Source organism: Nicotiana tomentosiformis, chromosome 2 (genome assembly GCF_000390325.3).
Source record: "Nicotiana tomentosiformis chromosome 2, ASM39032v3, whole genome shotgun sequence".
NCBI lineage: Eukaryota > Viridiplantae > Streptophyta > Magnoliopsida > Solanales > Solanaceae > Nicotiana > Nicotiana tomentosiformis.
Window position 1 is genome coordinate 140,924,285 of NC_090813.1, and position 144,179 is coordinate 141,068,463.

The 144,179-nt window shown below is 37.0% G+C and overlaps 9 protein-coding genes and 3 non-coding genes across 22 annotated transcripts; 7 read left to right on the top strand and 5 right to left on the bottom strand.

Moving 5' to 3' along the window:
• Positions 1–5,177: 5,177 nt before the first annotated feature.
• On the top strand, positions 5,178–7,145 carry LOC104085182 (pectinesterase-like). Its single transcript, XM_018767016.3, has 3 exons — positions 5,178–5,546; positions 6,179–6,567; positions 6,673–7,145. Exons 1-3 carry the CDS (start codon positions 5,213–5,215, stop codon positions 6,964–6,966), a joined length of 1,017 nt encoding a protein of 338 aa, XP_018622532.3. The 5' UTR covers positions 5,178–5,212; the 3' UTR covers positions 6,967–7,145.
• A 161-nt stretch (positions 7,146–7,306) lies between these two features.
• On the bottom strand, positions 7,307–7,379 carry TRNAR-ACG (transfer RNA arginine (anticodon ACG)). Its single transcript has one exon. It is a non-coding gene; the product is annotated as a tRNA-Arg (tRNA).
• A 10,351-nt stretch (positions 7,380–17,730) lies between these two features.
• LOC104085180 (uncharacterized) lies at positions 17,731–20,162 on the top strand. Its single transcript, XM_070196178.1, has 2 exons — positions 17,731–17,947; positions 18,069–20,162. The coding sequence occupies exon 2, from the start codon at positions 18,072–18,074 to the stop codon at positions 19,866–19,868; it is 1,797 nt and encodes a 598-aa protein (XP_070052279.1). The 5' UTR covers positions 17,731–17,947; positions 18,069–18,071; the 3' UTR covers positions 19,869–20,162.
• Positions 20,163–24,318: 4,156 nt separating this feature from the next.
• LOC108943191 (uncharacterized) lies at positions 24,319–29,961 on the bottom strand. Its single transcript, XM_070196179.1, has 2 exons — positions 29,368–29,961; positions 24,319–28,731 (listed from the first exon to the last, which is right to left on the bottom strand). The coding sequence occupies exon 2, from the start codon at positions 28,618–28,620 to the stop codon at positions 27,610–27,612; it is 1,011 nt and encodes a 336-aa protein (XP_070052280.1). The 5' UTR covers positions 28,621–28,731; positions 29,368–29,961; the 3' UTR covers positions 24,319–27,609.
• Positions 29,962–37,967: 8,006 nt separating this feature from the next.
• LOC104085179 (vacuolar fusion protein CCZ1 homolog B-like) lies at positions 37,968–53,690 on the top strand. Of its 2 annotated transcripts, XM_009589160.4 has the most exons (11): positions 37,968–38,123; positions 39,030–39,226; positions 39,854–39,947; positions 41,014–41,194; positions 41,292–41,330; positions 41,433–41,542; positions 48,013–48,108; positions 49,164–49,619; positions 51,235–51,390; positions 52,813–53,042; positions 53,331–53,690. In XM_009589160.4, exons 2-11 carry the CDS (start codon positions 39,045–39,047, stop codon positions 53,356–53,358), a joined length of 1,572 nt encoding a protein of 523 aa, XP_009587455.1. In that variant the 5' UTR covers positions 37,968–38,123; positions 39,030–39,044; the 3' UTR covers positions 53,359–53,690. The 2 variants fall into 2 exon arrangements, with proteins under 2 accessions (XP_009587455.1, XP_009587456.1); XM_009589161.4 differs by lacking the exon at positions 41,292–41,330.
• On the top strand, positions 41,549–45,653 carry LOC117273943 (uncharacterized). Its single transcript, XM_070196180.1, has 2 exons — positions 41,549–43,161; positions 43,572–45,653. The coding sequence occupies exons 1-2, from the start codon at positions 42,301–42,303 to the stop codon at positions 43,845–43,847; spliced, it is 1,137 nt and encodes a 378-aa protein (XP_070052281.1). The 5' UTR covers positions 41,549–42,300; the 3' UTR covers positions 43,848–45,653.
• A 2,450-nt stretch (positions 53,691–56,140) lies between the features above and the next one.
• LOC104085178 (protein EARLY-RESPONSIVE TO DEHYDRATION 7, chloroplastic-like) lies at positions 56,141–63,918 on the top strand. Its single transcript, XM_009589159.4, has 5 exons — positions 56,141–57,171; positions 58,489–58,655; positions 60,204–60,288; positions 60,672–60,910; positions 63,539–63,918. The coding sequence occupies exons 1-4, from the start codon at positions 56,258–56,260 to the stop codon at positions 60,871–60,873; spliced, it is 1,368 nt and encodes a 455-aa protein (XP_009587454.1). The 5' UTR covers positions 56,141–56,257; the 3' UTR covers positions 60,874–60,910; positions 63,539–63,918.
• Positions 63,919–64,735: 817 nt separating this feature from the next.
• Positions 64,736–64,809, bottom strand: TRNAI-AAU (transfer RNA isoleucine (anticodon AAU)). The gene has a single exon. It is a non-coding gene; the product is annotated as a tRNA-Ile (tRNA).
• A 780-nt stretch (positions 64,810–65,589) lies between these two features.
• LOC104085177 (L10-interacting MYB domain-containing protein-like) lies at positions 65,590–68,495 on the bottom strand. 3 transcript variants are annotated; one of them, XM_009589158.4, is made up of 3 exons: positions 68,364–68,495; positions 66,826–67,191; positions 65,590–66,543 (listed from the first exon to the last, which is right to left on the bottom strand). In XM_009589158.4, the coding sequence occupies exons 2-3, from the start codon at positions 67,189–67,191 to the stop codon at positions 66,016–66,018; spliced, it is 894 nt and encodes a 297-aa protein (XP_009587453.1). In that variant the 5' UTR covers positions 68,364–68,495; the 3' UTR covers positions 65,590–66,015. The 3 variants fall into 3 exon arrangements, with proteins under 3 accessions (XP_009587453.1, XP_009587452.1, XP_070052282.1); XM_009589157.4 differs by having other exon boundaries at positions 66,826–67,242; positions 68,364–68,482; XM_070196181.1 differs by lacking the exon at positions 68,364–68,495 and adding an exon at positions 68,054–68,311 and having other exon boundaries at positions 66,826–67,242.
• A 2,838-nt stretch (positions 68,496–71,333) lies between these two features.
• On the bottom strand, positions 71,334–77,140 carry LOC104085176 (uncharacterized). 8 transcript variants are annotated; one of them, XR_011414279.1, is made up of 8 exons: positions 76,820–77,130; positions 76,595–76,699; positions 73,701–73,787; positions 72,914–72,964; positions 72,550–72,643; positions 72,375–72,459; positions 72,007–72,240; positions 71,334–71,791 (listed from the first exon to the last, which is right to left on the bottom strand). XR_011414279.1 is itself a non-coding variant. In XM_033653163.2 (8 exons), the coding sequence occupies exons 1-7, from the start codon at positions 76,949–76,951 to the stop codon at positions 72,037–72,039; spliced, it is 615 nt and encodes a 204-aa protein (XP_033509054.1). In that variant the 5' UTR covers positions 76,952–77,140; the 3' UTR covers positions 71,334–71,898; positions 72,007–72,036. The 8 variants fall into 8 exon arrangements, 5 of the variants coding, with proteins under 5 accessions (XP_033509054.1, XP_033509053.1, XP_033509052.1 ...); XR_011414280.1 differs by having other exon boundaries at positions 71,334–71,898; XR_011414278.1 differs by having other exon boundaries at positions 71,334–71,755; positions 76,820–77,129.
• Positions 77,141–83,746: 6,606 nt separating this feature from the next.
• Positions 83,747–92,654, top strand: LOC104085174 (la-related protein 1C-like). The gene is made up of 6 exons (XM_009589148.4): positions 83,747–84,613; positions 84,874–85,456; positions 85,540–85,684; positions 85,788–85,878; positions 91,012–91,083; positions 91,775–92,654. Exons 1-6 carry the CDS (start codon positions 84,119–84,121, stop codon positions 92,096–92,098), a joined length of 1,710 nt encoding a protein of 569 aa, XP_009587443.1. The 5' UTR covers positions 83,747–84,118; the 3' UTR covers positions 92,099–92,654.
• A 28,296-nt stretch (positions 92,655–120,950) lies between these two features.
• On the top strand, positions 120,951–121,057 carry LOC117276547 (small nucleolar RNA R71). The gene has a single exon (XR_004506809.1). It is a non-coding gene; the product is annotated as a small nucleolar RNA R71 (small nucleolar RNA).
• The last annotated feature ends 23,122 nt before the right edge of the window (positions 121,058–144,179 follow it).

Consider the following 144,179-nt stretch of genomic DNA (forward strand, 5'->3'; position numbering starts at 1 on the left):
TTGTTATAAACTTCATGGCTATCATGTAGATTTCAAGTCCAAAAAGAAGTCTGGACCTAACAATGTTCCTCAATACTCAAGGGCTCAGACTAGCATTGGTTCAAATAATGGAGGCTTTAAGGCAGTAGCCAATTGTACAGGAAATTCCCAGCTGAGTAGTTTTACTCCCACTAGTCAGGGTAGTCAAGGAGTAATTGCAGGAGTCTCTTAATTCACAATTGATCAATACAATCAGATATTTCATCTATTAGGTAAGTCCAATGTCACCTCTACTAGTCAAGGTGATCAACCCAGTAATGCTACGTCTGCATGTATGATCTCGCCCTCTGTAGTTACTGAAGCTGAAATTAGGTGGATAGTTGATACAGGGGCTTTTAACCACATGGTAAAGAGTCTTAAAGTTCTAGACGAGTCTAAGACTGTTGGTGAATCTGGTATTGGAAAAGTACACTTACCTACAGGATGGATATCAAGTGTAAGTCATACAGGATCTGCAAGTGTCCTTCAAGGCAAGAAAATTACTAATGTGTTACATATACCAGAGTTCAAATACAATCTTTTGTCTGTCTCAAAGTTAACAAAGGAGCTTAAGTGTTTAGCTTTGTCCTAACCTGACTTCTGCCTTTTCCAGATCCTCTTCAATGGAAAGGTGAAGGGGATTGGTAAAGAGGAGGAAGGTCTCTACATCTACATATCAGACAACTAAGAGCAAACAAGTAAATAAGAGAATAAAAAGTCAGGTGTATCAAGATCCTTTGTAAATACAATAAAGTATGATAGGTCAAATGTGTCCCTATGGCATATGAGGTTAGGTCATGTGAAAATTGAAGTTCCGAAAAAGTTAAGCTGCTTTCAACATTTGAAGTGTAATAGTGAGACTAAGGGGTGTACTGTCTGTCCTCTTGCTAAGCAAACAAGACTTTCATTTCCTCTTAGCACTTCTCTTGCTACTGCTTATTTTTATTTACTTCATGCTGATACTTGGGGTCACTATAGGATCCCTACTCGTGATGCGAAAAGGCACTTTCTCATACTAGTGGATGATCACTCCAGATTTACCTGAATTTTCTTATTGCCTTCTAAAGCTGAGGTAATTGTTGTTCTTAGACAGTTCTTCATTATGGTTAAGAATGTCTATTCTACCACTGTGAAATATCTGAGAACAGATAATGATTGTGAGTTCTTCAAATCTTAGATGACAGAACTGATGCAGTCCTTAGGTATTGTCCATCAGAATTCATGTGTCTATACTCCACAGCAAAATAGAGTAGCTGAGGGAAGGCATAGACACATACTCAATGTTGCTAGGGCACTGAGGTTTCAAGCAGGTGTTCCATTGAGATTCTGGGGGAATGTGTATCAACAGCAGTCTATATTATTAACAAACTACCAACACAGGTGCTGCAAGGAAATACTCTTTTTGAACTGTTAATTGGTCACTTTCCTTCCTTAGATCACATGAGGATTTTTGGTTGTTTAGGATATGCCACTGATGTAAAAAAAGGTGACAAATTTTTACCTAGAGCCTCACCAGCTATTTTCCTTGGTTACACTATGACTCAGAAGGGGTACAGAATATACAACATTCATACCAAGGAATTCTTGGTGAATAGAGATGTTTTTTCAAAGAAAATGTCTTCTCCTTCCAACATCCAGCTCTTCTACCTCCTTTGTTTCTTGTACTTGGCATACCTCAAATGTCACTGCCTGTTGTTACCTCTATTTATCCTCTTATATCTCCTTTTATATCCTCTCCTTCATCTACTGCACTCATTGCTCCTGCTCCTATAGCTAACAACAACCCAAACCAAACCACTCCAGCAACTGCTGAGCTTGAGTCAGATATAGTGGTCGAGCCTACTTATGCTCAGTCTACTGATCAGCCTTCTATTAATGTTAATTCTATGGAAGAATCCTCATCTCCTAAAAGATCTGGAAGACCTAGTAAACCTCCTATATGGTTGAAAGATTACACCACCAAACCACCAGGCAAAGCTAACTACTCATATCCTCTCTCTGAACATGTCAGCTATAAGAATGTGTCTGACTCCTATGCCAAAGCTCTGTCTTCCTATTCTGCAGTTGTGGAGCCTCAGTTTTATGCTGAAGCTGTCAAGGATCCCAAATGGATTGAAGCTATGAAAGCTAAAATTTCAGCTTTAGAGGACAATCATACTTGGTCTATAGTAGAATTACCTGCTAGTAAGGTGCCCATTGGATGCAAATGGGTGTTCAAGGTGAAGTACACAGCCTCAGGTGAGGGTGAAAGATACAAAGTCGGGTTGGTGGCTAAAGGTTACAGTCAAAAGGAAGGGCTTGACTACATTGAAACCTTCTCCCCTGTAGCCAAAATGGTGACTGCCATGTCAGTGATTGCAGCTGCAGCAGCTAAGCATTGTCCTCTCTTCCAAATGGATGTCCCCAATGCATTTTTGAATGGGGAGCTTTTAGAGGATGTGTACATGGATGTGCCTCAAGGGTTTGCAAGCCAGGGAGGGTCTCACAAGGTTTGCAAACTCCATAGATCATTATATGGCCTGAAGCAGGCACCCAGGCAATGGAACAGGAAACTGACTGATGTCATGCTGCAGTTGGGCTTCACTCAAAGTCATTTTGATTACTCCCTATTTACAAAGAAGATCAAAGTTGAGCTTGTTGTTGTGTTGGTATATATAGATGATCTGATTATCAGTGGATGCAGTCTATATCTGATTACTCATACTAGAAATGATCTGAAACTTATGTTCACAATGAAAGATCTATGAGAACTTAAGTTCTTTCTGGGAATAGAATTTGCAAGGTCCAAGAATGGAATTGTCATGAGCCAAAGGAAATATGCTCTGGAGTTGATATCTAAAAAGGGACTTGCATGTGATAAACCTACTGGAACACCTCTTGAGACAAACTTGAAGCTCACCTCAGTTGAGTATGACACTGATGTAAGTCTACCTGACTGTGAAGACAAGTTGTTTGATGATATAGGTTTTATCCAAGACTGGTAGGGAAACTGCTATATCTTATAATGACCAGAGTAGATATAGCATTTGTGGTGCAAGTACTAAGTCAATTTATGCACAAGCCTAAGCAGTCTCATTGGGAAGCTGCCCTTGAGGGTTGTGAAGTATATCAAAACCTCTCCAGGTCTTGGTCTATTTATGCCTTCAGAAGGATCAGATAAGCTTGAAGCCTACTGTGATTCAGACTGGGGAAGATGTCTACAGACCAGAAAATCAATAATAGGTTACCTAGCGAAATTTAGTAATGCTTTGATCTCATAGAAATCAAAGAAACAAGATACAGTTGCAAAGAGTTCTGCTGAGGCTGAATTTAGAAGCATGGCATCTACAGTTGCTGAGATAACATGGCTTACACCCAGTTGATCTCTTCTGTGATAGCAAAGCTGCTATCCAAATTGCAGCTGAAAGATTGGACTAAACACATAAACATTGGTTGTCATTTTGTACGTGAAAAAAATCATACAAGATGCTGTTAAAACTCATCATGTCCCTACAAAAGAGCAGCAGGCTGATCTTCTCACCAAGAGTTTAGGAAAACTACAACATGATCACTTGATGTCCAAGCTGGGGTTGAAAGATATTTTCAAACTATCAGCTTGAGGGAAGGTGTTAAGTAGTTAGTTAGTTGATAGTTAGTTAGTTAACCAGTTGTCCAACTATGCGGTGACAGCTGTAAGTTAAGAATTATTAGTTGGTTAGATGTATATATATTAGAGAGTGTACTCCTCTTCTTAGCTAGTTGAAAATCAATGGAACTGTAAATTTCCATTTCCTTCTCTCTCGAGCTTCTCTGCATCAATGGTGATCTCAATCACTTAATAATACCATTTTTTTAAAATTGAAATCAAATACCAAATACCAATTTTTTTTTTTAATTTTGATACGGTAATTCGGTATTTACCAAATTATGCACAACCTTAAGCCTAAAGTGTTAGTCGACAATTATTTTGAAGACAAAGAAAGTGATTATCACTAGTCAAAATAAAAAATATCTGAGATTAAAAAAATAAAATAAAAAAGGGAATTTGACGACCACGTCATTGAAAATTGAAGAAGATTAAAAGATTCGATTAGTGATGAATAAAAAAACTTAGATTTTCAACTTTCTATGAGGTATATGAATGCAAAAAAGAAAAAAGAAACGACGTCTGTTATGCATGCATCCACTAATTCATTGCTACTAAAGTTACAATTTCCTCAATCAGTTTATGTCAAGTTCCTGACCAAGTGCAGAAATAAAACATACTTAAGTTCTAAACAGCAAAATTAATATTTTAAGCCATAGGTCAATTACTCACCTTATAAAGCAGATGAATTAATTTTTATTTATACATGTATGGCTTTCATAAAAGCACTATCTTAAAGTGCAAGTAAATGCAACATCTAAATCTAATTACCAGCTCTTCGGCCAGAAGAAGAGCTAACAATATAAATTTTAATTTCCGTTTCCATTTTCCAGTAGAGTAACTGATGGTTCAGAATATAAATGAAACTTAAAACTAGCCAAGTTTCATAAATATGTTAAACTTCCAAATTAAATAGGAATTCAATTAGCAACTCTATTAATTAATATTAGTTCATATTTATTGATTACTAAGAAAAATGGACCATCGTTTACGATGTGATACTAACAGTTATTAATTCGAATAGTTATTTAATTGTTGAGTTACTTTTCTCCTTATATATATGTAACTCAATGCATGTAATTGTCTACTAGTATCAGTTTTTTTGGATAGGAAGATTGTTTCAAAATTCCGAGGCCAACTTTATACTTTGCTTTACTAAACTGAGGCATTGGGTAAGTTTGATGGTTTCTTTTTCTTAATTATGATTTAACTTATACATGTTGATTCGTATTATTTAATCTGTTGTACTTTAAGTTTTATATTTTAGATAATCAGTAATTATTTATAATTAATTTTTTAAGTGACCTAACAGTACTAAGAAAAAACAAGAATTATTAGCTACAGATCCATCGGTAATACGTTGCTAAATGCCCGTCGTTATCGACTTAATTTGTCCGTCCCTAATTTATTTTTCTTTTTGGTACGTAATGTGTGTAACAAAATTTCTTTTTTTCCCATTTTTGTTTGAATATTGTTTCTTTTATTCTTATTATTGTTAATTTTTTTTGGTGCTTTTGTATAAAGGACAGAGCCGAATTCCACTAGACAGAGAAGCAAAATATTACTACTATGCAGCTAAAAGAGATGATACTTGGTTTATTTGCCTTATTAACAACATTATTCTGGGGTTTAGAGAGCCACTCTTCTTCTCATTTCGATGCCATAGTTGCAATAGATGGAAGTGGAGATTTCAAGTCCATAACAGAAGCATTACAAGCAGCTCCTAATAACAGTAAAACAAGATACAATATCAAGATTAGACAGGGCATCTATAATGAATATGTTTTTGTTGATAAACATAAAACTAACATTACATTCATTGGTGATGGAGTGGACCTCTCGATTATAACAGGATCTAAAAGCAATGGCACAGGCTTCAAAACTAACGAGACTGCAACTGTAGGTCAGTTACGTTGTCTAATGACCACTCTCATTTCTATATTAAAAAAATAATTTACATTGTTAGTATATTTTTAGCTTTTGTAGCACGTAACTCTGTCTTATTTTTGCAAGTTACTAATTTTACCTTTTCTGATTGGCTACATCTAATTTGATTCTTTTACACTATCAGTGTATAGGTAGAAACGAATTCAGGATTTAAACTTGATGGGTTCAACTTTAACGTTCTTAATATTAAACTAAAATTTAATATTTCTTACAAGTTTAGTGATTTCTACTAGTATATGTTTAAGTTATGTCGAATATACTGAATTTAGTTAAACGTTTGATACATAAGCTTCATCCGCCTATGTGTATAGAAGTTAAAATACTATCGGTATAATTTAACATATTATAATAAGTAAATTACCTTATTTCCCGTATTACTAATCTCACATTATATACAATGTAAAAATTCTTATACAGTAAACATCCAGACAATAAATAGTAGCAAAGAGCTTAGCAACCCTAATACTGCATGCATTAATGTAGTTCTTAAATTATTATTATTATGAAGATCATATAAATAATCTTCTTTTCTTATTTGTTACTTTCTCAAAAATCATACAAATAATCTTCTAATTTTTTTGTCAAAAGATGTACATGGCTACGGGTTCGTTGCACAAGATATGACATTCAAAAACACTGCTGGACCATCTCTGCATCAAGCAGTTGCAGTGAGTATTGAAGCTGACCATGTTGCATTCTATAGATGCAAGTTCGATGGGTATCAAGATACACTTTACACAAGAAAAGGTGTCCAATTTTTTAAAAATTGTGATGTCTATGGTACTGTTGACTTCATATTTGGTAACGCTAAGGTCATTCTACAAGATTGCAATATCTATGCAAGAAAACCTGAAGATTATCAACATGAAGTGACAATAACTGCCCAAGGAAGAAAACACAAAAATGAAACTACTGCTATAGTCCTTCAAGGTTGCACAATAAACGTCACACAAGATTTGCGCGAACATGAACCAAAGGTAATATTGAATTGTGTTACCACCCCATCTAAAATTTTAAATCTTTACAACGAGCTCACTTTTCAAATACCTACTTAATTATGTAATAATATTATGTCTCAACAGGTACGAGTCTACCTTGGAAGACCATGGAAAAATTACTCTCGAACGATCGTCATGTCAAGTTATTTAGATGAATTTATAGATCCTGAAGGTTGGACTCTATGGAATGGAAAACCCTCAGATATATATTTTGCTGAGTATAATAATAGAGGGCCAGGAGCTGACACAAGTCAAAGAGTAAACTGGGAAAGACAATATATTTCTGACTCTGAAGCTTCTAATTTTACAGTTCGAAACTTTCTTCATGGAGATGAATGGATACCCTCAGCAATCCCATACACACTTGATCTGGTTTAAATTTATAGAGCATTTATTACTACTCTTTCCATTTTGAAAATAAATATTTAGTTTCTTTATCTTTACACAAAAGAAGAAAGATAGAATGGCAGGGTAGGTGACTTGTATGCATGTTTTCTCCTTGTGTACTTTATATGTTGTTCCACACGAAAATAAAATGCAGAAAATTAATTCCAGAACCCCGATTTGCAACTTGAATTAGTGCAAAAAATCTTAGTTCAATTTGCTCAGCGAAAGGTGTGGTAAAGCACTGGATATTTACGAATTTTGGAAGTTTTTTCCGTAGTTAACTCTAAAATACCAAAAAAAGATATAGAAAAAAAATCTTAAAAAGAAAGAGCAACTCTGCTGGGGATCGAACCCAGAATCTCTGGTTCCGTAGACCAGCGCCTTATCCATTGGGCCACAGAGTCAACTAGATACTTTACTCCTATTGATTTTTATATTCGCTTCATTACATTCACGTTGGACTAGCTTTCATACACTGATCATAAAAGAGAATTTTAAAATTATTAAGGCATTTCAAATCCAATACGACCTATACTTGTAAACTTTAATTTGCCTATTGTAACTAACTAGTGTGCTTCACGAATATAGAAAAGATGCATGCCATAGTATAAGTGGTTAAAAATATATTGGAAACAAAATTCTACACAATCATTTTTTTTTATAAGTTTCTTCGCGAAAAGTATATACCTTCGCAAATGACTTTAATCTATGGCCTATCACATGAGATGTTGCTGTGGCCCAATCTCTCTCTCCAATAAAATGGATGTGAAAATAATTTTTTGGGAATCCTACATAAATGTCCCAAATAATTCTTATTTTACCGACCTCTGACCATTAATTATTAACTTACCAAAACTAGCCAAGCACATATAAAAATTAAAAATTCAAATAAATAAGGTTCTTTCTCTCCAAGAATCACACGCAAAAGATATCCTTCCATATTTTTAAGCGTGATTAGCAACATTAGATGCAAGACGGAAAGAAAATTCCATAGATGGGGTAGCAAATAAAGTGATGAAATACAAAAATATATATATACAAGATTCCAAAAATCTAAGCAAAAGTGACATTTTTCAATGGATATGGTTGAGATTCATTGAAAACATATAGATGAGTCAAACAAAATTTGAGAAACAATGGAGATGATTTGGTATCAAAATTCGTAGTTAAAATCGAGTTCAAAAAATTCTTCTGCGACACATGTATCACTCATATATCTCACACACAGGTATACATGGATATACGTGTAATACATATTTGATACAAATATGATACATATGTTATGCACAAGTGATATACGGTATGATACACATATTATTTTTTTTCATGTTCATCTTCTACTTCGAATTCTCAATTCAAACCACCTCAAAACTCCACCAAATCATCTCAAAACCGAGATTCAAGCTTCTTAAGATGTATCCAATCTATTCTAATAACACCCGCTCAAAAGAAAGTAAATTTTTTATCTTTTTGGCTACAAGTAGCTAATTGGCTAATATTAGTAATATTTTAAGAATTGGCCAATTTTTATAATAAGCTGCTTATAAATGAACATAACTAGTAATTTTCCTAACTTTTTTTTTTGTTATCGTTAAATTTCAAGGTAAATATTAACTTTTAACATTCAGTTAAAAATAAATTTAAAAGGAGTGAATGACCCTAATAATGTTTATATTATTTGTCTTTTATAAAAAAAATTCAAACCTTTTGAAAAAGATATTAGCAACTTAATTTAACCTTAAGAGTATTTGTTTGAAATACCGTTTATCTCATGTTTAAAATGTCTCACTTAATTAATATTTCACCAATTTGAGCAGTAAGGGTGGATCTTAAAAAATAATAAATGCTTCTTCTTTACTATAAAATGTCAAATGTTTTTAAATAAATTTAATTTATAAAAACAACTAATATTTGGGACCGTGAGAGTATGAATGTTAAAAGGGAAATTCACTTAGTTATACTATAATAGAAACTTACTTACCACTTTTATTTAGGTTCGTATATAATACATTATATATCTATATTAACATTTATGTACAAAACTATAAAACAGAAGAAAATAGAAGATTCCTTAAATTTAGCATCTCATTCTCTCTCCTTCTCAACCCCCTCCTAAAAATTCGAATTTCATCTATTTTTTAAAATATTTCATATCTCATTCTCTCTCCCTCATACTTATCATCCAAAATCGGTATTTCTCTCACACTGTAAATGAAAATGGCAAAAACAGTCTCAAAAATTACAGCAGCAAAGGGTTCTCCATCGACATCTATTAAAAAGTTTCAAAACTTTAAATTCAATATTCAAATTTTACGAATTTGTGAGTTGTTTGGATTGAGTGTTCTTGCAAATGGTGGAGAATATACCTTGTAATTTATATCTCAATTTTGAGAAAAATTGGTTAAACTTAGAATTAGTTTTACGTAAAATTTAAGATTGAAAATTTACGTAAAACCAAGTTGCAGGAATTATATGATAATTGTATGATAAATATGTCACAATTGTTTTAGAATTGTGTCACAATTATTTTAGAATTGTGTCATAATTGTATTAAAATTGTATGTTATTTGTATCTGGTACATTAATACCTAAAATAATATCTGATACAATACTAATACAATTATAATAAAATATTGTATCAGATTTTAAGTTTAGAATTGTGATTGAAACTTGAAGAAGATGAATATCACATTTTTTTTTTAGAAATGTGTCGCAGTTTGCATCACAAATGTATGAGAATTGTGTTAGTATTGTATAATGTATTATTTTAGGTATTAATGTATCAAATACAAGTTAGATACAATTGTGATACAAGTATGATACATTTATGATACAATTATATTTTAGGTATTGATGTATCAGATACAATTATGATATAATTATTATATAATTATCATACAATTCCTACAACTTCTTCTTCTTCGAGTTTCAATCTGAATTTTCACCGAAAACCAACTCTATACTTAACAATCTCCCTCAAAATTGAGATATAAACTCCAAAGGATATTCTCAATCACTTGCAAGAACATCCAATCCAAACAAATCACAAAATCTTAATACCCGAAATTGTATGTATGTATGTTCGAGAATCATATGTATTTTTGGTCTTCGAATGGACCAATTTGTGGATGAGTATGTTAGGCAAACAAACTGAAGAAATTAGGGAAAGGAAAAAAAAAAGGAGAGGGGAGTGGAGATGAAAAAAAAAGGAAAGAATTTAATTGAGTCCCTTAATTGAAGGTAATAATAATGGGGTGAGAGTCTTATAAGGGGAATATATACATTTTGTAAGAAAAATCTAGATACTTATTGAAAACTATGAAAGTTAAAGAAAATAGATATATAAGTTTTTATTATAGTATATATAAGAAAAACTCTCTATGTTAAAAAGTTCATGAAACTTGTAAATGGGTTGAAGCTCCAATATTACTTTATTTTTGTGACACTCCTTCCTTTTTAATTTTTTTCAGAACAGAATGATACCTTTATATATTTAATAATAATTTGTATTTAAACTCTTTATTTTACCCTTAATGATAATTTATACCGACAAAAATATTTATGGCATATTCTAAACCATAAGTTTCAAAAAAAAAATCTAAACTATGTGTCCAATCAAACTCGTCAAAAAGATTGGGACGGATGGAGTAACTCATACAATAATATTTTGAACACCCATATTTAAAATCTTATCATATTCATATTTTTTATCATTTTAAGATGTTACACGTCCCTTAAAAAATATATTTTAATAGTCCGAATCACGATAATATTTGTGTAAACACTCCTTTATTTCTCTTAACTATATGTTACTTAATTAACACTTCATAAATTAACAGTCACGGCAATTTATTTTTCAAAAAAGCAATAAATCATTTTTTATTTTTTAAAACTTAAAATATTTCGAAACCACTAATATATGGGCAAAGAGGTACGTCCGCAATGATAAAGGTTCTCTCTTCTTGTCTTGTAGCGTGGGGCCATGTCTGAGAGGTAGTTAGGATGACAACAACTCGGATGATAAAATTATTAATCTCTACTCATTAGGAAATACTAAACAAAATTTTCCGGGTTTTTCTGCCGGTGCCAACGCCGGTGTTCGGCTTGTCGTTGCGTTGGCAGTCGCCATCGGAACAGCTTGGTTTTCGTTTTCAGTCATCATCTTTTCTGTAAAAGAATGACACAAACAAACGTTTAATACACGTTTTCAAACTGGAGTAAAAATCACGTAGATTTTAATATCCAACAAAACGCCACGAAGGCTTTACTCTCCAAAACGGGAGTACACAAAACCACAAAGGTTTTAGTTTGCAGAATAATAAGAATAACACAAGTACAGAAATAAATATTAAATTCCTTAAGATTGTTATTCCCGGTCAATATTCCTGTATTTGTAAATATTAATTCTGCAAAATATAAGTTAACGTAATGAAACAATAATAATGAATTCGAGCCCACTGAATTCACAGTGTTTCCTTAAGGAATTTAATCCCCTCCTAGTACCCAAGGTAATGGATTATTTCCTCCCAGGATAGAACGAATTACACACTGGTGTAGCGGTACTTCAAACCCCAGTGTTTCGGCGAACACAAAGTTCGGTAGCAAATCACACTTACAGTTGCTTTGTTTGAAGTTTAAAAACAATGCAGAACAAAGGAGGAGATACTCAGAAAATCGAATGGAAATGCTGAGAGGAAGGAATGCAATGTATAGCTAATTGTATGTTGAGTTCTTGTATCTTCCTTCAACATTGCTGCTCATTTATATAGCAACCAAGAAGGAGTGCAAGACCAAAACGTCCACCCTTCATGGTGGAGCAAGCATTAAGTGTTTGTGGAGCAAGCACTTCATGGTGTGTGGAGCAAGCACTTCATGGTGGGAAGACCATTATCCGGCTGCCAATTATCAATACACGGATTGGAAAATATCCGTTACAAATACGGATAATCTTACGTTAATATTTACTATTAACAAATAAATTTGGTCCAAAAAATTAATCAATCAATCGATCATTTGACCAAATCCAAATCCAAATCCAAATCCGAATCCGAATCTGAATCTGAATCCGAATCCGAATCCGAATCCGAATCCGTAGCCGTAGCCGTAGCCGAAGCCGAGCCGAGCGAGCGAGCGACGACGACGGCGCGAGGCTTGCTTTCTTCTTAACTCTTTAAGAGCTACAAGAAGAGCAATCATATATATACCCACCAAAAATGTCTTCCACTTCCAATATGGGACAATGTCTTATTGTTAAGAGGGGAAAACTTAAAATTTTACTCAAAATTTCATTTTCCCTCCATTTCCCATTCACCCTCATTTTAAGAATATTACATCTTAAAATAAAACCTCAACAATCCCCCACATGAATGGGGAATGGCTATATCACGGAAGTATGCATGAAAAACTGTGTGATTTACAAGCAAGGATTAATTGCATCTGGATAAGTAGGTTTCCCTTTGAACTTTCCGTAGTAAACTTATGTCGGATATACTCGGTCAATCGGTAGATTTGATATCTTTGAACCGTCGATCTTTGGTGTATACCTAGACAACCATAAGTCACACAATCAACCCTTAACCGTCTTTGGTTCTCATTGTTGTGTTCGTTTCAGCCATGAACACCGCCTGGTTCATAAGTGCGTAGAGAACTGGCCTTACAAAGTTCTCCTTGAAGCGGCTCACACTTCACACTTAAATAGGTGATTCCTAAACGTGTCATCCTGTAGATACACTATTTGATATACCCCGTATCAAATTTAGAAATCATTAAAAAGCCTTAATGCTTTATCCTTGGTACTGAACATTGTCTCATCACGAGAATGGACTAAAATTTTATTTGACAATGTTGAACCGTCATTAATGACTTTGTTTGATCTCTTTGAACCTAGATCTTGGGATCTCCAGTCTTCTAGGTAGAGTTACCGCCACAATGACTTGTTCTCGGCCATAGCCCCATTCCCCTTGATGATTTCTCAACTACCTCTCTAGTTAGGCCTTTTGTAAGTGGATCCGACACATTATCACTTGACTTTACATAGTCAATTGTGATAATTCCTCTAGAGAGTAATTGCCTAACGGTTTTATGTCTTCGTCGTATATGACGAGATTTACCGTTATACATGACGCTCCCAGCCCTTCCAATTGCCGCTTGACTATCACAATGTATGCATATTGATGTCAACGGTTTGGGCCAAAATGGAATGTCTTCCAAGAAATTCCGGAGCCATTCAGCTTCTTCACCGGCTTTATCTAAGGCTATGAATTCAGCCTCCATTGTAGAGCGGGCAATACATGTTTGTTTGGACGACTTCCAAGATACCGCTCCTCCACCAATAGTGAAAACATATCCACTCGTGGACTTAGAATCAGTTGAACCGGTGATCCAATTTGCATCACAGTATCCCTCAATCACCGCAGGGAAATTACTGTAGTGCAATTCAAAGTTCTGGGTATGTTCTAAATATCCCAAAACTCGTTTCATTGCCATCCAATGAGATTGGCCTGGATTGCTCGTATATCGACTCAGTTTACTTATAGCACAAGCTATGTCTGGTCGTGTACAATTCATGATATACATTAAGCATCCCAATACACGAGCATAATCCAATTGTGATATGCTTTGGCCTTTGTTCTTTGCTAATGCAAGATTCACGTCAATTGGAGTCTTTGCAACTTTAAAGCCCAAGTGCTTGAATTTTTCAAGTACTGTCTTAATATAATGAGATTGTGACAATGCCAGACCTTGAGGAGTCTTATTGATCTTAATTCCCAGAATTAAATCAGCAACTCCCAAGTCTTTCATATCAAATTTGCTATTGAACATACGCTTAGTAGCATTTATGTTGGCAATGTCATTACTCATTATCAACATATCATCCACATATAGGCAAACAATGACTATGTGATTTGGAACATTTTTAATGTACACGCATTTATCACATTCATTTATCTTAAAACCATTTGACAACATTGTTTGGTCAAATTTCGCATGCCATTGTTTGGGTGCTTGTTTTAGTCCGTAAAGAGACTTAACAAGTCTACATACCTTCTTTTCTTTACCTGGAACCACAAACCCTTCGGGTTGTTCCATGTAAATTTCTTCCTCCAACTCTCCATTTAAGAAGGCCGTCTTAACATCCATTTGATGAATTTCAAGACCATACACTGCAGCTAATGCTACTAACATCCGTATGGACGTAATTCTTGTAACTGGAGAGTATGTATCAAAGTAGTCTAGACCTTCTCGTTGTCTATACCCTTTGACTACGAGCCTTGCCTTGAATTTATCAATAGTGCCATCATCTTTGATTTTTCTCTTAAAAATCCATTTAGAACCCAAAGGTTTATTTCCAGGAGGAAGATCAACCAATTCCCAGGTATGGTTGTTCAATATGGATTCTATTTCACTATTGACTGCCTCTTTCCAAAACAATGATTCCGAAGAAGTCATAGCTTCTTTAAATGTTTGAGGCTCATTCTCCAATAAGAAAGTCACAAAATCTGGTCCAAATGAAGTAGACGTTCTTTGACGTTTACTACGTCTTGGATTCTCCTGATTACATGTACTTTCTTTTGTTTCTTCCCGAGGTCGTTTAGATCCTTCACCAAACGACTCACATTCCTTTTTATACGGATATATATTTTCAAAAAACTCAGCATTATCTGATTCTATAACCGTATTATTATGAATCTCGGGATTTTCTGATTTATGAACCAGAAATCGATATGCTTTACTATTTGTCGCATATCCTATGAAAACACAATCAACGGTTTTCGGTCCTATCTTTACCCTTTTGGGTTTAGGAACTTGCACTTTTGCCAAACACCCCCACACTTTAAAATAATTCAAGTTGGGCTTCCTTCCTTTCCATTGTTCATAAGGAATGGATTGTGTTTTGCTATGGGGCACTCGATTTAATATTCGATTAGCCGTAAGAATGGCTTCCCCCCACAAGTTCTGTGGCAAACCAGAACTTATCAACAACGCATTCATCATCTCCTTTAATGTGCGATTCTTTCTTTCCGCAATCCCATTAGATTGGGGCGTGTAAGGGGCTGTTGTTTGATGAATAATTCCATATTCTAAACATATTTCTTCAAAAGGAGATTCATATTCACCACCCCTATCACTTCTTATCATTTTTACTTTCTTGTTAAGTTGCGTTTCAACTTCATTTTTGTATTGCCTGAATGCGTCTATTGCTTCATCTTTACTATTCAGTAAGTAAACATAGCAATATCGAGTACCATCGTCAATAAAAGTTATGAAATACTTCTTTCCACCGCGAGATGGTATTGACTTCATGTCACAAATATCTGTGTGAATTAAGTCTAAAGGATTCGAATTCCTTTCAACTGACTTATAAGGATGTTTAACATACTTACATTCCACACATATTTGACATTTTGATTTTTCGCATTCAAACTTGGGCAGTACTTCCAAGTTAATCATTTTCCGCAAGGTTTTATAATTGACATGACCCAAACGCACATGCCATAAATCATTTGACTCAAGTAAGTAAGAAGAAGCTGGAATATTATTATTATTTTCAACAACCATTACATTGAGATTGAAAAGGCCCTCGGTGAGGTAACCTTTTCCCACAAATATTCCATTCTTACTAATTACAACCTTGTTGGATACAAAAACGCACTTAAAACCGTGCTTAACAAGAAGTCCAGTAGAGACTAAATTCTTTCTCATTTCGGGAACATGAAGGACATTGTTCAAAGTCATGACCTTGCCAGAAGTCATTTTTAGAAATACCTTCCCATATCCTTCAACTTTTGCTGTTGAAGCATTTCCCATATAAACTGTCTCTCCGGGTTCAGCAAGAGCATAGGTAGCAAAAGCCTCTCTAACTCCACAAACATGGCGAGTGGCTCCTGAATCAAACCACCACAGTTTAGGATTTCCCACCAAGTTACATTCAGAGAGCATGGCACACAAGTTATCAACATCATCATGGTTTACTACCATGTTTGCTTGACCCCTTTTCTTGTCTTTCTTCGGAGCACGACACTCCGTAGATTTGTGTCCGGATTTCCCACAGTTGTAGCAGTTTCCACTGAACCGCTTCTTGCTTGGGTTGTATTTCGGACCAGAAGCCTTCTTCCTCTTTTTGTTAGCTTCAACAATATTTGCTCCCATTATTGTTGAATTTCCACGGCCTCTCCTTTCAGCAGCTTTATTGTCCTCTTCAATTCTCAACCGAACAATGAGATCTTCAAGGGACATTTCCTTTCGTTTGTGTTTCAAATAATTTTTGAAGTCCTTCCACAACGGAGGCAACTTCTCAATCATTGCTGCTACTTGGAATGCTTCGTTGATTACAAGACCTTCAGCAAGTAGATCATGAATAATCACTTGCAATTCCTGGACTTGAGTAATAACAGACTTGCTATCTATCATTTTGTAGTCCAGAAATTTTGCGGCAACGAATTTCTTCATCCCGGCATCTTCAGTCTTATATTTCTTTTCAAGCGCATTCCACAATTCTTTGGATGTCTCCATGCTACTGTATACATTATACAGATTATCATCCAGTCCGCTAAGAATATAATTCTTGCATAAAAAATCAGAATGCTTCCACGCTTCAATCACGAGAAAGCGTTCATTATCTGGAGTTTTATCCGGCAGATCAGGAACATCTTCCTTGATGAACTTCTGTAAACATAACGTAGTTAAGTAGAAGAACATCTTCTGCTGCCAGCGTTTGAAATCAATCCCGGAAAATTTTCCGGGTTTTTCTGCCGGTGCCAACGCCGGTGTTCGGCTTGTCGTTGCGTTGGCAGTCGCCATCGGAACAGCTTGGTTTTCGTTTTCAGTCATCATCTTTTCTGTAAAAGAATGACACAAACAAACGTTTAATACACGTTTTCAAACTGGAGTAAAAATCACGTAGATTTTAATATCCAACAAAACGCCACGAAGGCTTTACTCTCCAAAACGGGAGTACACAAAACCACAAAGGTTTTAGTTTGCAGAATAATAAGAATAACACAAGTACAGAAATAAATATTAAATTCCTTAAGATTGTTATTCCCGGTCAATATTCCTGTATTTGTAAATATTAATTCTGCAAAATATAAGTTAACGTAATGAAACAATAATAATGAATTCGAGCCCACTGAATTCACAGTGTTTCCTTAAGGAATTTAATCCCCTCCTAGTACCCAAGGTAATGGATTATTTCCTCCCAGGATAGAACGAATTACACACTGGTGTAGCGGTACTTCAAACCCCAGTGTTTCGGCGAACACAAAGTTCGGTAGCAAATCACACTTACAGTTGCTTTGTTTGAAGTTTAAAAACAATGCAGAACAAAGGAGGAGATACTCAGAAAATCGAATGGAAATGCTGAGAGGAAGGAATGCAATGTATAGCTAATTGTATGTTGAGTTCTTGTATCTTCATGCCAATTATCAATAATATTTACTATTAACAAATAAATTTGGTCCAAAAAATTAATCAATCAATTGACCAAATCCGAAGCCGAAGCCGAAGCCGAAGCCGAAGCCGAGCGAGCGACGACGACGGCGCGAGGCTTGCTTTCTTCTTAACTCTTTAAGAGCTACAAGAAGAGCAATCATATATATACCCACCAAAAATGTCTTCCACTTCCAATATGGGACAATGTCTTATTGTTAAGAGGGGGAAACTTAAAATTTTACTCAAAATTTCATTTTCCCTCCATTTCCCATTCACCCTCATTTTAAGAATATTACATCTTAAAATAAAACCTCAACAAAGAGTCCTGCAATTTTGCAAAAGAGAAGAGCAAAGATTTCCAACCCAGACTCCCAGAGTAGAGCATGTTATTGACTCAACCACCAATCTGTTGAATAAAGGTAACTTGCTTACTCTTAGACACAGTGGCCGAGCTACATGAGGCCAAGAGGATTTAATTGAATATATCCAAATTGTCGAATTCCCTTGGAATAAGAAAAGATTTCAGTGTAGTGACAAAGTGGTTCGACAATTGTGCTTTGCAACATAGGTTCAAATCTCAGGTGTGATATTATTGCGTATCCTAACCCCCTTATTAGAATTCCTGGTCTCACCACTGCACACTAGTTAAACGGAAATTCCAGTTGATGGCGGATATAGTGAAGCAAATCCTGGCAAAGCCAATACAATTGGCAGATCAAGTGACTCAGGCAGCTGATATGGCAACTTCATTCAAGCAAGAATGTGCTGAGCTCAAGTCCAAAACAGAGAGGCTGGCCGTGCTGCTCCGTCAAGCAGCACGAGCCAGCAACGATCTCTACCAACGCCCCACGAGGCGTATTATTGACGACACTGAACAAGCCCTGGAAATGGCTATATCCATCGTTAGCAAATGTTGCGCTCAGGGATTAATACAGCGCGTATTTACCATCATCCCCTCAGCATCTTTCCGCAACCTGTCTTCACAGCTAGAGAATTCCATTGGTAATGTTTCGTGGCTCCTCCGTGTCTCCTCCACAGAAAGCGGAGATGAGTACTTGGGCCTTCCTCCTATTGCCGCTAGTGAGCCTATATTGTGCTTTATTTGGGAACATATAGCGATTTTGTATACTGGTTCGGTCAATGATCGATCTGAAGCTGCTGCATCATTGATTTCACTAGCTAAGGACAATCACCGGAATGCAAAATTGATCGTTGAAGAAGGTGGAGTTGGACCATTGTTGAAATTGTTGAAAGAAGGAAAATTGGAAGGTCAGGAGAATGCTGCAAAGGCAATTGGATTATTAGGACGTGACACTGAAAGCGTCGAACACATGGTGCATCTTGGTGTATGCTCAGTGTTTGTGAAAATCCTCAAAGAAAGTCCAATGAAAGTTCAGGCAGTAGTGGCTTGGGCAGTTTCTAAACTTTCTGCACATTACCCAAAATGTCAGGATCTCTTTCATCAGCATAATATAATTAGATTACTTGTTAGCCATCTCGCCTTTGAGACAGTCCAGGAGCATAGCAAGTATGCTATTGCTAGCAAAGCCACGTCGATTCATGCTGTCGTTTTTGCTAGTAATAATAAAAAGGGTAATGTGACTAGTGTGCACAAGGTGAATGATAATAATGATGATGTAAACCATCACCATCAGCATAGTGTTTCTTCTACAGGGGTAAGTAGTAAAGGGCGAGAGCTCGAGGAGTCTGCTACTAAGGATTATATGAAGGCAATGGCTGCAAGAGCTCTATGGAAACTTGCCAAGGGAAATTCATCTATTTGTCGTAGCATTACTGAATCAAGAGCATTGCTTTGCTTTGCAGTACTGTTAGAGAAAGGGACTGAAGATACTCAGTACAATTCAGCTATGGCAGTAATGGAAATCACAGCTGTGGCGGAGAAAGATTCTGATTTGAGAAAGTCAGCATTCAAGCCTAATTCGCCCCCTTGCAAAGCTCTTGTTGATCAACTGGTGAGAATCATCGAAAAAGAAGACTTAAATCTGCTTATTCCGTGCATTAGAGCTATTGGGAATTTGGCTAGGACTTTTCGAGCTACTGAGACGAGGATGATTAGCCCATTAGTAAAGCTGCTCGATGAACGAGAAGCAGAGATTTCAAACGAAGCAGCCACTGCACTCGCAAAATTTGCATGCAATGATAACTACCTTCACATGGATCATTGCAAAGCGATCATAAGCATGGGAGGGGCAAAGCATTTGATTCAACTTGTTTTCCTTGGTGAAAAAATAGTTCAGAATTCTGCATTACTTCTGCTATGTTACATTGCATTGCACGTCCCTGATAGCGATGAGCTAGCTCAATCCGAGGTGCTTTCAGTGCTAGAATGGGCGTCGAAGCAGGCATACTTGAACCAAGATGAAAAGGTGGAGGCATTGTTGCAGGAATCCAAAAGCAGGCTTGAACTCTATCAATCCAGAGGAACAAGGGGATTCCATTGATTGCATCTGTGACTTGATGTGCATAATTTGCATGTTGTTAGATGAGATATTATGTTTCTTGTTTTTAAATTTCTTCCTATTTCCTATGGTCATGGAGTGTATATAAAATCAATTTTTTTTCCTGCAAAAATTTTGTTTAAGAAGACCTCAGGAATCCCCTCTGCTCCGTTGGAATCCCCAACTCGTTTGGGACTGAGGCGTAGCCGTAGTAATTGTTGTTGTAAGCTGTATTATTGTACGTAGGACTAGGATACAGAATCTGTTACTCTTGCAATATATGAATAATCATTTTCTTCGGCTTTGTGGGTTTCCTTTCATTCTGTTTAAGGGTATTCACTCTTTTTTCATAAGAGTTGCTGAAATTCACCATATGAAATTTCAACAAGAAATTGTAAATAATCTTCTCGGCGAAGGAGTATCATACTTTAGTGGTTTCTGTATTGGTCAAGACTGGTTGAAGCTTACTAAATGTGCAAGTATATATACAGGAGAAGGAAAGTTTCCAAGCTGGCTTTTGTAAATATAGTTGTTCTTTAAATACGAGAAATCTTTGCAGTGCAGGGTCATTTTCTTCTATTCAAATTGTAAGTGGGCATCGAAGACCATTTCCTCGTTCTTTAATAGGTAGATGGCTCCATATTCTGTAGATAAGTAAAGCCAGCTTTCACAGCTGAATTTGCAACCGAAAACTCGGATGTTGAATAATTTCTTACTAACTGGTTGTCCATGAGACCAGAAAGGCAACTCTCTTCGTTTGTTATGGAAAACCTTCCCATCAAGATCATTTCAAGAAATTTTATATATATAACGATTACAGTGATTTAAACACATGCTCATTCCAAAAGATGGACTTCCTATACAGGCGTGAATTATCCAGCATTTTAATAAATTTCCAAGTGAAGTCCATGTCTAAACATAACTGCGCTTACAAATTTCCTTTTTTTCAATTTCTAACTTCAGTTACTCTTTTTTCAACTTCAAATCGGGTGTTGTCCAGACGCCTATTAAGATTTGCGAGTGAAAAACCAATATTTCACTTTGAATGCACCTTCGAACCAGTATATCAATATCTTATTTGAAATTCAGTTCAGTATTTGCAAATACTTATAGCCAAACTAGTATATTTCATGCCCAAACGGTATTTAAATCAGACGTGTGCATCGTTTCAAAACTTTCCTTTGGGGGGCCTTGATATTCAGAATTTAGACTATATAGATTTTATGCAACCAACACATAGAATTGGGAAATTATTTCAGCACCTGATATTATTGAAGGAACAGGGTGAGGGTATATTCAGAAGTGACATCTTTGTCCAAAATATTCTATCTATCTTACAAAATACTTTCAGAACTATATTTTTCATACTGCTTCCAACTGTTCCAGATGCCAATATTTGTGAATTTAACAGGTCTCAGAGTCATGTATCCACCATCTTTACTCTACACCATGTAAACTAAATAATTGCAGCATTGCGTGTCTACTGAATTTGGTTTCTTCCAAATAATGGGGCTGATCTTGCTATTATAAGATGAAGGCTCAAATATTATTTTGCCTCCAGATGTTAATAACAAGTGTTTAAAAAGTTATCTGATGGATAAACTTATAAAATAATTTTTTCTCACATCAAAGTAACTAAACTACGTGCGAATTGTTTAAAGTTACAAATAATTCAGGCGATGTGCTATGACATGTGTCAAGATATGTAAATTACACGTCAGAAATATATCTCTGCCGTTGATTATACAGGTCATTCTCAGCACATAGGTCAAGTATTTGAAAGTCAGTAACATAGTTCAGTTAGCTTGGTTTTTTTCCTTCTTCTAGTATATGAGTTAACTAGAGGTTTCATACAGGTTTTTCTGTGTGTCAGAAGGCTTGTCTACACCAATGACAAAGGGGAAATAGTTAAAGGAGTCTGCTCCAACTTCTTATGTTAGAATCAAGGACTCCCTAAACCTTAAACAATGTTTAGCTGCATTGGTCTTGTTTATTTGATCTTTACTCCAAAGAGTAAATTAAAGAGAGATCGCTCGATTTTCCAGCATATATAGACCAGAGTTCAACTGAACATTTCTTAACGAACATACGATATATATGCTTATAGCCATGCACTTACTTTCAAATGTTAATATTTCAGTGCCAAAGGATCCCAATGCTACTGTTATAATGGTAAATATTGCCCGGTGCTAGCTCCTTTGTTGTCACTATCAGAGCACTTTGCTCCCCTTCAAAATGGTTAAGCATAGTATAATTAGACTTTGAGATCTTTTCATCTTGCAGCTTGCCACTGGAACTGGTATTGCTCCTTTCCGTGGATTCTTTGTTGAAAATGTTCTTTGAGAAGCATGAGGATTACAAGGTACACCAGAGAAAACTATTAGTATCCCATCATCTTTCATTCTTTGTTTCATGAACGCATTGAGAAAGGAAAAGGCTTCATTGAGTATTTTATCTACTCACAAGCAATTAGAATCGATAAAAGTGGAATTGGAGATGTGTATGCGGTAAAATTGGTTAGTGATTGTTGTACGAATTAAGAGGTGACATGCGGAGCTGAAGACAGGTAGGATGTTAGTCGGAAAATAGTCAATATTGGTTGCAAGCATGTGGCCAGTGCTAGATGAATCATTGAATCCTGAAGACAGAGTAGTCGATAACAAAGATTCAAAGTATTGACATTGGGTAGCATTCAATGAGCAGCTGTTACAATGAATATCTGGATTTATAGCCAACTGTTATGCAATCATCAATGACAGTTTTATTCGCATTCAAGAGAAGCTTGATTTGGGGATCTTGTCTCCCTAAATAAAGCTATAAATAGGAGAATTAACATCTATTGTAGACATGAAACATTCTGTACACAAAAGCTACATTCTGCTTTCAAATAATAAAATTACTTACCTTCTTTTGTACTTGATACTGTTCATACTACTATTTCCAGTGAAGCTTATCATACCAGCAGGCTTGTATTTCTTTTAAGTTATCTTTACATTCTTGATTTCATTCTCGTTTATTTCATATTGTTGTATCAAATTAATTCACGTATCTATAAGCCACGCTATAAATTTAACTGTACTGGTTTACGGGTAAACAGTTTTGCGCCCACTGTGGGACATAGAAAATTGTGTAATTGCTCTGATCCATTCATATGTTACTAACAAATTTTGATTCCTTGCTTAGCAAAAGAAAAATCAGATATGGCAACTAACGATGTCAATAATGTCTACAATGTTGGAGCACACAATGAACGTGAAGATGTGTTCCATCGTGATGATTCAACCAGCGAAACTCGTAATGAAGGAGATGAAACAACTCCGGTTCGCGAAGGTTAGAATCCTCGACATATGAGGAGTCCAACTCTTGATGATGCGGATGATGAACATGTTGTTGAAACGGTCAAAATTTTGAGAGAACAACAAAGAGCTATTATTGTCACACCTCCTTTTTTCAGAAAGGAATTTTTTCAATTAAAGTTATATTATTGAAAAGAGATTATTTATTTTAATTTTAAGAGTCGCAACTTGGAATAATTAATAAGGTGTTCCAAGACACCATTTATTTGAAATCCCAAATCAAGAAAATTTTGACTATGTTAAAGTATGCGAAACCATAAGACCGAGTAAGGAATTTTGTTAACCCAGGAGAAGGTATTAGGCACTTCCGAATTCCGTGATTTTAGCACGGTCGCTTTACAGTTAAACTCGACTTAGTTATCTTATTCTTACATGTTTTAGACCTATTGTGCATTTTACCTTTTACCGCTTTTGATTTTATTTTAACTAATTTCGATTATTTATGGATTTATTTCAAAAACAAGTTACGATGTCGTAAACTTGTTTGTTTTATTCACATTGCAAATCACGCAACGTGAAACGCACCCGCGATTTACAATATGTTTATTATTGTTATTTGAAGTTGATTGGTCAAGTCACATGATTGAACGCGCACTTGAACTTTGGATTTACGTATCATAGATATATCGCGAGAACCGTACCCATAACTATGAAATTTATTATAACATGCCTAAGAGCATACTAGCAATTGTAAGTTATTCCTCCTAATTTTGAGATTGTTGTAAGGCATGCGAACTATGGAATGAATTTGTGGGAAAGGGTGTATGATTGTGATGCTATTGGGCTTGACAAGATTTATTTTTGGCCCAAACTAAGTGTAGTATCAAACAGCCCCCGAAGCCTCTTAATTCAAGGTCCTCCCAACGGCCCAAGTTCTTCTCCCTAAGTCCAAACTTTATTTTTCAATCTCGGTTAGCAGACATGGTTCATCTTCTCCTTAACACATTTCAATTGGTTTTATCTCAAACTTAATAAATGAAACAGCACCTTCTGATACCAAAATCTAGGTACCAAGCCAATGTAACAGTGTAATCGAGCAAAATAAAAATAAGAGAAGAACATAAGAAATAAGAAGAGAGAGGCAGAATTGAGAGAGATGAGGGAAAAAAGAGCTCAGATCCAATATAATATTCTGAATGGTTTACATTTTGAATGCTTGCTATTTATAAGACTAAAACATGCTAAAGAAAATGCAAAAGGTAAATGTTGAAATGTAAAAAAGTGTGACTCAAGTGATAACCCTTTTTTCCGCCAAAACATTTAACTAACTTTCAAAATCCTAATTGCCAATTTGTGTATCAATACCCCCCGGTTGAAGAACACCCTTGTCCTCAAGGGTGAAGGAAGGAAAGCGAGCCTTAAGTGCAGACGCGAGCTCTCAAGTGGCATAGGATGCATCCAAACCTGTCCATTTCACAAGGTACTGGACAACAACCTTATTGCCTTTCTTTATCAACCTCCTCTCAAGGACTTGCTAAGGAGTGGGGCAAAAACGACTGGCCAAATCAATCGCCGGAGGATGCACTATCTCAGCAGGTATCTCATGACAAAATTTAAGCTGGGAGATGTGAAAAGTAGGATGGATCAGAACTTCAGGAGGCAGAAGCAACTTGTAGGCAACAACACCAATCTTTTCAACAATTGGATATTGGTCAAAATAGCGAGATGTCAATTTATGGTAAGGGAAGGTGGACAAGGAAGATTGTTGATAGGGCTGAAGCTTCACATAGACCCAGTCACCTGCTTGGAAATATTTGTCAGACCTATGAGCATTGGCCTGGGACTGCATTCTCTGGCCATCAGTTTGTGGGTGGAAGGCAGTAGAAGTATTCAAAGTGACACCCTGAGTAGTGAGGAATTCCTTCCAAAAACAGCTAATAAAGATGGGATCGCTGTCACTAGTAATAGAAGCAGGGAATCCATGGAGCTTAAAAATCTTGTCCATAAAGATGGGAATAAGGGACTGTGCAGTGTAGGGATGAGACAAGGCAATAAAATGAGCATGCTTAGTTAGTCAATTAACTATGACCCATATAACATATTTGCCTTTAGACTTGGGGAGACCTTCGATGAAATCCATGGTGATGTCAGTCCAAGGAAAAGCAGGTATGGGCAGGGGTTGTAGAAGACCAGGAGAAGCCCTAGTATCATATTTGTTTCTTTGGCATACAGAACATTTATGAATAAAGTTGATGATATCATTTCTGATCCCCTTCGAATAAAAATAAGTGAGCACCTTCCTAGTGGTAGAATCAATCCCAGAGTGACCACCAGAGGGAGAGGAATGCCAGAGAGTAAGGATTTTGGATCTCAATGCAGCATCATTTCCAACCAGTAGTTTCCCTTTCCTTCTAAGCTGGTCATTCAGCCAGGTGAAGTTTTTCTGAGGATGTTGTTGTAAGGAAGCAATAAGAGACTGAAGCTCTAGATCAGAATGCCAACTTGCTTGGATTTCTTTCCATAAATCAGCTTGGACTGAAGATACCATCATCACCATGAGTGTTGCACCTTGAACTCTAGATAAAGCATCTCCAACCACATTTTCTTTACCCTTTTTGTATTGAACTTCAAAATCAAATGGCAGAAGTTTGGCTAACCATCGGATTTGGAAATCAGTGTGTAACTTTTGCTCCAATAAATACTTCAATGCCTTCTTGTCAGTTGTGACAATAAAGTGCTGGCTGAGAAGATAATGTGACCATTTGGTCACAACAAAGACCAAAGCTAGGAGTTCTCTTTCATAAATAGATAGAGCAGCATGCCTAGGTGCTAGGCCTTTGCTGGTGAAAGTTATGGGGTGATTATTCTGCATAAGGACTGTTCCAATGCCAGTGCCACTGGCATCAGTTTCAGCAACAAAATGTAAGGAATAATCAGGCAAAGCTAGGACAGGTGCAGTAGTTAAGGCTAGTTTAAATGCAGAGAAAGACTATGAAGCAGCATCAGTCCATAAGAAGCTGTCTTTCTTCATCACATCTATCAAAGGTCAACTGATAAGGCCACATCTCTTGATGAATTTCCTGTAGTAACCAGCCAAATCAAGGAATCCCCTCAATTGTTTAACATTGACAGGGGTAGGCCACTACTGGACTGCTGTTATTTTTCTTGGATCAGTAGCAACACCTTGAGCTGAAATGAAGTGACCTAAGTACTCCACACTTGGCACCCCAAATACACACTTAGAATGTTTGGCCAAGAGGTTGTTCTGTACCATCAACTTGAAGATTGTTTGTAAGTGTAGGACATGATCTTGCAAAGTCATACTGTATACTAGGATATCATCAAAGAAAACAAGTACAAACTTCCTCGAGAACTCCTAAAACACATGATTCATCAAGCATTGAAAAGTGGATGGGGCATTGGTGAGGCCAAAAGGCATAACTAAGTACTGATAATGTCCCATGTGAGTTTTAAAAGTAGTTTTTGAAACATCCTCAGGAACCATTCTGATTTGGTGGTATCCGGATCTAAGATCAATCTTAGAAAATATAGAGGCACTTGTTAATTCATCTAGCAGATCATCAATGATAGGGATAGGAAACTTATCTTTAATAGTGCACTGATTCAATTCTCTGTAATCAATTCATTTTTGCCCACCAACACTATAGGTGAAGAAAAAGGGTTGTTGCTATATTGTATGACCCTTTGTTGCAGCATCTCTTTAACTAGCTTTTCAATTATGTCTTTCTTCATGGAAGAATATCTGTAAGGTTTAATGTTGACTGATTTGGTTCCTGGATGTAAAGGAATTATGTGATCAAATGCACCCCTTTGTGGTGGCAGTGTAGTAGGTTCTGAGAACACCTCTTTGTAGCTATCAAGGAGCTCACTGATTGGTTGAGGTAGTGTTACATCATCAGGCAGATGCAAGGCATGCAGAAGCCCTTCATCCTCAGCATCAGAAGAGGGAATATCAATCATGACTTGCAACATAAACAACTAAGCCTCATCACCTTGATATCTGTTAACAGCCTTAGGACTAGAGAGTCTACAATCTTCTGATACTCCCTACAAAATGTGTTGCTTACCCTGATAATTAAAGGTCATGGTGAGGGCAGAGTAGTCCATTGTGACTGGACCTAATGTCTTCATCCATAATGCTCCTAATACCAGATCATATCGACCAACTGGAAACACAATAAGATCTGACATATAAGTAGTGCCTTCCAACATCCACTGGAAATTCTGTACCACCCCTGATGTTGCTTCCAATGTATTGTTTCCCAAACTAACATCACTCAGCTTAGTAGGTAAAATAGTGCATCCTAGCTTCTTTGTTGATGCAGAGTCTATGAAATTATGGGTACTACCCCCATCCAATAGAATTTGAATGGGTCGTTTGCTACTATAACCTGTTACATGTATAGTTTGAGCTCCCTGAATACCAGCTAGAGCACACAATGAGATGTGTGGGTGATCACCCTCAACAGTAGTCCATTCTTCAGGAGGTAGTTCAACATCATGCTGAATGTTTCCTTCTTCCTCAGAGGAGACTTCCGATGACTCAAGCTCCAATACAAACATATGTTTAGGAAGATTACATTTGTGGCAAATCGAGTATTTTCATCACAGAAATAACATAGTCCTTGTGCCCTCTTTGCTTGCATCTCAACTGGAGATATGGTCCTTCTGTTCCTAGGTACTACAGCATTGGTAGCAGCAGATAAGGTCAGCCTTGGTGCAGGTACCACTGCTTGGTATGATGTATTGCAAACAACTGGACTCTCATAAGAGTTTCTCCTTGCAGCAGCATAAGCAGTAGAGTGTTTGTGAACTCTGGCATTTGCAGCTAGAGTAGCTTCAGCAAGTCTAGCTAACCTGTAGGTCTTAGCTAGTGTCTTAGGCTCGTGCATCATGATAGGATGCACTAATTCCTTCTTCAAACCACCAAGGAAACAAGAGATAGCCTGCTCAACTGTTAGATTGCACTGAGCCACTAATCTATCAAAAGCAAACTGAAACTCTCTTATAGACCCCGTTTGTTTCAATTGTTTCAGTTCAAGCATAGGATCAGAGAAGTCACCACTAAAGGTTTCGATGAGCTCAGCTATGTACTCATCACACACAAGTAAATTCCTACACTTAAGGTAGGATTGATGCCAAGCTAATGCCTCATCATCGAGGTTCATAGCCACTAATCTCACTCTCTGATTGAGAGGAGTTTCATCCTCTGAAAAATATTGTTCAATTCTATACATCCATGTCTTCATATTCTCTCCATTGAAAGGAGGAAAAACCAAGTTATGATTTCGGGTAGCATTAACACAGTAAGGATTGGGACCTAGAATACCCTCACTTGATTGGAGCACCTTGTCCCTAGCAGTCAAGGTAGACGCATTATCCTTTGTTTGTTGACTCAATTGCAGACCATCGAAGGAGTGTTTGAGAGCAATCACCATCTGCAGAAGTTCAGCATGACGTTTTTCCAAATCATCTCTTAATTCCCGCTGTTTTTGTGCCAATTCTGCTCGCAGATCTAGCTGCTAAGTTGCTAGATCCTCATACTGCTCCTGCAAATCCATGGGTTGGTTACCAGTCACAACATCAACAGGTCGTCGTGGGCCCATCATCTACCAAACTATGATACCAATTGATATCAAAATCTAGGTACCAAGCCAATGTAACAGTGCAATCGAGCAAAATAAGAGAAGAACAGAAGAAATAAGAAGAAGAGAGAGGCAGAATTGAGATAGATATGAGGGAAAAGAGAGCTCAGATCCAATATAATATTCTGAATGGTTTACATTGTGAATGCTTGCTATTTATAAGACTAAAACATGCTAAAGAAAATGCAAAAGGTAAATGCCGAAATGTAAAAAGTGTGACTCAAGTGATAACCACTTTTTTCGCCAAAACATTTAACTAACTTTCAAATCCTAATTGCCAATTTGTGTATCACTTTCCTATCACTATACATTGATTTTAAATTCACAAAAAACTAAAAATATACATCTGACCCAAAAGGCTCAACAATCAAAACAACTGATAAGGAAAATTAAACCACCAACAAATCATCGAAAACAACTAGACACAGAATATCACAATAAAATTCATACCAAACAAAGCCAACAAGGATTATACAATTTAAAGAGATATGACAGGAGCATGGCAATTAGCACTACAGAAACTAAAAAGAAGAAGCGGACCATTGTATTAAATCTGAACTTTTGAGTTTTACAACAGGAAAACTCCAAAGCAAACAAACGTACAACAAATGCTCTGTTCCAAATGAACGTGAAACAGTAAACTCCGATTGAAAATTTGTCCGGAAATTGAACCATGACCGGAATTCGAACGGAAAACTCGTCGGTGACGACCTCGAGCACAGAACTTCAACGTGATTAATGGAGGATTTTGGAGCTGTTTTAGGGGCGTTTTTGAGGCGGTATTTCAGCTAGTTTTGAGCTGGAGTTTTCAGGCTACTCCCATGGCTAGAAATGGAGTTTTAGTGGTGACTTTTGAGAGGTGTAGATGCTGCGTTTTTTTTTTTTTTTGAGAAAGGAAGAAGAAGACCAGCAGAGGTTGCTCTTAGGCAAGAAGAAGAAGAAAATCGCCCTATCTAAACCCAGATCTCTTTCATCCTTTACCCTCTAACTCTATATCTATCCCCTTTTTTTGTGTGTTATGTGTGTGTGTTGGTGAGGTAATTAGTGTGCGAGTGAGATATGTGCATGTACAATGTGAGTTGTGAGCTGTAAGGGGAATGCCAAAAATGAGAATCAATTCCGTTGAGAAGAAACGTAAGCCATTTTGGACATAAGAAATTTAAAAAAAAAAAAAAAAAATATTAAAGAGGCGTTTGTTTGTAAAATTTTCAATTTTCGTATATTTTGAAAATTTTTGTTAAAAATACTTTTTAAAATATTCACTCACAAAAATTTAAAAATAATTCAAAATTATATTCATGACCAAACAAAACTTTAAATTTCAAATATTATTTTTAAATTTTTTTTCCTATTTTGAAATTTTAAGATTCTTATATCCAAACGCCCACAAAGTTAGATTGCCAAAGTCCTCTGCACAGACTGAATGAACGTTATGTATATCCAAAATGTAGGCATGTGAGTTAAAAAGAAAACAAAAGAGTGCCTAGGTGTAAAGAAAAATGGAAAATTGCCAGGAAAGTGGCGTGAATCATGTTAATTGATCTTGCCAAATTTGTTACGGTAAAGAAAAATGGAAAATTGCCAGGAAAGTGGCGTGAATCATGTTAATTGATCTTGCCAAATTTGTTACGGTAAAGGTCCAAATATACCTAACATTCGAAAATAGTCTAAGAATAATCCTTATTATACTATTAAGTTATCTATATTCCTCTATTCACACTTTAGATTCAAACATACCCCTTATTTAGACGGAGGGACACGTGTCATCATCATATTGGCCATTTCTAAATATCTCCTAATTAATTAAAAAGTAATTTTCTAAAGTAATTTTTTTGTTGCTGTAAAAAGTGGAAAAAATGATTTTTTTTAACTAAAAACTGAAAAAACGAAAATATTTTTTTTCAGTTTTTACAAAAAAATTGCTTTAAAAAAAACTAAAAAATATTTTCTAAAACAATATTTTTGTAAAAACTGAAACAAAAAAGTAATTTTCTAAAGAAATTCAAAACTGAAAAAAACTGAAATTTTTTAAACTAAAAACTGGAAAAAAAAAAGAAGAAAATGTTTGTTTTTTCAGTTTTTACAAAAATATTGCTTTAGAAAATTACTTTTCAATTTTTTGTTTTTAGTTTTTACAAAAAGAATTCCTTTAACTGCCCGTGTCTACTTCTTGAAAACCTAAACGGGCAAGGTAAGCGTATCAAGAGAAAAAATTATTTTCAGTTTTTTTAAAGCAATATTTTTCTAAAAACTGGAAAAAAATATTCAGTTTTTTCCAGTTTTTACAAAAATATTTCTTTAAAAAATTGCTTTTCAATTTTTTTTTCCAGTTTTTACAAAAATATTGTTTTAGAAAATATTTTTCAGTTTTTTTAAAGTAATTTTTTTGTAAAAACTGGAAAAAAAATATTTTTGTTTTTTCAGTTTTTTTCAGTTTTTACAAAAAAATTATTTTAGAAAATTACTTTTTAATTAATTAGGAGATATTTAGAAGTGGCCAACAGGATGATGACATGTATCCCTCCGTTTAAATGAGGGGTATATTTGAACCCAAAGTATGACTGCAGGGGTATAGATAATATAATAGTATAACGAGAGGTATTGTTAGACCATTTTCGAAAGTATAGGAGTATATTTGGCACTTTGAGGAATTTGTTAAGGTAGAATCTTGCAACGTGACACTTATCCATTAGCTCATTTGTTTTGTTAATCTTTTTTTTTCCTTTTGTTGTAATTGATAAAATAAAAATGCCACTGCTACTCAATTAAAATAACAAGATAAAAATTCTAACTATGTAGTATTTATTTGGTAAAAGCATCTAACTTTAAAATTGCACTAAACTAAATAAATAAATAAAAATTGAAACTTTTCTTTTTTTGTAAAAGAAAATAAAACTTATACTAAAAATGCGTCTTTTTTTATCATTTTCAATTTTTTTAGTAAAACCCGTAAAGTGTCACTTTTCGTCATTACGTAACGACATATTTAACGATACAATAAAATTTAAGTAACAATCAAAACAAATATTATATTTAAAGTAACAATACGATACAATACAAAAAGTAACCACCCTCCAAACAAATGACAAAAGGACGTAGATACGACTTCAAGCTACAATAAAATGATGACTTTGATTTCTCAAATTAAAAATTGTACTACTATTTCTTCACCATATTTATTATGTCGAATATTTATTTTAAAACAAGAAAATCAAATTAATTGGAATACCTTCTAGAACTTTTAAACCTTCTATCAAATGTCTTTCTGAAAATCTAAACCAAGTCGTCAATTATTTTAAGAATGTTATGAATATATTATATTATGGATGTTCATTTAGTATTCCGTTGTAAATAAGCTTCCTGAAGAAACTTATCCATACGAGACTCCGTCGTAAATATATTTATCTATTTAGTACTCTATTGGAAATAAGCCTCCTGAAGAAGTTTATCCTTTCGGTACTGCGTTATGGATAAATATTACTCATGGTAGATGATTATCTATATTTGGTACAGTAGCAGCTTACACAGCAGCTTAGAGTAGCAGCTTACACAATAGCTTGCTTTCTTCTATAAATAGAGGAGAATTCAGTTCATTATGTACATAAGTTTGAAGTTTGAATAATATATCAATTTCTCTCTATACTTGTCTTTACTTTACAGTATTTATTTTATAGCACGTTATCAGCACGAGACTCTGCCATCTCGAGAAAATACTTTGAAAGTATCAGAGGTACGAACTTTCTTTTTCTAAATAATGTCAAATCTTTCTAAACTTGAGTTTGTAGCCCTCGATATATCGGGCAAAAGCTACATGTCTTGGGTGCTTAATGCTGAAATTTATCTTGATGTGATGGGTTTGGCAGACACCATCATGGACAAAAATCAAGCATCAAACCAAGACCGTACCAAAGCAATGATATTCCTATGCCATCACCTTGATGAAGGCTTGAAAATAAAATATCTCACTATTAAAGATCGAGTCATACTGTGGAATAATTTGAAAGATAGATATGACCACCTGAAAATGGTCGTTCTTCCACAAGCACGTTATGATTGGACTCATCTAAGGTTACAAGATTTTAAATCTATCGGTGAGTAAAATTCTGCTATGTTCAGAATTATTTTCCAATTGAAACTATATGGTGATAATATTACTGATCATGATATGTTGGAGAAAACTTTCACCATTTTTCATGCCTCGAACATGCTCCTGCAACAGCAATATCGAGAGATGGGATTCAAAAATTATTCTGAACTTATCTCACATCTTCTTGTAGCCGAGCAACATAATGGGCTATTAATGAAAAATCATGAAAGTCGACCTACTGGTTCTTATCCATTCCCTGAAGTGAATGAGACGAACTTCCACCAAGCTAAATGTGGAAGAGGACGTGGACCCAGTCGTGGTCATGGCCGTGGTCGGGGAGAAAACTCTAATTGTGGTAATAATAATGCACCAAAGAACCCTCCTCACCACCAGTAGTAAAAAAGGAAGGAGCAAAAGCATGAAGCGGTGCAAGCAGCAAAGCCAGAAAATGCATGTTATAGACGTGAAGGAAAATGGCACTGGTCACGTACATGTCGTACGCCAAAGCACCTGGTTGAGCTATATCAAGCCTCCCTGAAGAAGACAGAGAAAAATGCTGAAGCAATTTTTATTTCTGAAGATAATTTAGACTTCATGCATTTGGATGTAGCTGATTATTTTGCACTTCCAGAATGAGAAACAAGTCATGTGATCGGTAGTGAATCTGTAGAGATGTAAATATTTTAATTTTTGTTATTTGTAGTAGATAGTATGGTTATGTAATAGTTGTACATAAATAAAAGTTATGCTTTGATAATAATGTTTACAATCATATTTATTTTGTTTATGTCATTTTGAAGAATATGGATAATCCTCAAATTATGTTTGGATCAAAGACCAATCATGAAGATATTTGTGTAATTGATAGTGGAACAACTCATGGCATATTCAAAAATCAGAAATATTTTTCTTATTTGCATAAGGAAAAAGTAAATGTTTCTACAATTTTTGGTAATATAAGTTTGATTGAAGGCTCCAGAAGAGCTATTGTATTTCTGTCTAAGGGAACAAAACTTATTATAGACAATGCATTATTCTCCTCCAAGTCCCGAAGAAACTTGTTGAGTTTTATGGATATCCGTCGAAATAGGTATCATGTTGAGACAATAGATGAAATGAACATGGAATATCCTTGTATTACAAAGAATATTTCTGGCGAGAAATGCATTGTAGAAAAGTTACCAACTTTATCTTCTGGCTTATACTATTTAAAGATTAGTACAGTTGAAGCACACTCTATCGTAAAACGGAAGTTTACTGATTCAAATACTTTTGTGCTTTGGCATGGCCGTTTGGGCCATCCTGGATTAATAATGATGAGACGAATTACTGAAAATTCGAGTGGGCATCCATTAAAGAACCTGGAGATTCTTACAAATAATGAATTTTCTTGTGATGCTTGTTATCAAGGCAAAATAATCACTAGACCATCACCAATGAAGGTTGGCATTGAACCCCCTGCCTTTTTAGAACGTATACATAGGGATATATGTGGACCTATTCACCCACCAAGTGGGCTGTTTAGATATTTTATGGTCTTAATAGATGCATCTTCCAATATGGTCTCATGTGGGCCTACTATCATCTCGCAACCTGGCGTTTGCAAAGTTATTAGCCCAAATAATTCGATTAAGGGCACAATTCCCAGATTATCCTATAAAAGGCTATTCGCCTTGATAATGCTGGAGAATTCTCATCTCAAGCTTTTGATGATTATTGTCTATTAGTTGGGATAAAAGTTGAATATTCTGTAGCTTATGTTCATACTCAAAATGGCCTTGCGGAGTTATTTACTAAGCGCCTGCAATTGATAGCAAGACCACTACTTATGACAATAAAATTGCCCACTACTGTTTGGGGCCATGCTATCTTGCATGCAGCATTACTTATTCGTCTCAGATCGACACATTATAATAAATATTCTCCGTCACAATTAGTTTTTGGTCATGAACCAAATATTGCTCATCTACAAAATTTTGGATGTGCTGTATATGTGCCAGTAGTACCACCATAGCGCAGTAAGATGGGCCCGTAGAGAAGGTTAGGAATATATGTTAGGTTTGAATCACCCTCTATTATTCGCTATCTTAAACCATTGACGGGAGATTTATTTACTGCTCGATTTGCAGATTGTCGATTTGATGAAATAAATTTTCCACAATTAGGGGGAGAGAAAAAGGAAATCAAAAGAGAAATTGTGTGAAAAGTTTCATCATTATCTCACTTTGATCCACGTACCCCTATATGTAATCAGGAGGTCCAGAAGATCATCCATTTACAGAATATAGCAAATCAAATGCTAGACGTATTTACTGATTTGAAAAAGATAACTAAGTCACATATCCCTGCAGAGAATGTGCCTATCCGAATTGATGTCCCAGCAGGACCATCTACTAGCATGAGAGCTAGTGAACCTATAGCACGCCTGAAGCGTGGTAGGCCTGTGGGTTCTAAGGATCGAAATCCTAGAAGAAGAAAAATCGACAAATGATCAAAATGATATTATGAAGGGATCTCCTGAAGAGACCCAAGATCTGATTAGTTATGAGATTCCTGAAGAAATTACTGAACCCGAGACTCAAGTGAGCGAGGAACTTTTAATAAGTTCTACTGGTGATGGAATTAATTTAAATCGATCTGAAATAGTGGTTGATAATATTTTTGCTTATAATGTTGCACTTAACATTATGCAAGATAGTGAGAATTTTGAACCCCGATCTGTCGAAGAATGTCAACAAAAATCTGATTAGCCAAAATGGCAAGAGGCAATTCAATCAGAATTGAATGCACTTGCTAAAAGAGAGGTCTTTGGACTAGTAGTCCAAACACCTGCTAGTATAAAACCAGTTGGTCATAAATGGGTTTTTGTGCGAAAAAGGAATGACCAAAATGAAGTTGAAAGATACAAGGCTCGCCTTGTCGCACAAGGATTCTCACAACGACCTGGAGTCGATTATGAAGAAACATATTCACCCATTATGGATGCCATAACATTTCGATATCTCATAAGTTTAGCCTTACGTGAAAGGCTTGAAATACATATGATGGATGTGGTTACAACTTATATGTACGGGTCACTTGATAATGAGATTTACATGAAAATCCCTAAAGGATTTAAAATGCCTGAAGCATATTCGAAATCTCGGAAAATGTATTCAATCAGATTACAAAGATCTTTGTACGGTTTAAAGCAATCAGGGCGCATGTGGTATAATCGCCTTAGTGAATATTTACTGAAAGAGGGTTACATAAATTATGTTATTTGTCCATATATTTTTATAAAAAAAAGGGCATTAAAATTTGTTATACTTGCTGTTTATGTTGATGACATAAACCTTGGTGGAACTCCAGAAGAGCTCCAAAAGGCAATTGAATATCTTAAGAAAGAATTTTAGATGAAAGATCTTGGAAAGACAAAACTTTGTCTTGGACTGCAAATTGAACATTTAGCAAACGGGATCTTTATGCATCAATCTGCCTATACATAAAGGGTCTTAAAACACTTTTACATGGACAAAGCGCACCCATTGAGTACACCAATGGTTGTTCGATCACTTGAAGTGAATAAGGACCCGTTCCGACCTCCAGAAGAGGATGAGGAACTCCTTGGTCTTGAAATACCCTATATCAGTGCAATTAGCGCACTAATATATCTTGCTAATGCTACAAGGCCTGACATAGCATTTTCTGTTAATTTACTAGCAAGATATAGCTCTTCTCCTACTCGGAGACATTGGAATGGGATTAAACATATTTTACGATATTTAAAGGGAACTCTTGATATGAGTTTGTTTTATGCTAACAAAGGTAGTGCGGATCTTGTTGGTTATGTAGATGCAGGTTATTTATCTGATCTCCATAAAGCTCGATCTCAAACCGGGTACGTGTTTACATGTGGAGGTACTGTCATATCATGGCGCTCCACAAAGTAGTCAATTGTTGATATTTCTTCAAATCATGCTGAGATAGTAGCTATTCATGAAGCAAGTAGGGAATGCGTATGGTTGAGATCAATGATTCATTTTATTCGAGAAAAATGTGGTTTGGAATGTGAGAAAAGACCCACAATTTTATACGAAGACAATGTTGCATGCATAGCCCAATTGAAAGGAGGATTTATAAAAAGGAGATAGAACGAAGCACGTTTTACCAAAATCATTCTACACACACGATCTTCAAAAAAATGGTGACATTGATGTGCAACAAATCCGTTCAAGTGACAATCCGGCAGGTTTATTTACCAAATCTTAACCAACTTCAACTTTTGAGAAGATGGTATACAAGATTGGAATGCGGAGACTTAAATATTTGAAATAAGATTTTCATCAGGGGGAAAAAAATACGCGATGTACTCTTTTTTCCTTATTAAGTTTTTTTCCCACAGAGTTTTTCTTATAAGGTTTTTAATGAGGCAGCTAGCAATGCGTATTACTAAATATGTGTACTCTTTTTCCTTCACTAGAATTTTTTTTCCACGGGGTTTTTCCTAGTTGGTTTTAACGAGGCACATCATCTTTTAATGAACATCCAAGGGGGAGTGTTATGAATATATTATATTATGGATGTTCATTTAGTACTCCGTTGTAAATAAGCTTCCTGAACAAGTTTATCCATATGAGACTCCGTCGTAAATATGTTTATCTATTTAGTACTCTATTGGAAATAAGCCTCCTGAAGAAGCTTATCCTTTCGGTACTCCGTTATGGATATATATTACTCATGATAGAAGATTATCTATATCTGGCACAACAGTTACAAGCAGCTTACACAGCAGCTTGCAGTAGCAGCTTACACAGCAGCTTGCAGTAGCTGCTTCATTTCTTCTATAAATAGAGGACAATTCAGTTCATTATGTACATAAGTTTGAAGTTTCAATAATATATCAGTTTCTCTCTATACTTGTCTTTACTTTACTGTCTTTATTTTATAACAAAGAATTAATTTTAACTTTCATCTATTTCTAATAATTTGATTTTAATATTACAATTATAGTTCTCTATTTCATTTGAAAAAGAGAGAGAGAAAACCGACAATATTTACTTTTTCTTATTAGTTCTATTTATACCTTGTTAAGAATTCTAAAGTGATGATGTAAAATTGTTGTTGTATTTTTGTTTAATTCCTCTCTCTTCCCTACTATAAACCCCAAGTCCGGCTCCGGCGAGACCCAACACAACAGCTCGGCGGTCCGGCTCCGGCAAGACACTCTGTAAGTATCTCTTAAATCGAACTCAGTGAGGAAAAAAAATAAAAAACCCTAATACTAATTCAGATTCTTTTGTAATGCTAATTTTAGGTTTGCATATCCCTAACTCTACAGTAACTAAGGATCAAATTGCGAACAGATAGAGCAGTCTAGGTGAATTCATGTTCGTTAAGGTTGTATTAACTTACTAATTCTGGAGATCATGGAGAAAAGAGCACATTTGATGCTGCTCATTGATATAGTATAGTACCCTAGTAATGAATTTCAACTGAATTAAGCACAAAATGCATCATATAAACACCTCAAAGAACGTTTTACTATGTGTTTTGCTGTTGCCTATGATGAGAAAAGGAAATGATTCATCTGATCATAAAAGTTTTTTTTTTTTTAATAATAATGATTGTGTTCGGGCCAGCTTGCCCACACCTCGACTATTCCGCTGGGTAACTGCCCACCAAGGCTTATGCAGATGACAAGAAATCACCTAGTCTGATGGGTTGTTCTGGTCTTTAGTAGCAGACTGCACAAAATACTGCGAGTTTCAGATAAGCATAAAGCAAACGAACTGAATGTAGATTTAGTGTTTTCTGAAGTGCTTTGTGGCTTTACTGATTGTATGTAAAATTATTGGTTTATTTTTTTTGTGGCAATCATATTGTTAGTTTTACTAGAAACAAATTTTTCTACCGGTAAAAAGAAGAAAGAAAACGGAAGGATAAGAGAAGAAGAAAGAGACACTTTGTATTAGAAATACTATTGTTGTTATTCTTCAATAAGACTTTTGATAAGTTATGCATGCATGATGTAAAATTCAGATAATTAAAATCTTGTATGTTAATTCATATTAGATGTGTCCTATTTGTGAACCTAGTCTAGTTTTGATTTGGAAACTTGATATCTTGGTGATAGGAAGGGAGCGGAAAAATGGGCATGTCGGCGGCAAGCTCTGTCAATGAAGCTATGAAACTGTGCATATTTGATTTGAGAAGGGGACAACATGAAGGGCAGGAGTTGGACAAGATTTTATTTTTCTTTCCTGCTGATTTGCCTTTCCCCACCCAACTCTCTGTGATAGGGCTTAGTGAAGGGCTCATAACATTCACCAGGTTTGTTGTGACTGGCACTCACATATCTGCACTTGTATCTATTAATGAGTAGAAAATTCATGTGATTCTTTTTAAAGCTCTTTCTCAAAGAAGGGATAACCAGATTGGTTGCTATGATTTTTAAACTTTCACATTACTTCTTTCACGGTGTCTTGATAACTGATCTGCAATGTTATTGAAGTCTGTATTCTTGGATAGAGCTTTTAGTTCTTAGTTTGAGGAAGATCTTTCCCTCTGTTCATATCCTTTCATCAATAGACATTCATTCTTACCCAAAGGATTATTCAGTCATATCATTAGGTTGATAGATAGTTGAGCTCATGTTTGTGCATTCTCATAGTAGAGGCATTAAAGAGGTAAAGAAAAAAGAGCTTGAAGATTGTTCCTAGATTGAAGTTGTTGTGCTTAATGAAGAGCAATGGGATTCTTCAACGTGGATATGTTATTTTTAAGGCTAAGATTTCGATCATCTTGCATTTACTATCTTCTTTTTCAGCTCTGAAAGATAGGTAATCTTTGATATGTATGACTGTGCCATCTGGATGCTGTTGTCAACTTCTTGCAGTTGTACGATTCATGGATCTTTCAAGTCATATGGTAATATCCTCTATTTTATTTTTGTTGCAGAATATTCTCCCCCGAGGCTCCGTGTGAGGTTATTGAAGCAGAGATGCACTCACATGTTTTCTATGAGGCAGAACGTGATATTTGGATGGTGATGGTATGATTTCTTGCACTTATATTATCATTGTTCTGCTTCAACCAATAAACTTTACCTGGCACTTCATGACGTGGTTGAATTTTAATTCTTTGGTGAACTGTATGGAGGATAATTCTGCCAATAATCGGATTAGATAATTATGTGTGGTGATCACTTATTATCTTTACTGATTTGGGAGATTGTACAATGCTGGTCTGTCCTTCTACCTGCTAAATTTGAAAGGATGATCAATATGGAGGCTGGATATAAGCTCACTGATGTAATTGTTGCTGTATATAAGTGGATACATAACTCACAGATGTTTTAAATCTGATGGTACATCCTTACTTGCTTCTTGGATTTTTTTGCCCATACTTGAATAGTTTTACTTCAATGAACAATTCCAGGACTACCACCTGCAGTGAACTGAAGCCTAGAAGGTTGAGGACTAGGTTAGGAAAGATGAAAAGACAAGTGGTAACTCAGTAAATTTCTTTCCATAATATTTCTGTTTGAAGTCTAAATAAACTGTTCAATATCATAGTTGACAAACTGCACTAACGAACCATAGGGAGTCCCTACTTTGTGGCATGCTCAGACATGTGGTTCAAACAATGGAGTAACATGGATCTCATGTTGGACATAGGCATAACAACCTTGAGATACACATAGTGCTTTATGGATTTGTATCCATATTTTCTATGCTTTTGATTTAGTATAATATCTCAAATTCTGTAGGATGCTTAATACAATAGTACTATGGTTTGTATATGCAGTTGGGTCTTAAATAGATTTCCCAGGGTTCCCTTTGTTCGGTGTCCGGGGAAGAGAAAGGAATCTATTCGGGAAGAAAATTCTTTGAATAAAATTTTACTGGAGAAGATAGGATGGTTAAGCATGACTATCATTTCTTGTTGGTTAAAAGCTGAATATGACTTTCTTAATGGGAACAAGAAAGTTCAGATACAGAAATTTCTTGGACTAACACAAATATCCTCACGTTTTTATTGCCATTGCAGAAGAAATTTGTTATGCTTTGTAACTTTTATGTTATTTATTAGCTTTTCTGGTGGTGTACCATGTTTAGGTGGTGGAGAAAAGTGAGTCAGAAGCCATATGGCGGACTGATGCTTTACGAAATGTTCTTAAAGAAGTTCACTCTCTCTTTGTGATGTTTCATGGGTCCATCAGAGCATTACTCGATAGAGAACCGAGTGGAGGGCTTACCAGGACGCATTTGTATTATTTTGTTATGGATTATTTAAGTGGTGAGGCTTTATTACATACCTTGAAAATTTGCATTTCATCTCTTTTATAAGAAGATATTCCTGTTCAAATTATTTCATTGCAAGTCATAATTGCCAGCATTTGAAAAGCGGCCTTCATTGGAATTGTGCTGCTGGGGTAATACTATAGCTTCTGTATCTAATAATTCCATCAGTTTGTGCAATTTGAGCATTAAACAGCCTTTTGAATGCTTCACTTATTAATTTTTCCCTGTGGCAGATTTTCTTTCTGGCAAGAAGCTTCACTTGCCAAATTTCCGTGATTGTCTGAAGGAGCGTGGAAAAGTACAGATGTTGACTATTGGGAGGGAAGCAGCACTTGAAGTTCAGGTTCGTTGTTGGCAGTTTATTGCATACACTCAGATTGTTGAAGCCCAGGGCAAACTGGAGACGAAAAGATAAAATTTTGGATTTATTTGTTTTGCTGGATTTATTCATGTTAGTTTACAGCTATGTATATGGTGTAGTCTTGTCCCACATTGGAATAGGAGTAGTATGTACTTGTATAGTATAGCTATAAATAAGGACCTCTTGTATTGTATTGAACATCCAATATCAATAACATATTTTCTCCCGTGCCTTCTCACATGGTATCAGAGCAATTGTGAGAGATTTATCGCTGCGCATAAATTCCAGCGACTCCGGGAAGAGAAATCAGTCACCGGAAGTCTTTTTCCGGCGACTTTTTCAAGGTTGTTTGCGTCTGCTTTATCTCCGTCAGTGTTGTGCAAATAACACTACCACAAGAGTAGTCACTGTCCGGCGACCAAACCCCAGTGAAAATCTCCGGCAGCAGCTTCCTCACGCGCCACCAGAAGCTCACGCGCCGGCGCGTACGACCACTTCCGGCCATTTTTTGAAAAATTTCCTTCAGAATAGTTGGGTCGCCTGGTAATTCCGATCCTACCCCTACTGTTTTCATTTCATTCCGACCACTTTGAGTTTTTCCGGCTGCTACAGCACTATTCTGACAGCTACAGTAAGATTCCGGCTGCTACAGTATTTCATTATTCTGTTTCTGTGTTTCCTTGCTCTATTTCAGTGGATTACAGTTGATTCTTTCTCTTATTTGGTAATAATTTACAACAATGTCTTTGGGATTTGATGCTTTTGGGTCTAGAAACATGAGTTCTGGAAGCTCTAGTGTTATTATTACTTCGGAACCTTTAATGGGAGGTTCAAACTACTTAGCTTGGGCTTCATCTGTCGAGTTGTGGTGTAGTGGCCAAGGTGTTCAAGATCATCTAATCAAACAGTCTAGCGAAGGAGATGAAAAGGCAATAGCACTTTGGACAAAAATCGATGCTCAGTTATGTAGCATCTTGTGGCGATCTATTGATTCCAAGTTGATGCCCTTGTTTCGTCCATTCCAGACATGTTATTTGGTTTGGGTAAAGGCACGCACCTTATACACTAATGACATATCTCGTTTCTATGATGTGATATCGCGTATGACAAACTTAAAGAAGCAGGAATTAGATATGTCTACTTACTTGGGTCAAGTACAGGCCGTCATGGAGGAATTTGAGAAATTGATGCCAGTTTCTGCTAGTGTTGAAAAACAACAAGAGCAACGACAGAAGATGTTTCTCGTTCTAACCCTTGCTGGACTTCCTAATGATCTTGATTCAGTACGCGACCAGATTTTGGCTAGTCCGACTGTCCCGACAGTTGATGAATTATTCTCTCGATTACTCCGCCTTGCTGCAGCACCAAGTCACCCAGTGATCTCATCACAGATACTTGATTCCTCTGTTCTTGCATCCCAGACAGTGGATGTTCGGGCATGTCAAACTATGGACTGGAGCATAGACGAGGAAGAGGTCGTTTTGGAAGATCTAGACCCAAGTGTTCTTATTGTCACAAACTTAGACACACTCGTGAAATGTGTTATTCCTTACATGGTCGTCCACCCAAAAATGCTTACATTGCTCAGACCGATACTCCAGGTAATCATGGATTTTCTTTATCTAAAGAAGAATATAATGAGCTACTTTAGTATCGAGCAAGTAAGTAGACATCTCCACAAGCAGCCTCAGTTGCTCAGACTGATACTTCTGTTACTGGTAATTCTTTTGCTTGTGTTTCCCAGTTTAGCACTCTTGGCCCATGGGTCATGGACTCGAGCGCTTCTGATCACATCTCTAGTAATATATCACTTTTGTCAAATATTGTATATTCACAGTCTGGATGTCAAACTAAGGCAAAAGGAGTTGGACAAGCTAATCCCTTGTCTTCTATCACTCTAGATTCCGTTCTTTATGTCCCTGACTGTCCTTTTAGTCTTGCATCTGTTAGTCGTTTGACTCGTGCCCTCCATTGTGGTATATATTTTATTGACGATTCTTTTATTATGCAGGACCGCAGTACGGGACAGACAATTGGTACAGGACGTGAATCAGAAGGCCTTTACTACCTTAACTCACTTAGTCCTTCCACAACATGTCTAGTTACAGATCCTCCAGATCTAATCCACAGACGTTTAAGACATTCGAGTTTATCCAAACTTCAGAAGATGGTGCCTAGTTTATCTAGTTTGTCTACATTATATTGTGAGTCGTGTCAGCTTGGGAAACATACCCGAGCCTCCTTTCGCGTAGTGTTGAGAGTCATGCAGAGTCTGCCTTCTCCTTAGTTCATTATGATATATGGGGTCCAAGTAGAGTCAGTTCAACCTTGGGATTTCGTTATTTTGTTAGTTTCATTGATGATTATTCAAGATGTACTTGGCTTTTCTTAATGAAAAATCGTTCTGAGTTATTTTCTATATTCCAGAGTTTCTGTGCTGAAATCAAAAACCAATTTGGTGTTTCTATTCGCATTTTTCGCAGTGATAATGCCTTAGAATATTTATCTTCTCAATTTCAGCAGTTTATGACCTATCAGGGAATTATTCATCAGACATCTTGTCCTTATACCCCTCAGGAAAATGGGGTTGCTGAGAGAAAAAATAAGCACCTTATTGAGACTGCTCGCACACTTCTAATTGAATCTCGTGTTCCGTTGCGTTTTTGGGGCGATGCAGTTCTCACAGCTTGTTATTTGATTAATCGGATGCCTTCATCTCCCATCAAGGATCAGATTCCGCATTCAGTATTGTTTCTCCAGTCACCCTTATACTCTCTTCCACCCCGTGTTTTTGGGAGCACGTGTTTTGTTCATAACTTAGCCCCTTGGAAAGATAAGTTAGCTCTTCGTGCTCTCAAGTGTGTCTTCCTTGGTTATTCTCGTGTTCAAAAGGGATATCGTTGTTATTCTCCAGATCTTCGTAGGTACCTTATGTCAGCTGACGTTATATTTTTTTTAGTCTAAACCTTTCTTTACTTCTGCTGACCACCATGATATATCTGAGGTCTTATCTATACCGACCTTTGAGGAGTTTACTATAGCTCCTCCTCTACCTTCGACCACAGAGGTTTCATCCATACCAACCGTTGAGGAGTCTAGTGTTGTTCCTCCTAGTTCCCCGGCCATAGGAACGCCACTCTTGACTTATCATCGTCGTTCGCGCCCTACATCAGGCCCAGCTGGTTCTCGTCCTGCACCTGACCCTGCTCCTAGTACACCGATTGCCCTTCGGAAAGGTATACGAACCACACTTAACTCTAATCCTTATTATGTCGGTTTGAGTTATCATCGTCTGTCATCTCCCCATTATGCTTTTATGTCTTCTTTGTCCTCGTTTTCCATCCCTAAGTCTACAGGTGAAGCGTTGTCTCATCCAGGATTGCGACAGGCTATGAGTGACGAGGTGTCTGCTTTACATACAAGTGGTACTTGGGAGTTTGTTCCTCTTTCCTCGGGTAAATCTACTGTTGGTTGTCGTTGGGTTTATGCGGTCAAAGTTGGTCCCGATGGCCAAATTGATCGACTTAAGGCCCGTCTTGTTGCCAAAGGATATACTCAGATATTTGGGCTCGATTACAGTGATACCTTCTCTCCCGTGGCTAAAGTAGCTTCAGTCCTCCTTTTTATATCCATGGTTGTGGTTCGTCATTGGCCCCTCTATCAGTTGGACATTAAGAATGCCTTTCTTTACGGTGATCTTGAGGATGAGGTTTATATGGAGCAACCACCTGGTTTTGTTGCTCAGGGGGAGTCTCGTGGCTTTGTATGTCGCTTGCGTCGGTCACTTTATGGTCTAAAGCAGTCTCCTCGAGCCTGGTTTGGTAAGTTCAGCACGGTTATCCAGGAGTTTGGTATGACTCGTAGTGAAGCTGATCACTCTGTGTTTTATCGGCATTCTGCTTCAAGTCTCTGTATTTATCTGGTAGTCTATGTTGATGATATTGTTATTACTGGCAATGATCAGGATGTTATTACCAATCTGAAGCAGCATCTCTTCCAACACTTCCAAACTAAGGATCTAGGCAGATTGAAGTACTTTCTAGGTATTGAGGTTGCCCAGTCTAGCTCAGGTATTGTTATTTCTCAAAGAAAATATGCTTTAGACATTCTTGAGGAGACAGGGATGATAGGTTGCAGACTTGTTGACACTCCGATGGATCCGAATTCTAAACTTATGCTAGGACAGGGGGAGCCGCTTAGCGATCCTGCAAGTTATAGACGGCTGGTTGGAAATCACAGTGACTAGATCCGATATTTCTTATCCTGTGAGTGTTAAGTCAGTTTATGAATTCTCCATGTGATAGTCATTGGGATGCATTTGTCTGCATTATTCGGTATATAAAATCAGCTCCAGGCAAAGGGTTACTGTTTGAGGATCGAGGTCATGAGCAGATCGTTGGATACTCAGATGCTGATTGGGCAGGATCACCTTCTGATAGACGTTCTACGTCTGGATATTGTGTTTTAGTAGGAGGCAATTTGGTGTCCTGAAAGAGCAAGAAACAGAATGTAGTTGCTCGATCTAGTGCAGAAGCAGAATATCGAGCAATGGCTATGGCAACATGTGAGCTAGTCTGGACCAAACAATTGCTCAAGGAGTTGAAATTTGGTGAAATCAGTCGGATGAAACTTGTGTGCAATAATCAAGTTGCCCTTCATATTGCATCAAATCCGGTGTTGCATGAGAGAACTAAACACATTGAGATTGATTGTCACTTCGTCAGAGAAAAGATACTTTCAGGAGAGATTGCTACAAAGTTTGTGAGGTCGAATGATCAACTTGCAGATATTTTCACCAAGTCTCTCACTGGTCCTCATATTGGTTATATATGTAACAAGCTCGGTACATATGATTTGTATACACCGGCTTGAGGGGGAGTGTTAGTTTATAGCTATGTATATAGTGTAGTCTTGTCCCACATTAGAATAGGAGTAGTATGTCCTTGTATAGTATAGATATAAATAAGGACCTCTTGTATTGTATTGAACATCCAATATCAATAACATATTTTCTCCCGTGCCTTCTCACAATTCATTATGTTGCTCAGATCTGTGTCTTCCGTGTTCGTCTTGTTGGCAAAATGGATGGGATTTGCACTGTTGCTTTGCTTTGCCCTAGTTAGGATCAGTTTTGGCTTCTCTGGTCGAATCAAAGACACCATAGCCTCACTCTTTTCACATGGTAGCTTCTGCCAAAAGTTCATGGCATCTAAATGTCCAAAAAAAAAGAAGCAAAATCCCAACTATTATCTTTTTAGAAATCTGTCCTGACGTACTTATGTGAAACTCTTTGTACTGTTTCATTTGCTGAATAAAGATCAAGTGTGTTAGTCAAAATAAAGATTATTAACCCAAGCATTTAGGTTGACACTTAACATGTTTGTTCACTACTTTTACGCTTTTACCTGTCCATACTTGATTGCCATTTTGTTGTAATGGAATTTACGTTTGAAGAATAAAAGAAGAATTTGGTTGCCCATATGTAGCTGGAGGAATAGTTACCCAAAAATCCAAAGTTATCAGCATATCAAACATCTGGTGGACTTGAAACCGAGTCTTTTATCCTCACCATTATCATATAGACTATAGCCTCATTAGCATTATAAATGTTTAGAACTCCGAAGGTAAAACTTTAGCTAATAGCAGCTTTAGTGTTAAACAACTGTAGTTTAGTGCTCTCTCTCTCTCTTAATAAGATGACTGTGTTTTAATATTAAACTCTCATCTTGAGTTGCCTAAAAGATGTTGCCTACAGCTGCTATACTACATTACAGTAGAATAGACAATCAGATGTAATTTGGTTTAATCTTAGATGGTAAATCTTTTGACATTTTCATGTTTTTTCCACTCTTCCCATTTCTTGTTTTCTTCTCCCTTTTGACCACAAATTATTGTTTTTTTCTGTATGACCGAGAGATCCCCAAGGGATTTCTGAGTCACGAAGCAATATTAAATCAAGCTGTGTATGTCGTAAGAGTGAAATTAGCTAATACACGCCATTATTATTTCATTAATTTCATTTTTATTCTTTAATCTATATTCTGATTATGAGTATTCATGTTTAATCTTGGATAGATTATTCTTATATTGTCACACTTCTGTTCCGACTTTTACTTGTTGCATTAGGGGCGGAAATTCTTGCGAATTAATTTGAAGATTGTGCTTTTAGTACCAATATATCTTCTCCCAAAATCTTTTTGACCAACTATAACAAAAACATGTGAGTACATCTACCATAAGGAATTACAGAAAGGGTGTTACTTAATATATGGCCAAACTGATGCTTTGAACTCTATTTTTATGTCCCCTCTTGATTGACATGTGGTATGAAATCCAATACCTGAAGGTAGAATTTTGTTAATAAGGCTGATGTTATTGTGCAGATGCCATAATCTTTTGGTGAAGACATTATCATTCTAACCACAATTTCTTGCATTTTTTGGCATTCGCAGTCACTAGTAAGAGTGCTAGAATCATGTGCCGGCTGCACACAGTGCTACTCACTGATCATGTTCCAGGACCTGCTGGTTTCCACAACTCTTTCTCCTGTAGGCTTCTCTCTCTCTCTCTCTCTCTCTCTCTCTCTCTCTCTCTCTCTCTCTCTCTCTCGTACTTTCTGTCTTTGTATTGTCTTTAGTTAGACCTGGCAACTGGACCGGGTTACTAAGGAAATTGGCCCACAAAATATAGGCCCAGTTAGGTTAACCGGGACTGGGCTAGTCCATGCCTAAATATTGGGCTTGGGCAAGTTCAGGATTTCTAGCTCATGAAGTGGCTCGAATAGGGACCAACTTCCTAATCGGAACGGCCCTAATTAGTAGGAAAAAACTGAAATTAATGGTTCTAGTTTATACCATTGCATCTGAATATACTTCTAGTCGGGGCCAAATGAACTTACTCTCAGGAAATATTTCAGAGGTTGTTGTTCGCTTAAAAGATTGGGTCAAAGCTAAGTAAGAATTCAAGCGGTCGACAATGATTCAAACTCAAAAGAACTTATATATCTGAACATGAATAAAGTATGAGTATATTTGAACAATATATTAAGTTGGGATTACATGAAAATATATTAGATTGGGATTACATGGTTTCCTCCACTATATTCTTGTTTTAATTAACAAAGTATTAAACAAATAAACAAAAACAATGTTAAATTTAATTTTTTTTTAATTTTAAAACGTTATATTTACATGCTTCAAAATAATTATTGTTAAAATTCCATTTAAATAAATGCAATTATAAGAGGTAAAAGTCCCGGCTGGACTGGGGTGACCCACCAAGAATCGGTATAATTGGTTGGTGGTCCGGGTCCTGGACCGTTCTCAAACCCAAGAATTTTCACCCTGCCCGGCTAAGTCGAAACCGGTTTGGGCCAGTTCAAGCCTGGCCAAGCCCAACTTAACTAGGCCTGTCCTGGTTCGGTTAAGCCCGGTGGCCGGTTTATCTTTAGTAATTTTGTTATAGAAGCAGTTGTAATTCAAAACTAAAGAAAGATCTGAATAAAACCAATATTATCTGCATTGACAAACTATCTATGGGGAACCTTTGATGTTAATGGTCATGTCTTGCTCTAACCATGAACAATTACTATTCGCTTTTTCAGGATGACTTGATTAACCTATTCACCTATACTGTCATGAGGTTGACCCCAAATGCTCTGTCTGCTGGTGCTAGCTCCTGGTCCTATTTACGCAAAGGAAGCACTACTTCTAATGCTTCTGGTTCATTATTGGCAAGCTCTACCTCTGTCCTGGACCGGTACTACAGCTCACGGGATACTTCTCCAGTTGGAGTTCGTAGCTATCAGGTTGTTAGACCCTTACAGCATGACAAATGGTCCAAAGGGAAGGATGGTTTCCTTGTTACTGATATCTGGGGCACAGAAGTTGGCAGCTTGAGTCCCAGCAGTCCAACAATTTGGCTTAAGCAAACAGAGGAGAGGATGTATCTTTGTGCTTTTCAGCATAGGAGCCTCACCATAATTCTTTTCATTCCCGTCACATCTGTACACAATGGGGAGCAAGGGTTATCGGTGGTGAAGCAGCAAATTCTGGAGAATGTAAGTCGATACAACAAATGAAAGCATACTATCTTATTTTTGTTGAAATATAAGTTGGTCCTTGTTAAATGTGGGCTCTTCTTTTGGTCTACCCTAACCTCCTAATGCGGACCTCTTTGTTAGGACATCTTCTATGTAAAATGGAACTTATCACAGCAGGGTTTGCAAAGGATCTACAATTAGCTCCATAATGTAAAGCTTTTCTATGACCTTTTCTGAAACATTGATAGAGAGACCTCAGTGAGATAAAACTATAACATCACGTCTTAATTTTGCATTGGCTGCGGATAAGGGTTAAGAAATATAGTCTTATCTGCCTGGTTCTTGCTGATTTTTTGCATTTGGTAAACGTTAACAATGATGCTTGTGCGTAGTGATTGCGTAAAGTCGCTATGGTGGGCCAGTTAGCAGCTTGGACCTTTTATGCCTCACGCTTCCTATATAAGGAGGAAGGTGTCTCTATTTTCTCGCTTTTGTTGGGCCAGAAGATATTTACAAGGGTAGAGGGTTAACAACGGTGGGTAGGAGGATGTTGGAGTAGTTGCTGGCAAGGAAATGGGTGAAAACCCTTATTTATCTTGCTGCAGCATAGTAAATCAAGGAAATAAATGTTTATTGTCTTGTTACAGCCGGGATGAACAAAGAAATGGGAAATGCCAGTCTTTTGCGAGCAGGAAAAGGGAACTCTTTTTTTGTTTATATTGGCAGGAGAATAGAAAGTTTTCCTTCATGGCAATATATAGCAACTCCCAGGCCAGTTTATCTCACAGAAGTTTTAGTTGACACGGACACTAAATCATCTCACCGATTCTTCATTTTTGTTTCCTTATATGAAATCTTGCGCTTTGTTATAGGTTGAGACTGACACATTGATGTCAATCTGATTGCAAATATAAATGAAAGAATATTTGTAATATGTTCTTCCTTGGCAAAATTAGAAGTTACCAACGACTAAATCATTCTGATGTGGTTAAGATTGGTTAACAAAATTCTTTGCTGTACAAAGGCTAGAGTCAATCATAGACATTCTGTATCCCATGCTTTTTCCCCTGTGAATTCTCTTGACCAGGAAGGGAATAAACTGTTTAATCCTCATGTGTACTATTTATTTTGTTGACAAACTTTTTACTAGCATAAACTTAATTGCATTCTAGCCTGAACAAATCCTCAGTAACAAGCTCACATTATAGATCCTGGGTTTCCGTGGTGGTTGTGTGCCTTTTTTTAGTTGACAAATACACTAAACCATCTGTATATTGTTGCTCTAGGTTTTACAAGACTTCTTTAAAGACTTAAAATAGTAGCTGGTTAGTGTTGTATTAGCCAAGCTAGTTTTTGATTTGACTCCTCATAAGTCGAGTGGGCACAAGTAGAAGAGACAATGAATTGATGCATCAAATATACGACCTCAAGTGAAAATGAATCAAATAAATATTAGTTATGGTGCTTTTATCAAAGATCATGTTTCGTGTGTTCTCTGTGGTTTTTCCCTTCCATTTTCATTTGATGAAAATTTATCCTGCTTTTGAGATTAATAGCCTTTCTCTGGCGAGCATAATTATGATATATAAAATTATTATCTTGGTCAGTTCATTACATATCTTGTTAATTTCAGGCATCACCCAAGATATCCAAAGTTGAAGAGAAACTATCCAGAGGATGGGTTGGCGAGAATGCATATCATGTGAGTGGTTACCGCTACTTACTTGTAGACGGTGATAGATGCATCTCTCGGGCATCTCCACCTGGAAAAGTAACAACTCTTACAAAGGTTAGATAACTTCCTTTTTTCCTTCTTTTGGTTGTCAAAGACTCAAGCTTTCATTTCATTTCGAGAATCCACCTATTGTAATGCTTGCTTTGCTTTTTTGACTATAGTGGAAGTTCCAATACACGTGCCTATTTAATAGCCATGTGAAAATAGTAAAGATTTTAAAGATTATTTCGTCTCTCTAAGTGCGGCAGCTCTTGCTCCTCAACTTCAATTACACTTTGTCACATTATATGGGTACTCCAACACACTTGCTACTAACAGATGCAGCAGGACATCAGAGAAGATGAAAGCTTTTAGAACCTCATTATTATTGTATTTGCGAAGATAAGATTTTTATTGGAGTTGTAATTGTGGGGGTATAGCTGACGAAGTTTGACCAAGTTGGCATCTTTTTGTTGCTTGCAGTCAGAAACCTTATACAAAATTAAATATTGGTGCCAAGGCAAAGTAAAATTTCTATAATTTCATGGAATATGTTTCTTTGGATATGTTATATCCAAATAATTTGATATGTTGGAGACTTCTTGTTCTTAGCTTCCTTTGGCAGTGAGGTGCTTGTTGTGGTTACCGTGATGCTTAGAGTTTTTGCATATGGCTCACAGTGAGGTGTTTGGCTATCTTGCACCCTTAATGTGAACCCTCTGCCACAAGCAAGTAAAACTGAAAACTAGAAAAGAAAAAACAGGGTGTGCTATAAAAAATTTGTCAATTAGACATTAACAAATTTGAATTTATTTGGTACACAGTTTCATATATTTGGATGGTTGGTTGTTTGTTATTTTGAAAATTCTCATTTATTTATTGACAAACATGTTTTATTTAGTTGTTTCTTTTAAAGATATACTGAGTCTGCACCTAGGGTACTTGCACTAGGTGACCTATTAAGCCCCATGTCAATCAATCTTTTGTCAAAGGTGATTAGATAGCACACTGCTTCTAAGGGTGTGTCTGGTACGAAGAAAAATATTTAACATGTTTTCCAATTTTCGTATGTTTGGGTGGCTTAAGTGTTTTGAAAAACATTTTTCTTATGACCTCATTTTCCCTATCAAGAGAAGGGAAAATTATTTTCCTAAAAAATATTTTCTATTCTCTAACCAAACACTAGAAAATATTTTTCGGAAAAAGTTTTTCACTCGCCAACCAAATATAGAAAAAATAAGCGATAATACTACTCAGAACCTAAGTGTTCAATAAAATTCTCTGATGTTTACCTTATTGCATGAGGGCCAGTTTTACTATAAATATATTTACCTTGGGACCAGTTTTCTTGTTAAGTTCGTGAACATTTTTTTAATGAGGTAGTCATTAACTGGTAATATTCTTTTTTCATAGAACGATTTAGCCATGGTAATCAAGTTTGTGTACTGTAATAACTAGATTTGACTGTTGCTCTGAATAATCTGATAATGCATACAGGATTCTTTAGTTGCAATGAATAAGCTCCGAGAAGAGGTTGACTTAGAAAAGAGCAGAGCTAAATGTGATGGCTCGGACTGCGATAAAGACCAAGAAATTTGTATTAGAGCAAAAAATGGTGCTTGGGTGATTTCCCGGTTGACCCGAGGGAAGGAGCTCTATATGGTACTTGAGAAAGCCAATGAGACCCTTCTTTATGCCTCTGAAGCTGTTGAAAAGTTCAGTGACAGGTAAAATTTCCCAAGGAAGGTCTAAGATTGAGCATTTTTACTGAATATTAACTACTTAACTACATCATAAGGTTTTTTTAACCCTACATGTGCCTCAACATGTCCTCCTTTAATTCCTTGTTTTCAACAGTTTCCAATAGGATTTAACTTGCATACATTGACAATGTAAAAGTCAATTTCTTAAATTTTTCAGTTTACTAATCTCACTTTCTATGGACGGTCTTACGGGTCTTTAAAACTTCCTTTGGAATAGCGTTCGTCTCATGCTAACTATCTTAAATCATGCAGGTATTGCAGTGGCGCTTTTTCTTTGTAACAGGGAAACTAGTTTTTGGTAATGCCGAGCAGGGGCAGAGCTAGTATAGGATGTGAGGGTTCGGACGAACACAGTAACTTTGGTCTAAATCATGTATTTGTCTTTAAAAAAAATTATTGAATACGTATAAATTGTTTATTTAGAACCCAGTAACATAAACAAACTAGAATTCTGAACCCACAAGCTTCAAATCCTAACTCCGCTTATGTTGCCTAGACACAGGATTCATAGAAAAGCCATAGCTACAAGTCTTATGTTGTTGTTAGTTCAAATATGTTTGTACTGTTTATAAATAAATAAAATCTTGTTCCTCTCCTCTTCCACTTGGAAAATCTGAATCACTTGTATAGATTATGTATTTTTTGCTCTCCCTGTAATTTCAAGCACCAATATGGGGATTATATATTTATATTATCCTCTTACAATTGAAATCTGATCCCTTCTCGTCGTAAAATATTTGAGGTCATCACTCCCAATGTTGTTTATGGTTAATGTTGTCATATATTTTCCAGCGGCAAATTGATTATAGGAATATCCTTTAGATTGGACGATGGACTAGAGAAGATTTTGAGGTCGTTTTTCAATAGGAAAATAGTTAGTTGAGTTATACCTTTACTTTTCGGATTAATTCTCCATATTGAACCATGTTATAGATTTCACATCTCCTATAGATCATTTGTCACATGGTAAAATTTTCGCCTATTTTGTCAGAGAAAAACTATGCATTGTTTTGCTTTTATCCATTGTTTATACCATATAGTTAAGTATTCTTGGACAAAGCATTCAAAATGACAAACTGCCCTTGAGAGTCTTCGCAGACCCTTTTCCAAACCCTGATACAGTTTTAAACCAATACACAAATTTAAGTTATACACTCCAACTTGTTAAAGATGAATCAGTGAGTCTTTACCAATTGGAGAAGAAACTTTTCTTCTAAGATTTTGATGGAGTTTTTTGGTTTCTTTTCTACACAAAAACTAGAATAATTTGTCTAGTGGACAACTACTTTGAAGTTTTCGCTAAGTTCATTTCTTCACAAAAAAATCTAAAGAGAAAAAATCATCCCTTCATAACTTTCATGTGCGAGAAGAGGGCCAGCAAATAAGTATGTTAACTAAGGCAAACTCACGCACAACCTTTTCTTTTTCTTTTCTATCTCCTTTTTTCCATTTTATTTATTAAACCCGATGTATGATAATTACTTTGTAAGTCCGAATAATTCAGATTCGCACCGTTCAAAGGTCATTAATGGAGAAACACTCTTAATCAGGATTTTCTTTTATTTAGGACTCGAAGTCAATACATTTATTTGAGGATACAGGGATCCTATTCATCCTATTACAAGGTCCACAACCTTGGATTTTTTCCATATCAATTAATTACTAACATTATATTATACTTTAAAATTAAAATTTAAAAATCGTAAGAGTACCACAATCAGGTTGTTGATTTTCAATATCACATAAACTGTTCAATTTCTTTCACGTTCATTTGATTCATTATCCTTATCTACTCCCACCAAAACAGGAAATTAACAAACAAGAAATCTAGTAAGCGAAATCAAGAAAAAAAGAAGTTCTCCAAAAATTGAGTACATGAGACAAGTAGATAGCATGCCTAATCTAGTAACTTAAAAGGAAGCAAATGTTATACAGTTGGTTAAAATATTTTTGCATCACTTAAAATTTGGGTGAAAATTATTTACATCTCCCAGTTTGCTTTAAAAATCAAACTCATCCTTCAATTTTGAACATTTATCATTCTACTCCTCATATCAAAGGTGACTTCTTAAAGCCAATTTTACCCTCTATAATTTTTATCTTTTATTTTTATTCTTTAATATAATGATATTTTTTATTTTAATTTATGTTATCGATTTGCTTATAGACAAATTAAAGAAGCTTTTTTGAAACCAAGAAAGTGTGAAGTAGTAGCCAATTATATAAGTTAATGGTATTCAATAGTAAAATAAGAGAAAGTAAAAAGTTACAACAAATAATTTACTCGTATCAATAATTTTATTAATAGCATTCAAAACTCAATCTATTTATAAAATTGAGATTAAAAGAGAGTGAAAATTTTATAAATTATACAATGCAAGTAATAAAAAATAATAGGCGAAAACTAGAGGTAAATTTTATAATAAATTTACAAAAATTATCTATTTACACTTTATATGAACTTTAATTATAACTTAGAAAAACTCTACTGATAACAATCAAAATTCGAAATTTTATATACACACGGAGAATAATAAAAATAGTGAAACTTAAAATCACACACCCCCGAAATACATTATATGCATTTTCATATATATATATTAAAATAATAATAATAATAATAAAGTAGCAATATATTTTGTAATAAATTCATAATATGATTATTTTATTTATAATGTTAGTGAACTTAGATTAAGTTATATAATAAGATATAATATTATTTAAATTATGAATAAATACATGCATTAAAAAATATCTAGATAATATAAAAAATGTACTTATATATATGGGGAGTTGAAAATGTAAGGGTAAAATAGATATTGAGTAGGATGAAAATGATAATTGTTCAAAGTTGGGGATGAATTTAATTTTTAAAGTAAATTTGGGAATATAAATGATTTTTACCTTAAAATTTATGTTTTCTTTTTCAAATAAAATTTATATTTTTATCTAACCGAAAAGCAGTAGTACACTTATCGGTACTTACGCGTGAAATTCCCAAGACCGTTAACAGAGTTTAATATTTCTTTTTTTAATAACAGAGTTTAATGTATGAAACTACCCATTTTACGCGTTTGGCCTATTATTACCTTTTCTGCTTCTCTCTGAAGTCTGAACTTCATCTCTCGTCTTCTCTACTCCATTCCTCCATTTTCAACTTCACTTTGATCTCTTCTTCAATGGCTTCCCTAAACCCTAATACTTCTCGAACCCCAATGTATCCCCAAGTAGTCATTGACCAAAATACCCCTTCCCCCCCTTCCTCCTCCTCCCGTCAAAATCTCTACCCGACCATTGACATGAACGACCTCGTTGAAAACCTCTTTCCAGAAAATGACCAATTTACCCCTAACGAGCAGCATTATTCACCGTCTGCCCCTCTTGAAACCCTCGAAGAAACCCTACTCACTATCCCCGGTTCCATTCTCCATTTGATCGACACACACTACTCCGTCGAACTCGCCTCCGGCGACTTATCCGTTCACCGTCTCCGGCAAGACAACAGCGTCGTCGCTGTCCTCGTTCGTGTCGGAAACGAAATCCAGTGGCCGTTGACTAAGGACCTTGCCGCCGTAAAACTCGACGATTCACGCTACTTTTTCTCATTTCAAGCTCCTAAAGATGACGAATCGGATAAGGAATCATCGGCTAATGACTTGGAGAATGAATCGTTGAATTATGGTTTAACGATTGCTTCCAAAGGTCAGGAGAAATTACTAAAGGAGCTGGATGGCATTTTGGAAAATTATAGCAACTTTGCGGTGCAGAAAGTGGAGGAGAAGGCCGCAGCGGTGTTGGGCGGACCGGTGCCGAAGGAGTTGTCTCCGGCGGATTTGAAGTCGGAGAAGAAGAAGGAAGTGTTGGAAGAGCGATGCGCGGCGTATTGGACCACATTGGCGCCTAATGTGGAGGAGTATAATGCCTCGGCGGCAAAGTATGTGGCTTCGGGGTCAGGACACTTGATAAAGGGGATTTTGTGGTGTGGAGATGTGACTGCGGATAGATTGAAGTGGGGGAATGAGGTATTGAAGAATAGGTTTAAGACAGGTTCGAAAACTGAGGTTAGTCCTGAGACATTGAAGAGGATCAAAAGGTATGGTCTTTTGCTTGATTATCAGCTAAATATCTTTGTTTTGCAATTGTTGGTTGTCTTATTGATTAGCAATCTTGTGAGTTCTTGAATATTTTGCAAAGTAAGATAAAGTATATAGTGAGACTGACTACCTGTTGAATTCTTAAATGGGCTACTCCCTCCGTCCCATTTTATCTGATGATCTTTGACTAGCCACACAAAGTTTAAGAAAGAAAGACTTGTGAAACGTGTGATCTAAAACAAGTCATGACATTTGTCTAGCCATAAATCTCTTATCAAGAGTAAAATGAAAATTGTAAAGTTGAATTTTTTCTAAATAGAGAAAGGTGTCATCATTTTTAAGACAGACTAACGAGGAAAAAGTGTCACATAAATGAGGAACTAATAAAATGGACTATGAAGTTTAAATGTGAAGGGAAGTGCTTTTTCTTTTTCCCCTTCACATGGGAAAGCATGAAAGTTAAAGTAGAGGATATTTATTACTGCCCCACATTAATGCATGACGGCCATTAGTAATTTAAAGATAGGGATGAGTCAGTGAAAGGTGTGGAATTGTTGAACTAGAAAAATTTAGCCTCTTCTTTTGTGCGCACAAGGCTTTCTCTTTTGTTTTCTTGTGATGAACTTCCATTGAGTGAGAGGATATAGAAGGTAGAGATGGTTTGTTTGATATTAGGGCACTTGGAGTGAAATTTATATTTTTACTCATTACAAGGTAATCAATTATGACTCTAAAGAAAGGGGATGTCCTTATCCAAAAAAAAAAAAAAAGTTATGACTCTAAAGAAACGGGATGCAATTATCTACACTTGCCAGAATATATGACGGGAAATGTTCTCGGTGTTTTAGAGATTTAGCTAATCCCAGTGAGCTGTTGGACTATGAAACTTTATGATTTTCTTAACTATTTTGGCTACAAATGTCTTAAAACTGTTAATCGGTTTGAATTATGTTAAGCATCCTTAAAGACCATCATGAAACCAAGATAATTTTGATTCACCTGAGTGTATCTGGTTTCTATTACTTATAATGATGCTTGTTCCTATAAATTCTGAAACCTGCTATAACTAAAACTTTAGCGTGAGAAGCTGCCATGTGAGGCTTTCTTTGATAGAGAAATACAGAAATAAGTGACTCAAAATCCTGCCTTTTTCCCTCGTTTCCACTCTTGGGAAATGGAAAATATCATAAACCTGGGTTCTTTTTTTGAGCTACCTCTTGCTGATCGACATGTACATCCCTTTAAGAAGATCAGGAATACTCATGTGAATAGTTGGTGTAATATTTGCGACTTATTTGTTCGGCTGTGTTTTTTAGGGTTAAGAGAGTAACAAAGATGACTGAGAAAGTGGCGGTTGGAGTCCTTTCTGGAGCTGTGAAGGTTTCAGGATTCGTTACCAGGTCAGTTGCAAATACCAAAGCAGGAAAAAAGTTCTTTAGCCTCCTGCCTGGGGAAATGGTTCTTGCTACTCTTGATGGATTTAGTAAGTCAAATATCTTTCTTTCTCTCTTTCCGACTCATTTTGATATCTTCTGGAATCTGTATGTCTCTAGGTTCTGCTATTTGCTTTTCTACCTTTTCTCCCTACTGCTACAGGTCAGATAAACGTTCAACCGCAGCTTTATAATACCCATATTATCACAGACATATGGATTAGCTAAGACGTCATCTTTAAACAATGTAGGATTCATGGCGTCAAGGACATGTCTGACAGGAATAGAATAAATATGTATAGGTCTTCATCAATTGTCTTTAATATAAAGGCATAATACCTCGGTACTCCTTGAACTTGGCACCGTTTAGTCAGTGCACACCTGAATTATTTTTGGACATCTAACCACTTGTGTCTCATTAGGAGTTTAATCAGGCAATTGCTAATCCTAATACATGGGTATAGAGAAGAGAGAAAAGGGTAAGAAATCCAGTTTATGTATTTGATTCTGCCTTAAGCTATTCTTGATCGATATGTTTGGATCAAGAGAAGAGGATCCCCGCCACCTTTCTTTTTTCTTTTGCTTTTGATAAGCTAAGAAAACTATGCAGAGGGAAAGGGAAGGAAGTAGGAGAAAAGAGAATAACACAAGTTTTGTTTTGGGTTTATTATGGCATAATTTGACATATAAAAATACCCATTTTATTCACGATGCCAAGTTCCCCTTTTAGATTACAAAAATTTGAATAAAACAGGTTTGGTTTCCTACCTTTTCTGTTTAAATATAGGTGGAAACGAGATTCAATCTTTATTTCATTACCTTGGCAGTCCCATCTCTCCTTTAATTCTCTTTCTAAGATCTATCAGAACTTAAAATTCTTTATGTCTCTCATTCCCCTCCGTTCCTTTCTCACCTAATCATTCAATTCAGACGTAATATCAATCTTCCTAGATCAGAAACGTATTACCACTGCATGCTACAGGAATTAAGTAAAAGCTACCACTGTTCACAATGGGGTAGTATGCAATATTTGAATGGAGGATAGTGCAGTATAATTCATTGCTATAAGGGGGTACTTCAGTTCTTTATATGTCTCTGGATTTTGATGTTTTCTTTTTTGTCCTCCATGGCAAGAATGAGTTGATCACCGGTAGGTGAGGAAGAGGTAGTCAATTTATGATATGATGACGAGTCTGGTCGAAGCACTTTTCTGCGTAGAAAAAGGATTGAATCAGTTTCACTTGGGCTGTCAAACGGACAACTTTGAGTAATTGTTTTATGTTCGAGTGAAGTGCTAGTTGTTACCCTTGCTTTTAGATGGTTACTCCTGCTTCCTCCCTCTCACACGGGAGGCCAAGTGGCACACGGGGGACCCAGAACATTAACTTTATGCATCTGGCTGGTGTTACAGTTAGAGTACAATATGTATACTGCGCACTCTTAAGGTGATTTTTGGTGGTTTCAACTTCATAAGTATGTGTGCTACTTCTCACGGCAATGCAATTTGTCTTTGGCACAAGTAGATGCAATTTATTTTTTTCGTTTAAAATTAATTATTAAATTTGGCAGAAGTCTAATGCCTATGTTCTTGTTAATAGGCAGAATATGTGATGCTGTTGAAGTAGCTGGAAAGAATGTGATGTCTACATCAAGCACTGTCACGACTGAATTTGTTTCTCACAGGTGAAGCTCAGTTGTTGTACAGTTCTCCAATACCTGAAAAAATTGCCGAAGAAAACTGGATAATCGTCCAAATTGGTAAAAAAGCTGTAATCAAAGAAAAAGCTCTCCTTTCCCTTTTTCCTACTTTAACTTTGCAAACATTTATGGTAGAGTGTACGATCAGTTATCTTGGCTACATATGCTTTTTTCTGATGTTTAATAGGAATGAAAACTAGGACTTTCATATGGTAATAGACCTCCATCTTTTCATTGCAATACATTTTCATTCATTTTGTCGCTCAACTAAGTGCTAATACACTATGTCAGTGGGGTAATACACTAAAATGAAGACATGCAGCTCTAATTATTCAGATATAAATTAAAAGTGAATTTGCCTTTTGTAGGTATGGAGAAGAAGCAGCTAAGGCAACCAGTGAAGGGCTTGATGCTGCAGGGCATGCTTTTGGAACTGCCTGGGCTGTGTTTAAGATCAGAAAGGCACTGAACCCCAAGAGTGCCTTGAAGCCCACTACCTTAGCCAAATCTGCTGCTAAAGCTGCAGCTGCGGCTGCTAAAGCTGATAAGAAGGCTAAGAGTTCCAAGTAGTCACTGCTGATTATTGTTGTTGACTTCTCCAGTAGAGGTGCTGCCAATTAGAACCCACTCTTACATATTTCAGCTTTATTTAAGTTACTAATCATGATAAGAAATATAGGTCTTTATTATAGATATACTGTTGTAGATTAAATTGTCCACCCAAGTTCTCCAGCTCTACCTTCTACCCTCTGGTTTTAAGTACTATTTCTTATAATGGGTAATCAGTGCTGGCAGGCAATTTTTGCATTTTGTTTGAGCAATAGCTTCCATCATTAGGTTAAATCACAATGTTAGTGGGTTGCAATCATGCTACTCCTTTGTTGCTCAGAGAATCCTCAAGCTTTTGATTCTTTCTGCACACTTTTGTATTGTGCTTGTTAGTAGTTTGGATTTGTTAATGATGATAGTATTGTCAAGGATGATACACTCATGTCGGTTCAATAGGAAAGGAATGTACACATTAAATTGTTCATAGGGAATGAGGGAAAATTATTGGTACCGGGGTAGATTTGGAGTATAATTAAAGAAAACTAAGCAATAGATAGATTTATGAGGTAACTTAAGGGTATGGCCTACTGTTTGATTTCTTCGCATCTTTCTAAGCCTTGATGGGCAGAGTTACTTAGTACATGTGCTAGTGGGAGGTAGCAGGAACATGGTGGAGCAGTCAAAGTATGCGTAAGCTTGGGTTGGGAGGGGGGGGGGGGGGTTGCCTCAGAGTCCGGAACCCAAATATTGACTAATTAGACTCAAGCGACCAAATTATGGTGAAAAAAAAAGGGGAGGCAAAGATAGGTATAACGCATTAATTTAATGCGCTATGTATGTTCCTTTTTTTAACGGACGTCGTTAACGTCCCTCTTTCTTTGTTCTTGAAATACACGTGGCGCAGATAAATAGAATATAATGTACAAAAAGAGAAGCAGAGTGCTAGGTGGTGCAATGGTTAAAATCAGAATATGAAAATCATAATCCATTACTTAGCTAATAATAAATCTTGGATTATAATTTTAAAGATTAAATAGTTATAATTAGTTTATATTTGATAATAAGAAAATTATAATATTTATAATTAGAATTTCGATTAATAAAATTCATATAATGTAAATATAACTAAAATTTTAATAACTAAATTTAAAAATAAAAATATCAAAAAATAAAAACAAATTCAAGCAATAGATTAAACTGCATATATTATTCTCTTATGAAAATTTTAACTATAAAATAAAACTCATAATTCTAATTTGAAAATAAAAAGAGAAAAAAATAATTTTGTTTTACGTATAATACAAAATAACAACTATTAAAAATATCGGTGGATATTTTTAACGAAATATTAAAAGGCTTCTCTTCTTTTTTTTGTTTTACTTTAAATGATTTCAAAAATCATAATTTTCTAATAAATATTAAATTATTTTAATTACATTGAAAAGTAATTATAAATATTAAAGTATTTATATCTAAATACTTCAACCAAATAATGAAAAAGAAATAGAAAAACAAAAGATTGTTTGTGGCAAGTATCGAACCTTGGACCTCAAGGCCAAAACTAGCTCTATTGCCAGCCTTTAACCATTGCACCACCCAACACTCTGATTATCTTATAGTACATTAAATGCGTGTTATCTGCGTTTCCTGTGCCATGTGGATTTCAAGAACAAAGAAAGAGGGACGTCAATGCCGTCCGTTTAAAGAAAGGGACATAGCGCATTAAATTAATGCGTTATACCTATTTTTGTCTCTCCTTTTTTCCCGCCATAGTTTGGTCGCTTGAGTCTAATTATACAGTATTTGGGTTCCGGACTCGTGTGCCTCATGGCCCTCATCCTTTGGAGTTCTTTGGTTTGAGTTTTCTATGTTGACTCCAAGTGATTAAAGTGAGTGCCGCTAACAATGTATGGACTTATTAAATGCATGTTATCTGCGTTTCCTGTGCCATGTGGATTTCAAGAACAAAGAAAGAGGGACGTCAACGCCGTCCGTTTAAAGAAAGGGACATAGCGCATTAAATTAATGCGTTATACCTATTTTTGTCTCTCCTTTGGAGTTCTTTGGTTTGAGTTTTCTATGTTGACTTTAAGTGATTAAATGCGTGTTATCTGCGTTTCCTGTGCCATGTGGATTTCAAGAACAAAGAAAGAGGGACGTCAACGCCGTCCGTTTAAAGAAAGGGACATAGCGCATTAAATTAATGCGTTATACATATTTTTGTCTTTCCTTTTTTTCCCGCCATAGTTTGGTCGCTTGAGTCTAATTATATAGTATTTGGGTTCCAGACTCGTGTGCCTCATGGCCCTCATCCTTTGGAGTTCTTTGGTTTGAGTTTTCTATGTTGACTCCAAGTGATTAAAGTGAGTGCCGCTAGCAATGTATGGACTTATTTACTGGAAAATCTTAGAAGTATATAGATGTCCATGTTTAGGCTACATATCAGCTAACATACTCCTATTCCGGAGCCTCTGGTGTGGATCTATTGATGCTATAAGGAAAGCTCTGTTTTGATTTCAATGTGTTCTTAATTACTTCATGTAGTCTCTTTGCTTGATGTGTAGATATGAAGCAAAATCTGGCAGTGCATGCCAAAATGCATTTTGTTCCAAAATTTAACATATGAAATAGACACAATTTAGATCTTACTTCTATCTTTGCTTTTCTGTGCATATTTCGGCCCCAGATTCGTGTGAAGTATTGGTAGCAACGCGGTATTTCCTTTCTACTTGTGAAGCAATATGTTGTCGTGGCCGATGGGAAGGGCTCAACTTGGCTGTGGCTCTGATCAGCAAGCTGATAATTGTAAAAAGATTTGGGAAGTTGTGAGTGGTGAAGACGAGCAGCTCTTAGCAATGGAGATTGGGCATTAGAAGAAAACATTGAGATAACAGGCAATTGGGGCCGTCCTCTTCATATTATTTTTGTGTCTGTCTATGTGTGTACAAGTAAGTGGGAGCCTGCTGTAAAATGTGTGGAAGAATACACTTTATTTTTTTCAATTCCTCATGAACTTGAAACCAACCAGTTGGGATTAAAATTTGATTAATTATTACATTTACATTAGATATGGAGTTTGTTAGGCATGTTCTTAGTCTTGTTATATACTTGTATGGCAATGTAAATAAATGAGAGACTTCAAGAATCTCTAGTCCTAAAAGATAAATTATACTCATTCAATATTGAAATGAGTAGGTTCCTATATTGCAAAATCGTTACGAAGGATTGAAACAGTGAATATTTACTAGTTTGTGATTGAGATATAGTTTATCAATTGATGGACCATTTTTTTTTTCTTTTCGAATTGCACCATCAGCTAAGCTTTTAATGGCACTATAAAGAAATATACTTAGTTTCAGAACAGTTCTCCTCACTCATGCATTCGTTTAACAAGTTTTTTTCTTGATCAGACTAGAGCAGTTAGAATTAGTGAGATAAGTACTTAATAAGACGCATAAAAAGCTGTAGCAGTTTGGGGGTGGGTGATTTCAGTAGGTGTCGTGTTTGGATAATATTTGAGTTGAAAAGAATCCGTGGAAGTAAAGCCGTGTTTAAACATGAATTTTACATGGAAGAGAAGTTTGTAACAAGTTGAAGCTTTGTAATAATATTTAATTTGGTTGTAGTTCTTACCACCAAATTTATCTTTTTAAACTTAGAGAAATATTTGGCTTCATAAATTATGTTTTTTAGATACCAAAGATTGATGGTTGGTTGTGAAGCAATTACAAAGGCAATAAGAAGATCAGAGAGATGAAGCAAAATGCTTAAAAGTTCTGTATCTGTTCAGAAAAAATTGTGTAACACATTGGTCGCTGACTCGTATCTATTCGATTTTAAGGGCAGAAAGCAGGTTAAATATGAAGAAAACGTAAAATATTATTGGCCCATGCAGGTCTCGAACCTGCGACCTTCGCGTTATTAGCACGACGCTCTAACCAACTGAGCTAATGGGCCTTAATGCTCCTTACCCTCTATAAATATTTTAATCTAAATTAAAATAGTTCCGGATTAACTAATCCCTTTTTACTCCTAATATATTTTTCTTTTCGTGAACTTTTATACAAATATTTTCGTAAAATTTAATTCTAAACCTAATTCAGATGTCATCTACGGTAGTCATAGATTTACCTTATTGAAATAAAAAAAAACTGCTATCCAAAGAAACCAAGATTCTAGCCATGATGAATAGCTACAGATTTTTCAAGCCTAATTAGCATTAAGGATTATTTTAACTTTAATCTAATTCCATTTTCAAGGTAGCATACATGTTGGCGTAAACTTGTTCTCCTTTAGTTCCATACATGATACATCCTCAAAGAGGGGAAAGTAGTACGTATATAGGTGCTGGGCAGTACTAATGTCCATAGGAGTACAGTAATCGATTTGGTGACTATGGAATTCAACTCTTGCCTCTGTGGCGACAAAACTTTCAATAAATTTACACTTCTCTTTTTTTAACGATGGTGGTGTTTGGGCCTGCTTGTGCGTGCTCGACTAATTCCATCGATTAGCTGCTACCTCCCACAAGCAGCAATTATTATGCCATGAGATTTTTCTCTAATGAGTCATGGATTCTTCTTTTTCGTTTTCTCATGATTGGTAGTGTACCTTTAAAAGCACAATGGGTTAAATATTGAATCTTGGATCTTTTCTTTTATGAGCTAGTACTTGTTTAATCAGGAAACGTGAAGAAAGACTAGCAGTATGTTAGATAATCCATAACAACTATCAACCTAGCTAGATGCCTTTTGAACCACGGCGCTATTCATTTTCAAGTTAATGTAAATGAGTTCACCAAGATCTGATGGTTACATGCTCTCCTTTTGACTTCATAATGTCACAACTGTTGCTGCAATGGCAACTCCAACAGCAAGTCCTGCCTTAGGATGAATAGAAACAATATGCATCTAAATGCATGATGAGTGGGCTTAGTTTTTTAACAAAATGCTTCCTCCTATAGCAAGTTTCAACTCTCTCACTAAATTTTATCCAAATTCTGAAATCTAGTCTTACTCCTAGTTGTCAAAAATGAAGAAAGAGATAGAGAGATGTGGTCTATACATGAAGCTTCCACCTTTGTAAAACCCAATAATAAATGACTCACTTGAGATAGGATATTGCTACTTGAATATATAACAAGATTAGTCGGACTTATCCTTTTTAACTTAGGGAGGACCGGGACAATTTGCCAACCAACCATGTCAGCCGCTTCTCAACTTTGAGAGATAAGAATAACTCCCTAGCTGCACGATTGTAGAAGAGATCCAAACCAGCATAATACACTTGCTCATCGACACCTTCCAATTCATCCAAAGCTCTAATACAGTCGGTTATGCTGAAATTTTCATTGCACTTGTTCATAGCAGATGCTCTAAGTCTTGAAGCAGCAGCCATCTCAGATATAGCTTTTGCAATAGCACCATCAACCCCCTTACGCCCTCTCTTTCGACATGCTATATCAGTAGGTGAGCTCACAGACTGAAGAATTTCTTGCTCATTGGAATCGGGAACTTCTTCAGACTCTGAATATGACAACTCTTCCTGAGACAGTGTTGAACCGGGGAGACAGTCCTTGTGTCTAGTAGATCCATTATACGTCCCTTTACTTCCAGAATCCGCAAATATCACGCTCAGCTCCTTGTAAAATGGGCAGCCTGTGCTCCTTATGGTCTCTGCATCTGGATTATCCTGATTAATACATGTCAAGGAGAGTTTTGTGACGGATGGTTTCTGAAGAACAACATCAGACTCTACTAAAAATGAAAAATATTGCTAAGGTAAACCGTGATCCATCAATAGATCACATAGGCATTGGAAAAGAAAGTCTTATTCACAAAATTCTTCTGTGCGTTGGGAAATTAAAAGAAAATAAAAAGTAAAAGGAGAGTTCAACTTGCAAACACAAATGACAAACGTGTTCTAGCAGCTAAAGGTGTTTTTGTTCAAAATAGACAACACGGGAAAACAAACCTTGATATACTTGTCCCAAGCTTCATCTGTTGCTGTTACTAAACCTGTAATTTCCTCCCATTTGAAAGCACTATGATCAAGTAGCAACTTCATAGTAGCAAACTGCTTTCTTAGTGCAGCATATCGATACTTTAATTGCTCCCTCTCCCATGTAAGATCGGTTCTTTTATGGAATTCATCACAAATGCATTTCCATCCTTTCTTACTAAAAGACTTGTTTTGCATATGCCCTTCATGAACTTGGTCGACCATTACCTCCAGCATTGTCTTGGTAAGAGATGTGGTCCACTTTGCTCTACACTGGGATTCCCGCTGCTGCATAGATTGCTGTGTTTTGGAACGAGTAGACCTCCCACTCCCAGCCATCTATTTGATTGAGTAGAAATACAATGTGGACAAGTTACAGCAGTATTATACCTAAAAATGACAAGTAAGATCAGTCGCAGAAATTCAAGCATGAATATTTGCATTTTCTTTCGTATAGCTTCATAAGCTTGAAAGAGCGGTTCAAAAATCCTAGTAACTTTCGAACTTCTATCTCAAGAGAAAGGCTTTTTGTCTTCATAGATTAATACATGTATCGCCAAAGACACTTGCATTGACTAATTAGTATTTACCCAGGGGTTATTCACAGAGTAATGCAAACCGGGGGTGGAGCTAGTAAGAGGGAATGAGATTCACTTCCCTTCGTCGAAAAATTATACTATGCAAACAGGGTAAAAATAGTTCTTTTTTTTTTTGGTTATTATACAAATTGTTGAATCGCCGGGAAAATTCTAGTGTAATGGTAAAGGGGATTAAAAAGGCTTTAAGTCTCAAGTTTGAATCCCAACTATGCCATTCTAATAAATTTTTGAATCCCCTTATATAAATTTCTAGCTCCACCTCGGATGCAAATTACCCGAGTTCAGAACAGGTAACTATAATTAAAAGGAGAAAACGGTCTCCTTTAGTTAGCAAAAAAACTACTATATATAACAGTGAGAAATTCAGTTCACAGAGAAGGTGAATTGACTTTCAAGAATACCCACTTCTCCATCTGGTAATTGGCAACCCAGGGTAATGTTAACCTTTTTCAACAGTTTCCATCTGGTAATTCTGACACATTAAACATTAAAAAAAAAGGAATACATGCATAAATATCAATTTCATTCAAAAAGACCAATGAGCTTTAGAGATTACAACTTCACTCTGGCCACTTAGGTACATGATTCAAATCTCGCCTTACCCCTCTAATCTCGCGCCAAAAGTTAACAAAATCAAAGAAAACCCAATTCGAATTTAATTAAGCCTTAACCCCATTCTAGAATTCAAACAGCTTGTGGGTTTGATCCTATTGCAGTGAATTTCCAGTTTATACAACAAGACCTTTGTTCGTTCAAAATCTAATTAGAAGTCAATGGCAGGCTATAATTGGCGATAAAGACAACCCTAGAAATTCTAAGAAACAGAAGATAGATTATGTGATTTTTATATGAGAATGCAGGCGAATAATAATAATATATCGAACACAAAAAGAAAAAAAAATAAGAATTTACCTCTGAAGGAACTGGTGCTATAGAATTGTCCTACTTTCGTTACAGTAAAGAGGTGGTTTTCCCCTAAACGAGAATTTCGGGCATCCAAACAGGGCATTGTCTTTTCTCCTTGTGCGGGTAACAGTTTTGTTTAGGGACCCGCAATCTTTTAAGAATTTGCACTTATACCCTTAACTTTAGACAGTACCGAAAAATGGACCGAGGTAATTACTACGCTTTTGCGACAGGTCCCTTAACCAAAGCATGATTCTAGTCTCCTTGACTCTTTTTTTTTGGTTCCTTCTGATCGAAATATCTACTTTGGTAACTAATAATTCCATCTTTTCTGAAAAATATATTTCCGATTGCTTAAATATACGTACTTCCGATAGATTGGAAAAGCGAAATAAAACGTTCTTAGTAATGCGACTGTCTTTTATTACATTTTTGCTTTGGACATTCATCATTGCTATAAATTAGATGTGTTAATCCATACTTCGAATTATAATATTCTTGCAAGGAATATTAGTTTGTGCGTATTTCAGCAATACACATCAATTTTCCTTTATGTATCAATGAATTCCGCCTTTCGTGAGCTTGCTCATATTGTCGGTTTCAAATTCAAACAAAGAAAAAATTAATGTAAAACTTGCCAATCGTTTAGAACTGAGGAATATTTGTTGTTGTTATGTTCCAGTGGGGCAAGCAACGGAAGGGGCAATGGAGATGGAGAAATCGAATAGCCAGTAGTAGCAGAAGCAGTTACACTTACGTGCCATCATTGCATAACGTAAAGAGGTTTAGTACTTGATTTAGAAAGGCCATGTGTGAGGTCCCCTTTTGGCTAATGATGTCGCGAGATAATTTCATATATTTTAACATTATTTACCTTACTTGATTGTTGTTTGGATGATAATTTGTGCGACGATTGCGCTTAATAGAGCTTATTTTATGTATAGGAATGCTTGGACATGAATTGGAGAAAAGTTGCATGAAATGGTACCTCAGAGCTATAAAATGGAGCAATAAAAGAAGACGTGCAAGGCAACGAAAAGTCAGTGCCATAGACAGTGACTTGCGCAGTAACAACAGTGCCATAGACAATGCAAGGCATTGTCCAGGGCACTGTCATCAGTGCCATAGACAGTGCCTTGCACCGAAAAGACAGTGCTATAGACAGTGCCTTGCACCGAAAAGACAGTGCTACAGGTAGTGCAAGGCGCCAACAATGCTATCCAGAAAAAAAAAGTTTAAGTCCTCATTAGTATTGGACATGTAAATTCGACCCTTACCCTATAAAATATAAATACCCCTAAAAGTTAGTTTTTGAAGGGTTAGATATCATTAGAGAGGCAAGAGGCTACAGAACACTTTGGAAGCACGGATCACTCGAGTTTTTTTCTCTCCGCTTTCCTTTTACTTGTAGTTTAATGCTTCTAGATATTACTATGATTATTTATACAGTTATGAGTAGCTAAACCCGTTATCTAGGGTTGATGGAACCAATTGTTGGATGAAGTCTTGATTGTGTTTTGATATAATTGAGTCGTTATTACTCTTTAATTGTTCAACTATATGTTTCTTGTGATTAATTGAAGGACCCTTGATTAATCGTGTCTAGTTATCTTGTATTGCTTTAGAAAGAACATTTGATTAGTTTGTTGTTGAACAACGCCACTTTCGAGTAAGTTAAGAGATTAATTACTTGAATTTAAAAGCGGGATTAGAGATAACGAAGCTTTGGCGTGATATTTATGAGTTGTAAAAATTGTCAACCAGAGTAGTTCGAGAGAATACTTCTAGTAAATTATCGTAATTGATCGAGAGATAATTACGATAAACAAGGACTCATCATCTTTAGAGAGTGTTACGGCGAGATTATAACTAACATGTCAGGAATTAATCCGACAATTGGGGAAATCGTAAACCCTAGATCCTTTTATCCTTGAATTCAACTTCATTCGTGCTAATTGATAGTTTTTATTGTCTATTCTCCTTAGTTAAGTAATTTTTGTTAATTCATAAATCAATTCTTGAACTCTGAAAGTTGTTTGAGCTTATCATTAGCGATACTAAAAAGTTGTAGCAAATAGGTTAGTTCCATGTGGGATTCGACTCCGGACTCTTGAACCGAATTATTTTTGCAGTGACCGCTTAATCCTTTTTATAAGGCTTAGTTGGGCGTGATCAGCTAACCACGAACCACCAACACTCTACTGGTACTATACTCAGAGTGAGCCAGTGGGGGGAGACAAATATTGCAAATAACGAAAAAGATGGATTACAAGCAATTATCACGTGCATAAGGTTAACCACTTTGTTTTTTTGTAAGTTAAATAATTTTATTAACAATTGGGAAGAACCTCGGAGAACATACACCAAAATATGGTTCTCAACAAAAGAGACTTAATCCTCTATACAAATATGGACCTTACAAGTAAACCAAAAAGAAACTGGAGACAAAAGGCTACTTTGCAACTTGACAAAATCTAGTTCCACCCCTACAAAAGCCCTTCTATTTCTCTCTTTCCAAATAATCCACATGAGTGCTAAGGGGGCAACATTCCATGCTCTTTAACCACTTCGTTTTTATAATAGTGATATCTAACCAGCTTACAAGCACCTCGACTATTTCACTAGAAATATGTTACTTCTAAATAGCTAAGGTACCTAACAAGGCAGATAAATGAGAAGAAATCACGTAATGTTTTTTGTCTCTACTAGGATTTGGGAATCCCGGTCTGACGATTTTAACCCACTTAATTAACCAATAGGCCACATCCTTAGCTGTGAAGCTTGCCACCTTAACACAACATGCAGTACCAACAAGGGAGAAAAGGAGACAAAAATGTCATGCCTGGTTTATATCAAGTACCCTTTGGCAAATCATTAGGCATAAAGATGAGCAGACTAAAGTACCATGATATATCTATTCACAATAGATGCTTGAAAAGCTCTCCACAACCTATAGCAAACATGCATGCAACCAAATTCACTGTTTTAACCATTCATTTTAATTCAACAAATTCCAGAGCAATAACACAACTTTGGTCTTCTTCCTAAAAATAGCTAGCCTTTGCAATTCTTATGTAATTAGACAGCTATAAAATAATTACTAGAGATCCTAGTAGGCATAAAGAGTCAATGGCGTATTTTGTTGCAATGTTGAGCTCATTACTTGTTTTTGCAATCTACCCTCAAGAGTCAAGGGAATGCCGTAGTTCAAATTACTATGCTAAAACATGTCATCGGGCCGAATACACTGTCAGACAAGTTGAGGAACTTGACAGAAAAAGATGGTCCCTCTAATTCTTTGCATGCATTCAATGTCATTGATAATGTGAAGAAAGCAGTTGAAGCAGTTGAAGCTCTTTGCCCCAGCATAGTCTCATGCGCAGATATTTTAGCCTTTGCTGCGAGAGATGCAGTGGTGATAGTAAGTTTCCCCCCTAGGAAAAAGCACACAGAAAGCATGTAAAGAGGACACAAATGCACTGGTCACTTCTATTGATGAGCAGTTAATGATTAGTTGATCACAAGTTATTTACATCGAAACCTGAATGATTACAAACCATGAAATCCTTTCGAAAATAAAAACGAGAAAAAGACTGCAGGAAAGATTTCTAAAGAGTGCTATATAGTTGACAAGTTTTGGATCACTTACAATGGAAGAAGTAAAATATGTAAGCTGGACCTAGTATTTGGCACCATCACACTTGAGTTCAGTCACATCAATTTTGTATCGTCTCTGTTTGCTGTGTCCAAAATAATCTCAGCCAATTGAATGTTACCACTCAAACTAGACATCTTGTGTGATGGCATGAATGAGAACCCATCAAGAAGCTTAACACACTTCAGGCCCCATTTTACCATCAAGAATCCAATTAGGTGATGCCCACTACACATGGTTTAAAGCAATCAGAGGAAACATTTCCCTTGGGAATTGGATCATCTCTACATCTGAATGAGCTAATTACACAAGAAAATAATCCTTAGCTGAGCCTAAAGCGAGAAGAGAGGACAGAAACATACCTTCTGTTATGATATGTAGTAATAAAGACAGATGATGGACAATTCTGGAGTAAAAATGCCACAGTTGCAAAGAGATCATCAAAGGCTTGGTAAGCATGCAAGATAGACATTTCAACTTCAGTAGGCAGATCCAGAAAGGAAGGAAATAACAAGATAAATAAGGAAATAAACCTACCACAACTGTCATATAGGACATCAGCTCCAAGGATAATGTTTGGGCACAGAGAGAAGGTTTGTGCATCCCACACACCCCATGTAAGTCCATGTATCTAGAAGATAAAAATGAGAAAAACAATTCAACAACAGTATGAGCAACGTGAAAATGGAAGACTTCAAATAGATATCCCGCGCAAAATCAAGACAAGAAACAAGACCTTCATAAAGCCAACAGAGGAGAAATGCATAAAACTATCACTGTTCCAAGGCATTCTGCACGCTCTTAGATACTCAAGTAAAACTCACGCATTTTAACCCTTCTACACAAAATGTGTCATGTGGAATGACAAGTTGCATATAGCAAATGAAAGCGTGTGGATTACCTTGCACTTGATATCATTTAAGTCGCACTGTCTTCTCATATGAGTGAGCACCTGTAGGTCCACAAACAAGCAGTTATAGTAAAACTGATAAGTATCTTGGTGCAATTTTGAAAGCTCTAGGTGCTGACTAATAAGTCCCACATAATTTTGAGACATTCTTATTCAGGGTAGGTGCTTCCTAGCCTACTCACAAACATCTATAGCTTAGTCATTCAATTACATCAGTCACCAGTGCAACTTCAGATTGTTGTTTAGTAATATTGAAGCAGCAGATGAGTGTGGGAGAACAGGATCAATGGCAGCTCTATTTCCAAAAAGCATCCTTGGACAAAACCTACAAGTTAAAAACCAGAACAATCCAACAGTTTCTGTAAGCATATTACTTTGAGTTACCAGCACGGTTGTCCCCAACTTGTTTGAGACTGAGGCATAATTGTTGTTGCTGTAACCAGAACTGTTGTGAGGACAACATATTTTTAATGACAATAATGGCCTCAAATATACACGAATGCTCCAAGGAAAGAAATAGCTAAGCAAAATAAAGAAGAGAAAAGAAAAGGTCAAGCACTTCTTTGTTATCAATAATTCCTAATACTTAATTCCTGCTGCGCATCAATTCTATGCTCAGTTCTTGAATCCAATTAGTATACCAGTAATATAGATATCTCATATATCCATGGTTTAGTAACCGGGTTTGAGCACTGTCTCCAGGACTATGATCAAATAATGAATTCCCAGTTCAGTGTCTATTTGAAAAACCACTCAAAAAAATAAAACAATATCACACCTCCAATCTGCTTGAATCATCAGTGAGCGTCACATCTGCACCCGCTTTTGCAGCAACCAGCCCAGGCAACGAGGTCCCTGCCCCAAGCTGTAATATGATGAACAAAAAGAAGTAGATGTAACACTAATCAAACTGAACTCAAGCACAGTACGCAAAAATTGGCACCAAACAAACAACAGCTGCTACTGTTGCTGCTACGCGTCAATCCCAAACTAGTTTGAGTCGGCTATATAAATCCTTAATATTCATTCCGTTCCTTTAAACCTGTTCCAAGTCCATGCCTAAGAAAGAAAACAATAAGAGTTTTTAAGTTAATACACTGTCGGTTTAAGGAATTTTACACCATCCGATCACCTTTAGTTGTTTAGTGTAACCAGTCTTATTTCCAAAATTATATAAGTATCTAACATTTTAAGGAGACTTCCCTGTAAATATCATTTGGTTGAGCGGATAGTGTAAAACATGACAGTGTGTATAACTTAAACTCAATAATATTGTAATGCCCCATTTCGCTAGCTTTTAAATACATATTGCTTAATAATAGCAAGTAGCAACTACAATGATTAAAAAGCAAAAAGAGAAAAAGAAAAAAGAGACTTAGTGGGACCGAAGCCTAAGGGAATTAGAGGGGTAAAAGTTTTTTTCCTTTAGAAAGGTTGGTAAAGGTCTTTGTCTGAAAAAGTAAAGAGGGAAAAATGAGGTTTTAGCAAGAAAACCAAAGCAATTTAATTGCTTTAGGAGTTAGGCAACACACAGAACGTAGAAAGCCATAAAAAAATTCAAGGTTTTGCAATTTGCCATTCTCGAAACCAAGGTATTCAATTCTTCCAAATTTCCTATGGTTATTATCGTTAGGTGAAAATTTAGTCAAAACTCTTAAGTTCTCATTCTATGAAATTATTTTTATATGTAAGTTTAAGTATTCATTGAAATAAATTGATAGAGCTTTTGAGGTTCATATTTTCTAGTCATGGCAGAGAAGTTTTCTTAGAATGCCCATATGATAAAAGTTTATCTTTTAGTTAGTGCCAAAGTTAAGTGAGAGATTCTTCCATATCTTGTATTTAATTGTAGAATACATAATTGATGTTATGGGTCTAGAACCAAGGATTTATAATGAGGTCACTTTATCTTTTTGTAAAATCAGTTTACTTGAATTGATGGCGTCGTCATCTATATACCTTTGTGGAAGAATAAAAATATTTAGTTGAAAACTTTACTTGAATCGGTGAGGTGAGAGTTTCTAGATTTATAGCTAAGTAACAACAAGTAAGACTTAATAGCTTATGAATTGACATGGTTAAGCCTATTATTATAGATTTCGTGTTGTCAAATACTCGAAAAACTTGAAGAGACGAATTGCAGCTAAAGTTTTAAGGTGAGTTGAGGTTTACTTTCCGAGTAGGGAATTCCATTATAACCCTTGTGCTCCATATGTTAGCTAAAGCTAAGTCATGTCTTCTCGTGATCCAATGCTCAGTTCACTTATTCTTATTCAGTACGACATTATATGTGACATGAATACATGCTTATGTGTATTACCAATTGTTATGTGCCTTTAATTGTGATATTCACATTCAGGGGAGAAGTGGCCAACCTCCCCTAGCATGAGTGCCATGATGTCAGGGTTACCTACCCCACGCTCGCAGGTGCCAACTGTTTGTTGGGGAGATAGGCCGACACTCCCCCGTACGTGTTCCCAGATGCTCACATACGCAGGGCCATTATGCGTAACAATTAACTTTGCAAAGTTATATCTTAAAATATATATAACTCAGTTTCTATTTCAGATATCAGTTATGGGCTCAATTTCTACGTTAAGTTTCAGTTTTAGCTTACAGTTTAGCTTACAGTTTCAGTTTCCAGATTATTAATTGGTTGTAAAATTTTATATGATTTTCCGTATATCCCTTTTCTTTCTTATATTTTTCAGAAGGTCTCGCTCCGCCTTTTTAGGAGGTAGCCTATGAAACTTACTGGGTATCCTTTGGTGGTACTTAGCCCGTTTGGGCCTGCTACGTCGTGTGGCAGTTATTGAGGACGCAGGTAACGAGGCACGTGGCTAGAGGAAATATTCTGGATTCAGTTTATAAACTCCGTTGATTCATCCCAGCGATAGCGGACCCTTTTCAGACTATTATTTATAACTTTTTTTTTTACGTTTATTTTATTTCCGGGGATGCCCCGTAGGCTATGTATTTTAAATTTTATTTTTTTCAGATTCTAGAGGCTCATGACTTGTTAGTGGGTCAGTATTAAAATATTTTGGGATTTATCATTTATTTATTATATTTTATCAGTCAGGATTGCTCTAGTGGTAAATACCCTCCACTTCCAATCAAGAGGTTATGAGTTCGAGTCACCCCAAGAGCAAGGTGGGGAGTTCTTGGAGGGAGGGAGCCGAGGGTCTATCGGAAACAGCCTAACAAGGTGGGGAGTTTTTGGAGGGAGGGAGCCGAGGGTCTATCGGAAACAGCCTAACAAGGTGGGGAGTTCTTGGAGGGAGGGAGCCGAGGGTCTATCGGAAACAGCCTAACAAGGTGGGGAGTTCTTGGAGGGAGGGAGCCGAGGGTCTATCGGAAACAGCCTCTCTACCCCAGGGTAGGGTAAGGTCTGCGTACACACTACCCTCCCCAGACCCCACTAGTGGGATTATATTGGGTTGTTGTTGTTGTTGTTGAGTCACACTCAACGAGTGGTAAGGGTTGAGTGCCAATCACGTCCCACCCCAGTTTGGAGCGTGACAAATATATTGAGGATTCATTATAAATCCACTAGTTTTACGATAGAGTTACTTAATGCAACCATCCTCATTTATTCGAGCTAAAGACCAACAAAAGGCAACGAAGTTATAAAATTTTCAATAAGTAATATAATAAAATGAGGTTCATTACCTCAACCACAGTAGCGCCAGTAAAGCGTGATTTTTGTTGCCATATGTACTCGGCAAGAATAATACCGCAAGGCCATATGAATAAACCGTACTCTTCTTTCATGTTCTATTTACATGCCAAAAAGAAGTTAGCTGTATTGAGTTTTTTCTCCTTTTTTGTTGTTGTTTGAATTGTTATATAATAGAGTGTTGAAATTAAAGAAATATACTAAAAGAGAGGAAAGACCTCGATGATGGTGACGGAGAAGCCGTCGTCGGTGTTTTCAGAATTTCCGAAATTGTGGCGAGAAAATGTAGTCATTTCTTCTTCAGCTGGAGATTTCGCCGCCGGTTCGCCGTCGTCCCCGTTCACTTCCATGCCGCCGTTAGGAACCTCCCAATTTGATTTTTTCCCCCCCTTGTTTGACCCCTCTGATTTGTTAACGGGAAAATAGTACCACTATGATTGACTTGTTTGATTTTAGAAGTAGATGAATACACGACATATAGGTCAATTCAATTTTTTATGTATTTTCTTCAATTGGAGGGATTCACATGACAAATGGTGTTTGAGATAGCTTATTTTATATGTGCATTATTAATTAACAATTATGAAGTTATTAAGATTGGAATTCATTTATTGTAACATTTTCACCTTTGAAATGTGTTTTTAAAGACGTATGATATTAAGGTTGGATAAAAGAATAAAATGAGTTTAAATGAGGGGTGTGCATCCGATTTTCTAGTTTGTTGTTGTATTACATTTTTGTTCAATTCAATTCATTTTTTGATTTGCTTTTTGACTTTACTTATTTGTCGCATTTTTCTTAGCTACAAGATTGAGCAAAATAGTGTTTATATCAAATTCTGAATGTACTACATCATATATTGAATGGATATTAACTAGTTTAATATTTATAATGGAATTTTAGTCAATGATCTGAAGTTTGACTATGACAGCTCAAACTTCAATTTGAAGCATGTCCAAAAATAAGATATCACGTATTACAATGCGAACACGAAATGCAGAAAAACACCAACTCCAACTCTGCTGCATTTTGCCACAATGTAGTTAGTTTTTGGAGAATGCTCTCCCGTTTTTTGATGCAAAATGGAGATTAATAGTGTCACTCCAAATTCTCCTCTATTATTATTTTCTATTATTTTATTATTATTTTTATTATTTAACTCTTTTAATTTATCTCTTTATATATACGTAATTATATTTCTGTAATATCTTTGTAATATTAATTTTACATCTTAACTTTGGCGTGTAATTTTGATAAATTAATTTTCGTGCATTTATAATTGTTATGTAAAATTATAATTTAATTTTATTATAAGTTATGACTGTACAAAAAATATATAATAATTTTAAAAAATGAACGGTGCAAATATAAAATATTGATGTTGCTAAAATTGAAAGGTACGAATATAAAATATTAGATGTTGCTAAAATTGAAAGGTGCGAATATAAAATATTAGATGTTGCGAATATAATGCAACAATTCAAGATGATTGGGAATGTCCACCTCTAACGGTGGAAATGGTAGTAAATGAAAATCAATGATTTGAATAATTTTTAGCTCGCCACAAAAGAATTAAGGACAAAGATGTTCATTTTGCACTTCGTAATGCATTAATAGATCATTCATTGGAGCATACTAGAGGGTGAAAATTGAATATTTTTGTAGTATTTAATTTAAATTTTACCATAATGTAATATGTATTTAATTATCTTGTATCTCAATGATTTCACTTTTATTTGAATTATCTGTTTATTATATATTATTTTGTATCTCAATGATTTCACTTTTATTTGAATTATTCGTTAATATATAATCTATAATATTTGCTTATAAATTATATTATTTAAAAATTTATGATATAAAATAATTTTATATTAAATGGTTATATAAGAAAGGAATATAAATTATATGTGATGGATATGTAAAAAAAGAAAAAGAAAATTTCTTTAATAGAAATAAGAAAATAAAATTTAAATAAAGATAATAATATAATATTGAAGAGAGAGAATAATATAAAATAAAATATTCTTTTTTGGAGTAAAAAATGGAGTAATGATTTGAGTAACTTTATTCAATTTTTGAGGAGAAAATTGAGGCAAGGGTTGTAGGTGGTGGATGGCCTCACAAAAAGAATCTGATGTAGGGGGTGGGAGTTGCCACGTGGGCAGGAGGAAAATTTAGTGGGCATTTGGATACAAGAATTGTGAAATTTCGGAAAAAGTAAAAAAACTTCAAGTGATAATTGTATTTGAAAATTAGAGTTGTGTTTGGATATGAATATAATCTGAAACTATGTTTGAAATTTTGTGAGTGATTTAAATGAAAATTTTGAAAAATAACTGTTTGGAATTTTTCAATTTTTGACAAAAGTTTCGAAATTCAATTTCAAGTGAAATTTAAAATTTTCATGGCCAGACATTGGTTTCGGAAAAAAAAAGTAGAAAAACAAAATAATGGCCAACCATGTCCTTAGTTTGTTTAGTTTTTGGATTCACATTTTACGATTATAGTCGAGTAACGATAACTTAGTTTTAAAAAAAAGTATTATAGCTAAAGTTTTAAATACAGTCAACCCTCTTTATAAACAGTCTCATTTGTTCTTATATTTTTTAATTTTTATAGTGAATGGTTATTATACATCTATAACAACATTTGACGATTAAATATTTTTTGGTTGTTATATATAAAAATTATTATTTTTCTTTTTTTAATATTACATATAAAGATAAGAAAATTATTCAAATTAAAATCTCAAAATATATGCATATTTCACTAGTTAAATATTAAAAAAAATCAATACATTATTAATAAATTCATAATTAAACTTATAAAGATTTAAAATCTAAGGTAGACATTTTAAAGTTACTTTAAAAAATAAATTCTTTTAAGATTGATGGAAGAACTTTGTAATTGTAGCTTGTTTCGTAGATTTCATTCTCTTACTAGCAATATGACGCTCGAATTGGCGAAGATTTGTGTCCGACTTTTCAGCAAAAAGGTATCCAATAGCTTTTCCTTGAAGACAATCTAAGAGTTTAGCAGTTAAATTTTCTATCTAAATATTTTTTTGAAATTTGTTAAATGAAAAAGATATCATGTGTAAATCTTCAAATCTTATGTCTTATGCAAGATAGAAACTTTGTTTAGTGGAAAAGATTATGTGCATATTTTTAGAATTATTATTAGTAATCTTAAAGATTCTATATAACTGTTTAGAGGGGTAATTTTACAAAGAGCGTTCTGCTATATATATGACCGTTGCTATTATAGGTAAAAGGCTATTATAGAGAGGTAAAATATAACACAAAAAATCAGTTATGAGGGAAACTTGGCTTTTATAGTGAATGACTGTTATATAAGGACGATGTTATAAAGAGGTCTGACTGTATGAGGTAAAGGCTTAAACATTACAATCTTATTCAATATGCAATTGCTTTTTAAAAATAACTAGCTTTAGTGTACGTATGTTGCACGTATTTTTTGTGACTTGGCTTTTATATTGAATGACTGTTATATAAGGACGATGTTATAGAGAGGCTGATTGTATGAGGTAAAGGCTTAAACATTACAATCTTATTCAATATGCAATTGCTTTTTTAAAATAACTAGATTTAGTGTATGTATATTGCACGTATTTTTTATGTCTACTAACAAAAATGAATAGAATTGAGAATAAGATTGAATTATGTGCAATTGACGTCAAGATAAATACAATATTTATTTAAATTAAAAATTAAATGTTACATTGGCGAAATAGTTGAATGCATAGTTATTGGGTATCTTCTGAACTTGCAAAGATTAAAAATTTATGTAGGTTAATTATATAATTTTTGTATATATATATATATATATATATATATATATATATATATATATATATATATATATATATATATATATATATTTTTATTTTTTTTATGAAGATAGTATGGTATGTTGTGTTTTGTATCTGACCCAATATCTCTTTATAGACGATGTTCTTGGAGTAAAAATACTACTCTAAGTATTAAGTATTATATATACCATATAGTATGTATGATTATCTTTAATAAAGTGTTCTAAACTATATGCTTTTTTGGATTTTTAAGGTTGTTCGATCGAGTGAATAAATTATGATAAAATTTTCTTCTCACTTATTAATTAGTACTTTTATCTCCCTCTTCAAGTTCGATTTTCCCTTCTCTACTATATTTATTTTATTTTTATGCTTCTCATGGTTTAGTAATAGACTAATGCTTCTCTAATGATTTTATTTTATTTTTATGCTTTTATGAAAGACAATAACATATAGTAATACACTAATGTTAATAAAGCTGTTACAATTGGTTTTATATTTGCTGGAATAATTCTTTCCATAATTAATTTTATACTTGATGGACAACATCTCTTAATTCGTATCTCAAGTTGATTAAAAACTAATATCTAAATATTAAAAAAATAAATAAAAGATATTCTTAAAATATACTTCATGATTCTTAAGTGTTTAATTTTAAGACAATATTTTTGAAGAAAAGCTTTCATTACTATTCCTAACATTTTAAAAACTTAGAATCGTGATAGTCATACAGTTTAAATAAGAAAAAATATTTATAGAAGTAAAATCTTACTTAATTTAAAATTCCTAAATATTAGGAGTTTTTACATAGTTCAAATAAGTAAGGATATAATAAATAAAATTTAGTTGATCTTAAAGTCCTACATATTAGAAAAATAATTAAAATACAATAACAATTCTGTCCCATGTGAAATCTATTTTTCAAGGGTAAAAAAAACGAACGACATTTCGCTAAGGGTTTCGTGCTTTTAATATAGTACTAGTTTCTATGAACCTGCGTTGCACGATAACAATTGCACGTTGATTTTCGAGAGCTAAAATTTTGACATTCATACTTTTTACGCAAAATCTCAATTAATTATTTATAGATATTAAGGAACCAAAAATTAAATTTACCTAAAATATTATATATATGAATGCAACAGTTGATGTGAAAGAAAATGTAACAATCTTCAAATGTTATTACACTTACATTATACTTGAATTTAAAATAATTCTACATCACGTCTGAACCTGAAAATGATATATGTATTAATAGTACGGACATAAAAAATATAACCATATCTTACCTTATACTTCTTTATATATGATATTTTTGGGTATGTTCCCTTATGATACTTTGGCTGCTTGTTATGATTGGAACTCTTATTGTCGATATTGATATTCCTTTTGAAAATGCGACATATAATAGTCAATGTAATAAAATATGTTGCATCAAACATAGTCCAACGCTTGGAAATATTTGACTATGTGTTATTTTCGGACAAATTTAAGAGGATATCATTCATTTTCCGTGGTAAAAGTTAAATTTTATATAAGGTCCCCATAAGTATTTTATCCCAAATAACTAATTCTGCTTCCTAATATTTAGCACCATCACTCTATTATATTGTTTGCATCTTTTTTAGTCCCTTAGATATAAAAAAGAGTTGTTACAAATAGTATTATAGAAAGAATAAAATGAACATAATCCGCTCATAATAGTCTAGAAGTAATATTCATACATAACATATAAAAAGATCAATTTCAGAACGTGTGCACGCGATATACATTGAAATAAACCAACGAACCTTCGAACAAAAGAGCAGAAGCTGGATAGTATTGCCAGAGAAATTGCTTATATTTGTAATCTTAGAGCTCCACATGGAGTTAGGAACATAGCACAACAACTTATGTTTTAGCAATAACTTTCTTTTAGGGATGCTATTTGAGTAGCTGAGATGTATTTGGATAAAAGTTGTGATCGCTTAGTTATTGTTATGTATTTCTTCATGGTGATTAATAAAATAAATTTAATTACACAAAAAACAGATCAATTTCCTTTTTTAATGCAGAAAGACTATTATAAGACCAAATTAGAGCAATATGAAAATAGAGCAATTGATTTTTTCTAAAATATTTATTTCATATTTTCTCAGAAATAGTTCACAAAGTTTTAAATGACGTCCTAAAGCTATGCAATCAAAATTTACAATCAAATTTTTGATTTGTAAAATATATTTCTTACATCAAAATTTGGTTTTGAATCATTTGCAGTGTATTATAACTGTTTGATTCTTTTGACTTTCTTTCACTCCAATATTAATTTTATATATTATCATTAATTCGTTCACAACACTAATCGCAATAAATGAATAATAATGTCAAAAATTAAATTACACGTAGTTATATTCCTGCGGTGTTTGATCTCAGTTTTCATAATTTAATTTTATTGAAGTAAAATATTGTCATTTTAAATTTAAAAAATAAATAAACAAATAACGACTAAGCCAAGCGTATTAGGTTTTGTGCTTATTATGGTTAGATTGTAAATTGAGTAATAAATATAGCTTGGAGAAATTTTTTGTCTTATTTTATTTTGGTTTGAACGGGTTGATTTCTTAGAGTTCAAAGGCAATTGGTATTTGGTAGTAGAAATTAAATTCTGATTAGGATCGGTATAAAGGAGTCTTTTATTCAATTATGGAATTGTTTCTTTCAAGGAAAATTTTATATTTTAGAATAGATTGAGTCCCAACAGAAAAATATTACTTAGTCCTAACCCAAAATTATATTTATACCCATCATTAAATTGCTACAAAACGGAAATATTAACTTTAAAGGGCAAAAAGGTTGATCAATTTATCGGGGATATTTTTGTCTCTCAACATTTAGCTTCCTAACATTCGTGTTTTTATAATAAATATATAAGATAAATGGATATAAATATAGATATAGATAGATAGTAACTTCTAGATTTTAAATATATATATATTGGTATTAAAATTAAATAAAATACATCAAAATCTTGAAAGACAAAGTAATATATGGAACTCTATTGCTGAATTACCAAAATAAAAAATAACGAAATATTTAGATTCGACTCGATAACGAAAAGGATCACCAAAATCTTGTGCTAAGAATTTACTGATTCATGGGTATAAAAAGAAAGGTAGGTAATTAAGTCACAATCCAATGAAAGTTAAGTGATGAAATAATTGCCAGCTTGGACCAATCAAACCATGCCGGTGAAACTGCCTTATTCACTGCATACAGCACTAGGGTAATTTCGTAGTTTTATTATATTCTGTACAACAATCCGAGTTGCTTTTCTCTACTGCTAAGCAAAGCAATAGGTAGAGAGAGAAACACAAAGGAGAGGAGAGAGAAAACTCGTCTCTCTGAGCTGTGTGTTGAACAAGCCGAGTGATCGTCTAAATCACCTTCTTTTGCGGCTTTTGATTTTTAGTCAGTTATACTCTCTTAACGTTTTATTTGCATTTTTCGGTTTCTCTGATTCTATATAGTACTAATCTGCTTAATCTCTCACTCTTTGTGTAGAAAATTTTGATCGGTTTATTTATTTTAGGAATAGTCAATCAACTAACGGATTTTCAAGTGTAGAGACTAATTACTTCGATTTTGGGAGATTACTTTTTATTTTTGGAAGCGTTTCGATTAACAGAAAGAAACCCTAGTTTTGATGGCTACAGCGGCTCCAACTCCGGCTCATCATTCTCACCGGAATACTACCCCAGACACCGGCGCCGGCGCCGGCGCCGGTGGTCTCAACAGCCCACAGTCTCGCCGATCATCAGCTGCTGCACGTGGCGTTTCCTCGACTTGGACGCAGATTGTTCGCAGTGGCGATTCAGAATCCACCGTTGTGGCGGGTTCCTCTTTACCTCCTCCACCTTCACTTTCTCCTCCGGTATCTTCTGAGCAAATCGTTCACTCTGATTATTCGTTTTCTGATGACGTGGCTACAGAAGCTCAGCTTGAGAGCTCCGACAATAGCAACAACAATGTGTCTAAAAAGCAGGCTTGGAGTAAACCGTCAAATGGTGCAGCTGAGGTCAGTCCAGTTATGGGTGCTGTCTCTTGGCCTGCTCTCTCTGAGTCCACTAAGGCTTCACCTAAATCGCCGTCTTCTGATTCACTCAAAGCTCTCTCCGACGGATCAGTTTCCGTATCACAGGTTATTTAAACCCCATTCATCAATGCTACTTATCTGTATACGTTGCTCTAACTGATTTTCGGAATGAAATGGATATCGAGGATTAATATAGCCGATCCCAACTACCTTAGGATCGAGGCGGTAGTTGTTGTTGTTTTTGCTCTATCTGCACTCTGATTCTCAGTTTTCGTTGTTTTATTGTGTATGTGTCATATACTTATGAGTTAATAATCCACAGTAATTCTAAAAGCTCATGTATTTGTAAATGTGTGGATTTATAGGGCACGGAAATGGCATCATCTTCTCATAGGCAAGCTAATTCTAACAATGCAAACCCTAATTTAATGTCGAACCATGTTGGTCCCACCCGCCAAAGGTCTATGAAGCGAGGAGGTGGTTATTCAAACCATAATGCATCAGCCAATGGAGGTTTTCCTCAGCAACAGGCGCAGGGTTCTGAGGTGGAAATAGTAACTAATAATTCTGGGAAGTCAGGAAATTTTGGTGCCGAGTTTTCTTCAAGGGATACTAGTCATAGGGATGGTGGACAGTCGGGAGGATTTGGATCTCAATCACATGGTGGAAATGAGAACCAACATCAACGAACCTCAAACAGGAGAGGCAATGTTGATCCACATCCCCGTGGAGATGGCGCATATAATCATGGTTATGGGGGTAGGCGTGATCAGGAACGTGGAAATCAGGATTGGAAACCTCACAGAGGTTGGGGGAATAGGGATGCACCCATGCAGCCACATAGAGTTCCAGCGAGGCCATTTATGGGAGGCCCACCTCATACTTCTCCACCTTTTATACCTCCACACATGCCTGTGCAGCCCTATCGAGCTCCTATTGTTTACCCTGGTGAGATGTGTTACTTCTTGAGTTATTTTGCTGAGTTACTAAGCCCATTTTGTCTCTCTACTGATACTTTAACCAATATGCAGAAGTTGCACCTGTATATTATTTTCCAGGTCCGCTGCCTGATTCATTTAGAATGCCTATGCTTTCTCCTGTGCCACCTTTCTTCTTTCATGTTCCAGATCCCCAGATGCAAACCAAAATAGTGAACCAGATAGATTATTATTTCAGGTAGACACTTCTTTGTTCTATTTGCTTGTAATTGCTCTTATTTAGTAGCTGCCGTAACTGTATTGGTATTCTAAACTCTTCTTGTCCCTATATTTTGCTGTAGTGATGAAAATTTAATTAAGGATACATTCTTGCGACGGAACATGGATGAACATGGATGGGTTCCCGTTATGCTAATAGCAGGCTTCAAGAAAGTGAGTTGGTTTGAATTAAATGCCATTTCTCATAAGGGGAGTTCTGTTAGTACATATTTGTTTACTTGATCCTTAGTGCTTGGCTGATATTTTCTGGTGTACGAGTAGCTCATTCTTTTGAAAATGCATCTCCATATCTTAATTCATTTTGTTGTTGGCAACTGTTAACAATGTTTCTGAGCCTGGTTGATGACCTTAGCTCCTTTTTAGGGTAGGAAGCGCCAATGATATCTTTTCCTCAAACAAGAGGCCTCTCTGTTTCTATCTCTCTTATCAGTGTTGCTTTCTTCCCCTCTTAAGAGTATTATGGGGAAGAAAAAGAAAGTGAACTAAAACTAATGTGAACTTCTAACTTCTTCCTTAGGGAGGAAATATTCCTGCATAGTTTTGACCCTTTTGACTGGATAATAGAATGATATTTGGAGAAAGAAGCAGTATCTCTGGATGTATAGGCTTGCTGATTGCAACTATGATTCGTTTTGTAGTGAGCATGTCTTAAGTGTATGTGAAGTTTTATACGCGTGCTGTTGTTGGTTGTTGATTTTAAATGCTGTATTTTTTGCACATAGCTGTTCTAATTTTGGTCATTTGAAGGCTGGCTAATATAGTGATATGTGGTTGGACTGAATCTCTGGCATTGCAATCGATTTCATCAGTAATTATTAATTTGTTGTTGCGGTAAATGTGTCAAGCTACATCAGCGTCCTTATATAATGAACTCTTGAGCGCATGAAAGTGGTTAGCAGATTTGTGTTTTGAAATTGAGTGATTCTAGCAAGAGGTCAGTGACCACCATATTGTGTTTTCATGTGCACTCTTGGTTAATATATTATCATGTAAGTGCGTGCTGATGTAATAATTTCATTAAACCATTGGTTCTGCTTTTACTGTCATTTGTTCCACGACGTAATTTTTCTCCACTAGGTTAGATGTCTATCTCCTTATTTATTCTTATTGCTTGTAGGGCAAGCCAATTAGGATAGGCGCAGTACTTGATCACAGTCATGATAAGTAGAGTTATTCAGGGTACTATGCATGTCAGCATATGCATAATTTGAATACTTAGCTTTACAGGTTATTCTGTTATTTGTGGAGTCTATAGTTGTTAATGGTTGGTTGATTCTGAAGTTCTTATTCCCTTTACAGATAGTTTTTATCTGCAGATCCCACATCCTTATGATTGATAGTAGATATTAGGATGTGTCTTTAAACAAGTAGCTGTGCTGAGTAGCAGGTAGACAGAATGTGTTTTGAGTGCAAAAGGGATCCTAAGTACTCAAGACCAATCAGATGAACAAGGTTATGTAAAAAAGTCACGAGCATAGCACTCTTTGGAGTGTGGACTGTGGAAGTTATAGCTATGTGGGTGAATCTCTCAAATGTGACTCTTTAGGTTAATTCAAGGGTTTATTGCTTTCAGAAAGGGGCGAAGAAGGCAGGAATACTTATAGTGATACAAGAGAGGTGATTTCTGTGTGTAAGTAGCATCAAGTTCTTTGTGTTTAAAATGGAAGAACAAAAATGTTTTAACCTGAATAATGCAAGACTAGGGCTGGCAAGTGGGCCGGTCCCGGGCCAAGTGGGCCGGTCCAAACGGTCCCGGGCCCGGTCCGGTCTCAAATTAAACGGGCCAAACGGGCCCGGCCTAAATGGCCTTTTTGTAGGGACCGGCCCGGGACCGGGACCGTTTGGTCCCGGGCTAAACGGTCCTGGCCCGCGGGCTAAACGGGCTAAGTGGGTCCAACATATTTTTTTAAAAAAATAAAAAATTAAATAGATATTAGAGACAAAAGGATGTTAAAAAAAATATCTAAGACAATGCTTTATAAATTTTATAGAATTGTGACCTAAATTTTAATATTTAATATCGAATATATATAGTATATAAGATGTATATATAGTATATCGATATAAGATGTATATATAGTATATATATATATATATATATATAAGCTATATTCGATAAGCTATATATACATCCTATATACTATATATAAGATGTATATATTGTATAGTATATATATTAAATGTATAATATGTATATATATATCGATATATATATATATATATATATATATATATATATATAAGTAATAAGCTATATTCGATAAGCTATATATACATCTTATATACTATATATAAGATGTATATATAGTATAATATAGTATAATATATATATTAAATGTATAATATATATATATATCGATATAAGATGTATATATAAGTAATAAATATATATGTATATATAGTATAGTATATATATATTAAATGGTCCATTCCAAAAAGAATCACCCTTTTAGAGACAAAAGGATGTTAAAAATAATATTTAAGTCTAAAGACAAAAATATTGTAAAGAGATATGCCTTGTAATTTTATTATAGCATTAAAAAATATGGTAATATCTTTCTTAGTCTTCATCCCCTATAGAATGAGCACAACAAGTTTACCGAATTGACGAACAACTTATTGAAAATTGATTATCGTTCACAATTGTTCCACAAATTGTAACAATAAAGTAAGCAATAGTAGCAATTATAGAAGAAAATTAGAGAGAGATTGTGATAGATTGATGATTTTGTAAAAAAATGAAAGAATGATGGAGTATTTATAGTTGAAAATAGGGAAAAAGTGTAATTATAAAAAGTTTGGGATTAAAACAAAGTTGGGGGGGTTAACTGGCTATTTTTTAAATAGCCAACGGCTAATTTTGATAGCCCAACGGCTATATTTTTTTTTTTTTAAAAAAATAGCCGTTGAGACCGTTTGGCCCGCTAAGGGACCGGTCTGGTCCCGGGCCCTGGCGGGCTAAATGGTTCCGGGCCTGGCGGGCCCAAATCATAGGACTGGCCCACAAGACCGGCCCAGGCCCACAAAAACCGGGCCAAATGGTCCTGGCCCGCGGTCCCGGTCCGGTCCCGGGCCTGGACTGGCCCACTTGCCACCTTTATGCAAGACAACAAACAACAACAACCCAGTAAAATCCCACTAATGGGGTCTGGGAAGGGTAGTGTGTACGCAGACCTTACCCCTACCCGAAGGAGTAGAGAGGCTGTTTCCGAAAGACCCTTAGCTCAAAAAAATAAAAAGACAAAATGACAAAAAGGAGACAATATTAGTATCACAACAACAATCATAGGATAAATAGGAACACCATGAAATCCAGAAGAAAGATGCAAAGCAAAGGAAGACAATATTAGTAAATTGGAGGTACGCAGAGGCAGGTTTTCTTGAAGATGAGTTAAATTTATTGAAGGCTAACAATTAGGTGGAAGTAGTGCTATTAAAAACTATGAAACAATGAAGCAATGTGAAGCAAAGGGTTGTTGCTTCAGGTGTAAAGTCATGCTTTAGAGAAGTTTGCTTCAAACAGTGGCGTACAAAGTGATTTCGGTCTTTTTTTTTTTTTTGGGAATCTCTCCTTTGAGGAGTTGGATTAAGATCATCATTATTGTACAATGGATGTCGAAAGTAGTATTCTTAATTCCATATTATTTTTATTGTACTAATCTCTTAGATGTTTGATACTTAATAGTTTTTCTTAAATAGTGAGCTTCTCTCCATGCACCTCATCGCTTTTTCACCTTTTTTGAGCTTTTAAAAGCACGGGGAGAAAGAGGAGACAAAGGTGCTGATAATGAGCAATATAAACTTTAGAAGGGTATGATTTGATGCTATAAAAGAGAGTGAGACTCTGATTTGAAATTACTACCTGATTGAGGCAAGTCATGAGTTGAAATACTTATCAAATAAAGTCATCAGTTGAAATAATGATCTAGTAGTAAATATAAATGCATTAAAAGGAGTCTTCTATTTCTTACAAAAACACTAATCTTCCCTAAACATGTTTGGTAGGAGAAGATAAGAGAGCTGTGATTTTGTGAAGGAGTTAATTCATTGAATGAATATTCAAATTGGAAGTTTAATTCTTTACCTTATCTTTTTGGAAGGAGAAGATACGAAAGTTGCTTCAAAGGATTTAACTAGAAAGTGGGTGAAATTTCGGATGGTATTTATATCTGCTCACAATAGTTTCGAGTTTAAGTTATACCACATTGAAAACTATCTATGAGTAGAAAGTCATGTCAGCAAAAAAAAAAATGACTCTTTGCATATGAAATTCCTGGTTTCACCAATGTTCTACATTTTATGTTACAAACTGGGCAATGTTGAGTGACTGCCTTTTTGATGGAATGGTTATGGAGTGCAATTTGTTGATGCTCTCAGCTACAAGGTCACTACCTGTCATTTCTTGCATTTTCGGTCATCTTACTATTTTCTTGTTATTTATGCTGCTTTTACATGTTTTCTCGGTGTTGTCACTTCTTGTTTTTCTTTTCTTTTCTTTTTCTTTTCATTAATGTGATGCTTATGCTTTCCTGAGACGAGGTCTTTTGGAAACAACCTCTCTATCTCCACAAAGTAGGGGTAAGGTCTGCGTATACACTACCCTCCGCAGACCCCACTATGTGGGATTATACTGGGTATGTTGTTGTTCTCAGCTACAAGGTGATCTAACAGTCACAATCATTTCTTGATGGTTATGGGTGGCCCTGTTTTTCTTGAACTTTTGTTGCCCAGGGAGTATAAATTAAAATATCAGTATAAGATATCGACATCTGAGAATCATACAAAGGGTTGTCTAAATATGTCAGAAAATCAGAAAATAAGAGAAGTGAGGAGATGTATATTGTATTGATGACTTGACGAAAATGGAATACAAGACACAACTATTGATAGTGAGAGATAACACTAACTCAAATTTCTGACATGCTTGTGCACTAAATACTTAAAAATTCTAAGAATACTATAAAGGATTCTAATCTGTTCAACATTTTGGGGAGTTAGCACTTGACTGTATGGTTTTAGTTCAATCTGCTGTTTTATATGTATAATCATGTGTTTGTGATAGTTCTCACTTCTCTATGTCCTTATTGCTGCGACTGACGTGGTATAAGGTGGATGATTAATCTTTTGGGTTGAGGTGAAGGCGGAGGGTAAAGTCTTTGGATATCCTTTCAGATCCATGTTTCTTCATTTTATCTTAGTGTGGCCTCCACTTACATGCGTGCCTTAACCACTCTTTGCGGTAACTTTGTTTGCTGTAAAAAAGCTTATTTTCAGCCATTTTTGCAGGTAATGCAGCTGACAGATAATATACAACTGATACTGGACGTTATGAGGTCCTCTACTGCTGTAGAAGTGCAGGTATCCCTTCTATGGTTTGTGGTCTTTATAGACCTTTAGTTTCCACTTTCTTTGGCAAACATAAAAGGAATTAAGGTAATATTTTAGTTTTTGGCAAAGTGCCTGTGTTCTAAAAGAATGGAAACTTAAATGCATCAATGAGCACTTATTAAAGACCTTAGAGATGTGAACATGGAATCTTAAGTAGACCTAGTACCTGTTACCCTTGTGAATGGTTTTGAAGTATTCAACTTCCTTATACAAAGTCCACCACATTCTTCGGAATAGGTCCTGCTAGAAACAAAATATTGGTTTGTAAATCATCCTTGTTCACAGGTGCTGTTTGAATAATATAAAGAGTCTTTCTGCTGATGCCTAGGCTGATTGAGATATTTAGTGCTTCAGAAATAGGAATTTGCTTAAACCACCGAGTTTTGAACATGTGCGCCATTGCCCCTCAGGGATTTCTCGGTTATCACACACAAAAAAGAAATAAAAACAGAGTTAAGCAATTTTCCGGTTAAACTTATTTTTTTCCATGAAAATACTTGGGTACCTCTTGCATGGGCCTATTTAGGTGTTTAATGCTTCAGAACTAGGAAAATGCTTTTAAGAATATTAGTATAGTGGTTGTACTAAAATTAGAAAGTACTTAGGTAGTATTTGCTTCTTAACTGTTAGGGTTTTAAAAGTTTTCTTCGTTGCGTCGTAGGGCGAAAAGTTAAGGCGGAGAAATGACTGGAATCGTTGGCTCATACCACCATCAGTTCAGAATTCAACCATGTCAGGTCCTCAATCTCCACAAAAGTATAGTCCTGATTTACTAGCAGAAAATCTCCAACGTGTTACCTTTGATGATAAGACTACAAGACGTGGAACTGCCGAAGCATATCATAGTAGATCATCATCTGTTGAATTAAGTACTCCATCTGAGCGGTTTGGCAACGAAATGGGCGGACAAGCTGGTGCTCAGCATGTGCAGCCAATGCCAGTTGAAAATCCAAGTAAAAGAGTTTACTGTTCTGTGGTGGAGTGAAGCCCAGGGGTTGGTAGCTATTGTGCTTCAAGCAATCAATGAGTATAGTCATTACTGTTGCCGATGGCAATGACGTATCAGGAAATAGAGACACAATAAACGAGAACAGAATGGGGAAAAGAATTATACTGGCATTTAAGCTGGCAGCTTGATTTTGTTGGGATATGAATTTTGTTTTGTCAGGGATAAGTATTTTCTTTTCCTTTTATGTTATGTTGTTCCTCCATCATGGTTATTTCACAGGCATGGGGAATTTTGATTCTACTTCCTCATGCAGCCCCAGTTTTATTTTGTTTAACCAAAATCTTTGGGGCTAAGGTCACTTATCTTTAAAACGAGGAAAAGCTTATGGAGAGGTATGAAGTTTCTGGCTTCTGATTTTTCTTCCTGAAAAGCTGGAAGACTGGTGCTGGCCCTGGGCACATGATTATCTTGTTATTGTCTTTCTGCTTGTGTCAGTATTGCACCACTGACTTTTTTTATATGTATCCTTTTCCCAAGAGGCATATGCTGCCCTAACAAAACTTAATAAGCATTTTTATGCTTGATTATGATATACTTGGTGTCTTTTCTTCGTAAAATAAGGGAACTATATACTTGTGTGCTTTAGGATTGTGTTAGTTTATTGAATCAACGTGATCACCTGATTGCTGATACAAATTAGGGTGTGTTTGGTAAGAAGGAAATGTTTTTCTTGGAAAATATATAATATAGGTGAATGCTATATGACAAAATGGGTAAGGGCGGGAAGCATGATAGGTCACCGTAACTTGTTATATCCATCATCATTATTCTATCTTCACATGCTCTACTTGTCTTATCTCTTATTTGGTAATTGTTCTACATGTTTAGTCGAAGTTCTTGTTTCCTCTATTCCTTATTCATTATTTAACCTTTGAATTCTTTACCTGAAGTTGTTATTCTTGGAATATCTTGTTGTTGAAATTGGTATTGAGTTACAAAGGTCGTGATTCACATCGTGGCAAAGTATTAAGTTGTGAAATACTATTCTTGTTGAGTTATTCACTTCCGGTTGTTACTGTGGAGACTCTTGAGTACATTGTGGTTGAGCCATGGGCTATTTATTGTGAAAATACTGTTATTGTTGATTTCTTTGGCAAGTTGAGATATTGGGCACTTGAGGTGCGATTTGTGATACGTTGTGATATTGATACGCATGCGGTGGTATAAGGTTTGGAGTTGAAACGCATGCGGTGAGATAAGGTGGGCTTGATACGCGTGTTGCTAGTAGGGGAACTACTTGAAGCAACGCGGTGTGATAAGGTGGGCTAAAACGGGGGAAGCTATTTCAGGAAAAATGATTTTCAAAACTAAATGCAAGGCTCCCGCGATGGTATAAGGAAAGATTGTGAAATGTTTTGTAATTTGAGACCACGAGGCGGTACCTCGGTAGTGATTCTTGTTGATACTTTCCTATTACTTCACTTGTGTTTTGTCATTCCTTGTTGTCATGATCCCAAATTCCTTCCGAAAGATGTCGACGTATACGAGAATATCAACAACAATAATGGATGGAAAATACTCAAGATAGATGTTTCAACAATAACCAACATCGCCTCAACGTATTAACAACTTCCACAACCTTAACATCAAATAACTCAACAATGGAAAAATAGTGTGTAACCACAAAATTAGATAAGACTAACTCACAATAAAGGAAACAATCTTTAATAATGAGTATCAATTAACGGAAGTCAACAAATAAAGGCCAACACGAAAAATTAATTCAACAGTGATAATTAACAACGAAGAGATAATATGTATCAATAAAGGGGCAACAAGTTCAACTAAAGCATATGAGCAATTTAGCAAGTAAGATGTAGAACAATTACTAAACAATTCAACTAAAGCATTTAAGGATAGTCTAACACAATTAAGGATGATTTAACTATGAGAATCTAGGACATAATATGGCATTTCAATTAAAGCATGAAAATAATCTAAGTAGCCTAAACCGGTCAACTACTACGTACAACCCGTGTACCCACTCGTCACCTTGCGTACACAGATTTCACTTAGCACAATTGAATCAGCCATACCAATCCTAAGGGGTAGTTCCCCCATACAAAGTTAGGCAGGACACTTATCTCAAATGGGCCAATTCACAACTCGGAAATAGCTTTTCCCTTAAAGTCCGTATCCACACGGCTCAAATCTAGCCAAATTCGGCTCAATAACATCAAACAATGCTAGGGAATTCAATTGCAATAGATAAAGTTAAATTTTTTACACTTTTTCCAAAAAGTCAACAAAAGTTAACCCGGGGCCTGCCCGGTCGAAATCCGGGTACAATGGTAGATTTCATCTACCCATGACCCCACGAGTTCATATATGCGATTAGTTTCAAAATTCGAGTCCAAATCGACTCTCAAAACTCAATTTTTTATTTTTTAAAAACTTGACAAAGTTTCATAAATTTCTACTTTGATTCACATGATTTTGATGTTAAAATCTAAGATAAATTGATGGAATATGATTAGAAATAGATTAGGATCACTTACCCAAGGTTTGTAGGTGAAAATCTTCTCTCCAAGTTGTCTCCTACCGAGTCTAGGGTTCAAAAATGAGAGAATGAACTCAAAAATCCCGTTTTCCAACTATTTGATCAGTTGCAGATGTGGCAATCGCAATTGCGAACAAAGCCTCGCAATTGCGGCACTGAAAGCTTGAGGGCCTCTTTGAAAATGCGAACTAAAGCTCGCAAATGCGAGATCAGAGGCATGCAGAAAACCAGCAACTCTAACATTTTTGACAACACTCTGCTAAGCGTCCGATGCTCACCCGAACCCTCAGGTCTCCAAACCAAACATGCACTCAAGTCCAAAAATATCATACGAACTCGCTCGCGCGATCAAAACATCAAAATTACACCTAGAACTATGAATTAGACACCAAAATGAATGAGATTTTGAAAGAAACTTAAGAACTTTCAATTTTACAATCAGACGTCCGAATCATGTCAGATCAACTCTGTTTTGTACCAAATTTTGCAGACAAGTCATAAATACTGTAATGAACTTATACCAAGTTTCAGAACCAAAATTAGCAACAAAGTCAAACTATGGCCAAACTTGGGATTTCTTTCAACCTTTAAACTTCTAATTTTCAACAAATGGCGATAATTCAAGTTAGGGACTTCCGAATTTGATTCCGGGCACACGCCCAAGTCCCAAATCACGATAAGGACCCACCGAGACCGTCAAAATACTGATCCGAGTCTATTTTCTCAAAATGTGTTTTAAAGCACGATTTCATATTTTATCAATTTCCTCATAAAAACCTTTAGAAAAAGACATGGGCTGTGTACGCAAATCGATGAATGATAAAAGGAGCTAATCGAGGGTTTGAAACACAGAATTGAGGGTTAAAATTATAAATGACCTATCGGGTCATCACACTTATTTTCTTCTAGTCTCTACGATTAGGTAAGCCTCACAAATAGCAACCACTGGATATATATATATATAAGTACGAAGTACTGAAAGCGACTAAATAATGGATAAAATCGTCTGTAAATAGAATCTCACACCATAAAACCGGTGGAACTGACATCACTGTCCAAAAAGGAAATACAACGGTAAGGAAAAATAAGGGAAAGTAACTTCGAGGCCTGCGGACATCGAGCAGGCATACCTTGAAGTATCCGGTAAAAGCAGCTAGCAAGACCCTCTATCTGCCGGCACGAGTATCTACCGACACGAGCAGAGGTACCTGGATCTGCACAAAAAGATGTGCAAAAGCATAGTATGAGTACACCAAAACGGTACCCAATAATTATCAAGCATAACCTCAGTAGAGTGGTGACGAGGCCAGGTCAAGACACCTACTAGGATATGAAATAGACAGTATAAAATGAAATACAGATATAAAATGGGAAGTAAGAAAGCAACTAATATGGAACAAGATGATAGCATGATCTAAAATCGGGAAAATCAGTAGTAGAAATAGCATGAAAGAAATAACTAAATTGATACAAAGATCATGTACAGACTACAACTACTAGAATGATAACGAATGGAGCAACAAGAAATATTCCTTCCACGACACTTTGCAACATGAAATAACAGCAAGAAACACAACGAGGTACCACCTTGTGTATAATGAAATCAAACCGAGGTACCGCCTCGTATTCACATTTCTCAATTTTAATCACAATCCTTCCTTATGCCGCCGCGTGAGCCTTACATTTGAAAATAGGTTTTGAAAATAGTTTTTTCGAAATAGCTACACGCACGTTAGCCCACCTTATGACGCTGCGTGGCTTCACGTAGTTCCTCTATAAGCAACACACACATAAGTCCCATCTTAAACAACCGCATGCACATCAACCCAAGCAATATACCGGCGCATGCTCATCAATATCATATCACAATAAATGCATTATTTGCCTTACTTCAGTGCAACTATTTTAAGTGTATTTCTCTATTGTCTAATTTATATTGTTATCATTATTACAATGTTATATACTTGTTCAATTTCTTATTTATTTCAATAAGTCCTTGACCTAACCTCGTCACTACTCTACCGAGGTTAGGTTTGACACTTACTAGGTACCGTTGTGGTGTACTCATGCTACGCTTTTGTACATCTTTTTGTGCAGATCCAGGTACCTCCTACCAATCCAGGCACTAGTGAGACGAGCCCAATTTCGGAGACTTCAAGATATACCTGCCGGTGTACACAAGCCTCGGAGTCACCCTCTATCCATTCTATTTTCTTTTCTTATCCTTTTATAGATACTAATGTATAGGGATGTTCAGTGCCATATTATAGAGCTTATGACTTGTATTCGCCGGATTTTGGGAAGCTGTGTTGTGTTTAGGTACAGAGTTTTCCTTATATGATAATGGTTTAGCATTTGAGAGTTTATTCGTTATTTTTAGTTATATTCTGCATGTATGTTAGGCTTACCTAGTCTTAGAGACTAGGTGCCATTACGATATCCTATAGAGGGAAATTGGGGTCATGACAAGTTGGTATCAGAGCTCTAGGTTCATAGGTATTGTGAGTCACAAACAAGTTTAGTAGAGTTTCGCAGATCGGTATAGAGACGTCTGTACTTATCTTTGGGAGGCTATGGAACTGTTAGGAAAAGCTTTACTTCTTTGATTCCTTATCATGCGAATTTGTTGACTTCGAAAATTTAAATCTCTGTATTTCTATTCTCTCATAGATAGTGAGGACATACACAACTGGATCTGATGATCAGACACCCACGCCCCTGCTAGAGCCGCGAGACGTCGGGGCAGAGGCCAGGGATAGGCACGTGGTGCAGCCAGAGCACCTACCCACGCTACTACAGAGGAGCCACCAGTAGCTCCAGTTGGGGGGTAGGCACCTGATGCACATGTTACTACCTCTGCGCTTCAAGAGACCCTTGTTTAGTTCTTGAGCATGTTTGGTACTCTCGCTTAGTCAGGGTTGGTTCCACTTGCTCCTGCCACATCTCAGGCCAGGAGAGGGGCACAGACTCTCGCCGCCCGTACCCAGATCAGCGGGTCTAGGTTGACCAGGTCCTAGAGGTCATACCAGTACAACCGGTTATCCTAGTTAAGCCCGAGGTTAGGACGGCAACATCTGAGGAGGAGCAAATCAGCCTCGAGCGGTACAAGAAGTACCATCCTCCTACATTCAGTGACCTAGCTACAGATGGCGCATAGGGTTTTATTGAAGAGTGCCACCGTATTCTCTATACTATGGGTATTGTGGATTCGAGTAGGGTTACTTTCAGTACGTTCCAGCTTAAGGTAGCGGCTTATCAATGGTGGAAAGCGTACGAGTTGGGTAGCCCAGCTGAGGCAGCTTCACTCACCTAGGATCAGTTCTCAGAGATGTTCATGAGAGAGTTTGTTCCCCAGAGTCTTTGGGATGCATGACGTGCAGAGTTTGAGCATTTGCGACATGGTGCTATGACCGTGTCAGTGTATGCTATCAGGTTCAGCGAGTTGTCCAAACATGCACCGGCTTTACTCTTCACAGTCAGAGAGCGTGTCCGTTGATTTATGAGGGGCTCAACCACAATATTAGATTTAGCATGGATCGAGAGTTGGAGATTGATACCCCATACCAGCAGGTGGTGGAGATCGCTTGGAGATTGGAGGGTATGTGGGACCAGGAGAGATTTGAGAGGGAGACCGAGAGTCCTCGAGATTCTGGCATATATAGTGGTGCCCGTGCCCCAGTTGCAGCCCGTCATGGTAGAGGCTATGTGAGTTGTCCTGTTCATTCAGCACTTCTAGCTTCCAATGGTATTCCGTCCACTCCCAGGTCTCAGGTTGCCCATTATGCACCGCCACTGTCTAGTGCACCCCCTGCATGGGGTGCTTTCAAGGGTCAGTCCAGCCGACCAGGCCCGAGCCAGTCTCAACATTCACATCCTCCGAGAGCTTGTTTTGAGTGTGGTGATACTCGTCATATGGTGAGGGACTGCCCCAAACTCAGGAGGGGTGCACCTCCACAGACTACTCAAGCTCTACGTATTCCACAGGGTCCCCAGACTTCTCAGGCCATGGTTACCGCACCAGTTTCCACTCCACTTGCACAAGCAGCTAGAGGCGGAGTCGGGCAGGTAAGTGTCGCCCTAGAGATGGAGTTCAGGCCAAATGTTATGCTCTTCCGACTAGGACATAGGTGGTTGCATCCGACTCAGTCATCACAGGTATTTTTCCAATTTGTCATAGAGATGCATCAGTATTATTTGATCCAGGCTTTACTTATTCCTATGTATCATCTTACTTTGCTCCATATTTGGGTATATCCCGTGATTCTTTGAGTTTTCATGTCTATGTGTTCACGCCTATGGGAGATTCCATTTTTGTAGACCGTGTGTATTGGTCGTGTTTAGTTGTTCTTAGTGGTTTTGAGACCAGAGTTGATATGTTATTTCTCAGTTTGGTAGATTATGATGTTATCTTGGGCATGGACTGGTTGTCGCCCTATCATGCTATTCTTGATTGTCATGCCAAGACGGTGACATTAGCTATGCCAGGTTTGCTGTGGTTGGAGTGGAATGGTACTTTGGATTATTTTCCTAGCAGGGTGGTGTCTTTCCTTAAGGCACAGTGGATGGTTGGGAAGGTGTGTGAGGCATATCTAGCCTTTGTGAAGAATGTTAGTGTTGATACTCCTACAGTTGAGTCAGTTCCAGTAGTGAGAGATTATCTAGATGTGTTTCCGGCAGATCTTCCGGGCATGCCGCCCGATAGGGATATCGATTCTGGTATTGATTTATTGCCGGTCACTCAGCCCATTTTTATTCTACCATATTGTATGCCCCCAGTGGAGCTGAAAAAGTTAAAGGAGCAGTTGCAAGAGTTGCTAGATAAGGGCTTCATTCGGTCCAGTGTGTCACCTTGGGATGCTCCGGTCTTGTTTGTAATGAAGAAGGATGGTTCTATGCGCATGTGTATTGATTATCGACAATTGAACAACGTTACAGTGAAGAACAAGTATCCATTGCCACATATTGATGACCTATTAGATCAACTACTAAGTGCCAGAGTGTTCTCGAAGATTTATTTGAGGTCAGGCTATCATCAGTTGAAGATTTGGGATCCAGATATTCTAAAGATTACCTTCAAGACTCGGTATGGTCATTACGAGTTCCTTGTGATGTGATTTGGGCTGACCAGCGCCCCGGCAACATTCATGCACTTGATGAATAATGTATTCCAGCCCTATCTTGACTTATTCGTCATTGTGTTTATTGACGACATCTTAGTGTACTCCGGAGCCGGGAGGATCATGAGCAGCACCTGAGGACCGTGTTCCAGACCCTGAGAGAAAACAAGTTGTATGTAAAATTTTAAAAGTGTGAATTCTGGCTTGATTCTGTGGCATTTTTGGGTCATGTAGTGTCCAGTGAGGGGATCAAGGTAGATCCAAAGAAGATTGAAGTAGTGCAGAGTTGGCCTAGACCATGTTCAGCTACTGAGATCCGGAGTTTTCTTGGTTTGGCAGGGTATTACCGTCGATTCATATAGGGTTTCTCATCTATTGTAGCACCAATGACCAGATTGACCCAGAAGGGTGCTCTGTTCAGGTGGACCGAGGAGTGTGAGAGGAGCTTTCAAATGCCCAAGACTGCCTTGACTACAACCCCAATGTTGGTGTTGCCTATGGGTTCTACACTGTGTACTGTGATGTGTCGCGTGTTGGCCACGGTGCGGTGTTGATGCAAGACGGTAGGGTGATTGCCTACGTGTCTAGATAGTTGAAGGTACATGAGAAAAATTATCATGTCTACGACCTTGAGTTAGCAGCTATTGTTCATGCCTTGAAGATTTGGCTGCATTATTTGTACGGTGTCCCTTGGGAGGTCTATACTAACCACCAGAGTCTGCAACACCTGTTCGAACCGAAGGATCTTAACTTGCGGCATTGGAGATGGTTAGAGTTGCTTAAGGACTATGATATCACTATTCTATATCATCCCGGGAAGGTCAATGAGGTGGCCGATGCCTTGAGTCGTAAGGCAGAGAACTTGGGCAGTTTAGCATACATAGTGGAGTATGTAGCTCGATGCCTAAATTCTCAGTAGGTAAAGTATGAGCATTAGCGGCCAGGTGGATTACTTCAGAGGCTAGAGAATTCAGAGTGGAAATGGGAGTGGGTTACTATGGATTTTGTTGTTGGGCTCCCACAGACTCAAAAGAAGTTCGATGCAGTATGGGTGATATTGGATAGGATTGGAGATGTGGCCTACAAGATTGCACTGCCACCTAGTCTAGCTGTAGTTCATCCAATATTCCATGTTTCTATGCCCCGAAAATATCAGGTGATCCATCTCATGTGTTGGATTTAAGCTCAGTCCAGTTGGACAAGGATTAGTCTTAAGTTGAGGAGCCGGTGGCCATTTTGGACAGGCATGCCCGAAAGTTGAGGTCGAAGAACATTGCTTCAGTGAAGGTTCAATGGAAGGGTCAACCAGTCGAGGAGGCGACTTGGGGGACGATCATGATATGCGTAGCAGTTATCCTCGTCTTTTCACCACTTTAGGTATGTCTCTATACTCGTTCGAGGACGAATGTTTGTTTTAAGAGGGGGAGGATGTAACGATCCGGCCGGCCATTTTGAGTATTTTAGCTCCAATCCCCTATTTATTGCCTCCTCAATACTATATTGTGGTTATGTGACTTGCCGGGGTGTTTAGTTTCGGTTTCGGGTGAGTTTCAAAGTGAAATGGGATACATAGTACATAAGTTGGAGCTTTAAGTTGAAAGAGTTGACCGTAGTTTGACTTTTAAGTAGACGACTCTGGAATGGAGTTTTGAAGGTTCCAATAGCTCTGTATAGTGATTTTGGACTTAGGAACGTGTCCGGATCTTGATTTGGAGGTCCGTAGGTCGTTTCAGCTTGAATTGGCGAAAGTTAAGAAGTTGAAGGCTTGGAAGGTTGAGAAGTTTGATCGGGAGTTGACTTTATTGATATCGGGATCAGATCCTGACTACGAAAGTTGAAATAGGTCCGTCATGTCATTTATGACTTGTGTGCAAAATTTAAAGTCAATCGGAGTTGTTTTGGTATGAATCGGCATTCGTATTGGAATTCCGAAGTTCATAGTTTTAATAGGCTTGAATTAGGTTGCGATTCGTAGAATTGATGTTGTTTGATGTGATTTTTGGCTTCGAGCAGGTTCGTTATGTGTTTTGAAACTTGTTGGTATATTCAGACGGGGTCTCGGGGCCCCCGGGTGTGATTCAGATTGAATCCGGAACAAAGTTGGACTTAGTCTCTTTGCTGAAGTTCCATCCTTCTGGTGTCATCGCACCTGCAGAGGGATTGGCCGCAGGTGCGAGTGGTGAAGCGCAAAAGCAGAGAGGGGCAGCCCAGGTCTGGGATCGCAGGTGTGCCTCCGCTGGAGCGGACCTTGCCTTCGCAGAAGTGAAAATTGGAGAAGTGCCTTAGGTAGGACTGCAGGTGTGGTCGTTTTATCCGTAGATGCGCTTGTACAGAAGCGCTTATGGGTCCGCAGGTGCGAGCCTTCAGTGCATTAGTTAGAACCGCACCTGTGATGGTTTTTCGCAGGTGCGACGTCGCAAATGCGACTATGTGATTGCAGATGCGGAATCACTGGGAAAAAAAGGCCTAGTTCGAGGGTTTGATTTCATTATCCATTTTTGGACCTAGAGAGCTCGATTTGTGGCGATATTTTGAGGTATTTTCAAGAACTTTATTGGGGTAAGTGATTCTAACTCGGTTTTGGTTATATTACACAAATCCATTGTTATTTTCATCATTTAATTAGTGATTTGAGTTGGAAAATTGGGGGAAAATTGTGAAAACTTCTTAGGCTAAATTTTGGGGATTTGAAAGGTGATTTGAGGTCGGATTTGAGTAATTCTTGTATGGTTGGACTCGTTATCGAATGAGTATTCAGATTTTATAATTTTGGTCGAGTTCTGAGATGCGGGCCCAAGTTGACCTTTTGAGTTAACTTTTTGTTTCTTTGTAAAGATCGTAACTTTATTGTTCGAAATAGTTTCCTATAGTTTATATTTTATGTTATGAAGTTGTTTTGTCTAGATTCGAGACATTCGAAGTCGGATAATCGAGGGAAGGGCTTACTAGTAGATTGAGTTTGCGTGTTTTGATGTAAGTATTTTGCCTAACTTTGTGTGGGGGAATTAACCCTTAGGGTTGGTGTTGGTTTGCGTTAATTGTGATATGTAAAAGCCGTGTACACAAGGTGACGAGTGTGTACTCTAAATATGGTAATTGCTCGGTTTTAGCTATTGATGAGCGCAAAACACAGACTTAAATTATGCTCGCTAATCAAATTTAGTATAGTATAATATCGTATCCACAAGGATTGGATTTAAATAGTATCCTCATAGTTTCTAGCTTGGTTTCTTTTCAAGATGATCAACAATTGAGATTTATAAGATGTCTAACTAAAATTAACTAAGAATCTAAAGCTACTGACTAATGACAATCGAAACAAAGAATAAGCAAGGAAGGTTATCAATGGGAGAAAATAGGATTTTAATAGGATAGGTGCAAGATAATTGTTCGGGATCTAACTCTAGATAATTCACTTCTAATGTTCAAGTGAGTCTCTTGAATTTACTCAATTATTAGTTCAAACTTTTAGTAGAAACTCCTCTCTGATGAACCAATTTAAGCACGTGAAGATATGCAAGAATGCGTAGTGGATTGTCATTAGGAAAACCTCTTCCAATTATTCTCCTAACTAGGTTTAATTAATGATTCAACTTGCATCTTTCGATTACTAAGAAGAATCTATGAACTCAACCTATAATATAATGCAAAGATTTTACAAGTTATGCCTCTCTCGATTACATGAACAAGTGAATATAGATGGCAACAATTAATTCATCCAAAAATGCTTCAATACATAAAACTAGAGTTATAATCAACAAACAATCATCAATATACCAAATCCATCAAACCCTAAAGAGAACTACTCCATAGATATGTAGCAATTCATCACAAATAAAACTAAAGTATAGGAAAACATAAATTCAATCTAAACTCGTGTCTTGAGTGAGGAAGGAATGATGAAATCCCTGTGCTTGTGTTCTTCCAACTCCTCCTTAGCCTCCTTAGGTCGAATATGTGTCAAAAGTCCAGAAAATAATATTTTTTCATGTATTTATACCAAGTAGGGTCGGGCCCAGATGAAATCACTTTTTCCTAGCCAAAATAGGATATTTACTCTGTAAAACATACACAGGCGTGTCGCATAGGGAGACGCGCCATGCAGGTTTTTAGTGGGGAAATTGAGAGAGCTAGACATTTATCAGGCATCAAGTTTTGTACAGCCACAGCGCCCTACGCACCATGGCAGTGGGAAATTCTCTGATTACGTGTCACGACCCAATTTTCCCTCAGTTTGGATATCGTGATAGCACCTAGTCTTAGGGACTAAGTAAGCCTAACAATAATTAAAACAACATTATTTAAATAGAATCTCTTAAAATTTCCAAAACCGGTAGTACAAGTCATAAGCTCTACAGAGTGTTTGCTAGAAAACTTCTAAATACAACCGTCCAGAAATAAGAATAAACAGTGCAGAACGAAAAAGTTGAAGGTGACTCCGAAGCCTGCTAACGCAGCAACAGGTTTACCTTAAGTCTCCATAGCAACAGTCCACACAGCTAGCTAACAAACAAGTACTTGGATCTGCACAAAAATGTGCAGAAGAGTAGCATGAGCACACCACAGCAGTGCCCAGTAAGTATCAAGACTAACCTCGGTGGAGTAGTGACGAGGAACAGTCAAGACACCCACTGGTCTAATAAACTGAACAGATATAAGTACATGAATAACAGAAGTATGATGTCTACATAAAGACTATGCAATATGGCTCACAATACAGTAATGGAATTAAAGCAAGAAACAACAAGTATCAGCGGAATATCATGTAAATGACGCCGACAAAGTGAATGGAACACAACCTAAATCCGAAATCACGAATACATCAAGGACAAGTAATAACTCAGTAATTACAACCGCTTTTACATCAGGTTTTAGTCAACAACTCCACGAGGTACCGAACCTCGGACAATTTACAACTCACGGGTCTCAATACCTGAACCCTAACACTTGGCATCCTGTACCCTCATAACACCTCATAACCACACAGACGACTCACGTGCCAATAGAGTCATTCTCACATAAAAGGCAAGTAAACAAGGGTGAGCATCTATGCTCAATAATATCAAGAATACCTCTTATCCGGTAAGAGTGCTTAACAACGTGTATGCTGGTGCAAGTTCTAACATAGTCCATACCAGCAAATAAGCATAAGGAAGAAGAAGAACGGACAACACGTAGAATATTTTCTCACAACTTTCACAAGATAAAGCTCACACAGGTATGTATACCACTATACAAATATCAACAACAAGAATGTCCCCAGGCCATAAATCATCACAAATCAATCCCTGACACAGCCCACCTTGTCTCACCACGTATGCAATAGTAACATAAATGCCCGCCTTGTCTCGCTACACATGCATAATAATGTTCCCACCTTGTGTCGCCACATGCACAACCCATAAATATATATACATATCCCGCCTTGTCACGCCGCATGTGCAAATATCAATGGTAACAATAGCACGGCAGAAACCTTGTGCAACCCCATAATAACAACCGCACGGCAGAAATCTCGTGCATCACAATAATAACAACCGCACGGTAGAAACCTCATGCATCACCACAACAAGTACCACAACAACAATGACAATAATTCAAAGTACGACAAGTAAATCAACTCAAGAACTTTAATTCACAAAGAAACGGTAGAACCAATTCACAAGGAATAACCACAATAAAGAATACTAGGCGTAAAGGAAACAACTCAACAAAGGGAAACTAATGTGTATCAACGATCCCACAATATACATCTCAACAACAGGGATACTAACATGAGCCAAGTAATTCCAAATAAAACAAGTCGACTAAGATATAGGATATCTAAAACTTCTTTTAAGGTTAAGGAATTACTAAGGATTTTCAACGATTTAATTAAGGATAAGCAGCAGAAAGATAATCATAACCTTAATTAAGACTGAACAAATTATAAGATGATATAATAATAATTTCAAATAAAGATAAGCAGTTATGAAAAGATAGCATGACAATAGAGGAGGTAAAATCTTCAGTTAAGTCAAATAAGAGTCAAATAGGCAATAAGAGTGAATCCTGAAAGCAATTAATTCTAATTAAAGCATGTAGAGGTGGAACTAGTAAATAGGAACTTAATCATATTAAGAACAACTTCATACTCAGTGACTATAAGGACCTAAGAATCCTAAAAGACCAACTTTTCACAAATAAGTCCGAGCACACACTCGTCACCTCGCGTGCATGGACTACAATCAACATAGAAGACTCAATCCTAAGGGGAAAATCCCCCACACAAGGTTAGGCAAGATACTTACCTCAAACCAAGCTCAACCAGTCCATAAAAATGCCCTATTTTTTTTCAATCATCCGACTCCGAATGGCCCAAATCTAGCCAAACACAATTGTATAACATGAATACAACCATAATAGACTCATCTAATTAATAAAATCAATACTATAACCAAAATCCCGAAATCCGCCCTAAAGGTCGACCCGGGTCCACGTCTCGGAATCGGGTAAAAGTCACAAAATACGAACACTCATTCACTCACGAGTCTAACCATACAAAAATCATCAAATTCCGATACCATTTCGTCCCTCAAATCGTGATTTTTCATTTTTCTTTCAAAAATCACCATTTTCCTCAACTCAAAACACAAATTAAATGATAAAAATAAAGATGAAATCATGGAAATAAATAAATTCTAGGTGAAGAACACTTACCCAATCGTTTTGCATGAAAAACCTACAAGGAAACACTCAAAACCGAGCTCTAGAACTCCAAAAATGGTGAAAATGGCAAACCCTCGGAATAGAGGACTTTATATTCTGCCTAGGGGTTTTGTGCATCGCGAACGCGGAGAAAGGGACGTGTTCGCGATGAAGAGAAACAAAGCTGCCCAGTTGTTCTTCGCGAACGCGAAGAGGAAAAATATGATGGCCCAATGACTGCTCTTCGTGAACGCGTGAATTAGTATGCAAACGCGAAGAGTGTAATGGAATAGCTACGCGAACACGTAAGTGACACGCGAACGCGAAGAGGAAAATGATCACCAGTGCCCAGGGCCTGGTTTGCACTTCACGAACGCGAGATAGGGAATGTGAACGCGAAGAAGGGCGTGGCAGAACTTCGCGAACGCGAAGAGGAATTATTTCACACTCCAAAATGACACTACGCGAACGCGAAGGCAAGGACGCGAACGCGATGAAGGAAACCAGATGACAGATAACAGCAGTTCAAAAATAGGGGAAAAAGACCCGTAGCCCATCTGAAACTCACCCGAGGCCCCCGGGACCCCGTCTAAACATACCAGCAAGTCCTATAACCTAACACGGACTCGCTCGAGGTCTCAAATCTCATCAAAAAATGTCGAAACTACGAATCGCACCATGAATCGAACTTATAAATTTCCAAAACTTCCAACTTCTAAAACCCATGCCGAAACCTATCAAATCAACCTGGAATGACGTCAAATTTTGCAGGCAAGTCCCAAATAACATAATGGAGCTGTTCCAACTCTCGGAATCGCATTCCGACCCCGATATCAAAAAGTCCACTTCCTATCCAAATCTCCAAAAATTCGACTTTCGCCATTTCAAGCCTAAATCAGCTACAAACCTCGGATTTACAGTCTGGACACGCTCTTAAATCCAAAATCACCCCACGGAGCTAATGGAACCGACGAAACTCCATTCCGGAGTCGTCTTCACATAGTTCTGACTACGAATCCTAAGACTTAAGCTTCCGTTTTAGGGACTAAGTGTCCCAAATCATTCTGAATTATCCGGTAACTGAATTCAACCACGCACGCAAGTCAATATACATAATATGAAGCTGCTCAGGGCCTTATGCCGCAGAACGAGACTTAAGTTCTCAAAACGACCGGCCGGGTCGTTACATCCATCCCCTCTTAAACAAACGTTCGTCCTCGAACGTGCTAAGAATCGCCTCAAAGTCTTCAAATCACTGAAGGTACATATCCAACACACACCTGCGGGCGACTCCACATCACCCCAATCCACATAAGCCTGACGACACCATCCCAACTGTAATTCATCCTTTTTGCCAACACCGATAAGCCTTAGAGTCAAAATTCCCACCTTCCATTTGTCTTTAAAAGATCCAATTCTAAATCCATAATCGATAACAGTCTCAACCAGCTGTAACAACTCATGCCTATACCCACAAGGTACGACCACACAACAAAATGCCACACATAGGCCCATAATAACATTTCTGATTACAATAGCTGCCCGAAATCAAAACCAGCACCGACAATTAGACCCATATCAATTAGCAACATGTTTCAAACCTTCACAATGCTGATAATGATGCAAGAAACATGAAGACCTCATAACTATATACCCAATTCAATAAGTCACAACTAACACCATCGGGCACACACCCCGCAAGCCAAAACTCAAGAAGCACATAACGAAATTGACTAAATAAGTAAAGGGAAACACATAAGATAAATATCAAACAAGCTCGACAGGCACAACTTTCTAACAATACCCTACTACGAATCAATTCAAAAGGAAAAATCAAAGTATATGAACAAATCATAAGGATCTCATTCTGGTATCACCCTTCACCGCGGTACGCAGCCCGGCTCAAACATATCAAATCACATGGAATCGCGAGGGTCTCGCCCTAAACTCTAAATCACCGGTCGAATACACATCATACCAATAAAAATCCTCCGCTAACTCAATTCTGCCAATAAAATCTCAACACTTGTTAAATTCTCACCCCGGTAGAGTATCAAATCACAAATTATAACCAAATTTACTCAGGAATCACATCAAACCTACCATAATAGACAACGTGAATTCACTTATAGTCTCGTAACTTTCAATAATGAGTAGAAACAAACGATCGACACGGGCTACGGCTCATAGAGTCTCCCAACAGGGCAAACACATATACAGAATACTGAGTCATGAACTCACCCATAGGTGGAACAACAAATAGGGAAACTCGCCCGATAAGCAGAACCGAATCAAATACGAATAGTGCCCCTTTGTAACAAATCAAAAGCATACCTGTATGACATCATCTGGAGCAATAACCTCAAGCCTACTATATGAAACACATCAACAGGTTGGGCCTTCCCCTCTTGGGCGCCCTATACTCGTCTGAATACTTCGCTGTGACACGCCTGTCCGGAGTCTAGGACAATCTCTCACCCTGTGGCCGTTATCTCCACACTCGATGCAACCTCTCTACTGATGTGGCTGTGGGAACTATGCAGTACGGGTACTCTGAGACCCATGGGCACCTGAAGTACTGTGCGAAGCCTGAAGTGCAAACTGAACTGGCTGACCCACAAAACCTCTACAATGTCGTACATTGCCTCCAAAATAAGGACCAGTAGATCTCTCCGGTCTACGAGGCCTCCTCACCTCCCTGTCCTCTCTCTCCTGATCTCGCCTGTACTATCTCTTATGGCCCTGCATGTCCTCTCTCTCCTGATCCCACATGCCCTCTACACGGCGAGCGATCCCTACCACCTGCTGAAACAAAACATCTAACTCTAACTCCCGAGCCATGCTGAACCGAATATCATGTCTGAGTCCGTCAATGAATCTACGGACACGCTCTCTAACTGTGGCGACCAAAGCAGGTGCATGCCTGGCCAAATCACTGAATCTCACGGCATACTATGACACTGACATAGTGCCCTGGCGCAGCTGTTCAAACTTCGTGCGCCATGCATCTCGAAGGGACTGAGGTACAAACTCTCTCAGGAACATCTCTGAAAACTGAACCCATGTAAGTGAATCTAACTCCGCTGGGCTTCCCAACTCATATGCCCGCCACCACTGATAAGACACTCCCCTGAGCTGGAACGTAGTAAAAGCAACCCCGCTCGTCTCCATAATACCTATAGTACGGAGAATGCGGTGACACTCCTCCAGATGTAAGAGGGTCATATTTCTTGAACCTTGCAAGTCTAAGCTGCTGTTGCTCAGATGCTGCTTCCCTGACCACAGGCTGAACTGGGACTACAGGTTGTGTCACCATGAAACCTAGAACCAGACCAACATGAGCTCGCTGCTCTGGGGTATGGGCGGCGGGGGTCTGGGCTCCTCCCTCAGTCTGTGAAATAGCTGGTGCAACCGGAATCAACCCTACCTGAGCCAATGTACCAATCATGCTCAGGAACCATGCTAAGGTCTCTTGAAGTCCGGGGGTAACAACAGGCGCCTCTGGTACCTGCTCCCTAACTGGAACTACTGGCGGCTCCTCAACTGCTGCTCTGGTAGGCGCTCTAGCTGTGGCACGTACTCCTCGTCGACCTCTGCCTCTGCCCCTAGCGATACCTACTCCGGGAACAGCGTCGTCGGTAACTGCAGCTCGTGTCCTCACCATATGTGAGAGAATGGAATGATAAAAGTTCAAACTCCGAGATCAATAAGCTCACACGATAGGAATGAAAGAAGTGAAATTGTCCTAATAGTTCCGTAGCCTCTCGAAGATAAGTACAGACGTCTCTGTACCGATCCGCTAGACTCTACTGAACTCCTTTATGACTTGTAGCACCTATGAACCTAGAGCTATGATACCAACTTGTCACAACCCAATTTTTCCTCTATTTGGGTATCGTGATGGCACCTAGTCTTAGGGACTAGGTAAGCCTAACAATAATTAAAACAACATTATTTAAATAGAATCTCTTAAAATTCTCAAAACCGATAGTAAGAGTCATAAGCTCTACAAAGTGTTTGCTAGAAAACTTCTAAATACAACCGTCCAGAAATAAGAATAAACAGTGCAGAACAAAAAAGTTGAAGGTGACTCCGAAGCCTGCGAACGCAGCAGCAGGTTTACCTTAAGTCTCCACAACAACAGTCCACACAGCTAGCTAACGAACAAGTACCTGGATCTGCAAAAAATGTGCAGAAGAGTAGCATGAGCACACCACAGCGGTGCCCAGTAAGTATCAAGACTAACCTCGGTGGAGTAGTGACGAGGAATAGTCAAGACACCCACTGGTCTAATAAACTGAACAGATATAAGTACATGAATAACAGAAGTATGATGTCTACATAAAGACTATGCAATATGGCTCACAATACAGTAATGGCATTAAAGCAAGAAACAACAAGTATCAGCGGAATATCATGAAAATGACGCCGACAAAGTGAATGGAACACAACCTAAATCCGAAATCACGAATACATCAAGGACAAGTAATAACTCAGTAATTACAACCACTTTTACATCAGGTTTTAGTCAACAACTCCACGAGGTACCGAACCTCGGACAATTTACAACTCACGGGTCTCAATACCTGAACCCTAACACTTGGCATCCTGTACCCTCATAACACCTCATAACCACACAGACGACTCACGTGCCAATAAAGTCATTCTCACATAGAAGGCAAGTAAACAAGGGTGAGCATCTATGCTCAACAATATCAAGAATACCTCTTATCCGGTAAGAGTGCTTAACAACGTGTATGCTGGTGCAAGTGTCCTAACATAGTCCATACCAGCAAATAAGCATAAGGAAGAAGAAGAACGGACAACACGTAGAATATTTTCTCACAGCTTTCACAAGATAAAGATCACACAGGTATGTATACCACTATACAAATATCAACAACAAGAATGCCCCCAGGCCGTAAATCATCACAAATCAATCCCTGACACAGCCCACCTTGTCTCGCCTCATGTGCAATAGTAACATAAATGCTCGCCTTGTCTCGCCACACGTGCATAATAATGTTTCCACCTTATCTCTCCACATGCGCAACCCATAGAAATATATACATATCCCGCCTTGTCACGCCGCATGTGCAAATATCAATGGTAACAATAGCATGGCAGAAACCTCGTGTAACCCTATAATAACAACCGCACGGCAGAAACCTCATGCATCACAATAATAACAACCGCACGGCAGAAACCTCGTGCATCACCATAACAAGTACCACAGCAACAATGACAATAATACAAAGTACGACAAGTAAATCAACTCAAGAACTTTAATTCACAAAGAAACGGTAGAACCAATTCACAAGGAATAACCACAATAAAGAATGTTAGGCGTAAAGGAAACAACTCAACAAAGGGAAACTAATATGTATCAACGATCCCACAATATACATCTTAACAACAGGGAAACTAACATGAGCCAAATTATTCCAAATAAAACAAGTCGACTAAGATATAGGATATCTAAAACTTCTTTTAAGGTTGAGGAATTACTAAGGATTTTCAACAATTTAATTAAGGATAAGCAGCGGAAAGATAATCATAACCTCAATTAAGACTGAACAAATTATAAGATGATATAATAATAATTTCAAATAAAGATAAGCAGTTATGAAAAGATAGCATGACAATAGAGGAGGTAAAATCTTCAGTTAAGTCAAATAAGAGTCAAATAGGCAATAAGAGTAAATCCTAAAAGCAATTAATTCTAATTAAAGCATATAGAGGTGGAACTAGTAAATAGGAACTTAATCATATTAAGAACAACTTCATACTCTGAATATAAGGACCTAAGAATCCTAAAAGGCCAACTTTTCACAAATAAGTCAGAGCACGCACTCGTCACCCCGCGTGCATGGACTACAATCAACATAGAAGACTCAATCCTAAGGGAAAAATCCCCCACACAAGGTTAGGCAAGATACTTACCTCAAACCAAGCTCAACCAGTCCGTAAAAATGCCCTTTTTTTCCCAATTATCCGACTCTGAATGGCCCAAATCTAGCCAAACACAATTGCATAACATGAATACAACCATAATAGAATCATCTAATTAATAAAATTAATACTTTAACAAAAATCCCGAAATCCATCCTAAAGGTCGACCCGGGCCCACGTCTCGGAATCGGGTAAAAGTCACAAAATACGAACACTCATTCACTCACGAGTCTGACCATACAAAAATATTAAATTCCGATACCATTTCGTCCCTCAAATTGTGATTTTTCATTTTGAATTTTTATTTCAATAACCACCATTTTCCTCAACTCAAAACAAAAATTAAATGATAAAAATAAAGATGGAATCATGGAAATAAATAAATTCTAGGTGAAGAATACTTACCTAATCGTTTTGCATGAAAAACCCACAAGGAAACGCTCAAAACCGAGCTCTAGAACTCCAAAAATGGTGAAAATGGCAAACCCTCGGAATAGAGGACTTTATATTCTGCCCAGTGGTTTTGTGCATCGCGTACGCGGAGAAAGGGACGCGTTCACGAAGAAGAGAAGCAAAGCTGCCCAGTTGTTCTTCGCGAACGCAAAGAGGAAAAATATGATGGCCCAACGACTGCTCTTCGCGAACGCGTGAAGTAGTACGCGAACGCGAAGAGTGTAATGGAATAGCTACGCGAACGCGTAAGTGACACGCGAACGCGAAGAGGAAAATGATCACCAGTGCCCAGGGCCTGGTTTGCACTTCGCGAACGCGAGATAGGGAATGCGAACGCGAAAAAGGGGGTGGCAGAACTTCGCGAACGCGAGAGGGTGACTACGAACGCGAAGAGGAATTATTTCACCCTCCAAAATGACACTACGTGAACGCGAAGGCAAGGACGCGAACACGATGAAGGAAACCAGATGACAGATAACAGCAGTTCAAAAATAGGGGGAAAAGACCCGTAGCCCATCCGAAACTCACCCGAGGCCCCCAGGACCCCGTTTAAACATACCAACAATTCCCATAACCTAACACGGACTTGCTCGAGGTCTCAAATCTCATCAAACATTTCAAAACTACGAATCGCACCATAAATCGAACTTATAAATTTCCAAAACTTCTAACTTCTCAAACCCGTGCCGAAACCTATCAAATCAACCCGGAATGATGTCAAATTTTCCAGGCAAGTCCCAAATAACATAACGGAGCTGTTCCAACTCTCGAAATCGCATTCCGACCCCGATATCAAAAATTCCACTTCCGGTCCAAATCTCCAAAAATTCGACTTTAACCATTTCAAGCCTAAATCAGCTACAGACCTCGGATTTACAGTCCGGATACGCTCCTAAGTCCAAAATCACCCCATAGAGCTAATGGAACCGACGAAATTCCATTCCGGAGTCGTCTTCGCATATTTCCGACTACGGTCAAAATTTTAAGACTTAAGCTTCCGTTTTAGAGACTAAGTATCCCAAATTACTCTGAATCATACGGTAACTGAATTCAACTATGCACGCAAGTCAATACACATAATATGAAGTTGCTCAGGGCCTTATGCCATCGAACGAGACCTAAGTTCTCAAAACGACCGGCCGGGTCATTACAGTACGGCTCAACTTCGATTTTTGATGTCCAGAGTTAGTCCTTGACCCCCGAACACAATCCCGGCTTAATCCCTTGGGCTTTTACTCAGACTTCAAAACTCCAAATAGCTCGAATTAGCTCCCCAACATCTACATAGCTGGAAATTACTCCTACATGGGATAAAACACATAATAAGTGCAAAACACTATCAATTAAAGCTCAAAATGAATAAAGTGCAGTAAATTGGAGTGCAATAAGCGACTAAAATACGAGATTATAGCCTACCATCAACACCCCACACTTAAACCATTACTCGTCATCGAGCAATCAAACTACACTTCAGATAGACACGACCTTTTTCAACAACTGTCACAACCCAAAATTCCACCACAAGCGTCGTGATGGCATATAGTCTCTAAGAATAGGTAAGTCGATCACAATTACATTTCAAGCCATTTATTTTGAATTCAATATAGGTTCCAAAAACCAACAGCGGAAACAATTATGAAAATCTCCCAAGACTGGTAATACTGAGTTATGAACTCTAACTGAATACATGGAATGATCTCAAGGATCGAATACTCAATATTGTTTGATGAATAATTAATAGTATAATAAAATGAAAAGACTCCAAGAGACTGCGACGACCAAATAGCTCTACCTTGAATCCTTGTGATCACGCTTTAACTCTGTCCGAGTCCGATATCTCCAATACCTGGCTCTGCACAAAAATATTCAGAAGTGTAGTATGAGTGCACCACAGTCGGTACCCAGTAAGTATCAAGACTAACCTCAGTGGAGTAGTAACGAGGTACAGACAAGACACTCACTAGTCTAATAACTTGTGCAATATAGTATACAAAATAATAGAAAACAAATAACAATAATGGAAATACTAATCAACCAGTGATATATACAGCAGGACAACAAGAACACCATTAATATTGCTTAACAAATAATAAATACAAGTACAACCAATTAATCTAGTCCTTCAAACATAAATCTTTCGCCTATATGCTTCTCAAATAATCATCTTCAGGATATAATACTTTTCAATAAATATATTTCAAATATACTCCCTTCAAATAAATATCTTTCAAATAAATTTTTTTAAAATATAATTCTTTCAAATAAATCTCTTTCAATATAATTCTTCAAATAAATATCTTTCGAATAAAAGTCAGCCTGTGACACCTCATTTCAAAATTATAAAATACGGGTCTCAGCCTACTTTCATATTTCCACGGCACCTCGTGCCAAATTTCTCTATCACAACCGCACGGACAACTCACGTGCCAATATCATTATCATTTAACCATGACACCTCGTGCCCACATTTTATATCACAACTGCACGGATAATTCACGTGCCAATATCATCATCATTTACTCATAGCACCTCGTGCTCGCATTTCATTTTATAATCCGCCTGGAAATAGCCACAGGCTCTCAATTTCAACATAGATCAGACTATTATCAAGTTATCGAAACAACAAGATAAATTGCACAAGATATATAAATAAACACAAGAAAAATCACAACACTACATAAAAATTACCAACGCAATAACTCCACATCATCACATATCATCCCTGACAATAGCCGCCCTTATCTCTCCTATAGCTATCCTTATCACTCCTATAATAGCCTTTCTTATAGCCACTCTTATTGCTCCTATAGCCACCCTTATCGCTCCGCCCAAATAATATACCAGTACACATAATAATAGTGAAATGCCACCCTTATACCCACATAATAATAACTCAAATAACACAATAATTTACACAAAATATTATCACGGCAACATAACAAAATTATCTCATATCACAATTTTTCCAATGGCCACAACCAGTTCCAAAGATATAATAAAATAAATTAATTTCACAACAAATAGCCCAAGGCTCCACACAATGTGTATAAAACCTCAAAACTATAACAGAGATGGAAAAATACTCAGTATAGGGCAACACCTTTATTAATCCAAATTCTTGATAATTATATTAACGCCCAGTTTAAACTTATTTCATTAATTATTTGCAGATGAAAAAAATCCATAATATAATTATTTTCAGGAAATATCAAATCACCAAACTCACGGAATTCACATAAATATACAAGTAATAATCACATCAAATTATCACATAAAAACAAATTCAACAAAGGCGAATTGAGGCATGGCAAATAGATGATTTAATAAATGCCAACAATTATCCAATTTACTACACAATATGCCAAAGACTTTAACCCAATAAATTTTGCACATATAAGCCCGAGTACGTACTCATCACCCCGCGTACACGGCTTTTCAATTACACAATTTCCACATAAGACTCAATGCCTAAGGGGTAATTCCCCCACTCAAGGTTAGGCAAGATACTTACCTTTTTGAAGTTATGCCGATATTCCCAAAATCACCTTCTTGCTTGAATTGACCTCCGGACAGCTCAAATCTATCCAATTTAATTGTATAACTTCATTAAAATTCATCGAAAACAATTCCGGATTATAAAACGCCGACTTAAAATTTTATTCTAAAAAAGTCAACCAAAGTCAACACAGGGCTTGCCTCTCGGAACCCGACATAATTTTTATGAAATCCGAACACCCATTCCGATACGAGTTCAACCATATAAAAATTATCGAATTCCGACATCGGATTGCCTTTCAAATCCTCAATTAAAGTCTTTGAAGATTTCTATCATTTTCAACCCAATCTTTACCCATTTGAACTCAACAATCTTCCCATAACCTTATTGGTACAAGCATGTATAAATAATATTCTCATATCCAAGAATCATCTTACTAATTACCTATTTCTAGTTAGATTTCGAAATTGAAGAATTGGGAAAAAAAAATTCTTACCTCTTTGAAGCTCTAGCAATCCTTTGATACGATTTCAAGGTTTGATTCAAGGAAGAGTAGTGAAATCTTTAGTTCTCCCCTTTCCTCTCTCTAGAATCGCTCTCCCTTCTCTCTAAACTACCAGAAATTTCCCCAAGAATAAACCCCAATCGAGTTCAATGAAATGAGGTTCGGGTTCATAAAAACCCATTTTTGTACAGCCGCGGCGCATGGGGCGGCGCGGTAGTGTTAAATTCTGTCAGCTTTTGGTAATTTGGTCATAATATTTTGTAGGAGTGTCCAAATGACGAACGGTTTGAAGCGTTAGAAACTAGACTCGAAGATATTTCATTTGATAGGTTTTCCATCACATAACTCCATATATATATATATATATATATATATATATATATATATATATATGTAGATATGCTCGTCCAAATTTTGGTCTTGTGCGTACTCATTTGGAACTTTAGTCTATCATGAAATTTTCAACTTGACTTAGGCTTAGGCTTCTCATTAGACCCCACATCGCTTATAATATGCCTCGTACACTTATTATCATATTCAATAGATATCCATCATATTAATAGTCCTCGTTTGCACACAAAATAATATAATTAGCACACATCAACTTTCTAATTTCGCCAAAATGCGTTGAATTGTTCTACGGACTTCCAACTCCAATTCCGGGCATACGCTTAAGTCCGAAAACCAAACTCAACTGCACGCGCAAGTCATAATGCACATTACAAAGTTGTTCGGGACTTTAAGCTGCTGAAGGGGACGTCAATTCTCAAAACGACAAGTCTGGTCGTTACAACAACTCTCACAACTCATCATACCAAGAATATTTAAAATAGAATAAGCAAAATACCGTAACATCCTTGCCTCCAAATTTGACTCAAAATCACCACACATTATTTATAACCCGCTCACTTACTGTAACACAGAGGTCAAGCATTACCTTTCCTTCGTGAATCAAGTGTCCTTACACAACAATAGAGAGTAGTTCTACATACAATTGAAATTAAGAACAATTAGAAACTCAAGATAGAAAGAATTCCCTCACTCTCAGAAACAACATTCATATGCCACAAAAGACGTACCATAGGCTTGCCCGTAGTGTACTACTCTACTAATTGAGCTCATTCAGTCAAGGATCAAGTAGGACTTTAATTGGTTGTAATATAGGCTCCGGGATGGACAGGATACATTTAGATATAAGAGTGACTACACCTCCCTAAGCACTTTTAATACATACAATTGACCATTCAAAACCCCACACTTATGTCAAACCAAAACTCCACCTTCACATCAATATACATTAACTCCCTACTTCTTTAAGCACAAATACATCAAGAGCTACCACTATCATGGAATATTTTTCACAATCATACAATTATTATTTTTCCTTTCCTTTTCAATTCAAGTGGCTTTTTATTTTTCAAAACAGTGCACCTTTCTCCTTATTTCAATAGTTCCACTCAAAAGCCAAACCAACCACCCCACACTTCACCTTTTACAAAGTTTATAACAAATTCAAGTGCTCACTAGAGGTAAAAGTTCAAATAGATGGTCAATTCGAACAAATGGGTAAGGCTTGTAATGTGGTTGCCAAAGAAATAGGATTACAGGCTCAAAGAGGTTAACTAAGATACATAACAATTAGGTAGGTAAAAGCATATAATTGGCTCGACAAAGACATGCCTATATCACTTCCAAGACTAAATAAAACTACTATTTCGCTTTGCAAATACATGGGGCAAGTTCTGGACATCAAATGCAATACACAGAATATACAACACCTCACTCACACTTGGCACATAACTCACGCAGGATCGGACAATCACGATACACTAGTCAAAGCAGTTAATCAAAGTTAAGATCATACAATTTAAGGTACTTATACAAGAGTCAAAAACTGAGCCTAAGCGTCACAACTAAAACACTTACTATTCTCAAGGCATAATAAAGTTAAGAGATATTTTCTTCAATTCAAATCACAGCACAATGTTTCCTACTCCTAAAAAAAACTAATACACCTGGTTCAAACAAAATCCTTGGAAAAGAATCACGACATAAAGAAAAACTAAGGGGAAATTATAACACTACCTACAAACAAAAATCTTTTTGTCTTTTTCCTTTCGACTTTAATCTCTCAAGAAACTTGTCGATGATATCTATCATCGGGAAAAATCAAAAAATTTAAAATTTTTATGTTTTTTTTTCTATCTCTAACTACTACAACTAACAAACAGAAAACTGACACTAATATACATACATACAAATATCCCCCACCCCATACTTTAAGTTATGGTAGGTTCCCATAACACACAATTAAAAAGTATAAGGTAGAGGAAATTTCCCTGAACATCTAGTCGGGGTCTGAGACGAAGTCGGGCTCCATTCCTCGTGCCCGAACTAATGCACACATTCATGCAGACAACTTCTTCTCAACCTTTTTGGGGTACACCCCACACTTATCTTTCTCGCTCAGTGCATCCTTCTCTTTCGAGCCCTTCACTTTCCACTTAACACTCGTAGTTGGTTTTACTTTTTGCACCCCCTTTTCTACATCCATCTTAAAAGTCACAGTCTTCTCACCCACTCTAAGCATGAGTTTTCTCTCGTGTATATCTAATATAGCTCTGGCTGTCGCTAAGAATGGTTTTCCTAGGATAAAGGGGACCTCCTTGTTTTTCTCCATTTTTACCACTATAAAATCCACCGGAAATATGAACTTATCCACCCGAACTAACACATTTTCCACTATCCCCTCGGGTATTAAAGTCCTTTGATCTGCCAACTGCAAGGATATTGGTGTAGACCTTATCTCTCCAATATCCTTCTCAAATTTTTTGTAAATAGATACAGGGATTAGATTAATTAAGGCATCAGAATCACATAAAGACTTATCAAAATTAATAGTTTCTAAAGAGCAAGGTATAGTAAAACTCCATGGATCTCCACACTTTTGTGGGAGTTTGTTTTGCAATATCGCGCTGCAATGCTCTGTGAGCTTGACCACTAAGGACTCTTCTATCTTCCGTTTTTTTGTAAGGATCTCCTTCAAAATTTTGGCATAAGCAGGCATTTGTGAGAGCACTTCTGTGAATGGTAAGTTTACATGAACATATTTCAGCACATCCAGAAATCTCCCAAACTGCTTGTCTAGATTTTCTCTATATAGCTTTTGAGGAAAAGGTAGAGCAGGCATATGCTTGCTCTCATCATGTTCCTCCCTTATCGAGGTTTCTCCCTTCTTCATTTTCTCAACTTTTATCTGACCCTTCTTATTTTTATCAACATCATTCTTCAACTGCTCCCCACTTTCTTTTTCAAGTTTCACATTAATTTGGATCAGGGTGGGATCTTTCAACACTTGCCCACTTCTCGGAGTTACAACATTCACTGTTTCTTTAGGATTTCTCTCAGTATCAGCCAGGAGAGTTCCTGGAGCCCTCTCAGATAATATTGTTGCAATCTGTCTCACTTGTCTCTCCAGGTTTCAAAATGATGTGCCCAACTCTTTGATAGCTGCTCCATGGGCGTCCAGCCTCTCATCTTTCTTGATAATGAAGGCCTTTATTAGATCCTCTAGACCAGGATGAATGGGATGTTGAGGCTGAAATTGCTGCCTCTACTGATTTTGGTATGCTAGAGCTCCTTGTCCCTGGGGTCTAGAGTTATTGTTTTGCGAAGCATTCGTAGTACCTCCAGGTGAACCCCATGAAAAATTGGGGTGCTTCTGACCCATTCCATTGAAATTGTAATTTCCCACAGCATTCACTTCCTTAGTTTAGGCTTGACACTCATAAGTAGGGTGTCCTCTTCCACATATATCACACGCTGCGTGAGGCTCATTTTGTATCGAGGCTAAGTTCAGCTTCCGTATTTCATTAGCCATAGCATCAAGCTGTACCTGCACAGATGTATTAACATCAACCTGGTGAACACCAGTCGATATTCTTCTTTCAGAACTCTCAGAGGGCCACTGATTTGCATCTTCAGATAACTCATCAAGAATTAAAACTATCTCCTCTGGAGTCTTCTTCATCAACGGGCCTCCAGTTGCATTGCTCAATGTTCTATGTGAGGCCGGTGTCAATCCATCCCAAAAGTCCTGGAGTTGCATCCAGAGTTCAATTTCGCTATGTTGACACTTTCGAACAATCTCCTTAAACCTCTTCCATGCTTCAAAAATAGTTTCCGTATCTTTCTGGCAAAAGTTATGGATTTCTCTTCTAAACTTGTCCGTTTTAGCTGAGGAGAAATATTTATCAAAGAATTTTCTGGTCATCTCCTCCCATGTTCTAATTGATCCTGTGGGTAAGCTTCGAAGCCACTGCTTTGCATCATCCATTAGTGTGAAGGAGAATTTCCTTAAGAACACTGTATCTCGTGACACACCATTGTATTGAAAGGTGTTCATAATCTCCTCGAAGTTCATCAGATGTGTATTTGGATCTTCGTTTGGCTTCCCTCTGACGACACAATAATTCTGAAGAGTTTGAAGCAACCTTTGCTTTAATTTGGAATTGTTAGCTGTAATTGGAGGTGGTCTCACACTTGATAAGCCTTGATTGTAGACCGGTCTAGCATAATCGCCCAGAGGTCTCCCAGGCATGGGAGCTATATTTTTGAACTGGTCTGCAGCCAAGGGTTGATTTTGAGCAATTCTCCGACCCCTATTTTCTTTATAGATAATTTGTGCGTCTCTGATAGCTGCTTCCTCAGCATCCCGTGCAGCTTGTTCTCGTCGTTGGGCTGCTTCCCTCGCAGCCAAATCTACATTATCTTCATTGTTTCCAGCCATAAGTTCTTTGGTTGAGGATTGACCAACCTTTTCTGATGTCTCGGTAAGATTTCTTTCCTTCCTCAGCTGTCGCAGTTATTTTTCAATCTCTGACTCGTATGGTAGCACTTCCTTCACAGAAGTTTGAGTCATGCACCAATCTTAACCTGTAACATGCGCACAGTCAAAGAACACCAACCGTAAAAAGAGAAAAATAAAATAAAATAAAAATAAAATAATTCCTAAATTAGCACTACAAACTATTTCAAACACTATTGATTACCAATCCCCAGTAACAACGCCAAAATTTGACGAGTGCAAAACACACACTTAAATTTTGCTCGCTAACCAAATTATAGTATAATATAATATCGTATCCACATGGATTAGATTTAAACAATGTCCTCATAGTTTCTAGATTGGTTGCTATCCAAGATGATCAACAATTGAGATTTATAAGATGTCTAACTAAAATTAACTAAGAATCTAAAGCTATTGACTAATGACAATCGAAACAAAGAATATGCAAGGAAGGTTATTAATGGGAGAAGATAGGGTTTTGATAGGATATGTGCAAGATAATTGTTCGGGATCTAACTCTAGATAATTCACTTCTAATGTTCAAATGAGTCTCTCGAATTCACTCAATTATTAGTCCAAACGTGTAGTAGAATCTCCTCTCTCGATTAAGTCTCAACCTCACAAGATGAACCAATTTAAGTACGTGAAGATATGCAAGAATGCATATTGGATTGGTCTTTAGGAAAACCTCTTCCGATTATTCTCCTAACTAGGTTTAATCAATAATTCAACTTGCCTCTTTCGATTACTAAGAAGAATCTATGAACTCAACCTACAATATAATGCAAAGATATCACAAGTTATGCCTCTCTCGATTACATGAACAAGTGAATATAGATGCCAATAATTAATTCATCCAAAAATGCTTCAATACATAAAACTAGAGTTATAATCCACAAACAATCATCAATATACCAAATCCATCAAATCCTAAAGAGAACTACTCCATAGATATGGAGCAATTCATCACAAATAAAACTAAAGTATAGGAAAACATAAATTCAATCCAAACCCGTGTCTTGAGTGAGGAAGGAATGATGAAATCCATGTGCTTGTGTTCTTCTAACTCCTCCTTAGGTCGAATATGTGTCAAAAGTCCAGAAAATAATATTTTCCATGTATTTATACCAAGTAGGGTCGGGCCCAGATGAAATCACTTTTTCCTAGCCGAAATAGGATATTTACTCTATAAAAAATACACAGGCGCACCGCATGGGGCGACGCGCCATGTAGGGAATTAGTGGAGAAATCCAGAGTTAAACATTTGTTAGGCAGCAAGTTTTGTACAGCCGCGGAGCCGGGCGCCCCATGCGCCGCGGAGCTGGGTGCCCCATGCGCCGCGGCAGTGGAAAATTCTCAGAGTACGGCTCATCTTAAATTTTTGATGTCCAAACTTGGTCCTTGACCCCCTAACACGATCCCGGCTTAATCTCCTGGACTTTTAATCAGAATTCAAAGTTCCAAATAGCTTAAATTAGCTCCCCAACATCTACATAGCTCGGAATCACTTCTACAAGGCATAAAATACATAATAAGTGCAAAACGCTATCAATTAAAGTTCAAACATGAATAAAGTACAGTGAATTAGAGTACAATAAGTGGCTAAAACACGAGATTATAGCTTACCATCAGCTATATAGATTCCTCTCATGCTTTTAATTGAGTTACCGTAACATGTTATATCCATCATCATTAGTCTATCTTCACATGCTCTACTTGTCTTATCTCTTACTTGTTAATTGCTCTACATGTTTAGGGAAAGTTCTTATTTCCTCTATTCCTTATTCATTATTTAACCGTTGAATTCTTTACTTGAAGTTGTTATTCTTAGAATATCTTTTTATTGAAATTGATATTGAGTTATAAGGGTCGTGATTCACATTGAGGCAAAGTGTTAAGTTGTGAAATACTATTCTTGTTGAGTATTCACTTCCGGTTATTATTGTCAAAACTCTTGTGTACATTGTGGTTGAGCCATGGGCTATTTATTGTGAAAATACTGTTATTATTGGTTTCTTTGGCAAGTTATGATATTAGACACTTGAGGTACGATTTGCGATACGTTGTGATACTGATAAGCATGCGGTGGTATAAGGTTTGGGGTTGAAACACATGCGGTGAGATAAGGTGGGCTTGATACGCGTGTTGCTAGTAAGGGAACTACTTGAAGCCACGTGATGTGATAAGGTGGGCTAAAACGTGGGAAGCTATTTTGGAAAAAATAATTTTCAAAACTAAATGCAAGGCTCCCGCGGTGATATAAGGAAAGATTGTGAAATGTTTTGTGATTTGAGACTATGAGGCGGCACCTCGGTAGTCATTCTTGTTGATACTTTCCGATTACTTCACTTGTGTTTTGTTGCTTTGTTCCGTGTCACAACATTCCTTGTTTTCTTCCGTGATGCATTATTTTCCTTAGTTCAGTGCAACTATTTTAAATTTCGGTGTATTTCTTTATTGTCTCATTTCTATTGTTATCATTATTACACTGTTATATACTTGTTCAATTTCTTATTTATTTCAGTACGTCCTTGACCTAACCTCGTCACGACTCTACCGAGGTTAGGTTTGGCACTTACTAGGTACCGTTGTGGTGTACTCATGCTACGCTTCTGCATTTCTTTTTGTGCAGATCCAGGTACCTCCTATTTTATTTTCTGATCCTTTTATAGATACTGATGTTTAGGGATGTTCAGCACCATCTTATAGAGCTTGTGACTTATATTCGCCAGATTTTGGGAAGTTATGTTGTGTTGAGTTATAGAGTTTTTCTTATATGATGATGGTTGAGTATTTGAGAGTTTATTCGTTATTTTTAGTTATATTCTGCATGTATGTTAGGCTTACCTAGTCTTAGAGACTAGGTTCCATCACGATATCCTATGGAGAAAAATTGGTGTCGTGACAGTGTGATTTGGGGTGGTTTCAGACCAATTTTGGGTGTTTTGCGATTGCTGGTTTCTGGTGTTCCTCGTAAGCATTGCAATCGAGGTTGAAGGGATGCGATATTGAAGAGATGCTGGAGTTGGGGAAGAATTTGTGCATCGCAAACACGACAATGGGTTCGCGAACGCGTAGATAAGGCTGAGGTGCTCTACACGAATGCGGCTGGGCGTCGCGAACGCGATGAAGGAAGGGGAGTTGGGGACTGGAGGCGCTAAGCCATCGCGAACGTGGCTCGAGGACCGAGAACGCGAAGCAGTGGGACATGGAGGCATCATGAACGCGGGAAGGCGACCGCGAACGCGAAGTAGGATTTTTGGGCAGTTACTCTTTTGGCCTTCGTGACCGCGAAGAAGGAAATTCTGGGCAAACTTGTTTTAAATCGGGGGTTTGGCTCATTTTCACCTCATTTCATCCACGGGAGCCGACTTTGGGGCGATTTTCGTGCGTCATTTTCATCATCAATCTTGAGGTAAGTGATTTCTATATCTTGTGAGTTAAATACATGGTTTATATGTGAATTTAAACATGAAAATTTGTAAAAATTGTGGGATTATGGAAGAAATCTAGAATTTGGTATTTTTAGATTTTGATCACAAAATTGGACATGAGATTATGAATGAATTATATTTTCGAGTTCGTGGTTATATGGGTAACGTTTATCTTTGAAAATATTCGGAATCCGGGCACGTGAGCCCGAGGGTTGACTTTTCAAGCGGAGTTAAAAATTGTTATAAATTGATCAATTATGAGTATTGGAATATATTTTTATTGATTTTCATGATTGTTTGACTAGTTTCGGATCGATGGGCATTGGTTGAGGTGTTAGAGAGGCGTTGGAGCCGGTTATAGAACTTCTGAGCGAAGTAAGTCTCCTGTCTAACCTTGTGAGGGGGAATTTACACCGTAGGTGTCATACTTATTACATGCTACATGTTATGGGAGATATGTACATATGAGGTGACGAGTGTCCGTACGTATGCTAGGATTTCTGATTATGTCCGGGTAGACTTAAATTCACGCCATGCTTTAATTACACTATTTGACTTATTATTTCCTATTTAATTACTTAAATTCTCATTATGACCTGAGACTAAACTCGCGTAGAGTAATGGACTCGCTATTTTAGATATTTGATGAGCTATTTGATTAGCCATAGAAATTGTACTTCTCTTACGGACTTCTCCCCCGCTGTGCATATTCATCGGAAAGTTTCTCTTGAATTTCATAACTCACACGTATATTCGTGAGTGGGGTCATAGACCCGTAAAAGCTTCATACTCTTATGGAATCGGGTTGTTCGCCTCGGCAGGATATTGTAACACACTCTTATGGATCGGGTCGTTTTTCTCGGCAAGATATTGTAACACACTCTTATAAGATCAGGTTGTTTGCCTTAGCAATATCAAGTATCTTATTCTTATGGTATCGTACCGTTCGCCTTGCCAAGATTATATATCACACTCTTATAGGATCGGGCCGCTCACCTTGACAGTTCTGTGAAATACTCCTATGAGATCGGGCCGGTTTCCTCGGCAGAATCATGCGAAATACTTGATAAGGAGTTCGCGTACTCATGAGTTCCTGACTTGAGATGTGACCGTTGATTCGGTATTGACCATTACATATTCCATTTGAGGAGGTATCCGATAATTGATGACTTTGTGTTTATTGTTCAGCTGTAGACCGTATTAGTTGCCTATATTTGTACTCATTGTTTACTTACCATGTTTCATACTTGTCTACTTTATTATATTTGATTTACTGGACTACTAGTAAGTGTCAATGTTGACCCATCGTTGCTACCTCTTCGGGGTTAGGCTAGATACTTACTGGGTATGCGTTGATTTACATACTCATGCTGCACTTCTGCACTAAATGTGCAGGATTTGACAGGTTCATTTGGTGGTCACTTGGGCGCGTAGGCGCACCTGCCGAGGGGACTTTGTGGTGAACTGCATTCCATGCTACGATTCACAGCACACAGAGTGTCCATCATAATTATTTACCTTATCCTGTCTATCTCGTATTCCAGACAGATGTTGTATTGTTATTCTACTTCCTGGTAGATGCTCATGCACCTGTGACACCGGGTTTTGGGGGTTCCTGGTGGGTGTTTATTATTGTAGTTCACATTATTATTATTATTATCATTTCACTTTATAATTTATTTATATTCGGAATTTGGTAAAGAAAAAAGCACAGGTTTCTATGAGTGCCAGATTTTATTCTATTTATTTAATGAAATTCTTGATTTTAAAAATTAAAATGGATAAGTATTTAGATGGTTCACCGTTGGCTTGCCTAACGGCGACGTTGGGCATCATCACTGCCTATAGTGGATTTTGAGTCTTGACAGTCTCACCCAAAAGTACATGTTATAACATTCCCAACTTATCGACTTTCGACGAAACTTATTTTTTTCAATTCGTTTAGCTTCTAAGCCTTCCAACCCTCTTAGTACTTGTAATTCATGATCTTAAATATTTGTAACCTCCAAGGTAACATGATTAACTTAGTTTATGTACTTTCAATGATGATCTTATTTCTAAACTTACATCATTTGACTTACGACGTACTTTTACGTACGAAAACATGGGGTGTAACAGGGAGGTAAATAGTTTCCCTTGCGTGGGTATTTGCCAATGATCCCCAAATGTATAATCCAAAGGGAAGAATTACAGGAACAACCAAAAGATAAAAAGTTTACGGCCACTAAGCCATTTTAATTATTTAAATATTTTTTGCTGCCAAATAATTAACGAGATAAAGTTGGAACGTTGAAAATACAAAAGAACAAGTATACGGAATTTGAAAAAAGTGGGGGTGATTTGAACTAATTTGGAGTCAAAATTTGTAGTTTAAATCGAGTTGATTTTTTTGCGACAAATATATCGCATACACAGGTATACATGGATATACAAGAGATCCAAATGGGATACATGAAGTATACAAAATTTATGGGACTAAAAATCTGCTCAAATAGCCAAAATTTTAGATATGACCTACTCAACATATTCTGAATCCTTTGCAATAATACCCAATCGAATCTGAATTTAATTTCGAAAACCCAATTGTTGAAGTTTTTTTATGGAGCTTTCAACCAACCCAACAGGGCAATACTGCGAATTCTCAACTATGAAACACAACTCAATTCTTAGAATTCCAGATTCAACTATTTTTTAATACATATATCAAATTTCGAACTCGACAAAGGACGCAACTCAATAATGGAGTCTGAAGTTTCACTCCTAAACTCAACATGGTCAGCTCTTCTCGAAGGAATTGATGTGTTAAAGTATAGTCCCTTGCTTCCGATTCCATGTGTGAATCCGTTCGAAGCTTCCGAGGGCGGCTCAATAAATATAGAGGCCTAAAGCAAAAATTTAATGAAAAATTCTTTTTTTATATAAAAAAAATATTCATATATAATTTCATTTAAATTCTGTATTTCTAGTTTTTCATATGCAAAGTTATTAATAATTTTATCTAATTCATTTAATTTCTCTTGAGATATACACGTGGGGACTGTATTAAAGTTTTAATCTTTTTTGAGTTATGAATTAATAATCGAATCCTTTCTCAATTTATGGTCTAGAGAGTGATTTCTAAAATGACATTTTTTTCTCAATTTATGATCAACAATTTAATCCTACTTTTTTTACTATGAAAATTTGTACTTTCTCATTTAAAATACTAAATATTTTTCTAAAAATAAATTAATATATAACCTAATAGAAAATTTTGGGGCCCCAAAAATTATGAGGTCCAAAGCAGCTGCTTTAGCAGCCTTACCCTTGGGCCGGCACTAGAAGCTTCCAAGGTTGCTCCATTAGCCGATTGATATTTAAAATAGGCTTTAGGGCCAAATCTAGTAGCATTTAGTAGGCGTTTGGACATAAAAATTATATTTTTTGAAAAATAAAAAGTAGTATTTGGAGTTAGAAAAATAGGATTTAAAATGTGAAATTATGTTTGGACATGCATTTCACTTGGAAAAATATTACAGTTTTGTGAGTGGGGAAAAACAATTCTGAAAATTTTGAAAAAGTTTGGTTTCTGAAAAACTCATTTTCGATTTTTTTACAAAAAAAACTTGTAAAAGTTTATGTACATACACATTTTTGAAATTCTTTTTGAAAAAAAAAAAAGAAATTCTTTTTATGGACAAACGGGGCCATAATAAGTGGGATTAATATTTATATTTTTTTATTTGCCAAACAAAATAGGTTTCTCTAATCCAAATTGACCCAAAAAGACTTTTAAAAATATTTTAGATATTTTATTTGACATAGTATTAGGTATATCATTAATAAAGAAAAAAGAGTTTATTAGTTATGTTTGGTAATTTAATCAAAAATTCATTTTGGTTAGAATTGTGAGCACATAATATTTTTCCCACATTGGAAATTACTTCTAAAAAATATTCAAAATAATTTTTAATTACATTGTAGAAATTTAGAAATTTTATTTGTGTATTTGGTTGCACTTTTATTGCGTTAATAGATCATTTTAATCATTAGAAATATTTTAAAATCATCAAAAATATTTTATCATTTATTTTTGCATTTTTTAGATTATAATCGCATTATTAGCATTTAATTGCATGTAGTTGCATTTTTAATACATAAAATCACAAATAAATACACTTGTCATTTTTTCTTGCATTTTTAGTTTATTTAAATAAATTAAAGTTACGTGGATTAATTAGTTATGGTTAGATAAAATAGATAGCTAGAGTAATTTTGCGATTTAGATTTAAATTAGGACATTTGATCAAGTGGCCATTTGTGTAAAACAAGAGAGGAAAGCATAAGGCAGTTTAATTCACATTTCGAATTTGGGCCAGAAAATTGGACAGTCCAGTTGCCCGGTCCTGCCCCTGACTAAAGCAAAACGACCCAGTTTCTGCCTCTTTCAATCCCCACCGTTGATCATCCTAGATCCCACGGCCAGGAACTCACCACAATCCCCCTTATAACTGTCACGACCCAAAAATCCATTAAAGATCGTGATGGCGCCGAACACCACTGTCAGGCAAGCTACAATACATACTTAACTTAATTACCCATTTTAGTATTTTTCAAATCAAAATTTCTTCAATGAAATAGTAAAGATAGAACTCATAGAATAAGTGATAAATATTTTTAGCAACTAAATTCCTAAATAATTCATAACCATTCTCAAAACCCGGTATCACAAGTGCATGAGCATGTACTAGGGAGTTAAAAATAAAATACAACATATGTCCAGAATACAAATTAGACAGGAAAAATATAAATAACTCTGAAGGAGACTCTGTTGGTTGCGGATCGTACTATAAAATGCAGCTCATCTAAATCCCCGTATTTTGACCACACCTCTGCGCCCACAAGGCCGCTAGACATATCTGTACCCGCACAATAAAAATGTGCAATAAGTATAGCATTAGTACGTAAACAACGTACATCCAGTAAGTATCAAGCCTAATCTCAAAGAGGTAGTGACGAGAGGTCGACTTTGACACTCACTAAGGGTCAATAATAATAAATAAAATAAAAATAGCAATATCTAAATCGACGCGATTTATAGAATTTATAATAATATTCTTTAACCAGCAGAAATAATTAAATTCCTTCAAATGCGATAATTTCCAATTTATTAATTAACTTCACAAGCTGCAATAACATATCAAAGTATCGTGTAATTATTATTATTAGGCACGATTTCTTCCGATCGTACGGCCCAATCCAGAGTGTCGTGTACACTACCGAGGGACGTGTTGCGCGATCCATAGATGCATCTATACTGCCGAGGCGTTCGGCGCCCGCTCCACAAGAAAGGAGGACATTTTCTTATGTACCTCCGGAATGAGAGTATATTTATTGTAAGATTAATTCGAGAAGATGAATAATTTATTTTAATAATTAATTAATTTAAATAGAAAATTAAGTATATGGGATTTCCATCTTTTACTATCTTCCTTAACAATTCACAATATATATCAAATAATGTAATTAAATAAAGAATACAATTTACACAAGTAATTCATGATTTGAGTCCTAAACTATCCGGACTTTAGTATAAATAGTAGCTACGCACGGATTCTCGTCACCTCGTGCGTACGTAGCACCCGTAATTAGCAACAATTATTAATTTAATCACCTATGGGGTAAATTCTCCCTCACAAGATTAGACAAGAGACTTACCGTGTATCAAAGTCCACTTTTCGATTCAAAATGTCGCGTAAAACCTCAATTCGATGCTGAAAAATCCGAAACAATTTAAAAGTTATATAAAATAATTAATACATGTTCAAAAATTCAAAATTTATCTATTACATAAATTACCCTATCCAAAATGGTAAAATTCCTAAAACTCACCTCGGGCCCACGTGCTCGGATTCTGGAAATATTTGGAGGAGAACGTTACCCATAATCTCAAGAACTCAAATATACAATTTCCATCCAATTCCACAACCATTTTCATGGTTAAAATCCCATTTTTGTCAAAACCTAGGTTTTTCATCTAAACACCTTGATTTTCAAGATTTATAGGTTATAATAAACCCATAATCTATATATTTAACTCAAAGTGTGTAGAGTTAACTTACCTTCAAGTTGCTAGTTGATATCCCCTCTCAAAAAGCTCCCAAATCACCCAAGAATGGAGAGAAATGGGCAAATATGGCTGAGCCTCGCCCATTTTAACGTTCTGCCCAAACAACATTTTCGCACCTACGGCTTTCAAGCCGCTTCTGCGTCTCTGCATCTACGGAAATGCCCTCGCAGATGCGGTTTTCCCTTGGCCAGCTTCGCTCACACCTGCGGTCAGCGGATCACTTCTGCGGGACCGCTTCTCCGGTCTATAAGCCGCACCTGCGCATTTCTCCGCACCTGCGTTTCACCCCTTCGCAGGTGTGGTTCCTTTCACGCATCTGCGGTGCCCATCGACCCCTCTTCTCTTTCGCATCTGCGGCTTGGGGATCGCTTCTGCGAGCTCGCACATGCGGCTGCCTATGCGTAGGTGCGATTGCAGCAGAAGCCTGATGCAACAGCTGCACTTCAAAATCCAACCTTGGTCCGAGCCTCATCCAATTAACACCCTAGGCCCCTCCCGAACATACAAACAAGTTTGAAATCATAAAACGGACTCGCTCGCACCCTCGGAACGTGTAAAACAATATCAAAGCTAAGAATCATACCTCAAAAAAAATTGATTTAACTTAGAATTTTCAAATTCTTCAAACTTACTCTGAACGCGCCGAAACATACTTAAACTACTCGGAATGACACCAAATTTTGCGTGCTAGTCTTAAATCACCATACAGACCTATTTCAACTTCCGGAATCGGATTCCGAATCCTATATCAAAAAGTCCACTCCCGATCAAACTTCTTAAAAAACCTTCAAATTTCTAACTTTCGCCAAATGACTCCGAAATGACTTACGGACCTCCAAATCCACATCCGGACGCGCTCCCAAAACCAAAATCACCATACGAAACTATTCCCAAACTCGAAATCCCAAACGGACATCAATAACATTGAAATGTACTTCAACTCAAATTTATGAAATCCTTCCAAAAATGCCAGCTTCCATAATAGGCGTCGAAACGCTCACGGGTCATCCGAAACTCGATCCGGATATACGCCCAAGTCCAAAATCATCATACGAAACCTGTTGGAACCTTCAAATCCTGATTCCGAGGTCGTTTACTCAAAAGTCAAAGTTTGGTTAACTCTTCCAACCTAAAGCTTCCAAATTTAGAATTTTCTTACCAAATCAACTACGAACTTCCTGAAATTTAATTCGAAACACACGTACAAGTCATAACACCTGAAATGAAACTACTCAAGGCCTCGAACCGCTGAATGACGCGCTAGGGCTCAAAACGACCGGTCGAGTCGTTATATTCTCTCCCACTTAAACATACGTTCGTCCTCGAACGTGCTAAGGACTGTTCCGGAGTTGTCCAAAATCACTGTTTAACACCTCGTGCACCTATCCGTGCTACCACACCCAGTTGAGCACATTAGCTCGAGCCAATCTGAAGATTCTCCCCTTTATTTAGGCAAATAAGCCTTAGAGCCCAATTCTAACATCCAGAATTCTCCACCATGCCTGTTTCCAACCTACGAACACCGTATCAATCACTACACAATGCACCAATACAGGATTGCATACCTTTGTTGAATTTAGACCATGCACTGCACCATTCAAATGACTATAATCCTCCGATAACAATTGTCGACATTCCACGAATATGATGTCCACAACACATCTCATGATACATCTAAGTCCTGTTCTAACTCTTGCAATGCTTCCACGATGGAAGAAATGTGTAGAAATTCATAATCAACTGCCGAGTCAACAAATTATTGAGTTTCTCCTTCTGACGAGGACCATTACCTCATTCTAAACTGAATAGCGGTATTTATTCTTTAATATACCTTATATAAATCTGATTGTACCGATTTCAGGTCCAATAGTCTCGTCTCACCCAGTATAAACTACACAGGAAATAATCCACCTCAAACCATGACCAAGATCTCGTATGACGCCAATAATGCGCCAATATGCTACAAACTCGAATGTGATACATAAGGAAAAATGAACTCTGGAAAGAACTACTCAACCCGCGTAACTAATTTAACAACTGAAAAGAAAAAAAATGTCATGAATCTTTCTCAGAAAATGCGGAAAAAACACACAGGAATAGATATAGTGAACTGTGCTCAACATCACGCTATTTCGGCGTGCAACCCAATTCACATATGATACCCGTGGCGGGGTGCCACCCGATCCATGCTTAATAATCTAAGGAAAACACACATCGAACTGTAATTCCTATACTCACTAATGTCTGAATATTAACTATAAGCATGCCAAGTGCATAATGCAAATCCTGGGGAGACGGGTAGCGTCATACGCTATAAAACTCAAGTGCAACTAAGGTGCGATATATGATCTGCATCTCGAGAGCCATCCTGCTTACATAATACTACCGATGTGCGGCACCTCAACACATTGTACAAATAATCAAGCCGTCTCACAGTCCACATGGAACAATAAAGTATCACCTGAAATAGCTGGCGACGAAATTACTATCCCACGCCCGAATATTCTTCCATAAGGAATGCTATGCTGAATGAACACACCCAGGCTGGTGTAGAGTACACATCCACATTTGGACCCATCAACGGACCTCAAACTGATTTTGATCATACCACGCTTGGGTAAATAATCTCTCAAGGATCCACAATTATCCTTTTCCTATGACGCGCAAGAACCACCATCGAATTCGAAACAAACTTTCACAATTCTCAACCAACTGAATAGAGCGCCCTTCAGGCATAATTTCTCAAATTAGTGATAGTACCACAATCTCCATACTTGGTCTCAATCTCTGATCAATTAAGTGACTATAGGCCATACTCATACAATCTTCCCTTGGAATACGCTCCCACGACCTTCCGTACCAGATAACAAGTTTGACATCGATCTCAGGTGACGCTGAAGACGATACCAGCTTGATTTAAACCTCTAAACCCTTTTCTGCTATTTCGAACTTGTGACATTCTTGTCAAAACCGAACCGCAACTTCGATCCTCAACTTCCAATTCCTATGCCGTTCACTGGACCTAGCATGCTAATACGCGAGGGTACAAGAATTCCATCATAACTCTTGAACCGCTAATAGACCAAACACTTCATCATATAGCAACATTTTGCTTAACTCAATTCAGGAGAACCATTGCAACACGCTACTGAATTCCCATAACCGCAGGAAATAAACTCCTCAAGTAGTGGTCTAAACTACCATAACTCTTCTAGGATCTATCTACATATAACATGCCATAATACTCGAATGCCTCCTATTAAAATCAATTACGGCGGCCGTTAAGCCTCACACGTATCGCCATAAATCACATGTATATCTTTACATGTTGAAGGAGTTGATCATTGCCACCATCATGCCAATTCGACCATTGCTAACCGATCCGACTGCTTCTAAATTTACCCTAGATTTTCCTAAGAATTAACAATAGCTCCATTCCAATTATATCGAGCTAAATCTGCACTCGCCCCGAGTGACTGCATTTCACGAGCCCACATTGTCTTAAAACCTACAAACCATCTCATACCCTCATTGTGCGCACATTCGCATCTTCAACTGATACGCCCATTTCGATATTTCCTTTATGAATTCGTAGTCATTTTTTTCTCCCATTCCTCCAATGCTACACCGCAGACCGAAGATAACATAGAACACTCCAAACCCCTTTTCATAATCTGCTGCAAAAGCTCGATACTTAACCATACTACAGACTCGAACTCTTTAGGCACCTCACTTTAACGTTTTGAATCTACTAGGACCATTGTTGAGAATCACCCACTCTGACTTGTTCCCAAATATGATCAAACTCCAATGCCTTGCTAGCACATGGACACCTTCTCAAAGAAGCACCCGGCCGAATCTCCTTCCTTGTACATCACATCAACACGAAGCATAAAATTTGAGTCTTTCCAAAGCCTGAACATGAATCGATAAGGCCAAATACAACACACATTCCCCAGATACTTTGCTCAAATTACCACTGGCATTTTCTTTCCTTAGTCGTAATAACCCACCAATACATCGATAACCAGAAACCTCATAAGTAGACAACCACGTAATCAAATCCTAGACGGTGGGGCTCTCCCACTTAGCTTGAAGCTACAATTACATAATATCGAGCCCACAACTATTCCTCCTCATCATTTACCATGATCCCGTGCCTTTATCCGCCAAATTCTCAAAATCCTTTTGTTAAGCTTTCCCCGAACATTCTGAATCCATCAGCCACAATTACCTATTTGACCTTTTACCGGGTAACAAGTAAAACTCTTTGTAGAAGCTCCATCAACACCATGCAACCGCTAACCTGCTCACAAGAGATATCCCACCTGTGGAAATTCCATGCTGACATCCTCCAACAACGCTGCACTGAGTACTATTACCATGAAACCAATAAACCATCCTGAGTCCGTGCTCATTCACCAGCTGTACCGTTCACTCCCCGTTGACGTCAACAAATTGTGCAACGATACATCCCAATCCAAAGTCATGTTGCATCCTTCTTCATATTAAGCAACTCCCTCCTGTCACGCCCAATCTTCTTCAATATAGCAGCCAATATTACAACTTAAGTCCGTATACCTAGTCACTGTCCATCATGAATCCCAAATCACTCCAAACTTTCCTCAAGACGTGTAATTATCCTACCACGTAACACATATGCTACCTTTCCACTCTCTCACTTTTGTCAAACCCTCTTCTTTAAGCAATTGCTCGACTTCTGTTTTCTTACACTTGGCCTTCTAGAAGTTTAACCATCACAAGACACCTCTCACATGTCCTTCCTCATCCTTCGTTACCCAAATATTGTATCAAATAAAAATCCATCTCTGTACACCTGAACTAACAAATTTATACCGGCCTTAATCCTCCTGGAACATCATCTTCCTGGAGCCGTCAATACTAGGGACACCGCTTCGGTCTGGAACCACTGCACCTTGCGGTCTCTTACAGCCGCTTCCCCGGCATCATTTCACAATACCCTGCCTCAAAGGCAAAATCAAAGAAGATCATAACACTGACGAACTTAACACATTCAATCACGGACAACGTCACCACATTACAGATAAAAATTCTAACACACTCAAAAATACCAAGTCTCGTTACCCCATCAACCCAAACCTGAACATTCTTAGTCTGATTGCCTTTCCTCCATTGGAAATAAAATACTAAATCTCTAAATCATGCATTGAGTAAAACTTACTTCCAAGTCATTCACTACCTCGATGCATAGACAAGCATCCTACCATTACACGAACACTGTGCGATGGCAATGCACGAATCGTCATAACAATCAATGCCAAATCTCAAAACCTTAGGTAATACTGATACTGAGCTGAAACGACAGAGCGGCCTTCCGCAAGGCGACGACAAGGGCCCAATCAAATATGCATGGAGAAATATCCTGCACCATATCCGTAGTACCATTAAAATTTCCTCGATCCCCAAGTTATAGCAAGCGCTTCACGTCGCATAAGATTGAATAGAAAGGAAATAAAGGCATAAGCCTCAAAGGAATCGAATCGCACGATGAGGAAATCAAGAAGGAAAATGCTCCTAACAGCCCCGTAGTCTCTCGAAGATAAGCACAGACATCTCTGTACCGATCCGTAAGACTCTACTAGACTCGCTCATGACTCGTGAGGCCTAAGTAAATCTAGTACTCTTATACCATGTTATCACGACCCAAAAATCCTTTAAAGGTCGTGATGGTACCGGACACCGTTGTCAGGCAAGCCACAATACATACTTAACTTAATTACCCATTTTAGTATTTTTGAAATCAAAATTTCTTCAATGAAATAGTAAAGATAGAACTCATAGAGTAAGTGATAAATATTTTAGCAACTAAATTCTTAAACAATTCATAACCATTCCCAAAACCCGGTGTCACAAGTGCATGAGCATTTACTAGGGAGTTAAAAATAAAATACAGCATCTGTCCACAATACAAATTAGATAGGAAAAATATAAATAATTCTGAAGGAGTCTCTGTTGGCTGTGGATCGTACTATAGAATGCACCTTACCTAAGTCCCCGCATTTTAACTACACCTCTGCGCTCACAAGGCCGCTAGACATATCTGTACCTGCACAATAAAAATGTACAGCAAGTGTAGCATGAGTACGTAAACAACGTGTACCCAGTAAGTATCAAGTCTAACCTCAAAGAGGTAGTGACGAGAGATCGACTTTGATACTCACTAAGGGTTAATAATAATAAATAAAATAAAAATAGCAATATCTAAATCGACATGATTTATAAAATTTACAATAATATTCTTTAACCAGCAGAAATAATTAAATTCCTTCAAATGCGATAATTTCCAATTTATTAATTAACTTCACAAGCTGCAATAACATATCAAAGTATCGTGTAATTATTATTATTAGGCACAATTTCTGCCGAGGTCGTACGACCCGATCCAGAGTGCCGTGTACACTGTTGAGGGACATGCGGCGCGATCCATAGATACATCTATACTGCCGAGGCATTCGGCCCGCTCCACAAGAAAGGAGGACATTTTCTTATGTACCTCCGGAATGAGAGTATATTTATTGTAAGATTAATTTGAGAGGATGAATAATTTATTTTACCAATTAATTAATTTAAATAGAAAATTAAGTATATGAGATTTTCATCTTTTACTATTTTTCCTAACAATTCACAATATATATCAAATAATTTAATTAAAAAAAGAATACAATTTACACAAGTAATTCATGATTTGAGTCCTAAACTACCCGGACTTTAGCATAAATAGTAGCTACGCACGGACTCTCGTCACCTTGTGCGTACGTAGCCCCCACAATTAGCAACAATTATTACTTTAATCACCTATGGAGTAAATTTTCCCTCACAAGATTAGACAAGAGACTTACCTTGTCTCAAAATCCACTTTCCGATTCAAAATGTTGCGCAAAACCTCAATTTGATACCGAAAAATCCGATTCTATTCAAAAGTTATATAAAATAATTAATACATGTTCAAAAATTCAAAATTTATCTATTACATAAATTACCCTATCCAAAATGGTAAAATTTCTAAAATTCACCCCAGGCCAACGTGCCCGGATTCTGAAAATATTTGGAGGATAACGTTACCCATAATCTCAAGAACTCAAATATACAATTTTCATCCAATTTCACAACCATTTTCGTGGTTAAAATCCCATTTTTGTCAAAACCTAGGTTTTTCATCTAAACCCCTTGATTTCAAAGATTTACAGGTGATAATCTACCCATAATCTATTTATTTAACTCAAGGTGTGTAGAATTAACTTACCTTCAAGTTTCTAGTTAAGATCCCCTCTCAAAAAGCTCCAAAATTGCCCAAGAATGGAGAGAAATGGGCAAAAATGACTGAGCCTCACCCCATTTTAACGTTCTTCCCAGACAACATTTTCGTACCTACGGCTCTCAATCCGTTATGCGTCTCCGCATCTGCGGAAATGCCCTCGCAGATGCAGTTTTCCCTTAGCCGGCTTCGCTCGCACCTGCGGTCAGTGGCTCACTTCTGTGAGACCGCTTCTGCGGTCTATAAGCTGCACCTGTGCATTTCTCCGCACATGTGTTTCACCCCTTCGCACATGCGCCTTCGCATGTGCGGTTCCTTTCACACATCTGCGGTACCAGCGACCCATCCTCTCTTTCGCATCTGCGGCTTGGGGCTCACTTCTGCGAGCACGCACCTGCGGCTGCGTATGCACAGGTGCGGTTGTAGCAGAAGCTTGAAGCAATATCTGCTTTTCAAATATCCAACCTTGGTCCGAGCCTCATCCGGTTAACACCCGAGGCCCCTGGGGCCCCGCCCGAATATACCAACAAGGTTGAAATCATAAAACGGACTTGCTCACACCCTCGGAATGCGTAAAACAACATCAAAACTAAGAATCATACCTTAAACCAAATTGATTTAACTTAGAATTTTCAAATTCTTCAAACTTAATCTGAACGCGCTGAAACATACTTAAACTACTCGGAATGACACCAAATTTTGTGTGCAAGTCTTAAATAACCATACGAACCTATTCCAACTTTCAGAATTGGATTCCAATCCCGATATCAAAAAGTCCACTCCCGGTCAAACTTCTTAAAAACCTTCAAATTTCTAACTTTCGCCAAATGACTCTGAAATGACTTACGGATCTTCAAATTCACATCCAAATGCGCTCCCAATACCAGAATCACCATATGGAGCTATTCCCAAACTCGGAATCCCAAACGGACATCAATAACATTGAAATGCATTTCAACTCAAATTTATGAAATCCTTCCAAAAATGCCACCTTCCATAATAGGCGTCGAAGCGCTCACGGGTCATCCGAAACTCGATCCGGACATACGCTAAAGTTCAAAATCATCATACAAAACTGTTGGAACCTTCAAATCCCGATTTCAGGTCGTTTACTCAAAAGTTAAAGTTTGGTCAACTCTTCCCACCTAAAAATTTCAAATTTAGAATTTTCTTTCCAAATCAACTCCGAACTTCCCAAAATTTAATTCCGACCACACGTACAAGTCATAATACCTTAAATGAAACTAGTCAAGGCCTCAAACCGCTGAATGACGTACTAGGGCTCAAAACGACCGATCGGGTCGTTAAAATAAGTGTCCCAAACTAACCTCCTGCCCCCCAACGATCTCCCAGAACCTCACTTCTCTCATCACTCTCTTCAGCCGTCAAACACCTGCCAAATATTGCGCCGCCATTCACCACCACTCCAACCACTGTTGACCACCGATCGAAAATCGTCTCCGCCAGTCGGATTTAACCAATCGACCCCAAACCGGCACCAATCGATTCCTCTTCTCCTCCTCTACATCATCTCACCAAGATCAAACCCCAATTTCCACTCTATCACCATCTCCATCCAAACCCTAACCCATTCGGCCCCTTTCTGATTTACCTGACCATCGATGCTTAATATATCTCAATACTTATATCATTATATAGGTCTCAAATATACATATTCAATGATATAAGTATTAGGGCATTTCGAAGCCGCCGAAATCCAGTAAGAGTACACAGGTCGGGTGTTTCATTAGGTGTAAATGTTAAAGACAATTCTAGAAGGGGGAAAAATGACTAATTTGCAAGAAATAAGAGTACACAGGTCGGGTGTTTAGGGACTGTTAGAGGTAATAACAAAATAGAGAGGGAGCAAAAAGAAAGAAAATAACTGAAATACAGTTATGAGAATATTCTATATAACAATACACCCCCTCACACATTCCACATATATTTTTTTTCATTCACACATACTGACTCTCCCTTCTCTCACGCAACTCTCACCTGAAAGACAAAGTTGAAAACAATTTTCTGGATTCAAAATTTGAATTCCATATCCGAACACCAAAAACTTTCAAAAACAAAAGCAGCAAAAAAAAAAGATTTAAAGCTGTTTTTGATTTCTACTCAATTGTCGCACACTCCCTGGATTTTCTAAAAGTTATTTGAGTTGAAGAGCTGATGTATTTATGCTATTATCTGCTTGGATTTGTTGATTCTCTGGAATTTCTAAGCTTCACCCCTCTATTTCTGCTTTTATTTGGCTACTTCAGCTTGTTTCAAGTCTAGGTACATACCTATCAACTCATATGATTTTGAATTTTATCATAATCAAACTTCTCTACATTTCCTATGAAATTTGGATGTGTTATTGTGTTCATGTTCTGTTTGTGTTTAAATATGTGGTGAAATATTTCGAAAATTGCTCAAATGACTTGCCAAAATTAGCTTAGTCTTGTCATTCGACTGATGTTCATTAATAACTCTAAGCCTATGCTGTCTATTAGGTTCTGCTTTGCATTCACATATTACAAGCTGTTTGAGCATGAATTTCAATTCAAATATGTTTCTATTGCTTTGTTAAGTAACGTTGGATAGTAAAATCATGACAAGGAATGGCTACTGCTGCAATGGACATGGCTGCGGCTCACAGATTTAACCACTAGTTGTTCAAATCTGTAAATCCCAAAACAAAATTGGATCATCAAAAGTATATGAAATCACTGTAATGTTTCTCAAATAGAAGTACAAGTTCTTATGTTTGGACTGTAATATGAATTTTGAACAAGAATGTATTTTATCATAAACAAGTTTGAAGTTAAACGATTGGAATTTTGTTAGCTTAAGATCGGGGTGCAAATATGAGGGTTTATGTTTGTAAAAACACGATCGGTCATTTTGAGTTCTAGCACATCGTTCGGCAATTTGACGCCATGAGTAGCTTCACTTCATGTATTACGACTTGTACGCGTGGTTGGAGTTGAATTTTGGGAAGTTCGTAGTTGTTTCGGAAGGAAAATTCTCAATTTGGAAGTTTTAAGTTGGAAGAGTTGACCAAGGTTTGACTTTTGGGTAAACGACCTCAGAATCAAGATTGGAGGGTTCCAATAGGTTCTTATAATGATTTCGGACTTGGGCGAGTGTTCGGGCTGAGTATCGGGTGGTCCGAGAGCATTTTAGAATTTATTGTGGAAAGTTTACATTTTTAAGATTTTAGAAATTTCTAAGTCTGATTTGAAGTGGACTTTGGTGTTATCGATGCCCGCTTGAGGTTTCAAGCCTTTGAATAGGTTCGTATTGTGATTTATGACATATGCATAAAGTTTGGTGTCATTCTGGAATGTTTAAGTGTAATTCAGACACGTTCGTCGAAGTTTGAATGTTTGAAAGTTTAAAGAAAGATTTCGATCGTCGATTTGTAATATTGATGTTGTTTGACGTGATTTTGAGGCTTCGACTAACTCTGTATTGTGTTTTGGGATGTGTTGGTACGTTTGGATGGTGTCCCGAGGGCCTCGGGTTTGAAACAGATTGAAATTTGGATTTGAAGAAGTGCCGTTGTTGCTGAAAAATAGTGTCATCGCACCTGCAGAAGGAGTGACCGCATGTGCGGTCACGCAGGTGCAGAGGGGGTCGTTGCAGGTGCAAAATTTATGGAGAGGGACCTGGGAGCGCAAGTGCGGGGAATATTCCGCACCTGCGAGGTCGCAGATGCGGAGAAGAGATCGTAGAAGCAGAATTGGCCAAGAAAGCCTGGGGTCACAGAAGTGGAGGCTGTTGGCTTGAGCTGGAGCCGCACCTGCAATGGTTTTTCCGCAGGCGCGGAGCCGCAGAAGCAGCTATTTGACCGCATATGTGAAAGTCATTGGGCAATGAGGTGCTTTTAATTCGAGACTTACACCATTTCTCCTATATTTTCATTTGGTTTGGACAATTTTGGAGCTCTTCAAAAGGGTATTCTCATCATCTATTGCAAGGTAAGTACTTCCCACGTATTGTAAGTTAATTTCAAGGATTTCATAAGGATTTAACATGGAAATTTGTGGAAAATTATTAGATCTTGAAGAAAACATAGAATTGATAATTTTGATCACGATTTTGGAAGTGGAATTAGGAATACATTATATATTTGAGTTCGTAATGTTATAAGTAATGTTTATCTTCAAATATTTTTAGAATCCGGGCACGTGGGCCCGAGGGTTAATTTTGTTGATTTTTTGAGCGGAGTTGAAAATCATTATAAATTGTTAATTTGTACGCATTGGGTTATATTTTGATTGATTTGCACATTGTTTAACTAGTATTGGATCGACGAGCATCGGTTGTTGGCGTTAGAGAGGCATTGGAGCCCGTTGTGGAACTTCGGAGCGAGTTAAGTCTCCTGGTTAATCCTGTGAGGGGAAATTTACCCTGTAGGTGTTGTTCTTATTGTATGCTATATGTTGTGGGAGTTGTGTACGTATGAGGAGACGAGTGCCCGTGCGTATGCTAGAATTCCTGATTATGTCCGGGTAGACTTAGGTTCACGCTATGCTTTAATTGTACTATTTGAGTTATCCTTGCATGTTTAATTCCTTGATTTCGTGTTACAACCTGAGACTAGGCTTGCGTAGAGTGACATACTCGCTATGGTAGAGGTTTGATGAACTACTTGATTAGCCGCGGAATAATTATATTTTCTCCTACGAATTTCTCACGCGTTGTGTGTTTCCATCGAAAAGCTTCCTTAAATTTTATAACTCACATGTATAATCGTGAGTGGGGTCAAGGACCCGTTAAAGCTTCTTATTCTAATGGGATAGGACTATTTGCCTCAACAGGATTATGTAACACACTCTTATGGGATCGGGCCATTCGCCTCAATATGATTATGTACCACATTCTTATGGGATCGGGTCGTTCGCCTCGACAATATCCTATTCTTATGAGATCGGGCCATTTGCCTCGGTAGTATCATATTCTTGTGGGATCGGGTTGTTCGTCTCTACAATATCATGTATCATATTCTTATGGGATTTGGCCGTTCGCCTCGGCAACTTCATGAAACACTCTTATGGGATCGGATCGTTCGCCTCGGCAGAATCGTGCGTAATATTTGACAAGAAGCCAATGCATCCGTGAGTTTTCCTGATTTGAATTGTGACGACCTATCTGGTGGGGACTATTTTATATAATATATACTCTGGTTGAGGAGGTAACCGATAATTGAGAGCTTGTGTTTACTGTTCATAGGAGGACCGTACCACGTACCTATATTTGTTTACACTGTTTATTTACCATCCTCATACTTGTATACTTTCTATTGTACTTCTCCGGGGTTAGGCTAGATACTTATTGGGTACGTATAGATTTGCATACTCATGCTACACTTCTGCACTTATTGTGCAGTATATATATTTCTGGTGGCCTTTTGGGGGCAAGGGCACAACTTTTGCGGGGACTTTATAGTGAGCTGCATCCCATGGTTCTATCCGTAACATACATAGTCTCCATCAAAATTATTTATATTTTTTTATTTAACTTGTATTCTAGACAGATGTTTTATTGTTATTATACCTTCTAGTAGATGCTCATGCACTTGTGACAATAGGTTTTGGGGGTATTCTAGAATTTGTTTATGGGCCGTCTTACATTGATACACTTTTATATATCATTTTAATTAAA

Excerpts from the sequence above, each read along its gene's own strand:
- LOC108943191 (XM_070196179.1), bottom strand. The coding sequence starts at position 28,620 with ATGGTGATTGCTCTCAAACACTCCTTCGATGGTCTGCAATTGAGTCAA.
- LOC104085176 (XM_070196182.1), bottom strand. The coding sequence starts at position 76,951 with ATGGAAGTGAACGGGGACGACGGCGAACCGGCGGCGAAATCTCCAGCT. Across the intron at positions 72,965-73,700 it reads ATGATTCAAGCAGATTGGAG|GTGCTCACTCATATGAGAAG; the intron begins GTGTGATATTGT and ends GTGGACCTACAG. Across the intron at positions 72,460-72,549 it reads TGTCCTATATGACAGTTGTG|CCTTTGATGATCTCTTTGCA; the intron begins GTAGGTTTATTT and ends ATGCTTACCAAG.
- LOC104085177 (XM_009589158.4), bottom strand. The coding sequence starts at position 67,191 with ATGGCTGGGAGTGGGAGGTCTACTCGTTCCAAAACACAGCAATCTATG. Across the intron at positions 66,544-66,825 it reads CTTGGGACAAGTATATCAAG|GATAATCCAGATGCAGAGAC; the intron begins GTTTGTTTTCCC and ends TGTATTAATCAG.
- LOC104085174 (XM_009589148.4), top strand. The coding sequence starts at position 84,119 with ATGGCTACAGCGGCTCCAACTCCGGCTCATCATTCTCACCGGAATACT. Across the intron at positions 84,614-84,873 it reads GATCAGTTTCCGTATCACAG|GGCACGGAAATGGCATCATC; the intron begins GTTATTTAAACC and ends GTGGATTTATAG. Across the intron at positions 91,084-91,774 it reads CTACTGCTGTAGAAGTGCAG|GGCGAAAAGTTAAGGCGGAG; the intron begins GTATCCCTTCTA and ends GTTGCGTCGTAG.
- LOC104085179 (XM_009589160.4), top strand. The coding sequence starts at position 39,045 with ATGGGCATGTCGGCGGCAAGCTCTGTCAATGAAGCTATGAAACTGTGC. Across the intron at positions 39,948-41,013 it reads GTGATATTTGGATGGTGATG|GTGGTGGAGAAAAGTGAGTC; the intron begins GTATGATTTCTT and ends TACCATGTTTAG. Across the intron at positions 41,331-41,432 it reads ATTGGAATTGTGCTGCTGGG|ATTTTCTTTCTGGCAAGAAG; the intron begins GTAATACTATAG and ends TCCCTGTGGCAG.
- LOC104085178 (XM_009589159.4), top strand. The coding sequence starts at position 56,258 with ATGGCTTCCCTAAACCCTAATACTTCTCGAACCCCAATGTATCCCCAA. Across the intron at positions 58,656-60,203 it reads TGCTACTCTTGATGGATTTA|GCAGAATATGTGATGCTGTT; the intron begins GTAAGTCAAATA and ends TCTTGTTAATAG. Across the intron at positions 60,289-60,671 it reads ACTGAATTTGTTTCTCACAG|GTATGGAGAAGAAGCAGCTA; the intron begins GTGAAGCTCAGT and ends TGCCTTTTGTAG.
- LOC104085182 (XM_018767016.3), top strand. The coding sequence starts at position 5,213 with ATGCAGCTAAAAGAGATGATACTTGGTTTATTTGCCTTATTAACAACA. Across the intron at positions 5,547-6,178 it reads TAACGAGACTGCAACTGTAG|ATGTACATGGCTACGGGTTC; the intron begins GTCAGTTACGTT and ends TTTTGTCAAAAG. Across the intron at positions 6,568-6,672 it reads TGCGCGAACATGAACCAAAG|GTACGAGTCTACCTTGGAAG; the intron begins GTAATATTGAAT and ends ATGTCTCAACAG.
- LOC117273943 (XM_070196180.1), top strand. The coding sequence starts at position 42,301 with ATGTCTTTGGGATTTGATGCTTTTGGGTCTAGAAACATGAGTTCTGGA. Across the intron at positions 43,162-43,571 it reads TGCTCAGACCGATACTCCAG|GACCGCAGTACGGGACAGAC; the intron begins GTAATCATGGAT and ends TTTATTATGCAG.
- LOC104085180 (XM_070196178.1), top strand. The coding sequence starts at position 18,072 with ATGGCGGATATAGTGAAGCAAATCCTGGCAAAGCCAATACAATTGGCA.